General features: G+C 33.8%; 1 protein-coding gene, 1 long non-coding RNA gene and 1 pseudogene across 19 annotated transcripts; 1 reads left to right on the top strand and 2 right to left on the bottom strand.

Annotated features, from left to right (window-relative positions):
• Nucleotides 1–46319: 46319 nt before the first annotated feature.
• Nucleotides 46320–106716, bottom strand: LOC143256118 (uncharacterized). The gene is made up of 7 exons (XM_076512866.1): nucleotides 106603–106716; nucleotides 101809–101909; nucleotides 98865–98950; nucleotides 48616–48681; nucleotides 48371–48424; nucleotides 47183–47258; nucleotides 46320–46549 (listed from the first exon to the last, which is right to left on the bottom strand). Exons 1-7 carry the CDS (start codon nucleotides 106657–106659, stop codon nucleotides 46465–46467), a joined length of 525 nt encoding a protein of 174 aa, XP_076368981.1. The 5' UTR covers nucleotides 106660–106716; the 3' UTR covers nucleotides 46320–46464.
• LOC143256125 (uncharacterized) lies at nucleotides 51112–74031 on the top strand. Of its 18 annotated transcripts, none has more exons than XR_013031138.1 (6): nucleotides 51269–51613; nucleotides 55469–55542; nucleotides 60001–60066; nucleotides 61246–61302; nucleotides 64791–64865; nucleotides 65648–74031. It is a non-coding gene; the product is annotated as an uncharacterized LOC143256125 (long non-coding RNA). The 18 variants fall into 18 exon arrangements; XR_013031131.1 differs by having other exon boundaries at nucleotides 64707–64865; XR_013031142.1 differs by lacking the exon at nucleotides 64791–64865 and adding an exon at nucleotides 62622–62748.
• LOC143256117 (glyoxylate reductase/hydroxypyruvate reductase pseudogene) lies at nucleotides 89209–90449 on the bottom strand (annotated as a pseudogene).
• Nucleotides 106717–111133: the final 4417 nt, after the last annotated feature.

Genomic DNA, 111133 nt, shown 5'->3' with positions numbered 1-111133 from the left:
TTTAAAATTGTGCCTTTTACTTGTCATATAAGTATGCTACTGGTTGAATTGTAATTGACTAATTAGATAAAATAATTATTAGCTATGTTGTACTGTACATTTTAGGCTCATGATGAATGACACATCATCAGGTTATTATGGGGTTTAATTGTCAACAGTTTTTGTACTTTACATTAAATAAACCCCACTATCTGGTAGATGGTGTAGTTAAATACTTTTCCTTTGCAAAGAGGTTTTAGTGGAATAGTCCATTACAGTTAATAATAAGATAATATAATTGGAATAGTCCATTACAGTTAATAATAAGATAATATAATTTACTTTGTTTGTGTGAATAATACATACTTCATGAAAAATATGTTAAGATCCAATTTTTTTCATAATTACAGTCATTAAGTGTTGCTTTTTTTTATATATCATTCATGCTTTTTCATTTATAAATTTGACTGCTCATGGGAGAGATGTAATTAAACATTAAGGGGTTCTTTTTTTCTCTATCTAACACTATACTGTTTCTGCTTCTCTTTGTTTAATTTGTTTGTTACATGAAATACCAATTTTGAAGGTCCCAAACTTGTAGATGTTTACAGCACTAGAACTACTAGTAAACATTTGTTAATGAAGAAGAATTTTTGTAACATTATTCCTGTTACTGATTGTAAACAGAAGGCTACTCGTGATTTACATATTATTTTATGTCAGTGCAAATAAAGTACTACATCATGTTTTGTTTTTTAATTCTTGAATACCTATTGTGAATCATATTAGATACTCAAGATATTCAGACAAATGAAAAGGTACAGAGTGAATCATATTAAATACTCAAGAGATTCAGACAAATTAAAAGGTACAGAGCAATATAAAATTGTGAATCATATTAGATACTCAAGAGATTCAGACAAATTGAAAAGGTACAATATAAAATTCTAACAAAAGATAGCCATGTTTAGATAGTGAGTAAAAACATTCATGTTTTGTTTTTGTTGTGAAAAAAGTCAGAGTGGCCTTTTAACTAATATAAAACAATTTGTTAATGATAGTGCAAGTTCCCTTGCACAGGCCTTCAACAGTTACAAAGATTAGTGATAAGGGTTAACATTTTCTGTGACCATCAGTTGTCTTAAGGGTTCAAAATATTTGTAAGCTAATAACCATCATTAAGGGTGGAAACTTCTGTAAGGTTTCAGCCCCTGTGTTTCTTAAATGTTTTCACAAAAACTCGTAATTGTTTACAATCCATTTCGTCAGGTTGAACTTCAGTGGTCACATCATGATTCAAACTGCTTACTCTTGAATGTTCAACATTTAGTTGTTTCTTGTCCCAGCCTTTTGTATTACTTTGTTTTGACCATACACATTTTTTTTTTTCAGAATAATATGTTACTATGGACATGAATAATTAGTGTAAATATGTGTATATTGCTTTGACGTTTTGAACTATGAAGTGTTTCTTTATGTTTAGTTTTACATTTCTGGAAACAGCTAAAACCATTTAACTGAATTGGGATTTTAACACTCGTTAAAAGATTATAAAATTTGATAATATTGTCATGCTTTTGCTTTTGTGTAAATAATAAAAATTTATCTAGAAACTAACTTTAAAACATAATATTTACAAGTAGATTTCAAATAAAACAAGTCAGAACTGTTTTTTTGTGTTTGTTTGGAAAATATTTTATTTATCATTATAAACTTATAACTGCTGCAAAGAAACTGTATAACATACTTATTTTTCTGGTTGTGTTAGATGTTGATATTTTTCAGTTTGAAGAAATCAAGTATTGTGGAATGTTTTTTTGTTTAGTAACTAAGAAAGATATTTATCTGCATAGTACGTTGTACATTTTTTTTTGTTTGTGGGGTACATTTTCTTTTCCACAAAATAGTTTATTGTAACTATCTGTCCATACCTTTGTTGCTGAGTTTTTGGGAGATAGTTTTCAAGTGCCTTTTGTGTGCAAACCAAACAATTTCCATAAAATCAGTTTATAAATGTTTGCTAAATTGATCCAATTTAATAATACCATTTTTTTGCTTGAGTTGTATATAGAGCTATATTTATATGTTTATGTACACAGTATATTTATTATCTGTTTTGGTTTCTGAAAATATTGGATGGATGAATGGATAGAATACATTAAAAGTTAATTGTATACTTATAGTTGTTTTGTTAGCTGGTGTTTATTTTTAATGTTTTAAAGAGTAATTTGTATGTATTAACCAGTACTATATTATATGAAACTATATTGTTTTATCCAATAACAAACAAGCATACTTCAATGACATGTTGGTTGTTGTTTTTTTTAAGTTAAGAAATAAAAATACAGTTGTTAACAGAATGACTAGTACACAGTTTCCAAAAAATGTTTTTTGTAGATTGTTTTTATTATAGGCTGTGTTTGACTTACAGATATTGCTGTATAGTCACAGTTCTTTGTAGTAACATTTACTCTGCAACTGTAGATACGTACACTTCTCCCTCAAGTACTTTTATCAGACATCATTTCATTTGTAGGTCATAAAAATGTGATGAATATAATCTACAGCCTTTGTTACTGTTTGTTTTTAACAACTAAAATAAGAAGACAATTTTTATGACACACTATCAAGATGTTCCTCTCATTTAATACTTCTGCTTATAATGACGTAAAATTATTTTTTATGGAAGTAAACATTACAACTTTATTCAACATACATTATTATTGTGGCATTATATTTCTGATTTTATTTAATAACATTCAGTTTGAGATGTTTTAAGGATAGTTTGGTACAGCTATAGCAATGTATCCATGTCTGATAATTTTTTTGTGTTCGTCTTTCTTTTGTTCGTGAATTCATATGTCCTAATGTGTTATTAAATACAGTTATTGTGAAGGAAAAAGAAAATTTATTGAATTTTTAACATGATACAGGATATTTGAATATTTTGAGTTATTTGCTTGAATCATTTCATAATATTCATTATGAAGAATGAAGATTTAACAATCTGAATTAAACAGAAGTTTATTTATACATTGCTATTTATCTTTAGTTAAGAAATTTTTACATTTTTATGATAGAGATTCCATCTTTTGATTTCCCATCCTGTGTTATAATCCTTGTACAAATTTTACAATCCTAGTTATTCCCTTCCTTGGTGATCAAGTCTGTATGTATATCTTCCCCCTTAAATAGCTGATTGGCAAATAGCAGTATTTTACACCAGCTGTTATTATCTTTGAAGAAAGTTCACTGAATAAAGTAAATTAACATTTTTCCAGGGATATTTTTAGTATGATACAGTCATGTTCTCAAAGCTCTCTTTGCCTTCAATTGAAGGTTTACTGTTAGTAATAGGGATAGGATAACACAAGATGAGTCTGTAAAAATATTTTATATATCAATTTTTTTACTTCCAATAAAAAACTTGCTTACAAGAAAATGTGGACATTTCACACTATTAACTCATCACCTCTTTTGTATGTCTTTTTTTCAAGGAGCTACCACTAATAAAAATGGCCATTCTGAATATTTATAGTTTATTAACTAAATGTGTAATAATCACACAATCTCACATTTTCTTATTGTAGTAGCAGAACAAAAAGTGTATTATACATACAGCTGTGATTGTTTCACAGTTTTGGTTTGGAATGTTTGAAAACGAGTGGTGTTCAATTTGGAGGTTTTGCAAGTTAAACAAAGGAAATTTGACAATTTTTAGATTATAAAATGTATTTTTAACTTTAATACTTTGGTCTACTTTCATCATTTTTGGAGTAGTGATCAAGTTCACACAGTAGATCGTTCTTTTGTCAATTTTCAAAAAGTAATTTAGAGAACTATGCAAGAGTCTGTTGGCTGTGGTTTGTATATTTGTACATAAATTTTCACAATGTACTACGAGAGACTTTGTATGCTGCAGTAATTATTAAGTTTTGTATTGATTGTATTTTATTTATCTGTTTTAGTCCCGTGTTTAACCATACTGGAAATGCATATTCGATAGTAGGTCGTATATATGTTTTGTAGATTTTTATTATGTTGTCTGGTGAGGTTCCTTGGTTTTTGCCGGTTAGACTATTTGCATAATTTGTGCGTTTCCAATTTTTTTAAAATATATTATTTGCATGTTTCACCCACGTTAATTTCGTATTGACGGTTAAATCTAACAGGTTTGTTGTGGTCTGGAGAAGTGTTTCGCTCGTGTGTAATTTGGAAGGATCTCTTTTATGTTTTGTTTGTGAATGTTACTAATTGATTTTTGGTAAGTTTGGTTTAATACAATATTTCTCACAGTATTCTTCTATATTATCTAACAACAGTTGTAGATTTGTCGCTGTTACGGATGGGGTGGGAGCACTTTTCCAGACCACAACATCCTCCGCGAATTGTGATGCATACTCCAAGTTTGGGTGTTTTAAGGGCATATTGATGAACAGAATAGGGCTAATTACCCCTCTTTGGGGAACACCAACCTCTGGAATAAAGGCAAAGGTTTCCCTGATAAAATAATAATTAGTGATGTCGAGAAAACCCACTTGTAGAGAAATATATGTTAAAACGGCATCGTCAGGTTTACAAAGGATGACCGAAGAAGGTCGAAATGTTGTTCGCTCCTCAACGTAAAATATTTTCTCAACCCAAACGAGCCGTTTTACATGTATAAGGTTCCCTGAATTTATCATCCAACTTCTATCTTCCAGGAAGTTAGATAGCCAGGTGATCTGTGGTCTGTCTCTATATTTTCTAAATTCATTTTTAATTCTAGTGATTTTCAAGTTATTTCTAAACAATTTGAGAGCCTATTACTAATTATTCTTTCGAGAATTTTTTTACACAGCTGGCCAGGCTGATCGGGGAAATTGTTTGGTTTACTTGTTGGTTTTCCTTTTTTTATGGAACACAAAGACTATTGCTTGCTTCCAAAAAACCGGGATGTATCCAGAACTGAGTGATAAGTTTAAGATTGCTGTTATGTGTTCACACAGTTCCTGAACGCCTTTTCAAAAAGGAGAATGGCTTGTATGTCATCGTTTCCTGGTGTCTTGTCTTTTGTAGATTTTATTGTTAGTTTCACTTCCTTTCGTGTTATTTGTTTGATTGTTTTTGTAATTTCACGCAAAGCTTCACGAGGGCTATTTGCGCTAGCCGACCCTAATTCAGCAGTGTAAGACTAGAGGGAAAGCACTATTCATCACTACTCACCGCCAACTCTTGGACTACTCTTTTACCAAAGAATAGAGGGATTCATCGTACATTATAACGCCCCATGACTGAAAGGGTGAGCATGTTTGGTGTGACGAGAATTTGAACCCGCGACCCACAGATCACGAATCGAACGTCTGAACCCACCTGGGTAAATTGGTACATGCTCGCGCAAGTGTTGATTGTCATAGAAGCGCGCGAAGGTACTTTTATTACACATGAGCGCGCAGGGGCATAAATTGTTACATGCGCACACAAGTGCGAAAAATAGTACAAGGACGCACAAGTCCTTATTTTTGTAGATGCGCGAACAGGTGCGAAAATAGATATATGTTCGTGCAAGTGTTGATTTTCGTAGCAGCGTGCGCATGTGCGAAAATTGGTAGTTTCACTTACAATGTAGGTGTCTTATACAAGGGTTCTAATGCAATATCAAAAAGAAAGAACACGTGAATTTATGTTGTAACTAGGGTTAACATTTTCTTACTTTATATAAAAAAATTCGAAATAATAGTATGTAGAATGTGATTCATGTAGTGAAATTATCTTGTTGCTGTAATGTAAAAGCACTGAATTTTTCATATTATAATCTTACCCTTCCTCTGAAACCATTATCTGGTCTGTTGTTTTCTAATTATAAACAAACTAAAATTAATATTCCTTCATACTGCATGTGTATACAAATCTTCTGGCATACCAATTCTCAGGAAGTTACACGAAATACAACTTTTGTCAGAAATAAAGTTACAATAATATTGTTCTAAAAACCACTCGGACAGTTTAAATCAAGTTCGTAATGCCAATACATGCTTCAATATCTTTTCGTCAGATCAAGCCAAAAGCAAGCAATCCAAACACCCAAGGAAACATGTTGACCTAATCTGATTTATTGTTGATTTCCTTTCTTTTGAATAGTCTAACAAAACGATTCAAGAGTTGTTTGCTCTATAAATTCCTTAACTTTGAACGGAAATATTTTAATGACAGCAGTCAATCAACAGTATCCACTGCCAATTGTAGTTTACTATTGTTTGACTAAAGAATGGAATTTGACCTTACTCTTATAACACACCCATGATCCGAAAGTGTAGACCACATTTTTTTTTGTTTATTTACATAGGTAGAAGAAGACAGATTAACATAGATACACGAGAATAAATCGCCCCTCTTCTGTGTTCCAAATATTCAAGTCTATGGTGGTGGATTCAAGATTTGAGGCATATTTTCCTGACATACAATGAACTTTTCGTTCCTTTAGAATGAATATCTCAGTATGATTTGTGATTAACTGTATGCAGCTACTCGGAAGACGACAATACTTCCATACGTGATACCTAGGATTTGAAGAAACTTTTGGCATCTCCTTAACCACCAATTTCCATGATCTCAATCCTTTTTGATTCTGTTCATTGCAGACAAAATCCGTTGTTTGATTAACATCTTTGCTATCCTGTACATATTAAAAAATAATTAGAAGCTTATAATAATTTTAATGAAAGCCAAAATAATGAATCCGTATTATTTGCTGAAATATGTGAACACCATTGTACCAAGTCACGCACCTGCGAGCGCATCTACAATTTTACTAACTTCGCGCTCATGAAAAAAATAAGCACCAGCGTGCACATCTACCAAACAAGCGCCTGATCGCACATGTATGAAAATAAGCAAGTGCACGCGCATGAACCAAAATAAGCTCCTGAACACACATGTAGGAAGATAAACACTTGAGTGTGCATGTATTAAAATAAGCACATGAGTGTGCATGTACGAAAATGAGCACTTGTGGGCGCATGTTCCAAAATAAGCACATGCGTGCGCATCTTTTTAATTTATGCACATGTAGGAATATTAATTTGTACACATACAAGCACATGTACGAAAATAAGCTTTTGCGTGTCAATGTAAATGACACATTTACAAATTTATGCACAAAATCAGCACTTTCGCGCTCATGTAGGGAAATAAGCATGTGCGTGCGCATCTACCAAAGAACGGAAATGGACGCTTATCTATCAACTTACCTGCTGGCGCGCATGTAATAAAATAACCATTAGCTCGCGCATTTCCCAAAATTACAAACTGCGCGATCATGTACCAAAATCAGCACCCGTGCGCCCATCTACGAAAATAAATATCTGCGGGGTAATGTATAAATATACGCATCTGCGCGCACATATATATGAAAATAATCATTTGCAAGCACATGTATCAAAATTAGCATCGATTAATTTATGCGCATGCTCGCTCATGTACGAAAATAAGCACCTGCGTGCTCAGTTGTATTTTATTTTTGTATTCACTTGTGGATGAATTTTAGATTAATGTATTAAAACACAGATATTTGTTCCAGTTAAAAAACGCTATTGATTTCAGTTTTATCTGCAGAAGAGGTACAGATGTAAATTCATTGGGCTCTAGATTCACATGCACATCTAGTGATCGTTTTTATCTCCAACATGACACTTTGAAACAAAGGAACAATACAACCAGTGATAAATAAATTTGGACAGTTTTTCTGACATCTTCCACCAGTGTCATTTCATTCACTTTGGTGGAGAATTGTTCTTTCCCTCCTTTCTTCCTGTTAGTTCCAGTTCTTCCAGATTCTCAACATACACAGAGTTGATATATCGACAGTTAAGATGCTCTGCTTTTCGCTTTGTCCTTATTCAAACATGGGGAAATTATATATTTCCTGTCACCAGTGCTCATACTTTGGTAAGTTAGATATTTATGTCCTCTGTCATCTGAGTTACTTCAGATGAATTGAAAGTTAGTTACTGATTGCGACTTTGTTTTTTCTGGGTAAACTTAATTGTCTTGGATGTTCATTACTATTACTATTATAATCCTAATTTTTAGAAGTGCAGGACTTAATTATGTGTCCTTCATTGTCCTTGTTAATTTAGATATCTGTTAAGTTAGACATTAATTATTAATGTGTTTTTTTAAGGTAATTCTGGTCAATTTGCACATTCTTTATTATTCCATACTTTGTGGGCTAGATACAATTAGATGGTTTGCCCATAAGATATTTATCAGTATTTTGTTAACTGATTATGCTTTAATAGTTTCTACGTTACACAGCTTTACTACTTGTAATATTTCATTTATTCTGTCTGAATGTTTTTCATTATTGTTAACTGTATATCTTATTATCCTAATTTTCATCAGTGGGACTTAAAATCTTTTGACTTGTTATGTATTCATTTATTTCCCATCGCTAAACTTGATTTTGGCTACTTCAACGTGATAGAAACCGAATAGAAACCTGTGATACCAGAAACCTAATTTAATCCCAGTAATCTACACTTTATTGTTCTGCTCCGTGGTGTCCACTTTATTGATAGCTGTTTGCAACTTTAAGTCCAATTCTCAAATTCAAGACCCTACCAATATGATTAACCTTGGCTCTAAGTTGTGTGGAGGTACAAACTTTTTTTTTTGACTCTGAGTCTTTGCACACTTCATTCTGTGGATTATTGGCTCCTGCTTGCTTCCATCCATTTGAAGTCCAGAGACCACACTACTCTGCTCTAAGAAGATGCACTATTGAATAGGATTCCTAATGATGGAGAGAAGTCTCTTCTTACCCTTCTCAATACCTCATTCAGTGATTAGTTCTTCTTTTCCACCTCAGTAAAGTTTAGCTTCCTCCTTCATCTTCACGTTTGGAATGAATAATTCACACATCCAACACCTTCCAATTTCTGGTCTACCATGGAGTGTTCACTCCATACCACCTTTACTGAGGTTCTATAGCTTTGTCCCACTTCCCTCTACTTCTGCTGGGATGGTGGTTGTTATGGTGCATTACAACATCTTCAAAATAGTCACTTATATCATAGAGCCAGTCGTACCAATTCCAGGTCTCTGTGCTCATGGTCACCACATTATGATTGTAGCTTTCCATTTTCCTGGCTTCCTAAATTTGGTTTTAAATTGATTATATTCTCCCAAGTTTCTCCTCATGGAGTGGCCCCTCATTTTGTGGGTGTCAACACTTCCTACCTACATGTATGGCTTTAGTCAGTTCCATTGTCTCAGCCCAGTCTCTGGTTGAATGTGTTACATTTTTCCTTTCCTGATTCATCAAGCCTCTGTCCATGTCTATTACCACAGATAATCTTTTGAATTTTGTCTCTTTCTCATTGTTTCTGCACTTCTCATCTTTCCCTATTATTCACCCAGTTGTTAAATAAACACTTCTCCACTTCGATTGTGTCTGGCTATTGGGCGGCTTTACTGATTACCCAACATTTCATCTGGATTTATTTTTCTCTCCTTTTATACATCTTTGAATTGTTTATTGTGATATCAGATATGTGTTAGTAAATCCATCACAGTGGTCACATACTTAATAAGATAATTCAATATGAACGATCATATGGCGTCGCTACATGGGCGTCGCGTGGCTAAATGTAGGAGATACTACCATCTGTGATAGGTTTCTAAAAATACCGTATCGTAGGTGTGATTGGTTACGAGAATGTTAGTGTGGTCACTAGAGTTATCGTTCTTAGTAAAATAATTTTTTCTCTGTCAATCATGGGTTTCAGCAAGTGGAAGTATATAATGTCAGGCTGTCACTCGAACGCATGGACGGGATTACTGGTTTGTTTGTTTGGTTTGTCTTGAATTTCGCGCAAAGGTACTCGAGGGCTATCTGCGCTAGCCGTACCTAATTTAGCAGTGTAAGACTAGAGGAAAGACAGATTGTCATCACCATCCACCGCCAACTCTTGTCTTACACTGCTAAATTAGGAACGGCTAGCATAGATAGCCCTCGAGCAGCTTTGTGCGAAATTCCAAAAACCAAACCAACAACACTCCATTTTATCGCACTCTTAACAAATGTGTCTAACAAAAAAAAAAAAAAGTTTTCTTTCTACTTTTAGAATATTTAGAGGTCACTGTAGGTGGAATGAACCCACGCTATTCACCTTCATCCCCCACATACTGTGTGGGCTTACAATTGATCACCACATGCCAGGGTCATACAATTAATAGGGAGAACATTTACAGATCCTAAGCCATAAAGTAGAGTACGACGCATACCCATATAGTTGTTGGGTTTGACCTCATTGAAAACTTTAACCAACGGAACGTCTTAATATATGATTTGCTACTAAAGAACAGAGTGGTGTTAACTAAATTTATAGGCCAATTCCTGTTTCACAAACCTTTTTAATTGTCTATAGTTTCAGGTCATTTGATAAAAATCATTTTAGTTGTTTTATTATTTACTTCTTGTTATTAAAATCAAGTTGTACATAAATTATTTATCTATTGAAAACACTATATGGGTTATATCATACACCTAAACTGCCCTGGCATCCAGTGAAATGTGAATTACAGTCAGTAAATAAGATTAGTAATTATTAGAACATGAGCTGTCAAATTATTGTGTGCACATTTGTTATTTCTTTTATTTCTACAAATAACTTTAATAATATGATAAAAGTATAATGTTATTATATTTTAATTACAATTTAATGTTTATTTGTCTTTCTGAATTATATACTATAATATATGAAATATGCTATTAAGCGCAATCTACATTACATAAACTAATTATGTAAAATCGTACTGGTTGAAGTATAATATTTATAATTGGTTAAAGATGTAATACTGAAGACATTTTACAATGTTCTTCATTGTGACCAACACTTGTTTTAAAAAGTACAGTTTTCTTTCATTGTTTCATGTTTAACTATATGGTGTAAGGAAGCAACATTGACCACGATATAATATTTCACATTGTTTGTATGTCATTTGAATAAATGGGAAGAGAAACATAGTGTTCTAATTAGTAGTTTTAAAATATAAAACACCTTATTATACTTGTGTTGTGAATTGTTTGTATATTTCTTTCATCAGTCAGTAATTAAAATACCACTGGGCTTGTTATTTGAACAATAAACAGAGATGCGAGGAATGTGAGAAAAGTATCACCTCTTGTCTATTGTTGACTTTGTTCTTTCGAAGACTAGTCTGCAATGTGAGAAAGACACAGATGAACTGTGCAAAGAGATGGGTCGATATGCAAACAATTAAACGTATTAAAAGATAGAAATAAATACAGTTTCATAATATCTTATTATAAATGGAGCGGAAAGTTCATTCTCAATCTCATATCTAAAGGTTTTCTTGATAATTTGTATAGTAAAACTACTTACATTCATGAAATACTATTCAGTAGTGGTATAGATATGTCTCGTATATGATGATTTTTTAAAAATAAATTTTTGATATAATTAGATTATGAAACATTAAAGTTCTTAATATAATTGTAAAATAATAAAATGATATTGGATGAATAACGAAAATATTCATCCATGGATATTAATTACTAAAAGAGTGATTTGTTTTTGTTTTTAAATTTCGCGCAAAGCTACATGAGGATTATCTGTGCTAGCCGTCCCTAATTTAACAGTGTAAGGCTAGAGGGAAGGCAACTAGTCACCATCGCTGACCGCCAACTCTTGGGCTACTCTTTTACCAACGAATAGTGGGATTGACCTTCACATTATAACGCCCACATAGCTGAAAGGTCGAGCAAGTTTGGTGTGACGGGGATTCGACCTCGCCACTCTCGGGATTACGAGTGGATTGCCTTAACCACTTGGCCATACCAGGCCTAAGCGATTACTGTGTGCGTGTTTTTCTTATAGCAAAGCCACATCGGGCTATCTGCTGAGACCACCGAGGGGACTCGAACCCCTGAATTTAGCATTGTAAATCCGTAAACATACCGTTGTATTCGCGGGGGACAAAAGAGAAACAGATAAGATGAGTACTTTCTCCATCTTTTTACTGTGGGTTAAAGAATACCCACGACATTCACCAAAAATAAACCACTGTTGTCCTGTTTCTTCCCTCTCCCTCAACACCCGGAGATACATCAAGTCAGATTATCGCCCGGAATTGTTACCCGGTGGAACAATGGCAAATTTAAAGACTTACAATGCTATAATTACGGATTAGATTCCTGGTGTTAGGCACAGCATATCACTCACTGTGATTTTGCTCTGTAACAAAAAGCAGCAAGTACTTCTAAAGCGTATGTGTTATTTTTAAAACTCAGTAACAGGTATGAGCAAATCCTTCATTAAACCACGTGCAACAGAGGGCGGTGCATGCGTTTTCTGAAGAATTGAGATCTGAAATTAAAAATATGAACTTCATTACAATATTTAATTTTGTTTTCCCACGTATGATGAACAATGTCACCTGAGCCTACTGGATTTAGGTCTGAGCATTTAAGAATTTGTCTTCCTTGGCCTAAAATCCTAGTGACTATATCTCGTCTAAAAACTAAGTTTAATGTACCTACAACATTAACACCTCTCCAATATTTGTTATTTTTACTTCCAGAACAAACTAATTGATCACTCGTAGCGTTAAGAATAAGAAACACTTTGATCCTTTTTATGGATGTTTCTAATGCTCGCTTACAGTTTAAAGAGATATCTGATGTCTTGGATTTTACTTTAGGAGATGAAGAAAAATCGCAATCCTATTCTTAGAAATTTACAGTTGGTGTTGGATTAACTACAAAATCCACATTTTCAATGTCGGCTGGCGTTGCTTGTGGCTATGCTACCCAGGCGATTACACATTACTGTATGAGATTATATCGGGTTTCAATGTATTTATCTGTATCATATATGATATTATTATTATCTGATAACACACGTGTACACTATTTTTTTCTAATCCTATCAGCAACATAACGTGTAATTATTACAGAAAATAGAAAAGCATCAGGAGGGAAGAAAAAAACCAACTACGTTAAACTGAAGTCTAAAATTTTATTTCAGAAACACAGAGACAGAATAAAATGGCCATAAAAAAACATAGGAAAGGACAAAAAACACGTAAAATTTTAGAAAAAATGTTATTGTGAGAAAATAAGAATTGTATTATCCTAAATAATAACAATAAATATCTTACTTTAGGCGGATGGCGGGTTCTAAACCATTCACTATACTTACATGCCCTTTCATCTCTAACAGTGTAGTAATGTGGCGGACGATCCTAGTATTTGATTAGAGGACCTTTAAGAGTCGGCATTGGGTGTTATTGAATAGCGCCCTCTAATGTATTAATTGTAAACTAGGATAGAATTCGAGTAGCTGTCGACAAAATTCGGTAACAAATAATCGCACAAAAATAGACACAAGATGGCATCTAACTACAAAATCCAAACGTAATAACAATGGAGTTGAAAAAAATACTACATAGAATAATTTTGTTTTCTATATTTGCTATAATTTATTCTGTTTCATTCGGTTATACGTTAATACAACAGGCCTTGTTCTTTCATTAATTAACCAAGTATTAGCCGCAGTGTAAATTTTAGTAAAAAATATTTCTTAACAGTCGATATGGATAAACAGCTTAATTTATTTATTAACAACGAACAAGTAAAACAATTACTTAGAAAGAGGGACACAAGTAAACTATGATATTAATTATAAAAAAAAAAACAACTAAATCTGTAACGGACAAAAATTCTGTAGCAATCGCTACAACTTAAAGAAGAAATACTGGAACATTTTGAAACCCCTGTTTACGTGATCTCATCCTGATCAGGCTACTTTAGTAGAACGGAAGAGATGCTTGCAAAGGTAAATCAATATCCTTCGAAGCAATCTTTGACAACCGAATAACCACAACATGTTCCCATGTTTTCACATTGTTTTTTTTACTTAGTCTTGTTAGTAAATCAATGTCCACCGTGTTTATTAATAAATAAATGTTTACCATGTCCTGAAATCATGTTTGTCTGACGCTGTTTCCTATTTACTCGGGCTAAAACAGTGCTTAAGGCACTCCACTCATAATCTAAGGGACGCAGGTTTGAATCCCCGTAACACCAAACATGCTCGTCCTTTCAGTCGTGGAGGCGTTATAAGGTGACAGTCAATCCCACTATTCGTTGGTAAAAGACTAGCCCTAGAGTTGGCGGTTGGTGGGGATGACTAGCTGCATTCCCACTGCTAAATTAGGAACGGCTAGCGGAGATAGCCCTGAAGTAACTTTGCGCGAAATTCAAAATCAACCCAATTCTCAGGTTTATTTTCCTTTGAACTGTCGACACAGGCCTTTGTCGAAATGAAAGTCAACAACTAAAACGTGATGTTTAGGATATAAAATTCTGTAACGTTCTTTCGTACATAATCAATAAAACAAATCGACTGGTTTCAGGTATTTTATTAAGACAAGTGTATTTTGTTCGTTTATTATAAATAATATCATTAGTTTTATTACTCTATTCTTTTGCAATCATTCGAGTCTATCAAAATATTAGAAAATGATTTAGACTCACTAATTTCACATTACCATGAATTAGGTTAGGTTTGCTTGCCAGTAAATTAAACGCTTAATGGTGTTAACATGAAGGTAAAGACAATCAATTATTAAGGATTCTTGGCGTTCTCTTCTTTATTAATACAAAAAAAAAGTATTATAGTGTAATATAGCATCACTAGATGGTAGCAGCATCTACTTTTAAGCAGTCTTTGAGGTGGTTGTGTAATGATAAATATATATCACAGCCTGGAAATACCACTGTTTCATCCATACTGATATTTATCGGTACATCATAGCTTTTCGCTTTCTTGGCGTTCTGAGGAAATGTCACGATAGAGGGAAGGCACCATCCACCATCAACTCTTCGGCTACTCTTTTTACCAACGAATAGCGGGATTGATTGTACATTATAACGCCCGCACGGCTGTAAGGGTTAGTATATTTGGTGCGACGGGGATTCGAACCCGTGGTTTACGAGTCGAATGCCTTAACCCACCTGGCCATGACGGACCTTATAGAGATTTTCTTTTCAACTAAAGTAAGTTGATATAAGCCAGTAAGTTTCGTTTGAAAACATTTAGTTAAGTATAATGGTGAAAGTGGAAGAAAGTTTATTATTCCTGTCATGAACTTGTACTTTGTGTTTTATAATTAATTTATGACTCTACTGTTACCATGCAATACACTCCAGTACATGTAAAATGATTCTTTGACATCACATTTGTTTGGAACGAAAATTCACAAGAGTTTTAGTTGCTACTTGTGGCATAGTTTATCAGCTTAGGAAGATATTTCTTAGCGTAACAATGATTTTGAAGCAAAATGACCACTTACTAGACTTGTTCATTAAGGAAACCAGTCTTCCCAGTAGCACGGTGGTATGTCTGCGGACTTACAATGCTTGAAAACAAGTTTAGATACTAAATGTAGGCTAAACACAGATAGCTTCTCAGTCAATAAGAAAGAACAAATTGAACTGTTCCTCCTCTAGTGGCAGTTAACGAGAGTACTAAAATACCAATTTGAACAAGAATAAATTTTACCGTACTTTTAACAAATGAGTCTAATAAATAAAATACGCGTTTTCTTTCTATTTTTAGAATATTTGGAGGCCAGTGAAGGTGGAATGGTTCCTCCTGGACGGTATAAGTACCCCGGAGCGATGAACCGACGTTAAGAGGACATTTCGAAAACCCACGCTTTCCACCTTCACCCCAAACTCACTGTGTGTGTATACAATTGATGACCACATGGAAGAGTCATACAATTAATAGAAAAGACACTATACATATCCTAGGCTATGAAGTATAGTACCACGCATACCCACACAGCTGTTGCATTCGATCCCACTGAAAGTCTTAAATAAAAGAACATCTTAATATATGATTTGCTACTAAAGAACATAGTGGTGTTAACTAAATTTATAGGCCAATTCCTGTTTCACAAACCTTTTTAATTGTCTAAAGTTTCAGGTTATTTGATAAAAATCATTTGAGTTGTTTTATTATTTACTTCTTGTTATTAAAGTCAAGTTGTGCAAAAATTATTTATCTATTGAAAACAATATAAGGGTGACATCATTAACCTAAACTGCCCTGACATCTAGTGAAATGTGAATTACATTTAGTAAATAAGATTATTAATTATTAGAACATGAGCTGTCAAATTATTGTGTGCACATTTGTCATTTATTTTATTTCTACAAATAACTTTAATAATATGATAAAAGTATAATGTTATTATATTTTAATTACAATTTAATGTTTATTTGTCTTTCTGAATTATTTACTATAATATATGAAATATGCTATTAAGCGCAATCTACATTACATAAATTAATTATGTAAAATCTTACTGGTTGAAGTATAATATTTATAATTGGTTAAAGATGTAATACTGAAGACATTTTACAATATTCTTCATTGTGACCAACACTTGTTTTAAAAAGTACAGTTTTCTTTCATTGTTTCATGTTTAACTATATGGTGTAAGTAAGCAACATTGACCACGATATAATATTTCACATTGTTCGTATGTCATTTGAATAAATGGGAAGAGAAACATAGTGTTCTAATTAGTAGTTTTAAAATATAAAACACCTTATTATACTTGTGTTGTGAATTGTTTGTATATTTCTTTCATCAGTCAGTAATTAAAATACCACTGGGCTTGTTATTTGAACAATAAACAGAGATGCGAGGAATGTGAGAAAAGTATCACCTCTTGTCTATTGTTGACTTTGTTCTTTCGAAGACTAGTCTGCAATGTGAGAAAGACACAGATGAACTGTGCAAAGAGATGGGTCGATATGCAAACAATTAAACGTATTAAAAGATAGAAATAAATACAGTTTCATAATATCTTATTATAAATGGAGCTGAAAGTTCATTCTCAATCTCATATCTAAAGGTTTTCTTGATAATTTGTAGAGTAAAACTACTTACATTCATGAAATACTATTCAGTAGTGGTATAGATATGTCTCGTATATGATGATTTTTTAAAAATAAATTTTTGATATAATTAGATTATGAAACATTAAAGTTCTTAATATAATTGTAAAATAATAAAATGATATTGGATGAATAACGAAAATATTCATCCATGGATATTAATTACTAAAAGAGTGATTTGTTTTCTTGTTGTTTTTTTTAAACTTTGCGCAAAGCTACACGAGGGCTATCTGCTCTAGCCGTCCCTAATTTAGCAGTGTAAGACTAGAGGGAAGGCAGCTAGTCATCACTACCCACCGCCAACTCTTGAGCTACTCTTTTACCAATGAATAGTTGGATTGACCGTCACATTATAACGCCCCTACGGCTGAAAAAGCGAGCATGTATTGGTGCTACTGGGATTCGAACTCGCGACCCTCAAAACGCCTTAACCCACTTGGCCATGCGGGGCCCTTTTATTGATAAGCAGAAAACAACGTTTCTATCTTCTTCTATCCTAGGAAGGTCGAAACGTTGTTCTCTTCTTATCAATAAAAGTATTAATACCCATACCAGGCGTTCTGAGATACATTTTTATTTTAAGTGGGGTTTTCGTCATGAAGACTGTTTTTTCTGTTGCGAAAGAAAGAAATACATTTGTATAATTTGGTGTATGAAAACTATAAAAACAATAAATAAAATAATAAAGACATTTTTGTTTTTTCTTATTAATTTGTTTAACTGCAATTCAACAAACATAACATATTCTTCAAAATATTGGTCAATTTGTGCCGAATTATATATTGGTGAAGCAAATCGTTTAAAATTAAATATAAATTTATACAGACTCGTTATACGTAAGGTCCCGAAAACAAGGAGCATTTCATACCTACAAACATTTTAATAAAAGTATTTTGAGGAAATTTTAAATTTAGAAAGAATCCTATTTTCCACGTTTCCTCTCTTTGTGTCTCGGCATAGCCAGGTGGTTAAGACGTTTGACTCGTTGTCTGATGATCGCGGGTTCGAATCCCAGTCGCACCAAACATGCTCGCCCTTTCAGCTGTGGGAGCGTTGTAACGTGACGGCCAATCCCACTATTCGTTGGTAAAAGAGTAGCCCAAGAGTTGGCGGTGGGTAGTAACGACCTGCTGCCTTTCCTTCTGTCTTACGCTGCTAAATCAGGAACGGCAAGCGCACATAGCTTTCGCGAAGGTTTATCGCGAAATTTAAAAACAAACAATAAAAGTAATAACAGCCATGTCAGCTGCTCCCTATTGTGATTTTTTATGGGCTTATTTAATAATCTATTTATATTGTTGTGTTTGCTTCTTGATAAATAATTTTATTATCGTTGAATTCTTATTTACTGTGTGTTTGTATTACATGTGTTTTGGATATATACAGGGTGTCCCCAAAACATGTATACACAATTTAAATGATTATGACTCAAACTTCTTATTTTACAGATACAACTGATTTGAAGTAATGGAAGAAGTAAAACTAAGCTTTGATAAAAGGAAAGTTATCTTAAAGTGCTACTGAAAGTGTGAGAACGTAGCTGAAGTGTAAAGACGGTTTAAGAAAGGAGTTTCAAACATATCCACTCACCATTACTCGTATTAGAGATACGTTTCAAACAAATGGAACTGTTCAAGACGTCCATAAAGAGCGTTCTGGAAGCCTGCAGTCGTCCACCAGTTCCACACGAAAAGCAGAGCTTTTGGAAAGTCTCCACCGATCTCCAAGAAAATCTGTTCGGCAAACAGTCCGTGAGACAGGAATCCCAAAATCGAGCGTCCATCGCATGTTGAAGCACGCTCATTGGAAAAGTTTTATTCCAGCATTAGTCCACACCCTCAATGAAGATGATTCTGACTGGATTTTGTGAGTGGTACCTGGCAAAACCTGCAGAGGATGCACGGCTTCCAAACAAGATTGTCTGGAGCAATGAGGCCACATTTATTTTAAGTGGCTCAGTTAATCACCACAATTGCACCTAGTGGGCTCATCAGAACCCGCCTGTTACGGTTGAACACCACGTAAGCTTACCAGTGGTTAACAGTGTGGTGTGGATTACCAGCGTTAGGCGTAACTAGACCATGCTTTTTTCGAAAACACAGTCAATGGTCTCGTTTATTTGAACGTGTTGCAAGAATCTAGCGTGTCACGCATTCGAGAGCAATTTGGAGATGAGGAGTTTTATTTCCAGCAAGATGGAGCACCTCCCCACTACTATCGTAATGTGAGGACCTATCTTGACGAAAATATCCCTAACAGGTGGATTGGGTGAAGAGGTGGCACTACATCTCCCCTACGTTCACCAGACCTCTCACCTACACGAGGGCTATCTGCGTTAGCCGTCCCTAATGTAGCAGTGTAAGATTTAGAGGGAAAGAAGCTAGTTTCCACCACCCACCGCCAATTCTTGCGTTACTCTTTTATCCACAAATAGTCGAATTGACCGTAATATTATAACACCCCCACGACTGAAAGGGCGAGCATGTTCGGTGTGACGAGGATTCGAACTCGCTACCCTCAGATTACGAGTCGAGTGTCTTTACCACCTGGACATGCCGGGCCTGGTTTTCTCATCGAATGAGTGTATGCTGTTTAAATTAGATATAGTAATTTTATTCTCGAGATCTGATTTGTCTAGAACGACAACAGAAGAAAAATAACAAACATCTAAATCTATTTTTTTATCCCTATATTGATAGTGTTGTTCAACGTGTAACCTTATTAAACACAAAACACTATAACACAGACTACTAGTCAAAACGGGGAAGCAGTATAGATTTGTAAATAAAAATAATTTCCGATTTTGACTGATTTAACAAAATATACCCAGAGTTGTGATACTTTCGTATCGGCCTGGCATGGCCAGGTCGGTTAAAGCGTTCGACTCCTCATCTTAGGGTCGAGGGTTCGAATCCCCCCTCACACCGAACATGCTCGCCCTTTCAGTCGTGGGAGTGTTATAATATGACGGTTAATCCCACTATTTGTATTGGTAAAAGAGTAGCTCAAGAGTTGGCAATGGGTGATAATGATTAGTCGCTTTCTCTCTAGTCTTTCACTGCTAAATTAGGGACCAGTAACGCGTGAAGTTAAAACCAAACTTATATTCTAGAACTTAATGAGTCTCTATTAGGTTTGAAGGCTGTTAATGCTTGAAAACCGCATTTCCATACCTGTGATGGGCACGACCCAGATATCCCGTTATTTAGACTGCTTCCCCAGCGGCACAGCGGAATGTCTGCGTACTCCCACCGCTAAAAACTGGGTTTCAATACCCGTGGTGAATAAGCACAGATAGCTTATTGTGTAGCTTTGTGTTTAATCACTAACACGCAAAACACTTAGAATGAAATTGTTTACTTAGTTTGTAAATCACTGCAGCTAAGTTTCTTATTATTCAAAACTAGTAAAAGAAGCGAATTACTTTAAGATGAACCAAGAAAACAAAGCGTATAACATTTACCAATACAAATTCATACTACAGGGTGAATTTAAAGAAACCCATTATTGGAAATGATTATATCTTAAATAAGTAATAGTTGTTCTAGGGGAATTATGCTTCACCAGATAAGAATATTGATATTTATTTGTACAGGTACAAGATGACTCAAAAACTGTCTTAGAAAGTGTTTAATATACCTTCTGTTATTCTTTATGAGAAGATGAAACCTAACCCTAAATTAAGACACTGCAAGTATTATCTATCCTGGACAATTTTCATTGATACACTGAATAACGTAGATAGATCCTTAAAATCCCCTGGCCTGATCCTCACAATACCCCATAATAAAAATAATGCCAGTCTGTTAGAGAAGCTCCCTCCCCTCTCAGTGGCATAGCGGTATGTCTTCGGACTTACAAAGCGAGAATCCGTGTTTTGGTATCCTTGTTGGGCAGAGCACAGATAGTCCATTTGTTTAGCTGTGGACGTAATTACAAACTGTTGGAAAAGCGATATAAGTATACAATGTAATGTGGTTTTGAAGCACGCTAGGCTAGGTACGAGCCTTCGTGATATGCCCCGCATGGTCAGATGGTTAGGGCATTCGACTCGTAATCTGAGAGTCGCGAGTTCGAATCACCGTCACACCAACATACTTGCTCCTTCAGCAGCAGAGGCGTTATAATATGACGGTCAATCCCACTTTTCGTTGGTAAAAGAGTAGCCCAAGAGTCGACGGTGGGTGGTGATGGCTAACTGCTTTCCCTCTAGTTTTATACTGCTAAATTAGGGACGGATAATGCAGTTAGCACTCATGTAGCTTTGCGCGAAATTAAAAGAAACAAACAAACTTTTCATGACTAAAGCTTTTTTTTTTTTTTCAATATGCCTCTGGTAAAACTGAGTTGTTTTAGGGAAAAGTAACTTTTCAGAAACGAGCAGTGTACTCATTGTATTCACACTGTACGAAGAAAGTTTCCCGAAATTACATATTGGATCAACATTTAGCAATAACGTTTTAAAGAAGAGCTAACACTAACTTCGGTTCACTTACTGGCAAATCAAGTGGTTTCTGGGGCGTATATGTGCGCGAGATCATAACAAAAATAGTTTTAATTCGTTGATATACATTTAAGATATGCTACAGTTAGCTTAAGTTATTTCTGATGATCCTAGGCTTAGGAGAACATGGAATTTGTTAAGTGTAAGTGATAGAAGACCCTAGAGATAAAAGTCGACACTGAATCAACCGAGTCACTGATTGAACAGTGATCCGAGTATAGCAGAGAAGGGTAGAACTTATTTCTTTCCTAATTATATTTGAGATTCACAAACAGCGTTCGAAATGTACTAAAGCTTCAGTACACGTTTAAAGGAATACTGACTTATTTCATTAACATGGAGAGGGGACGAAATCAGTCATACATTTCACAACTTTAAGAAACATGGACCATTGATCGTGTTTTATTCAGGAACCAGAAAGAGTTCCAATAACTTTGGTGTTTCTATTCCAATAAAATCAAAGTTTGTACAGGTAGTAGGGACATAAACAGAGAGGAAAACATCCATGACTGTTAACCTCACATAATACCAGAGGTTGTCTCCTTTTAGTTCCTGATATATAGGATACAAATAACTTTTTATCTTCTTTATGAAGGCTACCTTCTGCTGAATGTCATCTGTTATGTTGTACATCTATGTAAGCTGAATACGTTCACCAACAGCCCAAAGAGCCATCTGTGGGACCACAAATGACCTATCCGGTTTCATTGAGTATTTCACTTGCATGGTTTCGAAACACAGTACTGATAAGACCCAGGAAATTGTCAACTAGAACAGTAAGACAAACAGTCAACCTTTTCTTATTGCTGTCTATGGAATTTTTTTATCGCTGATATCTATATATCTATGTGTGTGAGGCTTATTGTGTTACCAACAGTTACAGGCGATCCCATTTGATTATAGAAGTACATTATGCAAATATAATAATAAGTTGGAAAACAACGGTTTATGATCATAATGAAGCGGTTTATTTTTGGTGAATTATACGACACGTTTCGACAGAACACTGGTTTGTTTTCTTTAGGCAAGATCTGTAGGATTCTAGCGCATTATACAGTCTATACACAGTAGTCACTGTGCAGTTTTCTCTGTTAATAAATATATAAATGTACAGTGACTCTCCGAACACCCTGTAGTATAAAATATTAATATCAATAAGTTGCACGTGTTCTTAATATACTAACAACTTCAAGTTGAAAAATGTCACGGATCATATCCAAGAAGACAAACCAAAGTTGTGTAAAAACGTTTAGAATATTTTTTAAAATATGTATCACCTAAAGGTTCTTATAAATCGTTTTGCCAACTTATTACTAGGCCCGGCATGGCCAGGTGGTTAAAGCACTCGACTCGTAATCTGAAGATCGCGAGTTGGAATCCCCGTCACACTAAACATGTTCGTCCTTTCAGCCGCGGGGACGTGATAAAGTGCGGTCAATCCCACTTTTTAAATGCCCCCCGCTAGTACAGCAGTATTTTACGAATTTACAATGCTAAATTCAGGGGTTCGATTCCCATCGGTGGGCTCAGCAGATAGCCTGTTGTGGCTTTGCTATAAAAACACTCACGCTTATTGGGCGTAACTTTTCGGCGTATTTTATGTAAGTGGCTAAATTATTATTCGTAAACTAGAATAATTTACATAATTTTCGTCCAGGCGACATGTTTTCCACAAAGTTTTTAATATATTAATTTAGATTTTTGTTAGTCGTAGGCAGCGTATCATGAGGAGCCTGGCATGGCCAAGCGCGTAAGGCGTACGACTCGTAATCCGAGGGTCGCGGGTTCGCGCCCGCGTCGCGCTAAACATTCTCGCTCTCCCAGCCGTGGGGGCGTATAATGTGACGGTCAATCCCACTATTCGTCGGTAAAAGAGTAGCCCAAGAGTTGGTGGTGGGTGGTGATGACTAGCTGCCTTCCTTCTAGTCTTACACTACTAAATTAGGGACGGCTAGCATAGATAGCCCTCGAGTAGCTTTGTGCGAAATTCCAAAACAAACAAACACACACTTATTACTATAAGCTATCTTTTACTACCCAAATTAAAATCACTTGCTTGAAAATACATTAAAACTGAAATCGAAATGGAATTGTAGTGAAATTTTATTTAACATTAAGACCAAGTTCGCAGGCCCAAGTAAGGCCTTTGGAGAAAAAACAAGCCAGATCCACGACGACTGCAGTATGTTAGATACATGTACATGTAATTTTCTGTTTTTTTATTAACTGTAGCTCTAAAATTATCGTTTCATTATTGTACATAAATCTGAATTCCGAGATTGATTCTGACTTCTATTCTATTGTTTATATTATTATGCCTTAAAGAGTTAATTAGCATATTAATCATTTTGACATTATCTTTGTAATCCCTTGAATAATTAGATATCTTAATAGTTCCTATATTAAGCGTACATATCGGGTGCATAAAATATATTCAAATTAAACTCATAAGCTACGACTTCTAGATACACCAGAATCCCACTAACCTTATAAGTTATGGCTTCTAGATACACCAGAATCCCATTAACCCTATAAGTTATGGCTTCTAGATACACCAGAATCCCATTAACCCTATAAGTTATGGCTTCTAGATACACCAGAATCGCACAACTCAATACTATCAGTAACTTAAACCTCTCTAACCATTTTCTTAATCGTATGTGTTTTGTACGTCACACTTGACTTATTGGAGAGGATAAATTGTTGAGATAACAAGAGTCTATTAATTATGAAAATTTTAAGAAAATTAAAACAATCACTTATCAGAAATAGTAAAATTTAAACTATTTATAGATAGTATTGGTATGCTCATTGTTTAAGTTTATTTATATATATATTTACTTTGGAGAAGTAAACGTCTTGTCATCTCGCCACACAGAATTTTGAAAATCACCGAAAAAAACAAAAAAGAAAACGGGTTCACGTTTCATGTTTTTCATTAAACTGACGTTTCATGTTTTTCATTAAATTTGTGGCTAATTTTCTTTAAGAATAAAAAGAAGTGATTAACAAAATCAAATAAATTTATGGTATCTAAGAAACGTTCTAGAACATAAATAACACATATAGTTATTCTCAAGTAACGCCCCCTACAGGAGTATACGTAATGAACAAACTGTAGCACCTTAAATGTGTCACGTCTCACCCACCTATCAAAAAGCACGGAACTAACCAGGCCATCTGTCATGCCATAACTCTTCACTTAATGTGTACTTCCACAGTAGGTGGGGGGAGTTTTGAATATGTTTCTATTACATTTTTTTTTTTTTCATACAGGCAGAAAAGCTCAGCATCTAAGGTAAGAAGTTTTCAGACTTAAGAGGAGCACTTAATGAAGCACTTAATGACCGGAATACGAGTGTCATCCTGTATTCATGAAAAAACAACAGAGACGTATAGAAATATAAATTTATAATATGAACTGCTTACTTAGCGCTATTATATCCAACACCACTATTATACTAAACAGGAACCATAACGTCCTACTAGAACTGTTAGGTTTCAGTTTTGGTTTTGCTCGTTCATTTCTAAACTCATCTTCTACATATTCCAAGTTTTATTCACTTTAACTGTCAACATTACAAAGAGTCTTACAGAGAGATTCATAATAAACTATACGATGTTTCGTTGTTTATCGGTATCTTTAGACAAATGTTACAACAGTCAGACGTTGTTGTAGTTCAATGTTTATCTGTATCTTTAGAGAAGTGTTACAACATTCAGTCGTTGTTGTAGTTCAATGTTTATCTACATCTTTAGAGAAGTGTTACAACAGTCAGTCATTGTTGTAGTTCAATGTTTATCTATATCTTTAGACAAGTGTTACAACAGTCAGTCATTGTTGTAGTTCAATGTTTATCTACATCTTTAGACAAGTGTTACAACATTCAGTCGTTGTTGTAGTTCAATGTTTATCTACATCTTTAGAGAAGTGTTACAACAGTCAGTCATTGTTGTAGTTCAATGTTTATCTATATCTTTAGACAAGTGTTACAACAGTCAGTCATTGTTGTAGTTCAATGTTTATCTACATCTTTAGACAAGTGTTACAACAGTCAGTCATTGGTGTAGTTCAGTGTTTGTCTATATCTCTAGAGAAGTGTTACAACATTCAGTCGTTGTTGTAGTTCAATGTTTATCTACATCTTTAGAGAAGTGTTACAACATTCAGTCGTTGTTGCAGTTCAATGTTTATCTCTATATTTAGAGAAGTGTTGCAACAGTCAGTCATTGTCCGTAGTTCAATGTTTATCTATATATTTACAGAATTATTGGTACATTTAGTAAATATATAGAAAACACACACCATCAACGTAAAGATACGTAAAATTAAAATTATCCGAGTAAAACCACATTATGGTAACGCTTGTAATTTGTAAATATTAGTTAAACTAAATTATCAATTTTCAAACATTGTGTTATTATAATTATCAGTTCATGTTAGTGACTGTCTTGTCTTTTCCAAAGTTCAAGAGATTTTCTATATCCTGAACAATGAGTATTTTACGTTGTTCTTGTTGTTTCCAATTTAGCGGGCCCGGCGTGGCCCAGCGTGTTAAGTCGTGCAACTCGTAATCTGAGGGCGGCGGGTTCGCATCCCCGTAGCGCAAAATATGCTCCCTTTTTCAGCCGTGGGGGCGTTATAATGTGACGGTCAATCCCACTACTCGTTGGTAAAAGAGTTAGCAGTGGGTGGTTATGACTAGCTGCCTTCCCTCTGGTCTTACACTGCTAAATTATGGACGGCTAGCACAGATAACCTATGAGTTGCTTTGTGCGAAATTAAAAAAAACAAACAAACAAACCAATTTAGCACAAAGCTACACAATAGGCTATCTCTGCTCTGCCCACAACGGGTATCGAAACCCGGTTTGTAGCGTTGTAAGTCCGTACACATACCTCTGAGCCACTGGGAGGCAGTACTTTACGTCTTTACATCCACTGACCTTAATAATACTGTTAACACCTGCCCCACGAACCAGCACAGAATCTAATATGGAGTCTCTTCATAAACCGATCATGTCAGGTTATTTCGATAGATCTTAATGAATGAGGCTCGGAGAAACTTCTAAAACAACCAAAAGCAAAACATAAAAATATGAATTATGAAATGTATATGAATTATGCAATAGTGGTACCACGCTGTGTGTTATACTATAATTTGTATATTTATTCTTTATTGGTGAAAGAACATTTTTTAATTTGATAATCGCTAGGAAAATCATCGTATCTATTAACGCATTGTGCCACCTGCTGCTATTTCAAGACAACATTTTTGGGGCTTCACTGTGGTGTTAGTTTCACAAAGTATTAAAACTAGGGATTTCGTATATATGATTCCAATCCATCTTTTTACAGGTAACGATACTGGTGTGCCCACTTTTATGTATCGCTGTCAATGCAGCAATCAATAAATAAATCTTTGACTGGTCAGTTGTGTCGAATCGATTAGAATAGCTTTGAATAATTTCTCCATCTCATTTGGACCCACAATTTAGCTTAATGGGTAGGCTTAACCCATGAGATTCACAACACCATTTAGAACATTTCAACCATGTTTTGTTTTCCCCTTTCAAGTTAACATTTCCATGTAAACACTGATAGTCTCGAGTATAGGTCATGGGTTTGATGTAATAACTTCGACTTCGAAGGAAATACCAAATGTTTTCTCTTTTATGTCCAATCAGAACAACCCAAACCTTTTCTGAAATGACTGTTTTTTTATATCCACGTTAAGATTATGGATTGGATCATTGGCAGATATTAAAATACAGTTATGTCTTCTTTTTTATATCTAATCAGAACAATCCAAACCTTTCTGGAATGACTGTTTTTTATATCCACGTTATGATTTCAGGTTCGATCGTTATCAGATGTTACAATACAGTGATGTCTTCTCTTTTATATCTCATCAGAACAACCCAAACTAAACATGAGATGGCAATATTTGAGTGACTTTCACACTTTGGATCGAGAAATCCGCCTTCTACTAAGTCAAAGTCCCAGAATGGTTCAGGTACTCGACTCGTAATCTGAGGGTTGCGGGTTCGAATCCCCGTCATACCAAACATACTCATCCTTCAAACGTGGGGGCATTATAATGTGATGGTCAATACACTATTTGTTGTTAAAAGGTAGCTCGAGAGTTTGCTGTGGGTGGAGATAACTAACTGTTTTTCCTCTAGTCTTATACTGCTATATTAGGGACGGCTAGCGCAGATAGCCCTCGTGTTGCTTAGCGCGAAATTCAAAAACAAACAGACAAAGTAAATGAAGTATCAGTTTCATCTGATATTAGAAGTTTTTTTCATTTCTTCTCACATCAACATGAGAAAAAAATTCATCAGCTCAGCAACAATGGATATGTTTAATGTTGTTGTTTTTTCATATTAACGTCAGCGTAAGAAATAGGAGAAAGTAATATTTTGTGGGAAAATATAAGTACTTGTAATTTTTATTTGTTTATAATACTTTTTACCCTCCTTGCGCGGAACACACAAGAAAACTAATTGTTGTACCTAATAAAATCTTATCTGCGCTTCTACTGTACAGTTTCAGTTATAATCGTATTACGAATTTAATTTTTTTTTTTGGTGCTCTCCGTTTGTTCTACCTCACTAGATTAATTCGGATACGATTCAATTTCTTCTTGGGATGTACTTGTAGAGGGATGGGTGTGTGGGGGAACAGAGTGATCAGTTAGTGTCTTAGGCAACATAAGAAACAACACGAAATAGCTGAAGCTATAAGAGAAAGAACGACCCAAGATGGCTGCCACCTGTAAAGTATCCTCTGTCTGATCAGTACGACAACGTTACACTCAGATCAGTAGAATGTTCTTGAATGTTTCTACTCATAACAAGAGAAATCTAACATTTAAGTACCGTCATATGCTCTCACTCGACCCATATGAGGTTTATAAGGTTAAAATTTGTAGTTCTAGTCCCCTCGATGAACACAGAATAGATAGCCTATTGTATAGCTCTGCAATTACCAAGAAATAACTACAATAGTGACAATAATAATACCACTATAATATATTCACGTGTTAACATGAATTTCTGGGTTACAGATTTCTCGTTTTAGTTGGTGCGACCTCTACGCCAAAGTATTTTTTATTGTATTGTTGATATGCGTCTCAGAATAAAGGTCTTGGAGCCTAGTTGTAGTTAGGAGTGAATCATCACAATGGACAATATGCCAAGAGTTACTTTAGTGCCAGAAAAATATCCATAAACATCAGTATATATAAACTATTTTAAACAATCGTATTGTTGAGAACTCAGATTTGGAACGAATTCCCTCAGCTGGAAGTAGGTGGCGCCAATAAACACATCATGAAGCTTTTCTGTGGGGTAGGTGTATATATATCAGGCTTAGAAGGTGCGAGAGAGACTGTCGAATAGAGAATAACTTTGCACAAACGTCATCACAAGGGTAGGAAATCTGGTGTTCTGTGTCCACCACAACACGAGTGATACACGAGTGAGGTTCATTATATGGTTTATTAATCTCATGGCCTGGTATGGCATAAATTTTTAAAACAAATGATCTTCTTAAATGTTAAGTAACTCCCCTAGTGGCTGTAAGGGTTAGTATATTTGGTGCGACGGGGATTCGAACCCGTGGTTTACGAGTCGAACGCCTTAACCCACCTGACCATGCCGGACCTTATAGAGATTTTCTTTTCAACTAAAGTAAGTTGATATAAGCCAGTAAGTTTCGTTTGAAAACATTTAGTTAAGTATAATGGTGAAAGTGGAAGAAAGATTCTTATTCCTGTCATGAATTTGTACTTCGTGTTTTATAACTAATTTATGACTCTACTGTTATCATGCAATACACATTTTACAATGTTCTTCATTGTGACCAACACTTGTTTTAAAAAGTACAGTTTTCTTTCATTGTTTCATGTTTAACTACATGGTGTAAGGAAGCAACATTGACCAATATATAATATTTCACATTGTTCGTATGTTATTTGAATAAATGATTAGAGACACATATTATAAATGGAGCTGAAAGTACATTCTCAATCCCATATCTAAAGGTTTTCTTGATAATTTGTATAGTAAATCTACTTACACTCATGAAATATTATTTAGTAGATGTATAGATATGTTTCGTATATGATGATTTTTTAAAGATAAATTTAAGTATGGGATTTGATATAATTAGGTTATGAAACATTAAAGTTCTTAATATAATTGTAAAATAATAAAATGATACTGGATGCATAACGAAAATATTCATTTCTCGATATTAATTACTAAAAGAGTGATTTGTTTTCTTGTGTTTTTTTTTTAATTTTGCGCAAAGCTACATAATGATTATCTGCGCTTGCCGTAGATCAGCGATGTTATCTCTTATGTAACATTTAAGTTATGTCGTAGATAATTGATGCCATCTCTTGTGTAACATCCAAAGTTATGTCGTAGATAGGTGATGTCATCTCTTGTGTAACATTCAAAGCTACGTCGTAGATAAGTGATGTCATCTCTTGTTTAACATTTAAAGTTATGTCGTAGATAAGTAATGTTATCTTTTATGTAACATTTAAAGTTATATGTAATACTTCATATTGTGTAATAACCCTAATGCCTGCTGCTTACATAAGACATATATGGAAAAAAATTGTTCGAACATTTCCTATAGATAAGCAAGATATATATAAAAGTACAATGTGTAATGTCGTATTTGTGAAAATATAATATACAAGTTTGTTAAAAATATAATATATAATGTCGTTGAAACTTAAAACATGTAAAGTCATTGAAAACATAACGTATTTCTCAGTCTACGAAGTGTATAAACATAGTTTTATGCATATATATGCTTGCTGTCATAGGAGAATATATACCCATTGTTATAATATTTACAAAGTTAAAAATACAAGAGATTTAGACTGATAAAAAAGGTTAATAATTTTCTCGTATCTACCTTTGTTGTAGACACCATAATTTTCCTAATGTTGAATAAAACCTTTAAGGTTTTTCTCCATTGTATTTTTAAATTAAAAATAACTTACCTTATAAGGAAGGAAACGACAAACAACGTTACGAGACTCGTGACCGCGAGGAACTGCTCAGAAACTCAAATTCGATCTTATATTTCACCAAGAAGGAAGGTGGGAATACAGAAACCTCGTCCAATCGCAGCCCCTGTTGGCAGCTTTCTAGCATTACAGCAGTATTGCGGGTGATTGTGAGCATCTTGTGACTCTACACATCATGGTATCAAATTGTACTGAATCTGTCACTCGTGTGATCGAGTCTTCAGTAGAATGATGGTCATAATTATAATTGTATTCATAAACTCAAATAAATATAAAGAACATCTCATGAATCTATATAATTATTGTATATCATGGAATTATTTTATTGAATATTTTCGCAGATAGCCCTCTCATAGCTTTGCGTGAAATTCATAACAAACAAATCCTTTGAGATCGTATAGCAGGATCTGACTGTCACTCTTATAATACATCCAAAGTTCAAAAGTGTGGAGCGTGTTTTTTATTTTGATTTTGATAATAACTGAACGTGAGCCACGGAACCTCAGCAATCTAGCACATTAATCTCAGGTCCAAGCTTGACCCATGAACTTAAGTAAAACACGTGTATTGTAAAGCAGTAACTGCAGAAAGTGGGAACATGTGTCACAGAAGCAATTGTCTTTTTGTGTGAGTGTGTGTGAATTTAATGAACATTTAAGTGGAATATGGCGAGTTTTATTCACCAATAGAAGTTGTCAAGGATGATCTATATTTATTTCCTCCTGATAAAGAAACGTGAAATGAGTCATAGAAAGTTTCACAAGTAAATAACTGGTGAGAAAAATAATTTCGTGAGTTCACAAGAATCTTTGTTCATAATTACATAAAAATAACACATGGTGGATAAAATGTCGTTCACGGTTCGAATTTAGTTTGTTTTGAATTTCGCGCAAAGCTACACGAGGACTATCTACGCCAGCCTCCCTAATTTAGTAGTGTAAGACTAGAAGGAAGGCAGCTTGTTATCATTACCCGCCGCCAACTCTTTGGCTACTCTTTTCCCAACGAATATAGGGATTTAACGTCACATTATAACGCCTCAATGGCTAAACATGTTTGGTGTGACGGTGATTGGAACCCGCAACCCTCGGATTGCGAGTCGAATATCTTAACCACATAGTCATGCCGGGCCACGCGGTTCAAGTATCTTGATCGTATTAATTAATCCAATCTAATGCTGATGTCATTAATTTGTCTTTGTACTCAACCAATCATCAACATCTAAATAAATACGCGCGTGTCTAGAACTTGATACTTATGTTAAATAGCACTAAAACATAAATATATTAGTATCAATTATTTCAAATAATGGAGTCAGGCACAAGAATCAGAAGTTTATTTAAATTAGGTGTTTTGAAGTAACTCAAAATTAATTCCCTCATCGTGAACCTTCGAAAAAATATCCAGTTCCAAATGAGATGGAAGATTTACTATTCTTTGTAAGTTTGTAAAACTTTTCTATATAAGTCATCATTTGTAATAACCGTTATTGTAAATTGTATTATTGTCTGAATATTAAAATATATGTGTTTTGGGAAAGAAAATTGTGTGTATCAATCTTGTTAGCAAATACCAAAAATTGGATACGTATCGACATTTATTTAACGTCTAAATATAAATTATAAATTAATTCAGGTTTAGGACTATTTGAAATTGTAACACCACACATTTTCAATGATCATAACGAAACGTAAGCGAGGAAAGCAATTGATAAAAATGAAATGGGACACTGATGTTATAGACCCCAAGAAATGATTTGCCACATGTATAAACTGAAACCAACCCAAATTTCTTTGAGGTGTAATTTGATTGTTGTTAAGGTCAAAACTACACAATAGACTATCTGTATTATGCCAATCACAGGTATCGAAACAAAATGTTAACGTTATAAGCCTGCAAACTTACCGGTGGAAAACTGGCGTTATTTCTGAGATCAAAAGCCAACAAAATCTCATAACTTTAGAAATATACACAAATATGTTGTTTCTAAAGGAAAATTATAAACTTATGAGGTTAGTAACGTTGGTTATATCCACAGATAATATAACTATTATTGTTATTATTTGTTTGATTTTTTACATTTTGTTAGGTCCAGTATATTTCATAGAATAGAACTTATGAGCTCATTTATAGAGATTTCAAAGCATCAGAATTTTTGTTTTAGGTTCAGTATTTAGTTACCGAATATCATGTAGGTCAGGTTATAAAGCTAACCAAAATTTCAAGTTCATCATGTTGCTCCACTGATAACGTGAAGTTCGCCAAATGTGTTCGCTCTTTCTGCTATGGGGACGTTATAAACCTCAATCAATCCCACTATTTTCTGGTAAAAGAGTATCTCAAGAGTTGGTGGCGGGTGGTAATGATTAGCTACCTTTCTTCTAGTCTTACATTGCTAAATTAAAGAGGGCTAGCGCAGATAGCCCTCGTGTACCTTTGCGCACAAATTTAGACCTTGTACTCAGTAACTTTATTACATCATTGAACAGAATATATAAATATATATATGTTTTAAAAAATAACTTTAATGATAGTCCAGTGGCACAGCGATATGTCTGTAGACTTACAACGATAAAATCTATATTTCGATACCCGTAGTGATCAGATCATCTGTAGATTTGTGCTTAACTTCAAACATATAGCGTGTTTATGGAGCGCTAACATAGGCTGTTTTTCATACTATTTCACAATCATGCTAGAATGGCTTTCAATTTAATGATTCTGAAAACACATTCATTGTCAAGCTAGCGTTCACGTTTTTGTGAAATTGTAATCGTTAATTCATCAGAACGCACCCGTTCGTCGGGCTGCGACGATTACAGACTTTTGTAACCGGTTAATCGTACTATATTGCCCAGCTTTCAAAAGTTCGCTCCTGTCTTGGAAAAAGAACGATTTTTTTGACACCAACAGAAGAGGAGAGACCCAGATGATCACCCCACCGGAAGTTTGCTGTGTGTTATGCGAAATTGCGAACTGCAGATCCATGAACTTTTTTTGCTGGACTGTCCTCAGTGTCCTGACCAGGTGGCAGACTACCGGCAGGTGGTCATTGAAAGCTGTTATTCATGTTCGAAATGATAACACAAGAACTATTAAAAAAACACAACATATTTTATTAAAAAAACACGATATTCATTATTGCACAATTATATCAACCAAATGAACCAATATGAATTCTTTACAGAAAACTAATGTAGACCTTGTACGGAAGCAATTTTGCTTTTACTTGTTTGTTTTGTTTTTGAATTTCGCACAAAGCTACTCGGGGGCTATCTATGCTTGCCGTCCCTAATTTACCAGTGTAAGACTAGAGGGAAGGCAGCTAGTCATCACCACCCACCGCCAACTCTTGGGCTACTCTTTTGCCAACGAATAGTGGGATTGACGGTCACATTATAACGCCCCCACGGCTGAAAGGGCGAGCATGTTTGGCGCGACCGGGATGCGAACCCGCGACACTCAGATTACGAGTCGCACGCCTTAACACGCTTGGCCATGCCGGGCCTTTACTTTTACACCAGAAAATTCAATATTAATATTCTGAATTACCAATATGACTGGCTATTGCAAACCAAGCATACACAAACAAGTCCTATGAATATTAATTGAAAACGTTCCTGAAAAAAATAAAACAATAAAACAGCAACAGTCGTCTGGCATAAACTCATCAATTGCCATGAACATTTAGAACAAAAAAAAATAATTATGCTCATCACTGGAACTTAAATTATTGTCATGAGAGCTCCGGGTTGTTTTCAGATTGTCAGCTTCCACGGTAGCAGATCCACCAAGGGCGGCAGCCAGAGGCCGAGCTGGTCTTTCTGGAAAAGTGAAGTTCTTGTGCAGAAAAGTTATTTTATCCAGATTTTCTGGGTCCAGACTGCATCTGAGTTTTGACATTGTTAGTCCTGAAGCAGAGAATGTCCTCTCGGATGAAATTTCAGTCGCCGGGACACACAAAATCTTCTCAGCTAATGCAGCTAACCTCGGATATTTGTTCTCTTGAAACCACCGCCAGCCTAGTGGATCAGAGGTGGAGATCGGCTCAGATAGACATGCTTCCAATTCGAGCTCAATGGATGCATAGGGGCGATTGGATGGTGATTAGGCTATATCATTTTGAATACAGTCAAACAAGCTCTCTGTCGTGTGCGGCTCCACTGGTTCTTGTGTGAGCGAAATGTTTGGGCTTTCCTGTTCGTGGGTGGCGTCTTGCTCAGATATGCTGTCACGGAGTAGTTGTTCCTTCAGATAATCCTCTACCCTCTCTCTCAGGGCATAGGGAAGGAAACTCAGCCGTTTGTAGCGAGGGTCCAATATTGCAGCGAGGGACCACAATCCTGGTTCAGTGGTCGGAACCCCGGAGTTCTCTACCTGAAATCGAGTCATCATTCCCTGCACGATTCTTGCTTTCAGCGTTGTCAACACATCTACATTCCTGCCATCCATTTTTTGAAGTCCCTGAGAACCCTAACCTTCATGTAACCTGGTCAGTATATGCTTGAGTACAGTGAAAATGCTGCTCGATGTGGGAATTTTCTCCTTTGTCAGTAGCTCGGTCGCCGGCGCAAGAGGCTTGAGGACCTCTACTGCTCCTTCCATCACACTCCACATGGCATCGTCAAACACCAAGCTGGCACGTTCTTTCGCTTTTGTTATGCTTTCATCGTAGAGCACTGCCACGAGAGACACACGGAGGTGAAGAAGTCGCGTTAACATCTGATATGTGGAATTCCACCTTGTGGCAACTTCTTGTATGAGCATACGAGGTTCAACGCCGATTTTTTTTGTTTGGTGGTCATGCAAGGCTTGGGTAGCTACAGTGGACCGGTCGAAGTGGCTCACACAACGTCTGGCTGGAGCAAGAACTTTGGCGATGTTGGGTTCCTTAAGAGCATCAGTGATAGCCAGCTGTAAGCTATGTGAGAAACAAAACATATGTTCTAATTTGGACTCCTTCGCAGCGACTTTCATGTTGGACGCATTGTCCGTGACTAGGGCAGAGATAGCATCAAGCCCAAACTCCGCAGCAATATCTGTGACATGTTGTGCTATGTTCACCCCTGTATGGCGGTCATCTATTGCCCGAGTAGCAACAACTTTGGTCTTGAGTTCCCACTCCGCAGTCAAAAAATGGCAAGTAAGCGTAATGAACGGCTTCATCTTCAAGTTGGTCTACAGGTCAGTTGTTATAGCAACTGTTTTCCCTGACATTTCTTCCACAACTTCTGCTTTGCACTCTTGATATGCTGAGGCTAAGTAGCTATTTACTGTCGGCATACGGATGTATGCCAGCCTTTTAAAGACGTTTGTCGTTTTCCAGCCACAGGCCCATCTTTTTCACTCAAATCTAAATCTGTCAAGTCAAAATGATCCCAGATAATAGATCTCCGACCACTTTCTAAGCTAGATGACATCGTGCGTTCATTAGCCGTTCAAGTAATCAGATATCAAAAGAGGAATTTGCGCGTGACGGCCGCACCAAACGTTAACAAAAACTCTAAAGGTCAACAACAACAACAACGAAAATTCAACCAAACAAAAAGGCAAGCAGTTCGTAAAATCACGATAGGCAAACATACCGATGTCAAGGTCAAATAATGGAATATTTACATGTCGACAATCGTATTGTTTTCCCTCGTTTATTTTTCTCGGAAAAAAATCTTAGATTAATCGGTTAGGAAATCCGTAACCGGTTAAGAGCAGTAACCGAACCGTAACCGGTTAATCGTGTAATCGTCACAGCCCTACCTTTCAGCCGTGGAGGCGTTATAATGCGACGGTCAATTCCACTATTCGTTGGTAAAAAAGTAGCCCAAGAGTTGGCTGTGGGTGGTGATGACCAGCTGCCTTCCCTCTAGTCTTACACTGCTAAATCAGGGACGACTGGCGCAGATAGCCCTCGAGTAGCTTTGTGCGAAATTCAAAAACAAACAAACAAGCATGAGTATTTTTAGTTATTAATAAGTTCATTTAAACAACTTCGACCTACTTTTATGCGGATGAACACACTGTCACCTACAAATGATTGTTTAGTGTGTGCTTTTCTTATAGCAAAATTACATCAGGCTATTTGCTGAGCTCACCGAGGGGAAACAAACCGCTGATTTTAACCTTGTAAATGCACAGACTTACCGCTGTACTAGCGGTGGTGCTCCATTATAGTATGAAAATTGATAGTTACAGTAGATGGAAGCCCGGCATGGCAAGTGTGCTGAGGCGTTCGACTCGTAATCCGAGGATCGGGGGTTCGAATCCCGGTCGCACCAAACATGCTCGCCCTCCCAGCCGTGGGGCGTTATAATGTTACGGTCAATCCCATTATTCGTTGGTAAAAGAGTAGCCCAAGAGTTGGCAGTGGATGGTGATGACTAGCTATTTTCCCTCTAGTCTTACACTGCTAAATTACGGACGGCTAGCACAGATAGCCCTCGAGTAGATTTGTGCGAAATCCAAAACAAACAAACAATACAGTGGATGGTGGTTCAGAGTTATATTAGTTATTTTGAATAACTGGTTGGGTCCCTTCACTCTGGTATTACTTGTCTGCTAGGCTACAAATTAGTTCCTTACCTTCATATTTGGGGCTGGAATGCCAATTTCAGGAGGTAAGTTTATCCTACTTACCCAATATGGTGATATGTTATTATTTTGATTTCTTCTTCTTTACTTTGGAGAGCAGTGACTTTCCCACAATTGTTTGCTGGTAGTAAAGGGTGATATAGATGTGGGATACCCACATCTCGCTCTCCTAATTTCAACTGATTTTGATTATTTTATTGCTCTTGAATTTCTTCATGTGAGACTGGAGAGTGGAGGTTAAAACTGACGCTCAGTGTTTCCAACCACCATGTAGGTTCTACGTCATCAGTCACCTTCAAAATCTAGAGTACAGTTTATACAGTGGAGCCCCTCACTAACGACCCCTTACTAACGACTTCCCCTGTCATACGACCGGAAAATTTTTGACGGTACCCTGTTTGCATTAAATTGACCCCTCGTGGACGACTTCCCCTCAAACGCGACTAACGACCTACCAAATTGAACAATTTTGATTATTTTACCTCTCACTAACGACTAAGTGACATTATTATGTGGCATATTCTGTGAAGTTACATAGCGGTCTGCCTTCTCATTTATGGCATATTACAAAGGAGTTTAATTATTCCGTAGTTAAACAGTATTACGTAATCTACTTCAACAATAAATCTATTTCCAGTGCGTCGAATCGAAAAGAAGATTAATTTTCATTGGTAAATTAATCTTATTCTCAATGCGCTCAGTGCGCTTATTCTATAGTACATAATGAATTAGGAACACTAAATCGGATTATTTAACAGACAGGATTAGTGTGCATAATATGAAGATTCCTCATAACACAGACTCATGTTTCACCAGAATGTCGAAGAGAAAGTTGCTTAACCTAGAAGAGAGAGTTTCCGTCATTAAACGACACGACAAAGGGGAAACTGCAATAAAAATCGCCACGGATCTTGGAGTTGGTAAAACCCAAATTCAGACAATCATTAAAGAGAAAGAAACAATTTTGAAAAAGTGGGAAACAGGCGAAAATCCAGAAAAAAAGCAGAACAAGAGAAGATGCCTATACGACGAGTTGGATGAGAAGGTGTGGCAGTGGTTTGTGAATACAAGATCCAGGAATCTACCGGGAAACTAATTCAAGAAAAAGCATTAACATTGGCGTCTCAGCTTGGCAATGAAGGCTTCTCTGCTAGCAATGGATGGTTAGATAGATTCGTAAAAAGGCATAATATCAAAGCAGCTATTCACTGTGGTGAAAGTGCTGAAGTTTCTCAAGAAGCAGTTGAAGATTGGACTAATCGTCTCCCATCCATCTGTGAAGGCTATTCCCCTAATGACATATTTAACGCTGATGAGACTGGGATACAATACAGATCACTTCCAACGAAATCAATGGTCAAGAAGGGAGAAACGACATCCGGTGTAAAAGTTTCGAAAGAAAGAGTTACAGTAATGCTTTGCTGTAGCATGTCGGGAGAGAAAGTTCGGCCATTTGTTATTGGTCATAGTGCTAAGCCGCGTTGCTTTCGTAATTCTGATATGAATTCATTGGGTGTAGATTATTATCACAACCGAAAAGCCTGGATGACAATTCCCATATTTACCGAATGGGCAAAAAAATTTAACAACAAAATGAAACTTCAGAAACGCAATGTTCTGCTTTTTATCGACAACTGCACTGCTCATGTTGCAATCCCTCTATCTAATGTAAAAATCGTTTTACTTCCTCCTAATGCAACTTCTAAGCTACAGCCTTGTGACGCCGGAGTTATACAGACCGTCAAACTGCTGTATCGCAAAACATTCTTGAGACAACTTTTGTTTCACATGGATAACGACCAGACGGCTACAGGTCCCGAGTTGTGCAAAAATCACTCTTCTGAACGCAATTGTGTGGTTACGCGTCGCTTGGCTTCGAGCTAAGACTTCCACAATTCAAAAGTGTTTCTTGAAATGCGGCTTTAACTTCTGTTGAGGCGAAGTGTCAAACGAAAGTGAAGACAATGTTTCAGAAAACCAATCTGACCCCGACTTTAGGCCTGTCTTGAATGTTGTAACTCTTGGCGAATATGTCAACTTCGACAACGAACTCCAGTTTGTGATGATTCAGTTTCTGACAATATTATCGCGTGTCCTGAAGAAATCGAGAGTGATGATGGTGAAGAATGTGACGACACAACTGTAGAGTCTTTCGAGCCAATTGACTGTGCCACTGCAATGTCATATGCAGAAAAACTTCTTACAGTTTGGTCTCAAACACGGCAAAATGGACATTGTAGATTGCATGGTAGCAGTGAGCAAAGACATTGAAACTGTACAATTTTCGAAGAAAAAACAAACAAAAATTAGTGATTTCTTTAAGAAAATGTAGTTTCTTATCGTATTTTAAGTCTGTATTTGATCATTTTTGTGCGTGTGTAGCATTTCTTCTACAGTGATTTCTTTATAAAAATGTATTTTATCATCGCATTTTAAGTCTGCATAAGCATTAGTGATTTAAGAAAATGTCTTTTATGATCGTATTTTAAGTCTGCATGAACATTAGTGATTTCTTTAGTTTACAAACGTATATACAGTCAGTATTTGAACACTTTGCCTATTATAAAAACGTACATAATTTAAATCTCGGTAACGAATTGGGTATCCACCCCTCACTAACGACTCCCCCTCATTAACGACCTTTTTGTCGAGGTATTTTTGAAGTCGTTAGTGAGGGGCTCCACTGTATATCACATTATAGCCTGTATCCTGGGGATCCTTTTAATTGGTGCAGCGTCTTTGATTTTTGTTCGGATTTATTTTTGTGTTTATTACAAATATATGTTATACAATATATTAATTACAGAAATGTAAACTAATTTGTTATCGATAAGTGCTATACCTATGAAACGTTATAAATGCAAAACTATGCCATGCAAATTAAATGTAGAACTGTTTGTTTATTTTTGTTTAAAGTTAGCTACACAAATACACAATGGGCTATCTGTGGCTGCCCATCACGCTTACCTAAACTTATTTTCTGGCATTATAAGTCCACAGAAATATAGAAGTGAAAGCCATTGAGTCATTGTTTAAGTAACACATATTAACACATACCTGCATAAAATATAGTGGAGTTTTCATAAGTAAAAAAAAATAACGTATCTAAAAATGTAAAATATGCCATATATCTGAAGTCTTATTTTACAATGGAGTAAAACTACATTTACTAAAATCATAGTGTGTTGTTGTTTTCAATCATAAGATACTTTTAAAGTGACTCTAAAAGCGAAAACTATAAATCTAGTGTTATAATATGAAAAGATCAATGTTGACACTTCGTCTTGTGGTGATGGCATCACTTCTAGCAGCTCGCCCTCTGACATTAGTGACATGATCATATTATGCTGCCTGATAACATCTTCGTTTTTGGAAAAACATGGGTTTTCATATTAAGTATTTGAAAAAAAAATTGATATTAAATTTGGTTATTACTCCAAGTTGTATATTAATTAATTTAATTTTGCATATCACATGCATATCCATCACCTAATTAATTTATTAATATTTAATTAAATAAAGTATTACTCAGATATTAATTGAGAATTTGCACTTCACCATATATTAATCACATTATTAATTAATCTTTAATCAATAAATCTCCCCCAGTAACACCTCAACCACCCTCCCTCCTGGTATTGTCCTTTGGCAGATTGTACATGGCCGGCAAGATCTGCTCACATGATTCCTGAGCAATGGACATAACTAGTGGATCTATCTGCTATCTTCTTTGCTCTTAGGTGTCCTTGCACAGTCAACTCGTAAATTTGTTCCATCAGTTGAGTCCTGTATTCTGTTGTTATGATTTTCTACACTTTCCCAGTATAATTTCTCTGATTGATTTGGTACAGCAATTCCTTCTAATACTCTGCTCTATAAGTGCTTTACCCCTTTGTCTTCTGCTCGATTTTTCCCCATATATTGTCACAAAGATGGTGCAGTGAAAAGTGTTTCTTTTACGCTTCCTTCAATTCCTGCAAACCTACATTCGTGATATCATCTTTTGACCTTAGTAAGATCTTCGTGTTTTTTTTAGCTCTTATTTTCTTGAGTTCTGTTTGTGACTTGCCTATACTTCTTCGTTTATATATTTATATGTTTTTCATACATATAGTCTTTGGTAGGTCTGATATAGCACTCCCTTTTGTTTCTCTATTCTGTTGGTACCATCTCGTTTGTCTTCTGTTAAATTTTCTCCCAGGTATTGTCCCAACGTTTCTGCAATGGAGGAACTTTCTTTTATGAATTCTTTCAGTTCCTACAAACCTACATTCGGGATGTCATTTTTTTCACACTTGTAAGGTTTTGATGTCTTGCTTGCTCTTCTTTACTTGACCACTAGTGGTGACCACCAATGGTTCATCAATCTTCTTTCGGTCTGGTATCTGAGTTTCTACTAGCTAGTATGTTTTAAACAATTTGGTCAAATATGGATGTTTTATACTGTTGTCTCCAGGTCTCCCACATAATATAATGCATTTATCTTTATTTTCTTATGGGACACTTTCTCATTGTCCCATCAATAAGTACACACACACACTCACATGTGCAGTTTGCCTCTCATTTGGTCATAATATAGCAGACTGGTTCTCACTACTGCAAACAATTTCTTGTAGGCAATTCACTCTTTTGTCCCCAACATATTCTTCACTCGCTGGCATGTTGTGATTTGCTGGTACTTCTGAATATCTGTAACACGCTCCAATCACTATTGGCACTGTTGATCCATTTGTTAACTTTAGTTGATTGTTAGTCGTGTACTGATTAACCATGGAAATGGAACTTCCTTCTCATAATAAATCTGGCACCTTTTATTGATTCTCTTTTTTTTTGGCAGCAGCTTCTATGCTGACAGTCAAACTTTCTAGTTTGTTAACAACACCATCTATAGAAGTTGCTATAGCAAGTTTATACTGAGATTTCTGCTGTTGCTTGTTAGTAATGGACTTCCATTCCTTCGCAACGTTACATATTTTATAAATAATATTTCTTTACCCATTTGTCTGTTAACCCCATGTAACCTTTGGTGGACTCCTGTTTCTAGTCAACTACCAGTTTTTGTTTTAAATAATAATATCTTCAAAATAAGACAAACGTATGTACAAAAATTATTTACACCATGAAATATCACAGTTGTATCCAAAACTCTAAATAATTAATCTTTATTTTCAAATATCCACTTGGGCTGATTCAATTACTTAAGACTATAATTGACAATATAAACTATTTTTCACACAGTACTTACTTTTACTCACAGTACTATTAGTAAATTATTTACTCAGTAAGTACCCCATGGGTTACAAGAGTTGTATCATAACTTTAAAAATTGTCTACTTCTCATCAAAATCCACAGAGAATGGTTCAATTAATATAGATCCCCCTTTTACAATACAAATTATTATATTTATTAAACTTTGAAACTAACTTTATCATATCGCCAGATATGGTTAATTATTCTCACACCAGCTAACTTCACGTTTTTTCTCATTGACTAATTTTCTGAGAAAATTCGTAATCCGAGGGTCGCGGGTTCGCATCCCCGTCGCGCCAAATATTCTCGCCCTTTCAGCCGTGGGGGCGATATAATATGACGATCAATCCCACTATTCATTGGTAAAAGAGTAGCCCAAGAGTTGGCGGTGGTTGGTGATGACTAGCTGCCTTCCCTCTCGTCTTACACTACTAAATTAGGGACGGCTAGCACAAAGCTACTCGAGGGCTATCAACGTGGTAAGTTTGTTTGTATAACGTGGTAAGTTTGTTTGTTTGCCACGTCATACAACTGAACTTAATTAATCACTATTATTTTTTTAAATCATTAAATATTAACTCACCAAATAAATTGAATAATAACTCTTAAACTAAACAGTTTTGTATATCCAAAAAATATTAATTACTAATTTGAAATCATTCTTTCCCCAACTTGTGTGTCTACAGTGAAGTTATAATTTATAAAGCTTCTGTAATAAATAATCATTTTCTTTGAAACAAACATGGATTTTTAAAGCGATAAAACAGGCAATTTTTAAATACTCTATAACTTTTTATTTTCTATTTACATACATTTTATTTTAATTTTTTTATCGATGTGAAGTTTGTGAAAGTCCGGGACAAGAAAACATAAATCGAGAGTCATTGTCTCTTATTAGTGAAGAAAATCGTCCGATCATAGAAGTTATTCTGTTGTTGTCTTGCATCTGGCTTTCTAATTCGGTTAAACACTAGTCAAAAAATTCTTGTGGATCTAACAATGTTTCAGGAGCTTACGTTTCTCAATTTGTCTGTCGACTCTAGTCCTCAGAACCCTCTGACTCTGATGATTTCCTTTCGTTAAACAAATCTCGCAGTTCTTTGAAGTAAAGAGGTCTCATTGATTTGTATTTCGTAAATTTGTTGTGACGTCTACAAGGTGAAGGTACCTTCTTCCTTTCAGTTAACGGAGTTTCTGATATATATGAGATAATTGGTTTATATTTATGAGGCTGTGTTGTTATAAAATATTTGGCATGTGATCCTTCAAGACTTGTGATAATGTTTGTTATTTCACTTGAGGCATTGCTATTTTGGATGTCCTTCCTAGTGGTGAAAACATTCGCCTTTGTTTCTTTCTAAAATTAACAAGAATCAGGATAGGTTGATGTTAGTTATCATTATATAGAAATTACCTCTTGAAAATTAATACAATGAAACTACCGATAACTTGGCTATATAAATTTAGTGGACATCAATTCAAATACGTTTTCGAACAACACTTTTATTGAAATATCCAAATTCTGAGCAAACTAATTGACTCTATAAATTGATTTCTAATAAGTAAAAAGGGAAGGGAATGTTTATCTTGTGCATGTCGAAATATTTACAACTTTACTTCTGGGAAAAACTCTGTAGGAAGTACGATATGTCTCCAGTACTAAACAGAACAAACTGTAAACAATTACTAACAAGCGTTATTAGAAATTTGAGAATTTCAAAAATAATCAAACTAAAAAAGAAATTGAAATAAAAAAACGTTGGTACCAACAACTATACTTTTAAGAATGATAAATTGCGTGATGTATATTTTAATTTAGTTGCTGCAATTATCGAGAATTTTACTCTACGTTGTTTTTGTTGTTGTTTTTTATCAGAAAACTTCAAAACGGACAATCTGTGTCTGCTCACCAAGAGCATTAATACCAGACTTTTAGAGATATTAGTGTTCGGTCCTATTACTGGGCTCCACCAGATGTCCTTAATCTATGGATGCCTTTGTATTTAAAATTCGAATATTTTAATATTTGTTTGGAAACAGTTTAACATCGAGATGGCGCTGCGAAATTCATCAATATCGATATGAACTAAAGCGCAAAAAGAATACAAACACGACAATAATAATGCTTCATAAAAAGTAAAATAAAATACATTTTTAACTCTATGTGGTGCGTAAATGAGTCTAGTGTTTTTAATTAGAAAGTTTCTAGCTAGCATAAATGTAAACTTGTTAGAGAATTTCTATTGTTTAAAATTTTGGCATGACGAAAGGGGTGTTTGAACATCAGATAAGATACATCAAAGTTCTACAGTTATCCAAGCAAAGAAAATTTGGCTAATGCCGGTTTGTTAAACAGCAAAAGAAAATAAGCAAATATAAATGTCCCGGCATGGCCAGGTGGTTAAGGCGCTCGGCTCGTAATTCGAAGGTCGTGGGTTCGAATCCTCGTCACACCGAACATGCTCGCCCTTTCAGCCGTGGGAGCATTATAATGTGACGGTCAATCCCACTATTCGTTGGCAAAAGAATAGCTCAAGAGTTGGCGGTGGGTGGTGATGACTAGCAGCTGCCTTCCCTCTAGTCTTACACAACTAAATTAGCAGTTGTAGTATATGAAGGATGGAAGTCCTCACATTATACATCATACGTATATATGTCTCTCTACTACTAAATGGAATGAGTACAACCCAACTTTACGAGGTAATGACTCATAAACAGAGTCATGCAGTACAAATCTATAGAATAAACATTTATTAAAGGTTTGGAGACGGCTTGAATGGTAATGAAGAATATAATGGTATTATATATAATGAATATAATAGTATATAATGGTATTATATACTAGCGCAAGTGCTAGTCCCTTGGACGGAATTTACGTAACTTCATAATTAATGAAAAGTTATCTAACGACATGAATAATTGTCTCCCTTATATGTGACCAGATCAATGAAAACCATGAGATAAAATACTGATAAAACGCCTTCCTTTCCCCGTAGCGGGCTTAGAACCATAATTTGAAACAGCTTCTATCCAAGTGGAACCGTTTTAAAATGGTCATATTAGAAGCATCTTTCATATATCTTCCCAAATGTTAATACAGTAGAAAATATGTAATTTTACAGTTTTGTTGTTCATACATTTCACTTTATACTTTGAGTACACAGATTAACAAGAATATCAGGTTATACTTTTGTTGCTAAGCGACATGGCATAAAGTTGTTGTTGTATACCTATACCAAGTTAAGATTCATCCGTAACTGTGTCAATAACTGTGAAAACACATGACTCATAAACAGAGTCAATAGAGTACAACAATTTCCAAAATGTTTTGAGATGGCTGCAATGATAAAGAAGAAACCTGTATTATATGTATATATCTACACACAACGTCTCTAGAAGCTGTTATCAAGTATCCATTTAAACCGACTGCAATTTCCTTCTAAAAATCGATACCATTAAATTTAAACGTTTCTTATAAGGTGGAAGATTGGAGTGTAAAGTTTATAGCCTTAATACATTATATTTATAACGGTGTCTAAACTTCACGCAGAACACCAGCATAAAATGTATAGAAAGTAAGTAAATATATGTGACTGAAGGTATATTACATTCTTGTTATGTTCGTCTATTTGTGCTCTACCCACCACGACTATCGATAGCCGGTTTCTAGCGTTGTAAGTCCCAGACACTCGGTATGAAATAGTGAAATGTGATGACATTTCCCGTTATCACAATACTTACTTCAGGAAGATGAAAATTCTGAACGTTTTTGGCCCTCTTCTCTTTTACACTTTTACATTTTCTCTTCTCGTTTGTATTAACAGACTGATCTTCATCTTTTTGTGGTACAAGTGAATATTTAATTTTTTTTCTATCATCTTTATTTGTATGGTCTTCTGTGTTAGCTGATTTTACTCTTTTACATCTACAACAATTGCACTTCCAAATAATGACACTACAAAAGAAAAGCGCTAATAAATAACATGGATGATTTAATTTGACTCTTATTTGTACATCAGTGTTATGTCAATTAAAAATGGAATATAATTATAATCTAGAAATAATAATATTTAACAACGACAGCCACAGGGACGTTCTCTCCCAGTGGAACGTTAGTAAGTATATGAACATATAACACTAAAATAGGCGGGTTCAGTTCCCCACGGTGGACATGGCAAGTTGACCCCTGCTGCATCTCTTTAAAATAAAGATAACAAATGTAAACAGGAATAAAATGTTATAGCTCAAGAGGGATAATTGAATAATTATTATACTCGCTGATAAATTTCAATTTTAAGACCATATTGAAATAAACTGAAAATCATTAATTAGTTAAAGAACTTTTTTGAATGAAAATGCCTTTTATATTTATCTCAAGTACTCGAATTGTAATAATTTAGGTTACCCATATTTTACACGTTTCAATTTCAAGTATTTCTACTGACACGCACAGTACCTTATTGTATTTACATATAAAAAACAGGTTGAACAATAACATACTTACAAGGAATGTTTTTCATCAGAAGAACTTGTAATATTGTAAAAAGTGATCCACAATTTAAGCTTTAAGTGAATCTCCACACTTAAAATACACTTTATTGTAAACTAATGATGCTAATTTCCCCTTATATATTTCTTATTAATGCAAGCGTTTGTAACCTTTTGAATATTTATCATTCTAATTAAAATAAAGTAACTAATATATTTTTTATTTCTCAGCCCCTTTAAATTCATTATTAAGTATATACACACATGGTTCAACTATTAATAACTTAGAAATTATATTAAGATCTATTCAACAAAACATAAAAAATACTGTTTTGTTCTTACCTTAGAAAAATTAACAAAAGTGGTATTCCTACTGCAGCAGTTACCAATGGAATCGTATGTTCTGACATGGATGGTGCTGAAATGGAAAAATACAAGTTAAAAGAAAGTTAGTTAGTCAAGTGCAATTTGTTTTTGTTATATGATAGTATTGGAGAAGGCTACGTTTCATTTGGTATACTTACAGTGAAAATAACAAGATAACCACAGCGTTCTGAGTTATTTATTTATTCTATTTTATTCTATTTATTTATTGAAACACGTATAAGTTTAATGCACATGGATAAAACAGTACAGGTAAAGAAGTGTAAAGTATCACTTTAGATTTACTTTTTTCCTTGATAATCCAAGTAAAGATATTTACTTATCATATCTTATGACAATCAAATACACTGACTGTGTTTTTATATCAAATCAGGATGATCATTTGATGCGTCACGTGACTGACCACCATTACAGCAGTTATATATATTTGTAACAAGACAAAAGGCAAAAGTAACAAGTTCTCAGACTTCCAAGGATGTATGATTGTCGACACTGACTTACTAGCAATTTGTAAACTGAATACTGTTTATATGTTTCACTATTCAAAGAAATCTGTAATTAGTGTCTAAATGAACTACAAACGAAAGAGAATATATTGGAAAACTATTGGTAACAATTCAAAGGGAAAGTACATGGACGGTCTTTTTTATTGTAAACTAATGTAAAACTCTGTTCGAGTCAACCAGTTTTTATAAAATAGTCAAGGTTTAAATAATACAACAATACTAGGAGGAGGAAAATACTTATGGCATACAATTACTGGTCCAAAACTTACTTCAGACAACAGAAAAGCTCAAACTGTGAACAGTGAATTAGTGGGAATGATAGACGTGGTTTGGTGAATCGTGTTTTACCTGAGTTGCTATGAGTGGTGAAATGGTAAGATATTTATTATTTAGAATAGAAAATAATGTCCACAATGTACTGGAATATTATAAGAGATCGGGTCTTCACACATTACTACATTTTTTACCTTCATGAATAAGGGATTGAAGAAATTTAATGGGAAGAAAGAACAACACTCGTCAACACAAACATCGTCACAGTAATATTTTTCCATCACGACATTTTGTCAACAACCTTTCCACACATATTATTTCACGTTAAAGGTACGTTTTACGTAATCTTATATGTAGCATAACTTACTTTTCCTTGGAGAAGGAACGTATGTTTCTTCCTCCGTTCCTGGTTGACTTGGATCTAAGAAAAAAGCTTGAAATGTTTACAATGTTAACTTTGACAATTAAAAATAAAATAATAGATGAAGTATATAATAACTAATTTATTGCTTAGTTTGTTCGAAACAGTTTTTCCTTTTTCGATTTATTTAAAATTAGAATTCACAAATACTGATCACACATATAAACGCTTTGAAGGAAAGCACAACTTACAACACAGGTTATGTCTCAGTGTGAGTCCTTCAGGACATTGGTAGTTTTCATTAGGTTGTACGCATGCTAAAATAAGGTATAAGATGGTTTGTAGTTCAAGTATTGTTGACATAAGAAATAATATTTTGCACTATTTATTTGTAATTTAGCACAACACTACATCATGGGCTATCTATGCTCTGCCCATCACGAATATCGAAACCCGGTTTCTAGCATTGGAAGCACGCAGACAGTTTGCTGGGCCACTAGAGTAATTTTTTGACCTGATATGACACTTTAGGCTCATAACAAATTATTAACTACTTTTCTTCGTGAAAGCTCATACATTGGAAATCCTGTAAGGTATAAACAAAATCTAACAAATATAGCTTATCTTGTTCTTTATCTATTGTATCGTAGGTCACAGGAGGTTTCAACTCAATGTATTTTCATAATTAATAATAAATAAGGATTTACAATGGTAAAGTTAAGGGTTCGATTTCCCCTCGGTTGGTACATTGGATATCCCGTTGTAGCTTTGCTATATGAAAAACGCAAATTTTGGTAATTAAAGGCCCGGAATGGCCAGATGTGTTGAGGCATTCGACGTGTAATCTGAGGGTCGCAGGTTCGAATCCCCATCACACCAAACATGTTCGCCCTTTCAGCCGTGGGGGGCATTATAACGTGACGGTCAATCCCACTATTCGTTGGTAAAAGAGTAGCCCAAAGTTGGCGGTGGGTGGTGATGACTAGCTGCCTTCCCTCTAGTCTTACACCCAGATCAGAATTAAAGATATGCTCAGTAACAGATACAGTTAATCAAATAAGCTCTTCAAACTTTCTTATTTCAAATGATAAGAATGTATCGTTTCATCGCTTGGATGTGAAAAGTGGCTAAACAATGTCTCTGAATACCAGAACTTACTGTGTGTTTGTAACAAAAGAAACATTTTTCTGCTATAACACTGTAGCATTTTGTAATTTCAATATTTTCACAGACGATTAAAGAAATCATTCAACACTTTTGATTTTTTAAAATTATTTGTTCTATGACTTGTAAAGAAAACAACAAAACCTTTCTAATTTCTGACATAAGGTTATCTCGTTTTCTGACTTCACGGAATGTCTAATTTCATTAATTGTGTAACGCTATTAATTAAATTTATTCATATCTATGTATGTATTTAGTTATTGTATATAATAATAATAAATCAAAAATTATTTCGTAATGATAAATTTATATCTGCAGACAAGTTCGATTTTCAACATTTTAACACTGCAGGCTTAACGCGGAAACAATGGCGGTGAGCTGTATGTTGGTAGTTGGAAAGGTGATTTCATGAATTTTGGAAAATTAATGTACAATCATTAAATATATATCGAACTTATAACACTTTACATAAATTGTAGTAAAAATGGATGGAATCCGATCCATAATTTAAAGTTTTTTTTTACTTCTAAACACTACCAAAATCGATTCTTATAAGCATTTACCTTCCAAGAAATGAGTGATGAAAATTGGTTTTTGTGCTTTTATCTCCCAGTTTCTTGTGTATTCAATAACGCACTTATACACACCGGTATCAGAAAAATCAAATTTATAAATCATCAAATCTCCCGTGGCTTTGTTTACCCGAATTTTATTATCGTCTGTTGCTATTCCACCGTAGGGGCCAAACCAATAATACTGGAAAACCTCAAAGGTATATCTATTGATTCCAATGCTATCAGGCACACACGGAATCACCTGTGGGGCGCCAAGTACAATATTTTCATGTTTAAGTTTGATGTGTGCAGGCATTGCTATTATAACAGCATAGAATGCCATAAAAATCAATGTTTTGAAAAAGAACTTCACCATCTCTATATCTTAAAATCTGCTTGCAGTAGTAGCTTTAACTTTTTACAAAATGTCTCCTAATTATCTGTGTTGCTAAGATACTGTTTCATTGTTAATATTATAAATATTGTAAGCACGTAAGAACAAACAATATGATATAAAAGTTACGGAGTTCCGTATTAAACACTAAAAGCTGATAAAAGTTACGGAGTTACGGATTAAACCCTAAAAGCTGACAAATTACAGAAACTAAAAGGTGTGAAATTTATGATGAGGCAACAGAAACCACAGTTCCATTTTTAAAGAGCTTTGATTTGAATTTAAAATATACAAATTGATATATGTGAGAAAAAACATCTAATGTTTACGTTATTTTATTACAAAATAAGACATTGTTGTTTCACAATAATACTTGCTAAATAATCACAATTATTGTTGTGAAAATAGTTCAAACAACTCGCCTGGCAGGTAAATTACATATACGGAATTTAAAATTTTTTTATTCTTCCCTTAAGTTTTCCCAATTTGAGTTAAAATATTAAAAAATAAAAGCATCATAAACAAACTGTTTACATTCTGGTTGGAACAGAATTACAAGAAAAAGAAATTTATTTATTTTCTCCCATGAAGATACCTAGGGGGCTGAATATAAAAATCGTATAGTTAATAACATCATCGGCCTAATATCGATGTCTTCTCTCAAGTACAATGGATTGTGATTACACTCTATCAGTTTAGAAAACGTCTTCACCGTAAGATTCGTTGCTGTGACAAGCTGCTTATATAAATATTGTTCTTATTGTGTTTGATCGTCGGCAATGGATAGGACAAAGTATAGTTGATATAATATTGTACATGTTTGTTTTTGAAAAATTCGTGAGTGCTTACGAAGCACATGAGGTAGATATAGCCCAGAGTGCCGGTTTTGTAACTATGGCTGGAGGTGCAAGCAACCCTGTTAATGGAATTATCTGCAATTATTCAGTGAGAGACTGGTCAATCTGTGAGTCAGCCACTTTCTCTTGAAGTTATTCATCTCATGAACAATCTGAACCTGTTCATTCCGTGAAAGATTTTTATAGCCTTTTTCCACCACAGGATTTTCTCATGTTTCCCTGTACACCTCCTGCAGAGTCAGCTTGGTCTAATATTGCGCATTTAGGAATGATTTCTCAGGTATGTGATGTTTTATCCCTTTTCATGAATTCCTACAATCCTCATCCTTTTTTGTTGTATGATAGTTCTTAGTTCTTCTTTACCATATTTAGTTTTCCCACTTTCTTTGGATATTAGGGTTCATACAAAGCAATTTACTTCATAATTGGTTGAGAGTTCCAGCATGTCTTGCTTCCTATGTGCTGTGGATAGTTTGTTTGACGAACCATCAAGTAGCCTATCTGTTTTAAGACTCACAGGTGTTGGAATCTATTTTGCCAATATGGGAGTACCCCCTGACTTCCAGTGCTTTTAACCCATGCCTCTGTCTTATCCTTACTTTTGTGGTATTTATCTACCATACATTTACTTTCAGATACTCTGTACAAAAGTCCTGAGGTTTATGAGGAACAGCCTCTCCTTTGTTACTTCTAAGATGACTCATTTTTCATTCTCTACTCTCACCTTGCATACATAATTTTTCTGTTGTTGAAACATACTGGGTCAAAATGCAGCCTTCTGTCAGATTTATTTGCTGCCCACTTAGGAAATCATGTGTAGCTCTGTTTCTTAGTATATTTTCAAACGTATTCCAGACCCTTTGGAATTGCATGCTAGGAACACTCTATCCTTTCGTTTTTGGTAGCTCATTTGCCACAGTTGGAATCAAGACAAGCCCCTATTCCTGTTTCCCATCCTGGTGCTTCCCAGCTTTTACCTGTTCCTCTTTCCAGGTGTTTTTTTCAGTTTAGATCATCATAATATCAACAGTACCAGTTGATAACTGGATGGGAGCTCAGTTGTGTGACTTTCTTCCCCTTTGGCAATGTTTCACCACAGATTGGTGGATTATTTGGACATGTCCTATGCTTCCTTTACCTTCCTCTTTTTATCACAGATATCCATTTCTTTCCTTCTTCAGAATCCCATTAACAGCCAGCTTCTGTTGGAGGTAGTTCAGGACCTTCTGTCCAACAGAACATTGAATCTGGAAATCATCTCTTTCACAGTTTCGATTCCAGCTGTTTGTTGTCATTAAAACTGAAGACTGGCTATCTGTCATAGTCTTTCAATCAATTTCTCAGTCTCCTTTTTTTGTTTTATAATATAGAGTAAAAGCAAAAAACACAAGTTTTTGCACATTGTAGTTAATATGTTTGACTTCCTCCTTCAATTATACTTTATCTGTATTGTGGAGGCAGGGCTGAATTATTTATTAGGCACAGTGCCTAGGGCCTATGAAAACTATAGGTCCATGAAAAGTTTCCTTAAAAGTTAATTTTTGGTTTAACTTATATGGCTGGTAGGGCCAACAAACAATAGGTGCCTACGTCCTACAATCGCCTTGATACAGCATGGTGGAGGAACTTGGGATTGTTCTGGTTCTTTCCCTTCAACTGTCTTTTGTGTAGCTTATTCTGAAGATGTTATTTGTCTTAGGTTGGTTCTGGTCAATTTCTCTCTCATACACGTTTTTTCAATCCAGGTCATCAGGTTTTCTAAGTTGATATACCATTTTCTATTCTTAACATACTCTCTCTTCAGGAGTCAGGGGTTTGATATCCCTTCTGGTCTCATTAATTTCAGGTGAAGATGGTATGATCCTCATTCTACACCCACCCTCTCTATCTGTGTCAGTTTCCAGCAGCACAGATTTTGGATGTAGTTGTCAAGTACAGTCCATCATGCCCTAGCCACTTTGTGTCTGGGGACACTTCCATTTTTCCCCAATACTAATTGGATTTACTTCTCAGTTTTTGTCTACCAGAATATACAACACATTTCCCAGATTGGTGAAGAGTATGGCTGGTTTAGAAGTAGTGTAGTCTCCCACATCATATCTACATATCTAATTCTTTAGACATAAGGTGTGTCCTTTGTACTCTTTCAAAGGGTGCTTCTTTTCTTCCCTTGCACCAATTCAGTGTGTGATTCTATCTGATTATATAAGTACAGCTAATGTACCATATCAGAAGTTAGTTTTTCTATACATAAAATGTACTTCCTCTCCACTGAAAATGAGTGATTCAATTCTCCACTAAAACTCAAAACAGTAATTTGATAGAACTGAATAGAGGAAGTTGCACGTATAATGAGTGTATAGCACTTTCCTTTGTGGAGGATTATCCACGATAATTTGCATGAGGGACATTAAAATGAGTCATTTCCAAAGGAAGGGAGGAAAAGGCTTGTGGCATGTTTTTCTTTCTTTTTTTTTTTCACATAGAGGGCAGCACTAAATGAGACTAGTTATATGAAATACATTTTCTGTATAGGAATCATAACTTTCACTGTTGCCCTGCTTAATATCTTATTTTGTTGAAAATCACCTATATTTTCATGAAAATTGGGATCATCTAGAAATTTTTCCTTCTCTCTAGTATGTTTACTTGGCCTCCAAATTAACAAGGTGCCTTATATCCAATTTTATATTGTAAGCCTTGATATGGATATATCATCCAGTTGTAAAAAGAGACCCAAGGCATCTCTCAGTCCTAACTTGTCAATTTAGAGGCCAAAAAAACATCCTGGATGGAGGGAAAAATTTCTAGAAGATCCCAAAAGATTAAAGTCAGTGAGTTTAGTACAAAGGTAGATAAAAAAAAGATTTAAGTAGGTGATGCAACTTTGAACATTTTACAGTTTTAAGTCAGCATTATCACACTAATAAGATATAGTGCATAATGTAAGCCAGTAGTGAAAAGGAAAGGATGGTTTTCTGTGGACAAATATTTAGTCCCATCTCTTTAAGTAAGGTGTACTTTCTCTGAATTCAGCTTGACAGTGAGGATGAATCACATATATTAACCTGGTTTTGCTTGTGTTATTCAGTTGTTATAGTAGTGAGGTACAATGTATGTATAATGTAAATACTGTGGTTCCTGGGACACAAACAGCACAATATAAAGATAGACGTTAATAGAATAACAGTTTCATTACTTGACTATTTTCCATATATTGCAACAAAGGTATTTCTGTTGAATTAGACAATGACTGAAGGTGGAAATTTTGCATTTAGCAAACACATTATGCTATGATCTTTTTTATGGATGATTTATGGACAAAATTGAAAGTGCTTTTGTTGTTATTTTTTAAAGCTTTTAACATCTGGGGAAATAAGGTTAACATAGTATATGCAAATCAAGAAATTTTAAGAGTTTGGAAAATTTGTACCTTATGGACCATCACACTTTAATGTTATTACCTTAAAATTGAAACTGTTTATTTAAACCACATCTGAAACATAAAACCATTTTTATCAAAATCTAATTTCAAAGATACCCAAGAATAATTAACTTCTTAAAGTTTTAGGTCAATTAGGAATTGTATTTTTTTTAATGAGATTTAGTTCTCTGTGAAGAGATTTATTTTTGTTGTTGATTAATTAATGAAATTCTTATTGTAGTTTTGTTCTTATTTATTTTTCAGTTGTGTAAATAATCAGAATACTTAATAGTCTTACACAGTATTATTTGTTTAAGGGTTCATTTATCTTTTAAGAACAACTTTCAGGTTTCCTGCTGCCCTTGGAACTATTTCATTGTAAATCATGTTCAGTTTTGATGGCCATAATAATGCATTATTATGAAAATACTTCTTTCATTGTAGTAAGTTTCTACAAACGTTGATGAGGTCAATCTTATTCCACACATTTTGATACACTTTTCACACAATCTCCACTGCATTTGGATGTTGGCTTTCTAGACTATGTTTAAGCAGATCAAAGACAAAAACGAAACAGCATTTTATGCTTCAATAAAACTGAATTCTGTTGGCAATCCAAATATTTTATGTTAAGGCCTTTAAAACAAATACAGATAATAATTATTCACTAATGGATATAAACTAAACTGAGTTCTTTTTTGTCTTCAATAGTGTTTGCTAATTCAGAACCTGTTAGAGGGTTTGAAGAAGGTGCACTCCAGATGTGCTTTGCTGATCTTAGGCAGGTTAGTAAACCTTTACAAAACTCTACTATTTAAGTTCATATTAAAAGATATTACAAGTAATGTAAACATTGCTTTTGGACTAAATACATTTTATGTGGTTGCTGTAGAATAGTCATTAATATTGTATATGTATGTAACATAGACATATATTATGTATATAGATATGTAATTAACAGTTACATTATGGAAGACATTAAACCTTGAAGAATGATATATGCTCATAGGAAGAAAAGTATGCAACTCTCATGAAATGCCTTTCAAAAGTGAAACTAGTTAATGAAATTATTTCCTTAAAACTTGATAACAAACTTTCATTAAAGTAAGTAGTTTCAGCAAAAGTTTTATTTTGTAAATATTTTTGGATTTTTCTGATAAAAATTCATTATTTAATGTAGTTATTTACACTTGGACTCTGAGTAGTTCACATGCAAAGTAATTTTTACATAAAGTATAAAAATAATACGTTTTACCTTACTGTTTCTACATTTCATTTGCATAACCTCTAGAACCTCATAAATGAACATCAATTGTTGTTTTTTAAGGTAAATGTTTGTACTTTTTTTTCTCTTTTATGCACCGTATTACTAACTCTATTTGTCATCATCAACAGAGAGTGCAGGGAAATGTTTTTAAAATTAACAAAAATGTGTACATACCTTTAAATCTTTATAGAAATTTATTAGTATAGTCATCTTTTTCACATATTCATAATTTAATGTCTTTATCTTTTCATTTATAGTTTATTTTTAACTCTCCTTTAAAATTCTTTGTCACTATTTATTCTGATATGTTAACTGATACCAATAGGCCTTTTATGAAGAAGTTATTTTGAGAAATTCCCACATAGGTGTGTTGCCAAAACAGGATGGCTGTTATAGATACCATCTTGTTTATAAAGCTTTCACAATCTGTGTAACAAGTTAAGCTTATAAAACAATTAAATCACTCAAATAGGATTTTTAAAACATAAATTATACATAGTCAACTAAAATATAAAAATTAGATTTAAGTACAATTCAACTGTCTCTAACTATAGCATTTTGAGGTAACAAACCACTGTAAGTGCTGTAGACAATAGTACTGCAGGCTGTTACTTTGACTTCAGTACAAAAACTGTACACCAATTTCATATTAACTGTTGGTGGAGTGGAGTGTACACTGAGCTCTTTATAACATCTTTGCACACTTGTATTAACTAATTACTTGTACATCATAAATTTGTTTCCAAAGTATAGAAGATTGGCATAGCACCCATAAAAGGCTGTAAAATCTATTTCTCTTTTGCAGTGGATTCAGTTCTAAGACTGCATATATCGTATGTCTCAAAAGGACATGTGAAAATACATTGGCATCTAGACAGTTGTATGCATTGTGAGCTTATGTGTTTACAGTCAGTTTCTGTTAAATTGGAGATTTTTTTTATATAACTTGGATCATGTGACAAGCAAACTATGTGAGCAAAATATTTATTTTAAATGTTTCTGTTGTAACAAAGAATTAAAACTTGGATAACATAAACATTAAATTATATACTATAATGTTAATTTCATTCACATGCATGGATTGTAAAGATGTTTAGTTAAATTTTGCACATAATTCAGTAATTTGCATATAAATTAATTTTAAAATGCTGCTGTTCTGATCAGATAAACAGATATGACTTTCAGTGTTATTTTGTTTATCAACACTACTCATCATTGAGTTTCTGATGTGAGTACTTAAGACTATGTCATTTAAATGCTTCTGTGTGCATTTTAATCTGGAATTTTTTGCCCGTTGGCTTCAGTCAAGAACACTTTTTATATATCTGGGAACCAAATATATACACGAGATTTACATTCATTGTCAGTGACATCCGTCAATGTATTTATGGCATTTGTACTCGTGATTATAAATGTCACATATATGTTTGTAATTGATACATTTTTTGTTGACTTCGCTCTCTTGAACTTGAGTAATCCAGTTACATGTCTTATCACAGCTGTATGTGAGAGTGACTTATTTTGTCATGTAATTCTTGGAATTGTGATTTCTTCATGAAGTTATTTGCTTTTATTCTCTTTTTTTTATTATTTTTCTGTTGACTAAATCACTGGACCTTTCTACAGGCTTTAAAAGAAGTTCAAAGTAATTGTTAATCAGATTGTTTACTTCTGCTATAATTATTTTGGTGAACTTTGTATTTGGTCATTCTAATTTGCTTGAGAAACATCTCTAGAATACTTTAGAATCCTCTTTTCTTAGTCTTGCCTGAAACATCAGTCTAGTCTAGTTATCTGAATGGTAAATGGTGAACAAGTTTTTGTATTTGTCTTGTCCATCCCATAGTTCTGATGCTCATGAACTGTCATGGTTAGTAACCTGTATGGTCACTTCAGCCTGATTGTTAATTGAGAACTTTTTATTAACGACTAGATACCAGTTATTCATTACTTTTTATCCTGTGTTTTGACAAATAATCTGCTTCCATATTCTTGGAAATCTCAAAGAACTATTTATTTTGTAGTCGTGGCTGAAAATCAATCATTAGTCTTCTTGATACAGAGACTGGTTGATATATATATATATATATATATATATACAGTAGTTTAAATATTCAGTGACCATCATGGAGGTCTGTTTTCTCTTTTTTTAACTCAAGGGAGTTTCACGTTTGTATCATGTGAATTTTGTTGCATATTGCTTTTTCTTTGTATTAGAGGATGTGTGTCTCAGGTTAATAGGCTGGCTTTTATTGGTCACTAGCCATTGTTAGGGAAGGTTGTATAAAGTTTTACTTGTACAGGTCTCATGCTTTTCTAGGTACAAGGAAGCACTGTGCTGGTCTACAGTACATGGAATCCTCTCTTACTTCACAAAAGAAATATTGTTTTTATAAACACCTAAAGTTAAAAAAGGACAATAACAGTTACATTATTTAACTAGTGTTTCAAGCAACTGCCCTTCATTAGGTTTGATATTGTTTAAGGTTATTTAATTTTCTCAAGTTTCAACACAACTGTTCATTGTTATTTGTGAATCTTTTCCACTTTTAGAAAGAAATTAAGGATGTTTATTGGATAGCATTGTTAAATTCTATAAGAGTATGACATCATTCTTAGTCCTAGAATTAATGACCTTTGTGCATCTGTTAAAAAAATTTCAAAACAACTTTGTATTTTTTTTTTTTTTTTATCAATATCACCTATATTTTAATTCATTTTTCTATTTCCCATATATTAGTATTGTTTCCTACATATTAATATCACCTATATTTTATTCATTTTTCTATTTCCCATATATTAGTATTGTTTCCTACATATTAATATCACCTATATTTTTTCCTATATTCATTCATTTTTTAGTATTGTTTCCTATTTCCGTATATTTCAGTATTGTTTCCTACATATTAATATCACCTATATTTTTGTATTTTTTCACCTATATTTTATTCATATTTCCTATTTCACCTATATTTTTATTCATTTTTCTATTTCCCATATATTAGTATTGTTTCCTATATATTAATATCACCTGTATTTTTATTCATTTTTCTATTTCCCATATATTAGTATTGTTTCCTATATATTAATATCACCTGTATTTTTATTCATTTTTCTATTTCCCGTATATTAGTATTGTTTCCTATATATTAATATCACCTGTATTTTTATTCATTTTTCTATTTCCCATATATTAGTATTGTTTCCTGTATATTTTTTTACATTATCATTTTCTGTAATTCCCGTTCCTTTTTATTTTTTATTTTTCTATTATGTGAAAACTGTTTTAACATCTTTTTAACTGTTGTCACTGCCATCTTTCATGTGATGCACACATTTTTTTATGTACATCTAAACATGACAGGAATGTCTTCTGTTATTATTGACAAAATGACATCAACATCTGTACTTGTAATGTGCCCTACTAATCATTGCTCTTTATTATCCTAAAAAAGGAATAGTCAATCTAGTTAAAATATTTTATGTCACCTTTACTGGGTTATATGTAGTACTGATAAAGATTTAAACACTCATTCAGTTTCACATGTACATAAACAGTCAAAGGATTGTTAGGCTAGTTTGGCGTGCTTGAAATGAATAGTGTATTTTGTTCAGTTTAAAGTCTTGCTCAGTATGTTAGTTATTGCTAATTCTTTTCCAAAAGTTTAGTAATGCATTTGAAAGCCACGCTGTGTAACATTGAATAGATTCAAAATAGTTATTGGTATCTGAATAGACCTATTTGCTTAAAAGTTCCACCAGTCTATAGAAATACAGAGATAAAAGTTATAGTTTTGTAAATCACCTTTTGAGTATATGCATAAAGATTGGCTCTGCTTACTGTTACTGGGAAGATTTTAAATTTTTCATGAAACATTAAGAACAAGTTATGAAGTACTTTATAAAATGATAAAAGTAGCATGAGATAGACTCAAAAATTCAAATAACTTAACTTTATTTTAACTAAACATTTTAGTAAACTGAAAACATTGAAGATCTACATGTTGCATTCTTTGGAAATAAGAAGCTTTATGGCTGTCAGGTATTTACAGTGTTAAAGAGTATAATGTGTGTGGTAGAAGGAACACTCTAAATGTCCCTCTGGTGTTAATATATATAATAAACAGTTTGTGTCATGCTTCTTTTTTTAATAGTAATGGTATACAATTTATATCATTGTTTTGTAACAAAACTCCCAATTGATATTGTTAGGTCAACTATGGTATTTATGTTGTGAATGTTTAATATACATATTGGTTTGTTTTTTATTCTTGTTAACTTTGGTGATAGAACAAAACAATTTAATTCAGAAATTATTTAGATTTAGAATTGATATTTTGTCTTTATTGAGCTTAGAGTAAGTTATCGCACAGTACATTTTTAAGCTTAATTATAAAACAAATAATACCCTAGGCTCACTTATTGCACCACCATAAGTTAAATAGCATTTTATTTATATTTTTTTAAGTTGTTAATTAACATTGAGGTATAGACAAAAGTAAGATAAAAGTTACCAAGGGTTTCAATGGAGTAGTGTTTCAACTAAGCCTTTGTTATAATAATGTTTTACACCCAATGCTTATATTTAGGCCATTAAATACACCTTCTGTTACTAATGTTAAGATCAGATGATAGCTAGTTGTGTCTTAGTGTGAATGTGTAGTATTTAAAGTGCGTAATTCCCTCCAGTTTTACACTGTTAAATTAGGGATAGCTAGCTGACTTCCCTCTAGTCTTACACTGTTAAATTAGGGATAGCTAGCTGACTTCCCTCTAGTCTTACACTGTTAAATTAGGGATAGCTAGCTGACTTTCCTCTAGTCTTTCACTGTTAAATTAGGGATAGCTAGCTGACTTCCATCTAGTTTTACACTTCTAAATTAGGGATGGCTAGTGCAGATAGCCCTCGTGTAGCATTGCATGAAATTGAAAAACAAACAAACATAATTAAAGATGTATTAACTGTGGAAACTCTACCAAGTAAAATAGTTCCATATATTTTTTGATATCACATCTTCCAATTATTTTAGTTTAGTCACAGAGTCCATCAGTCTCCTTTCACTAAAACTGATTTCTTATTATTACTTTCTGACTTATAGTGTACAATTCCTTCTTCTTGTAATTTTTGTTAGTTAATTTATGTATAGCAGTTTACTTTATTTTGGTGCACTGGAATTTATCTTGCAGAATTTTTGTAGTTATATTTTCTTATAACTTCTAGATCTTTTCATGACATGGGACTGGGCAACCTACTTTCATGACTATGGACAAGAAAATAGTAAGTATTGAAGGGTAAACCCACAAGTTGCTGTAGTTCTGCTTGAAAAGTAAGTGGAACATAAAAGTGATCAAAGTTAATTTTAAATGTCACTATAACTTGCTTTATTATAAATTGTTAAAGTCTTTCCAATAATTATTATGCATGTTTTGATTTTTAAAAAAGGAAAAAGGAAACGTATAGCCACCTAAAAAGTTGTATGTTTAGTTACCTAGTTATATGTTGCCCTTAAGAAACCTGATACTATTGATGTCTTACTCCAAGACATGTCCTGCAAGATGTCAAGTTTCATTTTTTAAATTAAAAGTTAAGTCTTATTTAGTTTCTCAACTAGCCTTTGACAGATGTAAATACAAATTTAGAAAGAATGAAGGTAAGATGATAAATAGTTGTAGACTGTGATTAAAGTAATGTTTTATTTTTTCTTTCCTTAATGTTAGTTTATTTTTAGTATTGGTTAAATTGTTTGATATATATATTTGTTTATGAGGATTATTTTGCATTGTTATCTTAAGATAAGTGTTTAGAACAAAACTAAACCTCCTAAGCTAGCTGAATTTTGTGTTTGGGATTATAGCAAAAAATTTGCTTGCATTTAGGGTACCATGACAGATGAATCAATACCTTCTAATCATCATAAGTATGGTGATATGTTAGACGTATATAATATTCATTACTCGTTTAATTTTTATTTGAACTATATAGGTATTTTGTTTTGATCAGAAGTTGGAAACAGTTGTAGATTTTATTACCAAAATGTTTCTCTCTGTAGATGTTTTTTATCATAGTTATATATTAAACATAACTTGAGAATTCTCTGTATTAATACCATAATTATTAATGAATCAGTTTTAACTGTCGAGAGTTTAATAATAGTTGAATGTCTGTTGTGTAGTCAGTTAATCATACATGCATACAATTTGCACATATTCACAAGATGATAGGTTCCAATGCTTCACATTAAATAAACATTCTTAGATTTTCATCTCCACGTTTAATGTGAGAGTAATAAAACATTGAATACAAAGTAGATAAATATTATCAATATATTATTTTTCTAAGGTAGATAGAAATAAAATCTTAAATTTATGGTATAATGTTTATAACTAAAATTATATTTTACATTTTGAAGTTAATAATCATGAATGTGTTAGTTAATTTAGCCATAATTAGTTTTATTTAGTAGAAAACCACTTAAATTCAGAATGTTTGTTTATTCATATATTTAACAGTGCTTACCACAAATTTGCACAATTAATTGATACTTTCTTGCATATAAATACGATAGTTTTCCTTAACCTTTTTTTTATGATAACTAGGTGCCTGGGATTTTTATAATGAAAGAACACCTCATATCTGTTAAAGCATGTCTTGTTAGTTGGCATAACTAAGAATATAGGTACTTGTAGGAATATCATGAAGTATATAGTTTGTACAGGTTGATCTGTAAGTAATTTTGAAAATTTTATATTTAAGGTTGTTCTGTGTGTAAGCTTCTTTATAATATAAGTTATATATGGTTTTAACTATCAGCTTTGAGTTGTACTTATGAGATAAAATTCATGTTTTTTGTTTATGTGTTGAAATATCCTTAAGTCATTCAATCAAAGTAATTTTTTAGAAATATGTAAAGCATATAAGTGTTTGAGTAATTTTGCACAGTAATTATATGTTTAGAAGTTACACTGTGCACAAAAGCTTCTCTACCACAATAAAAATACAACTGTTCATGAGTAGTTTGTTGATCCTGATTCTAAAATTGTTGAATATTACTGATCACCTCTAGTTTTTGAGTTATCTTATGTTTATTCTAAATATTCTTATATATTGTGAAAATAACTCTCTCTGATAACTTTATTTATTTATTGAAAATTGCATTTAAGAATGTTAAAAAACGTGTAATTATATACTGAAAATACACTTAAGCTATGTTTAAAACTTTCATCATGGTATTATTATTTATTTCTTTTTACAAAATACCTGACTGACTTATTGCATCTTTTATGTATGTTGTTAGTTTCATGCTATAAGAATCAACAGTAATCTTCTGTCATCACATGATTCCACTGTCTTTCTTTATGTTACTGTTCTATTATAGACATAACTTAAGGGAAGTGCTCACCAAGATTATTGCTCACTGCACCTAGATCATTTGATAAGAAGCTTAATTAAAAGTGTGAGAAGTGTAACTGTAGTGACATCTTGGACCCAGTTTTCATCTCTGTAAATTCCTAAGAAAATTTTAACAACCAGTTTGAGTGATTTCCTTGCAGGAAGTTCTTTCTGACTGAGTAATGTTTCAAAATCACCATTCATCAGCACTTCCCAAATCTGTGACCCAACAAAGATACCACCTTTTAGATTTTACTTCACTAACTTTTTGAAACTTATAAGACAGATGGAGTGAGGGAAGAAACATATCTTGATGATTCAGTGAAAGTTGGAACTCAACTTTCTGTTTTCCTGGAACATAATTCTCTCACTGGCCATTCCTTTTTTTTTTAAATGAATTTTATGATATTGGCTATCCCAGACAGACTACAGTGTTTAGTATACTCACTTTATAGACTTAGCAGTAGTGGATATTTGATTGCTTCAGGTATAAGCTGCATGTTCTACAATGTTTACATCATTAATAACAGGAACCAATGGCTTAGTGTTCTCATTATGTAAAAGCACAGTTTTCACACTAACTTTAGATGTATTGGTAAAATGTTTTCTTTCTTGAGAGTATATTCAGTACTTGATTCTTCAATTAGTGCATCAACATTTGTACAGAAACACAAAGTATCTTGCATGCTGTAGTGAGAAGCAAGACTTTTATGATAAATTCCATTGCCGTAAATGAAAATTCCCATGCTGTTTCAGTATAAAACAAGTCACAGATCTGATCATTTAGCTCATCTTGTGTGATCAAATGAGGCAGTTTATGCTGAGATGCCACAGGGGTAAAATTACTAAATGAAGGAAGTAAAGATGATTCATTGTCTTTTTTGCAGTATAACTTCTATTTCCCACTTTGCTGCTGGATGTGACACAAGAAAATCATCCCCATGAGATACTGGTTTCATCACAGATGCAATCTCTGGATATTTAGTGTATTGTTTAGTTTTGTCTGAATATCCAGAAATATTAATGCAACAATAACAGTTAAGTGATCTTTGGGCTCACATTGTATCATTGATGACACAATTGCTCTTCTTTTATTTAGCCACTGTGTGAAGCCAGATTTGGAAACAGTACAACACAAATGTAGCATAAACTGTTTAGGTGGTTTTTTGGACTTGAAGTGAAAGCAGTCAGTACATGAAATAATTTTCTGAAAAGTATAAAAGAATTATGTTTAGAGAACTAGTTTAAAATATTTTAAAACAAAATTTTGATTTTATTTGATTATATCACAGGTATGATGTGAGGAAGATGGACTTTGTTTTGAGTGTGCACAGAGCCAGACAAAGTAATCAACTGAGTGAGTGAGTGAAAAGCAGTTGAGAGAGAGGTGTATCACTCTGCCCATTTTAAGCTCAGTTGAAGGACTCCTCAAATATTCCTGGGCAGAAAAGGTGAACATGGAATGAAGCAAAATTGGTGCAAGTCATTATAATTTTATCAAGAACAAGTAGCACATATAAACAATATATATGGAGTTTTACACCAATACAATACAGTTACTGTTTGAAGTTATCAAAATTTATTCCTTTTGTTCATTAAACTTTCTATGTAAACTTAATTTCACAGTATAAACCTATTGAACTGAGCTGATTGTATGGTATTACACATATTGTTGATAAAGTAGTGAGATACTACAGTATCTTAAAATCTGGAGGTGATGGACAAGTTCTGATTACATATCTGAAACCAAAACTATTTAATTACCCAGAATAACTTGAGTTTTTTCTAGTAGCAAATGATTTGTAATGCAGTGTTACCTAAAACATTGTTTAGGGCAAATTTGTGTGTGCAGACTTATAAAAGAATTGATTGATTGATGAATTTGTGTTATAAAGATAAAAAGTTTTTTTTTTTTTTTACTTTACAATGGTGTGTTTACACTTTATATTTTATAATGCATGCTTTTGAACCAATTGCAATGTTTATTTATTTATGAAAAGTGTATAACTTCCTTTCGAGTTGTTTTAGAAATAAAATTATTGCTAAAAATACAAGTTTCAAATAATGCAACATTTTTTAAAGGGTCTTATTTTTTTTAGGTAGGTCTTGTTCAGGCTTGTGAATGAAAAAGATTTGTACAATGTTAATAATATAATTTACTAATTTTTTAAAATATTATTAATTTGACCTGTCCATACTTTTAGTGTGAATTAATGTTCTTTACTCCCTTAAGGGTGAGAGAAGCAGAAAAGAAGAAAAATATATTTTCACCATTAAAAAAGAATCAACGAGACAAGAAGAAGTTGGTAGAAACCGTCCTGAAACAGCTCAGACAGTTAACATCAAACAGTGATTAGTATAATTGTACTTTATTCTTCCCTTTGTTACATATTTTGGTTTCCTATAATTACTGGCTTGATGGAAAGTATCCATTCAGGTTTTTGTGTGTTTAATGAATTAGTAAAATGTGACTGTTCAATGTCAAGAACATTGATATCAATTATTCTGAGAAGTGAGTGAACCAGGCTTTCAGTTAACATTAATAAAATATAAAGATTCTTATTATTCTTTACTGTAGTTTTGTTAAAAATGGACAGTTCTAGAGCAGAGCTTACCATATTCATGTCTGCCATAAAGGGAAATTAGGCCAAGAAGTGCACTTTCTACTTATTTCTCACAAAACATATTGACCAGTTTTTGATTGTTTGGCTATATAGTTTTAAAATTTTGTGAGAGACAAAAACGTTTATGACACTAAATTATTAAAATTATTTGACCCATGTGTTGCTTTATTTCTCAGTTTTAAATCACTTTTTGTTTAGCCCATTTATTGTGTTATAGAATAGGGAAAGAGTGTGATTCTAAGGGAAGTTTGATATTATAATTAAATTGTGATATTAGCACAAATAATAAAAAAACGACATTCAACTAGGGTCAGTGTTATAGTTCTCTTCTAATTTTCCATTTGATTTAATAGCCAGCTCATAACTGTTTGGTCTTAAGGTAATACATAGATATTAGAAAATGAACTTGAATCATCTAATAAACTGTTGTTGTGACACAACTGAATTCCTTGTGTTTTTCTGAATATAACTTAACAACTAATTGTAAAGTTACATACAGATATTAGAATATAAACAAACCTTGTGGTCTAATAAATAGCAGCTATGATAGATCTAAACTGTCTTCTTTATGATTCAACACACTGATATAGTTGTGTTGAGAGAGTCATCTGTATAAACAATATCTGTAAAGATGTGTTTTCAAAACAAACACCAAGGGCCTTTATGAGATTTTTAGAATGGTACTTAATACAGTTATTCAAGTGTGGTCCCAGTGATTACTAGAAGAAACATTTTCATGTGGATACAAAGTAAAATTGCCAACCTGGTATGTGGTGAAGTAAAATGGTGAGCAGACAATACAGGAGAGAACAGTTAGTATTATGTACAATAATTTAGGTATAGTTGACTGGTATGCTGTAACATAATAATACATTGTGTTATAATAATTCAAAAATGGCTTAATGATTGTTGCTTTACACAACTGCTGCAACCTAATGGCAGACACTAGAAAAACACAGTACTCTGACAAGGAAAAACAATGGTAATGTGATTGTTACCCTGCTAATATGGTATACTCTAATATAGTGGGAGATGCTAAAAACAAACAAACAGTACTACAACCATGAAAAAGTGGCTAAATTATTGTCACTGTGCTGTACCTTGATGTTGCTATAAGGTGACTTTTTTGTGGTGCTAAATAATTTGACAAAGTTGTTTACCAAACTAATGGAGAAGAGCATATGATGTTACTATTATAGAATAATTCAGTTTGTTTGTAACATATACAAAACAAATATGTCTGTAGTAATATTACAAGGTAGTTTAATTTGTATAAACAGACTTTTCATCCTCTACTTACATCAGACACTTAGAGCTGGTTTTTACTTAATATTAAACATATTTACGTGCTGCGTATCTGAAAGCCAGTGTTCAGTTTATTTTGAAATAAATCTCACACATCTCATGCTTGTAAGAAATGTTTGGTAGGATAGTCTACAAATGGTAAAAGTACTTTTAAAGAATCTTAAAAATGGGAATAATGTTTGACATGTTTCTCTAATAATTGGACACTGAAAGAAGTTAGTTGTGCTTAACTTTTATGAAACATTTAAAGTTGTGCCTTTTACTTGTCATATAAGTATGCTACTGGTTGAATTGTAATTGACTAATTAGATAAAATAATTATTAGTTATGTTGTACTGTACATTTTAGGCTCATAATGAATGACACATCATCAGGTTATTATGGGGTATAATTGTCAACAGTTTTTGTACTTTACATTAAATAAACCCCACTATCTGGTAGATGGTGTAGTTAAATACTTTTCCTTTGCAAAGAGGTTTTAGTGGAATAGTCCAGTGCAGTTAATAATAAGATAATATAATTTACTTTGTTTGTGTGAATAATACATACTTCATGAAAAATATGTTAAGATCCAATTTTTTTCATAATTACAGTCATTAAGTGTTGCTTTTTTTTATATATCATTCATGCTTTTCATTTATAAATTTGACTGCTCATGGGAGAGATGTAATTAAACATTAAGGGGTTCTTTTTTTTTCTCTCTAACACTATACTGTTTCTGCTTCTGTTTGTTACATGAAATACCAATTTTGTGGTCCCAAACTTGTAGATGTTTACAGCACTAGAACTACTAGTAAACATTTGTTAATGAAGAAGAATTTTTGTAACATTACTCCTGTTACTGATTGTAAACAGAAGGCTTGGTACTCGTGATTTACATATCATTTTATGTTAGTACAAGTATAGTACTATATATTGTTTTTGTTTTTTTAATTCTTGGAATACCTATTGTGAATCATATTAGATACTCAAGAGATTCAGACAAATGAAAAGGTACAGAGCAATATAAAATTGTGAATCATATTAGATACTCAAGAGATTCAGACAAATGAAAAAGGTACAATATAAAATTCTAACAAAAGATAGCCATGTTTAGATAGTGAGTAAAATACTTTCTTGTTTTGTTTTTGTTGTGAAAAAAAGTCAGAGTGGCCTTTTAACTAATATAAAACAATTTGTTAATGATAGTGCAAGTTCCCTTGCACAGGCCTTCAACAGCTACAAAGATTAGTGATAAGGGTTAAAATTTTCTGTGACCATCAGTTGTCTTAAGGGTTCAAAATATTTGTAAGCTAATAACCATCATGAAGGGTGGAAAGTTCTGTGAGGTATCACCCTGTGTTTCTTAAATGTTTTCACAAAACTCGTAGTTGTTTACAATCCATTTTGTCAGGTTGAACTTCAGTGGTCACATCATGATTCAAACTGCTTACTCTTGAATGTTCAACATTTAGTTGTTTCTTGTCCCAGCCTTTTGTATTACTTTGTTTTGACCATACACATTTTTTTTTTTTCAGAATAGTATGTTACTGTGGACATGAATAATTAGTGTAAATATGTGTATATTGCTTTGATGTTTTGAACTATGAAGTGCTTCTTTATGTTTAGTTTTACACTTCTGGAAACAGCTAAAACCATTTAACTGAATTGGGAGTTTAACACTCGTTAAAAGGTTATAAAATTTGATAATATTGTCATGCTTTTGTTTTGTGTAAATAATAAAAATTTATCTAGAAACTAACTTTAAAACATAATATTTACAAGTAGATTTCAAATAAAACAAGTCAGAACTGTTTGTTTTTTTGTGTGTGTTTGGAAAATATTTTATTAATCATTATAAACTTATAACTGCTGCAAAGAAACTGTATAACATACTTATTTTTCTGGTTGTGTTAGATGTTGATATTTTTCAGTTTGAAGAAATCAAGTATTGTGGAATGTTTTTTTGTTTAGTAACTAAGAAAGATATTTATCTGCATAGTACGTTGTACATTTTTTTTTGTTTGTGGGGTACTTTTTTTTTTCCAAAAATAGTGTATTGTAACTATCTGTCCATACCTTTGTTGCTGAGTTTTTGGGAGATAGTTTTCAAGTGCCTTTTGTGTGCAAACCAAACAATTTCCATAAAATCAGTTTATAAATGTTTGGTAAATTGATCCAATTTAATAATACCATTTTTTTGCTTGAGTTGTATATAGAGCTATATTTATATGTTTATGTACACAGTATATTTATTATCTGTTTTGGTTTCTGAAAATATTGGATGGATGAATGGATAGAATACATTAAAAGTTAATTGTATACTTATTGTTGTTTTGTTAGCTGATGTTTATTTTTAATGTTTTAAAGAGTAATTTGTATGTATTAACCAGTACTATATTATATGAAACTATATTGTTTTATCCAATAACAAACAAGCATACTTCAATGACATGTTGGTTGTTGTTTTTTTAAGTTAAGAAATAATAATACAGTTGTTTACAGAATGACTAGTACACAGTTTCCAAAAAATGTTTTGTAGATTGTTTTTATTATAGGCTGTGTTTGACTTACAGATATTGCTGTATAGTCACAGTTCTTTGTAGTAACATTTACTATGCAACTCTAGATACATATACTTCTCCCTCAAGTACTTTTGTCAGACATCATTTCATTTGTAGGTCATAAAACGTGATGAATATAATCTACAGCCTTTGTTACTGTTTGTTTTTAACAACTAAAATAAGAAGACAATTTTTATGACACACTATCAAGATGTTCCTCTCATTTAATACTTCTGCTTATAATGACGTAAAATTATTTTTATGGAAGTAAACATTACAACTTTATTCAACATACATTATTATTGTGGCATTATATTTCTGATTTTATTTCATAACATTCAGTTTGAGATGTTTTAAGGATAGTTTGGTACAGCTGTAGCAATGTATCCATGTCTGATAAATTTTTTAGTGTTCGTCTTTCTTTTGTTCATGAATTCATATGTCCTAATGTGTTATTAAATACAGTTATTGTGAAGGAAAAAGAAAATTTATTGAATTTTTAACATGATACAGGATATTTGAATATTTTGAGTTATTTGCTTGAATCATTTCATAATATTCATTATGAAGAATGAAGATTTAACAATCTGCATTAAACAGAAGTTTGTTTATACATTGCTATTTATCTTTAGTTAAGAAATTTTTACATTTTTATGTTAGAGATTCCATCTTTTGATTTCCCATCCTGTGTTATAATCCTTGTACAAATTTTACAATCCTAGTCATTCCCTTGGTGATCAAGTCTGTATGTATATCTTCCCCCTTAAATAGCTGATTGGCAAATAGCAGTATTTTACACCAGCTGTTATTATCTTTGAAGAAAGTTCACTGAATAAAGTAAATTAACATTTTTCCAGGGATATTTTTATGATACAGCCATGTTCTCAAAGCTCTCTTTGCCTTCAATTGAAGGTTTACTGTTAGTAATAGGGATAACACAAGATGAGTGTGTAAAAATATTTTATATATCAATTTTTTTACTTCCAATAAAAAACTTGCTTACAAGAAAACGTGGACAGTTTCACACTATTAACTCATCACCTCTTTTGTATGCCTTTTTTCAAGGAGCTACCACTAATAAAAATGGCCATTCTGAATTTTTATAGTTTATTAACTAAATGTGTAATAATCTCACATTTTCTTATTGTAGTAGCAGAACAAACAGTGTATTATACATACAGCTGTGATTGTTTCACAGTTTTGGTTTGGAATGTTTAAAAACAAGTGTTCAATTAGGAGATTTTGCGAGTTAAACAAAGGAAATTTGACAATTTTTAGATTATAAAATGTATTTTTAACTTTAATACTTTGGTCTACTTTCATCATTTTTGGAGTAGTGATCAAGTTCACACAGTAGATCGTTCTTTTGTCAATTTTCAAAAAGTAATTTAGAGAACTATGCAAGAGTCTGTTGGCTGTGGTTTGTATATTTGTACATAAATTTTCACAATGTACTACGAGAGACTTTGTATGCTGCAGTAATTATTAAGTTTTGTATTGATTATAATTTATTTATGTTTCAGTCCTATGTTTAACCATACTGGAAATGCATATTCGATAGTAGGTCGTATATATGTTTTGTAGATTTTTTATTATGTTGTCTGGTGAGGTTCCTTGGTTTTTGCCGGTTAGACTATTTGCATAATTTGTGCGTTTCCAATTTTTTTTAAATATATTATTTGCATGTTTCATCCACGTTAGTTTCGTATTGACGGTTAAATCTAACAGGTTTGTTGTGGTCTGGAGAAGTGTTTCGCTCGTGTGTAATTTGGAAGGATCTCTTTTATGTTTTGTTTGTGAATGTAACTAATTGATTTTTGGTAAGTTTGGTTTAATACAATATTTCTCACAGTATTCTTCTATATTATCTAACAACAGTTGTAGATTTGTCGCTGTTACAGATGGGGTGGGACTACTTTTCCAGACCACAACATCGTCTGCGAATTGTGATGCATACTCCAAGTTTGGGTGTTTTAAGGGCATATTGATGAACAGAATAGGGCTACTTACCCCTTTTTGGGGGACACCAACCTCTGGAATAAAGGCGAAGGTTCCCTTGATGAAATAATAATTAGTGATGTCGAGAAAACCCACTTGTAGAGAAAATATATGTTAAAACGGCATCGTCAGGTTTACAAAGGATGACCGAAGAAGGTCGAAATGTTGTTCGCTCCTCAACGTAAAATATTTTCTCAACCCAAACGAGCCGTTTTACATGTATAAGGTTCCCTGAATTTATTTTCCAACTTCTATCTTCCAGAAAGTTAGATAGCCAGGTGATCTGTGGTCTGTCTCTATATTTTCTAAATTCATTTTTAATTCTAGTGATTTTCAAGTTATTTCTAAACAATTTGAGAGTCTATTACTAATTATTCTTTCGAGAATTTTTCCTACACAGCTGGCCAGGCTGATCGGGGGGTAATTGTTTGGTTTACTTGTTGGTTTTCCTTTTTTTTTATAGAACACAAAGACTATTGCTTGCTTCCAAGAAACCGGGATGTATCCAGAACTGAGTGATAAGTTAAAGATTGTTGTTATGTGTACACACAGTCCCTGAACGCCATTTCAAAAAGGAGAATGGCTTGTATGTCATCGTTTCCTGGTGTCTTGTCTTTTGTAGATTTTATTGTTAGTTTCACTTCCTTTCCTGTTATTTGTTTGATTGTTTTTGTAATTTCACGCAAAGCTTCACGAGGGCTATTTGCGCTAGCCGTCCCTAATTCAGCAGTGTAAGATTAGAGGGAAAGCTTTGTTTGTTTGGGAATTTCGCACAAAGCTACTCGAGGGCTATCTGTGCTAGCCGTCCCTAATTTAGCAGTGTAAGACTAGAGGGAAGGCAGCTAGTCATCACCAACCACCGCCAACTCTTGGGCTTCTCTTTACCAACGAATAGTGGGATTGACCGTCACATTATACACCCCACGGCTGGGAGGGCGAGCATGTTTAGCGCGACGCGGGCGCGAACCCGCGACCCTCGGATTACGAGTCACACGCCTTACGCGCTAGGCCATGCCGGGCCAGAGGGAAAGCACTAGTCATCACTACTCACCGCCAACTCTTGGACTACTCCTTTTACCAAAGAATAGAGGGATTGATCGTACATTATAACGCCCCATGACTGAAAGGGTGAGCACGTTTGGTGTGACGAGAATTCGAACCCGCGACACATAGATCACGAGTCGAACGTCTGAACCCACCTGGGTAAATTGGTACATGCTCGCGCAAGTGTTCATTGTCATAGAAGCGCGCGAAGGTACTTTTATTACACATGAGCGCGCAGGTGCTGATTTTCGTACATGTGCGCGCAGGGGCATAAATTGTTACATGCGCACACAAGTGCGAAAAATAGTACAAGCACGCACAAGTCCTTATTTTTGTAGATGCGCGAACAGGTGCGAAAATAGGTATATGCTCGCGCAAGTGTTGATTTTCGTTGCAGCGTGCGCATGTGCGAAAATTGGTACATGCTCTCGCAAGTGTTGATTTTGGTACATGTGCGCGCATGTGTGTTTCAGATTTTGTTTTCTTTACTATTTTCACGTGTGGATGATTGGAGTAGAGACAGTGATTTCTTCTTTCATTCAACAGATATAGATATACAAGGATTAATTTGCTACATGGTTTAGTAACTGCTGATTTTGCAACAAGATATTCTGATTCTTCGATTGTTTGTGAATGGAGTTTTTCTCCTGCTACGTAACATAGATGAGAGTGTATTTGATTTTAAGAAAACAAATAATAATTTATTGTCTGCAGTATATTAATAAGCAATGTGAAATAGTTTTATACATATGATTCTGTACGCTTTTTTATACAACAAAGTAACAGGTTAATATGAATTTTATAAATCAAACGTTTTTCAATCCGCTTTTGACGGTAAGGTATGTAATTCTCTTCAGCGTCGAATAATTCCTGTAACCCATTTAAGTTTCACTTACAATGTAGGTGTCTTATACAAGGGTTCTAATGCAATATCAAAATGAAAGAACACGTGAATTTATGTTGTAACTAGGGTTAACATTTTCTTACTTTATATAAAAAAAATCGAAATAATAGTATGTAGAATGTGATTCATGTAGTGAAATTATCTTGTTGCTGTAATGTAAAAGCACTGAATTTTTCATATTATAATCTTACCCTTCCTCTGAAACCATTATCTGGTCTGTTGTTTTCTAATTATAAACAAACTAAAATTAATATTCCTTCATACTGCATGTGTATACAAATCTTCTGGCATACCAATTCTCAGGAAGTTACACGAAATACAACTTTTGTCAGAAATAAAGTTACAATAATATTGTTCTATAAACCACTCGGACAGTTTAAATCAAGTTCGTAATGCCAATACATGCTTCAATATCTTTTCGTCAGATCAAGCCAAAAGCAAGCAATCCAAACACCCAAGGAAACATGTTGACCTAATTGATTTATTGTTGATTTCCTTTCTTTTGAATAGTCTAACAAAACGATTCAAGAGTTGTTTGCTCTATAAATTCCTTAACTTTGAACGGAAATACTATAATGACAGCAGTCAATCAACAGTATCCACTGCCAATTGTAGTTTACTATTGTTTGACTAAAGAATGGAATTTGACCTTACTCTTATAACACACCCATGATCCAAAAGTGTAGACCACATTTTTTTTTGTTTATTTACGTAGGTAGAAGAAGACAGATTAACAAAAATACACGAGAATAAATCGCCCCTGTTATGTGTTCCAAATATTCAAGTCTATGGTGGTGGATTCAAGATTTGAGGCATATTTTCCTGACATACAATGAACTTTTCGTTCCTTTAGAATGAATATCTCAGTATGATTTGTGATATACAGGTACTCCAAAGACGACAATACTTCCATACGTCATACCTAAGATTTGAAGAAACTTTTGACATCTCCTTAACCACCAATATCCATGATCTCAATCCTTTTTGATTCTGTTCATTGCAGACAAAATCCGTTGTTTGATTAACATCTTTGCTAGCCTGTACATATTAAAAAATAATTAGAAGCTTATAATAATTTTAATGAAAGCCAAAATAATGAATCCGTATTATTTGCCGAAATATATGAACACCATTGTACCAAGTCACACACCTGCGAGCGCATCTACAATTGTACTTACTTCGCGCTCATGAAAAAAATAAGCACCAGCGTGCGCATCTACCAAACAAGCGCCTGATCGCACATGTATGAAAATAAGCAAGTGCACGCGCATCTTACAATTTACGTACTAGCACGCGCATGAACCAAAATAAGCTCATGAACACACATGTATTAAAATAAGCACATGCGTGCGCATCTTTAATTTATGCACATGTAGGAATATTAATTTGTACACATACAAGCACATGTACGAAAATAACCTTTTGCGTGTCAATGTACAAATTTCTTCACAAAATCAGCACCTTCGCGCTCATGTAGGGAAATAAGCATGTGCGTGCGCATCTACCAATGAACGGAAACTTAGTCAGTTCCATTGTCTCAGCCCAGTCTCTGGTTGAATGTGTTACATTTTTCCTTTCCTGATTCATCAAGCCTCTGTCCATGTCTATTACCACAGATAATCTTTTGAATTTTGTCTCTTTCTCATTGTTTCTGCACTTCTCATCTTTCCCTATTATTCACCCAGTTGTTAAATAAAGACTTCTCCACTTCGATTGTGTCTGGCTATTGGGCGGCTTTACTGATTACCCAACATTTCATCTGGATTTATTTTTCTTTCTTTTCCCTCCTTTTATACATCTTTGAATTGTTTATTGTGATATCAGATATGTGTTAGTAAATCCATCACAGTGGTCACATACTTAATAAGATAATTCAATATGAACGATCATATGGCGTCGCTACATGGGCGTCGCGTGGCTAAATGTAGGAGATACTATCATCTGTGATAGGTTTCTAAAAATACCGTATCGTAGGTGTGATTGGTTACGAGAATGTTAGTGTGGTCACTAGAGTTATCGTTCTTAGTAAAATAATTTTTTCTCTGTCAATCATGGGTTTCAGCAAGTGGAAGTATATAATGTCAGGCTGTCACTCGAACGCATGGACGGGATTACTGGTTTGTTTGTTTGGTTTGTCTTGAATTTCGCGCAAAGGTATTCGAGGGCAATCTGCGCTAGCCGTCCCTAATTTAGCAGTGTAAGACTAGAGGAAAGACAGATTGGGTCTTTCCCAATCATTTGTTCATCATACGTGGGAAAACAAAATTAAATGTTGTAATGAAGTTCATATTTTTAATTTCAGATCTCAATTCTTCAGAAAACGCATGCACCGCCCTCTGTTGCACGTGGTTTAATGAAGGATTTGCTCATACCTGTTACTGGGTTTTAAAAATAACACATACGCTTTAGAAGTACTTGCTGCTTTTTGTTACAGAGCAAAATCACAGTGAGTGATATGCTGTGCCTAACACCAGGAATCTAATCCGTAATTATAGCATTGTAAGTCTTTAAATTTACCATTGTTCCACTGGTAACAATTCCGGGCGATAATCTGACTTGATGTATCTCCGGGTGTTGGGGGAGAGGGAAGAAACAGGACAAACAGTGGTATATTTTTAGTGAATGTCATGGGTATACTTTAACCCACAGTACAAAGATGAAGAAAGTACTCACCTTATCTGTTTCTCTTTTGTCCCCCGCTAATACAGCGGTATCTTTACGGATTTACAATGCTAAAATCAGGGGTTCGATTTCCCTTGGTGGGCTCAGCAGATAGCCCGATGTGGCTTTGCTATAAGAAAAAACACACACAGTAATCGCTTAGGCCCGGTATGGCCAAGTGGTTAAGGCAATCCACTCGTAATCCCGAGAGTGGCGGGGTCGAATCCCCGTCACACCAAACATGCTCGACCTTTCAGCTATGTGGGCGTTATAATGTGAAGGTCAATCCCACTATTCGTTGGTAAAAGAGTAGCCCAAGAGTTGGCGGTCAGCGATGGTGACTAGTTGCCTTCCCTCTAGCCTTACACTGTTAAATTAGGGACGGCTAGCGCAGATAATCCTCATGTAGCTTTGCGCGAAATTTAAAACAAAACAAATCACTGTTTTAGTAATTAATATCCAGGGGGGAATATTTTTGTTATGCATCCATGATCATTTTATCATTTTACAATTATATTAAAAACTTTAATGTTTCATAATCTAATTATATCAAAAATTTATTTTTAAAAAATTATTGTATACGAGACATATCTATACCACTACTGAATAGTATTTCATAAGTGTAAGTAGATTTACTATACAAATTATCAAGAAAACCTTTAGATATGGGATTTAGAATGAACTTTCAGCTCCATTTATAATAAGATATTATGAAAATGTATTTATTTCTATCTTTTAATACGTTTAATTATTTGCATATTGACCCATCTCTTTGTACAGTTCATCTTTGTCTTTCTCACATTGCAGGCTAGTCCTCGAAAGAACAAAGTCGACAATAGACAAGAGGTGATACTTTTCTCACATTCCTCGCATATCTGTTTATTGTTCAAATAACAAGCCCAGTGGTATTTTAATTACTGGCTGATAAAAGAAATATACAAACAATTCACAACACAAGTATAATAATGTGTTTTATATTTTAAAACTACTAATTAGAACACTATGTTTATCTTCCCATTTATTCAAATGACATACGAACAATGTGAAATATTATATCGTGGTCAATGTTGCTTACTTACACCATACAGTTAAACATGAAACAATGAAAGAAATGTGTACTTTTTAAAACAAGTGTTGGTCACAATGAAGAACATTGTAAGATGTCTTCAGTATTACATCTTTAACCAATTTTAAATATTATACTTCAACCAATAAAATTTTACATAATTAGTTTATATAATGTAGATTGCGCTTAATAGCATTTTTTCATATATTATAGTGAATAATTCAGAAACACAAATAAACATAAAATTGTATTTAAAATATAATAACATTATACTTTTATCATATTATTAAAGTTATTTGTAGAAATAAAATAAATAACAAATATCCACACAATAATTTGACAGCTGATGTTCTAATAATTAATAATCTTATTTACTGACTGCAATTCACATTTCACTGGATGTCAGGGCAGTTTAGGTGTATGATGTAACCCATACAGTGTTTTCAATAGATAAATAATTTATGTACAACTTGACTTTAATAACAAGAAGTAAATAATAAAACAACTAAAATGATTTTTATCAAATAACCTGAAACTTTAGACAATTAAAAAGGTTTGTGAAACAGGAATTGGCCTATAAATTTAGTTAACACAACTGTGTTCTTTAGTAGCAAATCATATATTAAGAAGTTCTTTTAATTAACGTTTTAGTGGGGTCGAACCCAACAGCTGTGTGGGTATGCGTCGTACTATACTTTATGGCCTAGGAAATTGTTGTACTCTATTTACTCTGTTTGTTTCGTAGTAGAGAGACATATATACGTATGAGGTATAATGTGAGGACTTCCATCCTTCATATACTACAACTGCTTTTTAAGTGAGTCGGTTGTTAGCCCACTGCACCTAGCCGTCCCTAATTTAGTAGTGTAAGACTAGAGGGAAGGCAGCTTGTCATCACCACCCACCGCCAACTCTTGTGCTATTCTTTCTGCCAACGAATAGTGGTATTGACCGTCACATTATAATGCTCCCACGGCTGAAAGGGCGAGCATGTTCGAAGTGACGGTGATTCGAACCCACGACCTTCGGATTACGAGCCGAGCACCTTAACCACCTGGCCATGCCGGGACATTTATATTTGCTTATTTTCTTTAGCTGTTTAACAAACCGGCATTAGCCAAATTTTCTTTGCTTGGATAACTGTAGAACTTTGATGTATCTTATCTGATGATCAAACACCCCTTTCGTCATGCCAAAATTTTAAACAGTAGAAATTCTCTAACAAGTTTACATTTATGCTAGCTAGAAACTTTCTAATTAAAAACATTGGACTCATTTACGCACCACATAAAGTTAAAATGTGTTTTATTTTACTTTTTATGAAGCATCAATACTGTCAGGTTTGTATTCTTTTTGCGCTTTAGTTCAAATCGATAATGATGAATTTCGCAGCGCCATCTCGATGTTAAACTGCTTGCAAACAAATATTAAAATATTCGAATTTTAAATACAAAGGCACCCGTAGATTAAGGACATCTGGTGGAGCCCAGTAATACGAACGAAGACTTATAACTCTAAAAGTCTGGTATTAAAGTGTATAAAGGTGTTTGGTTTGAGTTTTAACTGTAAAAAGGTGTTTGGTTTTTCTTTAAAGTGTAAAAAGATGTTTTGTTATACCTTTAAGTGTAAAGAGGTGTTTGATTTTAGTTTTAAATGTAAAACATTGTTTGGTTTTAGTTTTATGTGTAAAAGATGTTTTGTTATAGTTTTAAGTGTAAAAAGGTTTTTGGTTTTAGTTTTAAGTGTAAAAAGGTTTTTGGTTTTAGTTTTAAGTGTAAAACATTGTTTGTTTTTAGGTTTTAGTTTTAAGTGTAAAACATTGTGTTTGATTTTAGTTTTAAATGTAAAACATTGTTTGGTTTTAGTTTTATGTGTAAAAGATGTTTTGTTATAGTTTTAAGTGTAAAAAAAACATGATTGGTTATAGTTTTAAATGTAAAAAGGTGTTTGGTTTTAGTTTTAAGTGTAAAACATTGTTAAGTTTTAGTTTTAAGTGTAAAACATTGTTTTGTTGTAGTTTTAAGTGTAAAAAGGTGTTTGGTTTTAGTTTTACATGTAAAAAGATGTTTTGTTGTAGTTTTACGTGTAAAAAGGTGTTTGGTTTTAGTTTTTTAAGTGTAAAAAAAGGTTTTTTTGGTTTAGTTTTAAGTGTAAAAAGGTTTTTTGGTTTTAGTTTTAAGTGTAAAAAATTTTTGGTTTAGTTTAAGTAGTTTTTAAGTGTAAAACATTGTTTAGTTTTAGTTTTAAGTGTAAAATTGTTTAGTTTTAAATGTTTTAGTTTTAAGTGTAAAACATTGTTTTTTTAGTTTTTGTAAAACGTAGTTTTAAGTGTAAAAAAGTTTTTGTTGTAGTTTAGTTTTAGTTTTAAGTGTAAAAGGTTTTTTGTTTTTTATTTTAGTTTTAAGTTTTGTAAAACATTGTTTGGTTTTAGTTTTAAGTGTAAAACATTGTTTGATTTTAGTTTTAAATGTAAAACATTGTTTTAGTTTTAGTTTTATGTGTAAAAGATGTTTTGTTATAGTTTTAAGTGTAAAAAAGGTGATTGGTTATAGTTTTAAATGTAAAAAAAGGTTTGGTTTTAGTTTTAAATGTAAAACATTGTTTAGTTTTAGTTTTAAGTGTAAAACGTTAAGTTTTAGTTTTAAGTGTAAAACATTGTTTTGTTGTAGTTTTAAGTGTAAAAAAAAAGTTGTTTGGTTTTAGTTTTAAGTGTAAAAAATTGTTTTAGTTTTAGTTTTAGTTTTAAGTGTAAAAGGTGTTTGATTTTAGTTTTAAATGTAAAAAAGTGTTTTTTGTTTTAGTTTTAAGTGTAAAAGAATTGTTTGATTTTAGTTTTAAGTGTAAAAGATGTTTGGTTTTAGTTTTAAGTGTAAAAGGTTTTTGGTTTTAGTTTTAAGTGTAAAAGATGTTTTCTTATAGTTTTAACTGTAAATATGTGTTTGGTTTAAGTTTTAAGTGTAAAACTTTGTTTGCAAACGTTGTTCGCACTTCTATGTAAAATATTTTCTCAACCCAAACGAGCCGTTTTTGCATATAAACTAAATAATATTTTCTAATTATATTTACTGATTATCATATTGCACAACATATATTTTATTTTGGTCATTATGCCATAATTAATGCACACAATGAAAATTTTAATTTAGATTTAAAAAAATGCAGCACTGACTGCACAATTTTATAAACTATCATTAGCTCAGAAAAGAAAAAAAAGCAACATACATGCTTAATAACTTTATACTAGATTCTTTAGTCAAGAACTGTAACTGAGCCACAAGTAAACTAAAAACAAATATCCAGCAACTGCTAATATCAGAGCTTCACCGAGTTAAAATAATTCATGTCACTTAGTGGTTAAGAGAGTATTCATTGCTTAATTAACTATTTATATAATTTTTACGTCATCATTTTACATGAATACTGACCTTTGGACACAGAAAGCTACATCATAGAAATATTCTCAACTTATCATATTCCTTTCTTGGACTTAGTCTTGTTCTATTTGGTCCTTTAACAAGGTATTTTATTTATCATAAAAATATGATCTCCTTCACTTTAATAAAGGTTTCATTTATTTATCACACTGACCTACTATGATACAAAATAATACTTTTTGCATGATTTAGACAGAGAAAATGTGAAGAGTGAATTTAAAAAAAAAATTAAACCAGGGATTTGGTTCCCAACTTATAGCCCACGCGAGTAATCAGATCATTTTACTGATGTAATCATGTTAGGTTCAGGAAAGTTCTTGTAATATAAAGATATGTTTCTGTTTTACTGTGTTCAGTTTTGCGACTTGAAAACTGCCACTTAAAAAGCATGTTAGTGAAGCATGGTGGGTAATGTTTTAGTTATTTGACTTTTTGGCCTCAATATTTGAAACGTATTTAAGTGCTGATTTTAAGTAAAAGTTATGCACTACGTCTTTAATTTCAAATTCATTGGCGCGGCATGGCCAAGCGCGTTAAGGCGTGCGACTCGTAATCCGAAGGTCGCGGGTTCGCATCCCCGTCGCGCAAAACAAACAAACCAAATTCATTTTGTGCATTAACGAAACTTTTGTGCTCATTCGTAGTTCTAACGGTAATTTAGAAAAATGAGAGTTAGTTCCAATGACAATAAAAAAAACATGTAATTCACCACTTAATGTCAATAATAATAACTTAGAGAATGTGATGAAATGTGGTATTTACAAGTTTTCTATTGAGTAACTGGCAGAATAAAAGGAGGTTCACCAGGAAATGTACTATGGTACAGAGTCGAAAAAAACAACAACAACATGGAAGCATATATGAAAAATATTGCCATTCTTTTTAGGATTAACACTACTGTATAAAAGAACAACATGAATACCAATACAAAGGAATACCTTTATACATAAACTATATTAATAAATATAATCAAACATCAAGCACACCCTATACATTCGTACACTCAATTACACAACCCCTTCAAACATGTGGTCAGCTATCGGTCAGTTATCTCTTTCTTTCTTTGTGAACCTGACAGAGACAGAAGAAGGTCAAAACGTTGTTTGCCCCTCTACATAAAAATCTTCTCAACCCATTCCAGCCGTTTTTAAATATATAAAAATACATCATGTTTTACTTTGAAGGAATTTTTTCCAAAAACAACCAAGCTGATTGTTGTCTTAAATTAAAGCTACACAAATAACATATTGAAAAAAGTTTTAAAATGTATATTAAACAAAGCTGAAGGAAATGTAGTATGCTTCAACACCCAGACAAACAGTAAGTTTTAGCATTATTAACTGAAGACAGGGCCCAACATAGCCAGGTGGGTTAAGGCGATCGACTTGTAACCTGATGGTCACGGGTTTGAATCCCAGTTGCACAAATATGCTCATCTTTTCAGCTGTGGGGGCATTATAAAGTGATGGTCAATTCCACTATTCTTTGGTAAAAGAGTAGCCCAAGAGTTGGCGGTGGGTGGTGATGACTAGTTGTCTTCCCTCTAGTCTTACACTGCTAAATTAGGGACGGCTAGCACAGATAGCCCTCGAGTAGCTTTGTGCGAAATTCCAAAACAAACAAACATTCGTAGTTCTAACGGTAATTTAGAAAAATGAGAGTTAGTTCCAATAACCATAATTTTTCATATTTAAAACTGCTAACTCTACAATTTTGTTATCTGTAAAACTTCAGTATTTTTAGAGAGTTGCAAATTATTCATTATATTAGGGACTGTAAAGTTTCATACATTGTCAAGACAAAACACCACTTAAAAAACTAGTTTGTGAGGAGTATTGTAATGAAATGGCCGTCCACTATTTAACCCAGACACCCACCTATTTGTTCATATGTCGAAACCTTGGGTCACGCAATTTCTTTATCAATATCACGGAATCTTCAGACCTTGAACTTCGTATTAAAGAAAGTTTACTCGTAACAAAAGAGTGCTCTGCTCTTAACGCCGTATACAGCTTCTTAGACTTAAAACTATTTAATAAAGTCTGAAATATTTCACGTCTTTTAATTTCCCACTTTAGCACCGTATGTGTGTATATCACGGAGCCAAAATGCAGCTAGTGGATTATGATATTCAAAAAGGACTTAAAAAAAAGGCCCCAATTTTGCTATACTTGATTTAAAAGTTAATTGACACTTTTCGAGAACTCGCCGAAAGTTTAATTGCCCTCCTGAAGTTAAACTTGAATCATGATCTAATCTTTCTTAAGTTACATCACAACGTGTATTGGTTGATTGGGTTTACTGTAACTTTACTTTCAGGAATGCTAAATTATTATAAATTAAACATTTATTAAGGTATTTTAATTCATATTGCTGGAGTGTATTTGCAAAAACAAGTTCTTTAGTCTTTTAACCCCCTAACTTCTGGTGAGAAACGTACGGTTTTATTAATAGAATATCATATTAGCATAATCTATTTTCTTTCTGTCTACCATGTCAGTAAATTAGTGTTTGACAATACTGTATCATTAGTCAACATATATTATTTTTCCAATTTTCTTCCAGATGATGGAGTAAGTATGTTCCAAAATTCTTAAAACTAAATAAAAATATTTTATGTTTTGTTAATGGTCATCTTTATTATTAAACTTTGTTTTCCCCACCACGAGTCCATTGGCCAACTTAAGTAAGAGACTGTATGTACTTGAGAAATGTGTTGGAGATTCTCTGAAAGACAAAAAATATGAAATCCATTATGTTCGCACACATTATAAATGATCCCAACTTTGGTTATCATTACTTAGAACACCTGTGTATCTACACTTTTTTTTCTTAAGTATGCATGCTATCAATGACGTATTTAGGTTGGGGCTAGAGGGACTTAGTCCCAGGGCCCATGGTTTTAATGGGGGCTCATTGATAAATTTATTATATGTAAAATTACATGGGATGTAAGGCCCACAAAAATTATCATTTTCTGGGCCAACAAACCTTAAATCCGCTACCCTATGGTATCAGTGTCTTCAGATTCTCCCGTAGTCTGACTGTTGTTTCAAATAAAGGAACATCTTTTCTGTTGTATTTTTATCTATAACACACAAATAGTATTTCTTATTCCAACATTCCAAAACATTGTGGTTTCAACGTTGTCTTTATGGCATAAACCTACAACTAACCAATCCCTTGAGACGACGAAGCGTATAACTTCATAAACAGTGTCAAATTTACTCTTAGGAGGGGTGAGTGATTTGTTACCGAGCATAGCAATATAATCAATATATAGATCAGTTTCAATTTGTTTCATAAAACGAATATAGCATCAATGTCTCCAGCGATATCCTTTGGCACATTCATGTATTTACTTTTTTTGTGTAATCAATTAATATATAGTTGTATTCTTAATGGTTGTGAGCAGTTAGACCATTTCCAATGTTTGCTGACGTGTGTTTCATACCTCATGTAAATACTTCATGACATGTTTATAAATGTCAGAAAAACACGTGTTCAAAAAGTCCTGTAACCTGAGTGCTTTCGAAAGGTGGATCCTGAAAAAACGAGTCCATCTTTTGAAAGTGCTCAGATTTTTATCACTTTTAACCCCATATTCAGAAATTTCTGTTCCTGATGTGATCCTTTTATAAAGTTTGCTTCATTCCATGCATTAATTATTGGGTGTTTCCACTGATGATAGAGCCTGCGTACGTCTGTTAGCTATTCATTCTTCTCAACTTTACCCAACGGCAAAAAGATATCTGTTCAATCATCACAACTTGGATTTTTTTATTTTATATATTTTTATTGTTTCTTTGATACATCCTCTGGATATTACTAGTGAATAGCCCCCCTAGTTCTGCGGTACGTCTACGGATTTACAACGATAAAATCAGAGGTTCGATTCTCTACGGTGGGCTCAGCAGCTAGCCCGATGTAGCTTTGCTATAAGAACACACACATACTAATGAATATTTATGAAGAATGTCATAAGAGTTTTCAATTTAAGTGCAGTCTTATAAGCTTCATTCCCAAATAATCTTACCAAGTACCAAAATAATTTTACGTTTCACACAAATGTTTTGATGTGTGTTTCATTGAAAATATTTTGTAAAACTTATTTGGGAAAAGAAGGCCAAGTAAAGTTCATTTAATGATAACAAAATAGTTTATTTTTTTTCCTTATTCATTGCTGTTTACCATTCATTCTACAAAGTTGTAAACCTGGGTCACAAATATTGTTTTGAATTTCAACATAAATCTACTTCCTAATGGTAGTACAAATAAATAAAGAACATAGTTAAAAAAACAGGCCTGATGCAACAGTGATTAATTATAAGTGTGAGTACGTATGTAACCATGTCAAGGAAAGCACATAAAAAAAAAACAACATAAGTGTTAAGTTTAAACGAGCTAAGGGAAAACAAACTGAGGTGCCCAGAGATTTCTTTTCCTTGCTGTATGCAGTATTGTGACATTCACATTAAAGTAGGTAAATAAATATGACTGATTAGTACTTTTATAAAGTATGTTTTTTGTTGTGAAATAACTTTCTAGTTTTTGAGGTAACGTAGCACGTACTTTTATATCACGTGAGATTTAATATGAAACTTGATGAAAAGTAGTGAACCGTGTGTGTCGACTTTTCAAATATTTCCTTGACATTAACTGAACTCTTTCTCAAGGTTTTGATTAAGTCTGATATAACGGTTATTATTATTGAAGGACTGTAGAATGAGAATTGTTCTGGGATATCGTTTCAAGACTTGAGCTATTAGCCTAAAGATAATTTTTGTAACCTCGTAACCAAGGGCGTAGATTTTTTACACCCAATGGGGGAGGGGGGAAGATTTTTGCAACCACTTATGTGGACTGTGCAATTTCCAAATTGGTAATCTCTGATTACGTGAACCTGAAAGCTGTAAACATGCAAACACAGACTAATCTTGTTGCCACGATACTTGCATGTATAGTTAAATCTACTAACTGATACAAACTATCGCTTAGATCGAAAAGCTTAGAAGCACGCCTATATTAATGATGTACATTTCGGATTTGTTACATGGCTCTAAAACAGCGCTACCTCGCACCCTTGGATTTATATTCAGTTTATGTTGGTTTGTTCTGAATTTCGCGCCAAGCTACACAAGAGCTATTTGGATTAACCGATCTTAATTTAGCAATGATGAACTAGGGAGAAAGCAGCTAGTCAACACCTCCCGCCTCTAACTCTTGGACTACTCTTTACCAACGAATAGCGGGGTTAACCATTATATTATAACACTCCCACGGCTGAAAGAGTGAGCGAGTTCAGTAAGAAAGATTCGGACCCACGACCCGCACATTGCGAAATGGGTTTTGTAACAACCACAAGATTCATATTCGTCCATGTTATTACAATGAAAGACATTTTTTCGGTAGTTTTTTATGTCTGTTTTAGCTAATTAAACTGGCAAAAATAAATCAAATTGATAACTTTTCGGCGTATTTTATGTAAGTTGCTAAATTATTATTCGCATTGGCATGGCCAAGCGCGTAAGGCGTGCGACTCGTAATGCGAGGGTCGCCGGTTCGCGCCCGCGTCGCGCTAAATATGCTCGCTCTCCCAGCCGTGGGAGCGCATAATGTGACGGTCAATCCCACTATTCGTTGGTAAAAGAGTAGCCCAAGAGTTGGCGGTGGGTGGTGATGACTAGCTGCCTTCCCTCTAGTCTTACACTGCTAAATTAGGGACGGCTAGCACAGATAGCCCTCGAGTAGCTTTGTGCGAAATTCCAAAACAAACTTATCACGATGAAACAAAAAAGAAAATTTAATGAAAGGTAAAATCTGGGTGCTTCCTATAGTATATAGAAATTTCTTTGCTTGTATATAAACATAAAGCTGCACAATGGGCCATCTGTGGTCAGCCCACCACAGGTATCGAAAGTCTATTTCTAGTGTTCTTAGTCTGTAGACACCTCTCCCTCGAGATGGGGCGTGTGTAGAACTAAACACACAATACAACTTCCGGAATCAGTGAATTATTGAGTTAATAAATGTTTTAGTACAATGCAAGTCAATGAGAATTACTGCGTTTGTTCGTTAGAAAGGTTAATTAGCCAAAGTATTTGTTATCGATGAATTAGCAATGAATTTCTGCAAATAAGCATAGATTACTTTCACCCAAATATTAAAACGTAAGAATAAATTCATTATTGTAACTTCGCATTATCTTTATCAAATCCTGATTGAAAGTAGTTTGGTTTCTCTTCTGAGACACCATTAGATAACTGTTATTAAAACAACAAAAAAAAAGTCTTACATTATACACAATGCCAAGTAGGATACATGTGAGCTGATCACCTCCAGTGTCAATATCAATTCGCTACGAAAAACAAGATTTTCATGTGCCACTAAGTGTATGTATATATATGTGTGTGTGTGTGTGTGTGTGTGTGTGATTACATCCTATATGTTATTTGGCTAGAGACAGACAAAACAGTTTGACTTTAACTAACCATCTGAAAGCAAAAAAAGCCTGGTTTATATACAACATACATCAACAAATTCAGGACTGAACTACAAGCAAAGATTAATAACCAAAGGAGAATTTATAAATAATTGAGTTTCAGTTATATATCAGTGCCTTTTGACGAAATCCCATAATCTATATTTTATAGATAATATTCCAAGATATTATTAACACATTGACTCTCACTCGACCCACCGGTGAGTCGTTCTCTGTTTTCTTTTAGAAGACCACTTATTGGCTTGGACACAACGGCTACACATACACTCTTTCTAAAAAAGGAATTGTAAAATGACTAATGGGACCCTAAAGAGTGTCGGTAAAATAAGCTTGGAAGCCAACGTGTTAACATGCAGAAAGTGAAGTTCGATATATTCTTCTGTTATTAACACGTCTCCCAGGAGCCAAGGGGTGTCTTTATAATTTGTTGAATCGCAAAAGTCACTTCAATCCAGTAACTCCTACAGAGGGTGGTTTTGGACGTATCTTTTTGATAGAATTTCGAAACAAGTTTTCACTTGCTAATTGATAAAATTCGAAGTGAAATATAACGTTCTCAAGTTTCCATACTAGTTAGTACTAAGATCAAACCGTTCAGAGTAAATTCAGTACATATCGATAAAGCCACATTCTCAGAATCATTAATTAAACAACTGACAACTTTTTATTTTTCCGCTATCACCTTTTTAATGCTTATCTTTCAGTTTAGGTAGAACGATTTCACTTGTGATTCGGCAGAGAAGGTCGAAGCATGAAGATATCCAAGAAAAGTGTGAGTAGACAGGAACAATTTGAAAGTAGCTACAGACATAATTTTGTGCTCGACCTGTTGCACAGTGTCTATCAAGTTGGGCCTAAACCGTTCCTGTGATTTGGAGACTTCCACGCTTATTGTGCTTGGTCATTAAGTCCATGATGCTTAAATGTTTTTGGAATTTCGCGTGAAGCTACTCGAGGGCTATTTACATTGGACGTCCCTAATTTAGCAGTGTAAGAGTAGAGGAAAGGGAGCTAGTTACTTAACAACACCCACCGCCAACTCTTGGGCTGCTCTTTACCAACGAATAGAGGGATTCATCATCACATTATAACGCCCCCACGGCTGAAAGGGCATGTTTGGTGTAACGGATATTGAACCCACCATCCTCAGATTATGAGTCGAGCACCCTAAAAATCTGGCCATGCCGGGCTGCTATTGATGCACCTACAGATTTCAATCAACTTATGAAATCACTTTTCGCACCCCCAACATTAAAAGAGTGCGGGAAATGCCTTATTTTAAGCCAATAAAAATTTCAGTTAAAATTAAGAAAAGTCGGATTGGATAATTTTTTCAACACAAATGTTCCCCATTGGTTCATGAGGAGCCTGTTAAAATATTTGACTGTATTTCGCTAAATTACTCTCCGCTTTATTAATAAAAGAAGTTGATAGTTACAAGCGAAAATGTCAAAAGTAGCATTACGCCCAACTATTTCATTAAATGTAATGTACAAAGTTATTTATACCAAACTAGTAACGCCTGGCAATGTTTTTTTGTAATATACCTATAACATATGTCAGCTCATTGTTTTTATTTGTAACATGAAATTTCTTGTACAGTGAAATTAACCGTCACTCCTAATAGTATTTGTGATAATTTATTATTTTCCCCGTAAAACAAATTAAATTACGCTACCGAGATTAAAATTATAGTATGATTTTATTTAGTTCTGGGCGTAAAAGACACACAATCTTCATATAGCGAAGTACTTATAAGTAAAAAACATAATTACATTCAACTCTTATTCAGAGAGGCAGTATTTTTGTTATTAAAATAACAATACAGAAACCGTCTTACATTCTTATACAAACTTGACGTAACTATTTGGAGTGAGTCTAGTTTTTTTTTATCCACCTTGTGTTGAACATCTTTTAACTCTGGGATCGGTGTTATCAAACCTTTCCCATCGCAATACGACAAGACGTTTCTTGCCGCGAGTTTAGCCATATTTTGTCTAACTGTTACTTCTGCAGTTCCTATGTGGGGTAGAAGGACCAAGTTTGGTAGAGTGGTGAGTCTGTGATCTTTTGGTATCGGTTCAGGAACCATGACATCCAAACCAGCAGCACGGATCTTTCCATGTTTTAAGGCATCGTATAAATCATCATGTTGGACGACTTTTCCTCTGCTCGTGTTGATAAATATAGCAGTAGATTTCATCAGGTTAAACTGCTTAGCAGTAAACAGTTCTGTTGTTTTGTCTGTCAGATTGCACGTACAAAGAACGAAGTCCGACTCCCTCAGAAGATCTTCAAATTCTACATAGCGGGCTCCCATACTTTCTACAGCATCAACAGGTTTGTGTATATCATAGTACACAACTTCATTGACCTTAAATGATAAAATTCTTTCGGCAACAGCCTGACCGATTTTTCCCATGCCCACGATGCCCACAGTGGCATTTTTAAGTCCTACACCACACATCCAATAAGGCTCCTACTTATGTACCCACTCTCCATTTTTTATAGCGTTTGAAGCTTCAAACAGTCGTCTCCCAGTTATCAGCATAAGAGCAACTGTTAATTCGGCAACGCTATCAGTTGGTATCCCTGGTGTATTACTTACTAGGATGTCGCGTTTCCTGCATTCATTAATATCAATATGGTCGTACCCGACAGAATTGGTCGCGATTACTTTAAGTTGTTGTCCAGCTGCATCAAGTACTTCACTGTCGATTATATCTGTTGTTGAACAGTAAATAATATCCTTTCCTGAATACCCTTAATAAGCGCCTCACGTGGTATTGTTTTGTGTTCTTTATAAAATTCAACATCACATACCTTCCTCAACATGTCGTTCACTTCCTGCGATATGTCAGGCCTAGTAACAAAAACTTTGTATTTTGTCATGGTGACTACGTTTTATCGTTAGCAGTGCTACACTGTCCGTGTAATGCTCAGTGAAACTCAGTCACTCGCATAGCTCAAGATTCATTATATAACCTATGTTGTCGGTAAGCATCATCTCTGGATAAACACGTGCAAAAGGTTTGTTTGTGATTATTTGAGTTAACCCAAGAGTGTTGAATTAATAGAGCCATAATTTTCCTTTTGTTGATAATAGTAACATAAAACTTAAGAATATGTTATTTAGCCAATAGGTCGCTGCATTTTTAATTTTTTTCATATAAGTGTTTCACATTCTAATGGTAACTGTTGAAGAATTGAAATATATATTTTCTCATTGAAAACGTACTTTAATATCAAGCCATACCTCAAGTTATGTCCGATTTTAGGTTCAGAAAAAGAGAAAGGATTTCAAACACTTTTAATGTCACTTAATCAATGATGTATGTTCCTTTATTATTAATTACTTCCTGCCAACGATTCACAAACTTCTGAATGCCACTTCTATAAAATTATTAGGGTTAGGAGGAAAAGAATGTAGAGAAGGTAGTTTTGACAATTTCATATGTTCCAAGCTCTTTTCCATCAAGATAGTTCTGCAAACTTCGGAATAGATGATAATCAGATGGGAAAAGGTCTGGAGAATAAGGAAGTTGTGGAAGTTTTTCCAGTCTAGCTCTTTAATCTTTGCAGATGTGGGGTATAGGGCAGTGCATTATCCTGGTGTTACACAACATCTTTACAACTGATCAAAGCAGGCCTCTTTTCTTTCAGTGCAAACTTTGAGCGCTCTAACTGTTGACAATAGAAGTCTGATGTAATCGTTACATTAGTCGCAGCAATTAAAGTGGATAACACCAACAATATCCAACCGAAAGATTAACAAGACTTTCCTAGGGTGGTGGTCCATTTTGGGCTGAGGTTTAGCCAGTTCACCTGCACGTAGCCATATTCTGCGGCACTTAACATTTTTATAAAATATCAATTTTTCATCTCCAGTCACTGACCTGTCCAAAAAGGTGAGTTACATTTACGAGAGTGCAGAGAAGTGCAAATGTCCACTCTTGTTCTAAGGTTGGCTTGTGTCAAATCATGGGTGACCCATTTGCCAAGTTTTGAAACGTTTTCTAGCTGCTGTAGATGACGGTGAACTGTTGAATGGTTTGAAATTAGCTTCTGTGCCAGTTCTTTAACAGTTACAGCACAGTCTCCATCAAGTGCAGCCAGCAGCAAGTCATCGTTAAACTATATAGGATGACCTGATCGTGGCGCATCACATAAATTGCAGTCACCTGATCTGAACTTCTGAAAACACCTTCGACATTTTCTTTCATTGAGAGACTTCGCATCATAAACAACTTGAATATTTCGTGTAGTTTCGTCTGCACGGTTGTCTTTTATAATTTCATAAAGCATTATATGCCTAATGTGCTCCTCAGACACATCCATCTTCATAAGGGTTTATTTGATAAATGATCTAAAAGTGGAGTTGGGTTAGTTTCTTTAATTTGTGTGAACATTTTTATACACGTCTTACTACATATTTCAGTCATTAAAGCCTTTTGCAAAGACAAAAATGATAATACAATTTCTGTATTACATTTTTGAAAATTACTTATGGGATGACCTGATAGTTTTTCCTTCTTTTTTGTTTAATTTCGCGCAAAGCTACACGAGGGCTATCTGCGCTAGCCGTCCCTAATTTAGCAGTGCAAGACTAAAGGGAAGGCAGCTAGTCATCACCACCCACCGCCAACTCTTGAGCTACTCTTTTACCAACGAATAGTGAGATTGACCGTCACATTATTTCGCCCCCGATGCTGAAAGGGCGAGCATATTTGGTGTGACGGAGATTCGAACCCACGATCCTCAGATTATGGGTCGAGCGCCTTAACCACCGAGCCAGGCCAGGACCTTTAATTGTTCAACAATACGTCTGTGAACTAAAAAACCGAATTTTGTTAACCGTTGTGCGTACAGCACAAATAGTCTATTGCAAAGCTTTCTACTTACCTACAAACAAACGCATCAAAAACATATAAATTATGATGAATTTTATATGTCAGAAATATCGCTTTATTAGAACAAAGCGTACGGTGAAATTTTCTCTTCTCCAAAATGTGTAAATTGTATTAGGGTTTACATATAAAATATCTGTTTATCTACATTTTGTACTGATAAAGACCAAGATAAAATTTATTTTTATGTTTCTTTTTTAAGCACAAAGCTACAGAATGGGCTGTCTGTGCCGTGCCCACCATCGGTTTTTAGCGGTGTGAGCTGTAAGACTTACCGCTGGTCACAAGAAAGCCTGTGCTCTTTCTAACAAAAGTAAACAGAAAATGGTGCTTCTAAATAGTTTCTTTTATTCGATATTAGAACGGTAAAAATGTTTGATCAAGGTTTATATTTCAAAGAATACAATAAGTATGAGTGATATTTTAGTTACACAGTCCACCTTGAGGAATCGAATTCCGGATTTTACTTTTAAAGGTCCGTATGCTTACTGCTGTGACTTACGACTTACTTTTATAAAGTTAATTACACTTCATACATCTGAGTTTACGATAGTGAAATACCATTAGGATTAATTTGTTGCAAAATGTTTTTAGATTTCCTTTATACATGACTCGTAATCTGAGGGTCGCGGATTCGAATCACCGTTGCACCAAACATGCTCGCCCTTTCAGCCTTGGGGTCATTATAAAATGTCACGGTCAATTCCATATTCGTTGGTAAAAGAGTAGTCCAAGAGTTGGCGGTGGGTTAGATTAGTGACGGCTAGCACAGATAGCCTCGTGTAGCTTTGCGCGATATTCAAAAGAAAACTTTTACACATACTCTTCGGATAATTAAACTAACGCTCAGTCTCTTTTGCCATCTATTGAGATTCCAAAACAATAATATTTTTGCCAAATTAATGTTGTTTGTAAGAGAAAAGTAAATTATTGTGTTATTTACGTTCATTCAAAAATAAAAGTTTATTTAGTAATTCCTTATAAAGAAGAGTGTGAAATAACTTAATGTCTAGGTCCATACACTTATTTATGTAAACTTTTAATATTACTAGATTTTATTTTTTCTGTAATTGGTGTTCATTGGTAAGTCTTCATACCAGTTTCATAGGAATAACTCTCCAAGAATATAAGAACTGTATAATTTGTTACAGTCTCTAAAGAGGTTGTATGTAAGACCCTGAGCTTGGAACCTTGTTGTTTAACTCTTTTGCTGTCAACTTATTATTATTATCTCATGTTGGTTGTCACATTATTTTTGCGTGTTAGTACTGTAAATAGGAGTGCATTACATAAAATTATATTTTCATTACAAATGAGCATATAAACATCACATTTTCCTTGTTTGTTTGGAACATACATAGTTGGGTAACCAATCGTGTTCAAACTTTTACATTTCTTCCGGTGTTTCCCACCGAGATCCTGTTCTGAAATGGTCGATGGTTTGGGTTCAGGCAGAGATTGGGACTGTACTTGGGGTGGAATTCCTGAACTGTTTCCTCGGGCCCTTCCCGTGATTTCACCGACCTTCCCTTGTAGTGGAACAACGCCCCTCGTGGTTTTAACTGTCTCTACTATCTTGGTTACTTTCAATTTTCTTTGTGTGCTTAATTTACTTTCTTCACCATTGTTTTCCGAGTCTTCTTCTGAGCTTTCATACTCAAAGCAGTCACTGCTTGAGTCTGAATCTTGCTGAGTTATTTACAAAACTTGTAAATGTGAATGATGAATACCTACACGAAGCCGTCTTGAAAAGTTTGTTGACAACATTCTTCCCTTTTTCTGCATCCCGGAAACAATACTAATCACGTGATCAGATTCCAAGATAAACATCTAAGGCTTATTAAGTGGAAGCTATGCATTTGCCCTAAAGTGATGCTACCTAATGAATAAAAAAGACAATATAAAAATTTGACGATAGTCGCAAATGTCACAAAGTCGTAGGATCGACTGCAGTCGGACATTGCAGTGAAAGAGTTAATGACTGAAGTTGGTTTTTCTGATTTTCTATTGTTATATGTTTGAATAAACATAATACATGACAGTCTCTCAAACATATACATTAATCGATAATCCACAGGTAACACACCGTTTAACAAACAGAAATTTACATAAACCGCCAACCAACATAATACGGTAGCCACTGTTAATCTGACAAATACCTTGCTGAAATCAAAGTTGTTAACTGTTAATGTAGTGGCTTCATATCAAATACCCTAATGAAATCAAAGTTGTTAACTTCATTTAGCGGTGTCATAACAAATACCCTAAAGAAGCCATAGTTACAACGGTAACACGTACAATGATGAAGAAAGATACTTAAGTTATGCAAGAATAACAAATATTGTATGAAAGCAGAATACTTCAGTTATACTATGCAAGATAATCAATTATGCAACTTAAACAAATACTAAAGCATTTTACGCTGAACAGTGTTTCAAAATTTCAGTTAGCATTGGACTTTTGATACTTGTTAGCACAATGTTATTAGCAATCCCATTATATCTTACAGATACAATTTTCTTGGCTGTGGAAATTCATTACAATTACACCTCCATGTCAAACCTGTGTTATAGTTATTAGTAACAAGTATTCAGGTTCATTCATGAAGTAAGCAACAATTAAGTATAACATTAAACCAATCTTTAAGTACAGTTTTACCAAAACATTCTCTAATTGAAATTGATACTCAAGACTCTACAATTTGATCTTTAGCTATATTTAACTGTTGTGAAATGTATCTATTGTGTGATTGGAAAAAAAACTGAGTCAGGCTAGTACAGATACTTATGTACATTTCTGTATTTTGAACTTTACACCATCACTGACATCATTGTTAGATATGACTGGACATGCACTGGACATCAGCAGCTGAACTTATCAGAAGAAAACAAATACGACTACACATTGTAGAAAATGTAGGTGAGGAAGTGGTAATTGTTACTTCTGTTGTGGTACTTCTCCCACCACCTGTGCTAAGGGATTGACTGCTTCTTTTGTAACACACCCACAGCTTAAAGAACAGGAGATACCTTGTGGTATTGTAATGGATTTGATTTGATTGAAACACAGGAAGAACGATTACTAGTAACTTGTAGTATAAGTTATTACATACTCATGGAGAAAGTAAACTAAATATACATCCTTATGCATACATGAAGTCAGACAGATGCTTCAGATATTTTGTCACTTCTGGATTATGGTAACTAATTAAACACCCTTGAAACTGGTACAGATAGTCCTGAAGTACATTCCTATCTTGGTATCTTCTTGTGTCTGTTAACCAGTTTGAAAGATTATTAACAGATTCACTTTATTTATTTTCACCATGAAACTTCAGTTCTCTTCTTTAACTCTGTCAGAATTCGAAATATGTTCCAAAGTGATGCACTTGTTTCAAAGTTCCTGTAAAAATTAAATAAATTGAAAGACAAAGTAACTGAATAATTCTATATCCAGAGTCTAGCACATTACCCTAAAACAAAACAATCCCATCAAAGATAGGAATAATGAAATTACTGAGACTTTAAATAAAAAAAACATAAACCATGAAGCTACGAAGCTGAACAGATAAAATGGTCCCAGAAATATCAGTTTTTGTTACAAGTTACTTTTTATTATGCTGAAAATATGTTCTGAAGCAATATGTTACTTGTAACCAGAAATTATGTTATGTAGCTACCAAATAATGCTTAATAACTAAACAACTACATATTATTTGAAATTTCATTCTTAATTAAGACTATAACTGACTTTATTAAAACCAGTATTTGAAAAACAGTCTTGTATTTGGGTATCACTTACTGCTAAGTTTAGTGCTGCTGTTATTTGTTGCCATGAGATTTTAGTCTTCTTTGACCAAAAATGCATCTACGAGATTATTTGTTTTGTACTTACAAAGAGTGTTAAACTTTAACTGTATCTTATGAGGGCTTATTACACTTGTATAATTTAAATGATCAAATAAAGGACTTAAAATGTTTTCCTTAACTTATGTAAGCAGGTACTAGTGTTACTATCAGAAAAGTTAACTGTGGCTAGTGTAAAAGAAATTGGAGTTGTGATGGGAAAGTAACATAATTTTCCTTTCCAGGATAAATTTATAAAGGCCACAAAAAAAAAGTGGAACAAGTGTGCATGAATGTGTAGACAATTCTTATACACTACTTTCAAGAAGGTTCACAAAAAAGGTGGAACAAGTGCAAACAATTTTACAATAAAACACTGTTTCATACAAGGAAATGAAATGTGTACCTATGTTTAACCAGTTCAAACATTTTTTGAAAGGAAGAAAATACTGATGAGTGAATTATTAAGTCAGTTATGTGGATGAACCATGTATTTTGAAAATGGAAAAACCAGGATTAAACAGCACATTCTCTTTAAACAAAAAGCAACTGGAAACAGAGTTTATTAAATGTTTTGATTTTTTAAAATATTCAAGAGAATAGTGTACAAGGGAAAAAATTCAAAGAATTCAAGTCTACCGATATATTACGATAACCTCCCAACTACTCCTGAAGAGAATGATGCATCTAGAAAATTTTGTTTTCTTCATAACAAGAGTAACTTCAACAAGAAAATGAAGACAAAGAACCTGCCCCCACTAGTACAGAGGTAAGTCTACAGATTTACAATGCTAAATTAAGGATTCGATTCGTCTTGTTTGGCTCAGCAGATAGCTCAATGTGGCTTTGCTAAAAGAAAACACACATACACAAAGAACCTTCCAATAGTAAGTTGAATGAAATCTGTGTCAAGAATTTTACAGGAGGAAGAATGTAAAGCTGTACACAAAGTAATTCTATTTTATTATTGGTAAGTCATCTAATTATTAGATTCAAAGAGGTCTGGGAACTAGAAGGTTACAGAATAAGGATGTAAAGTTGTTTTTTACCAAAACACAGTTTTACTTATCCATAGAAAACAAAACAAAAACAACAACAGTAAAAAAAACATGTAATTCACCACCTAATGTCAATAATAATAAACTTAGAGAATGTGATGAAATGTGGTATTTTACCAGTTTTCTATTGAGTAACTGGCAGAATAACAGGAGGTTCACCAGGAAATGTACTGTAGAGCAAAATTCTAAATTCTCTGACCTTGACTGAAGTTGAAGCAAAGAGAGATTGGTTTCAAGTAAAATCTTTATCTCAAACATTCATTAAACAGTCAAAGACAATAACAATTGTATCACTTAGGTGCCATTACTGGAAAGCTTAAATATCAATTATATTTGTAGCAAAATATAATCATATCTGTGATCATTACTGATGGTACAGACTAAAAAAAAACAACAACATGGAAGCATATATGAAAAATATTGCCTTTCTTTTTAGGGTTAACATTACTGTATAAAAGTACAACATGAATACCAATACAAAGGAACACCTTTATACATAAACTATATTAATAAATATAATCAAACATCAAGCACACCCTCTACATTCCTACACTCAATTACACAACCCCCTTCAAACATGTGGTCATCTGTCGGTCAGTTACCTCTTTCTTTCTTTGTGAACCGGACAATGACCGAAGAATGTCAAAACGTTGTTTGCCCCTCTACATAAAAATTTTCTCAACTCATACCAGCCGTTTTTAAATATATAAAAATACATCATGTTTTACTTGAAAGAAATTTTTTCCTAAAAACAACCAAGCTGATTGTTGTCTTAAATTAAAACTACACAAATAACATATTGAAAAAGTTTTAAAAATGTATATTAAACAAGGATGTAGGAAATGTTTCAACACCCTGACAAACAGTAAGTTTTAGCGTTATTAACTGAAGACAGGGCCCAACATGGCCAGGTGGGTTAAGGCGTTCGACTTGTAACCTGAGGGTCGCAGGTTTGAATCCCAGTTGCACCAAATATGCTCACCCTTTCAGCTATGGGAGCAGTATAAAGTGATGGTCAATCCCACTATTCTTCGGTAAAAGAGTAGCCCAATAGTTTGCAGTGGGTGGTGATGACTAGCTGCCTTCCCTCTAGTCTTATACTGCTAAATTAGGGACGGCTAGCACAGGTAGTCCTTGAGTAGCTTTGTGCGAAATTCAAAACAGACAAATTGAAGACAGAACAGAATGACAGAAAGTTGCAGGCCTGTTACCTTAAGTATAAATATGTAAGTTTCAATACTTCATAAAAAAAAAGACAAAAATGATCTTGAATGTCATTTTCATTATCTTAATGATTTTCACGAGTTCAGTATTTATTAACAAAAGAAGTTGCATTGTTTTATCTTAAGAATATGACACTTAGAAAATCTACAGAAATATACTGTTACTTCATGCACTTGACTACTGTTAATGTAAATTATTAAAGCTTATTTACTTTCAGTGAAGTTTCCTTGCTGTTATGTTTTTAGATCTGTAGAAAACAAATGTGGTATGTATAAGTTAACAACAGTAAAGAGGACAACACAAGGAGTACCAAATAACAACAAATGATGACTTACAATATCTGCTAGAGAGGTCATCTCTTACTATGTACTGATTTATGAGACTGGAACTTCTTTCTAACATCTGTAGCTTTGTCAATATTCTGTAAACAGATCAAAATCTTATGTTATCTAGATTCTAATCTCTTAATGCAAAGGACCTGTCATTAAACGTAACAATACAGAAATACCTAAATTATAAAAACAATAAACAAAGTCCCTTCCTTGTGGACATGACATGGAGAAAAAGCTACACAAGAGAAATAAAGTAATTTATTTGACAAAAATTTGATTATAAATCCACTAACTTCTTTATAAAGTACTTGTGTTGATAGAAACTTGATTATAAATCCATTAACTTCTTTATAAAGTACTTGTGTTGATATAAATTTGATTATAAATCCATTAACTTCTTTATAAAGTACTTGTGTTGATAGAAACTTGATTATAAATCCACTAACTTCTTTATAAAGTACTTGTGTTGATAGAAACTTGATTATAAATCCACTAACTTCTTTATAAAGTACTTGTGTTGATATAAATTTGATTATAAATCCATTAACTTCTTTATAGAGTACTTATGTTGATAGAAACTTGATTATAAATCCACTAACTTCTTTATAAAGTACTTATGTTGATAGAAACTTAATTATAAATCCACTAACTTCTTTATAAAGTACTTGTGTTGATATAAACTTGATTACAAATCCATTAACTTCTTTATAAAGTACTTGTGTTGATATAAACTTGATTACAAATCCATTAACTTCTTTATAAAGTACTTGTGTTGATATAAACTTGATGATAAGTCCACTGACTTCTTTATAAAGTACCTGTGTTGGTAAATTCTTGATAAATCCATTAACTTCTTTATAAAGTATCTGTATTGATATAAACTTGATGATAAATCCATTAACTTCTTTATAAAGTATCTGTATTGATATGAACTTGATTATAAATCCATTAACTTCTTTATAAAGTACCTGTGTTGGTAAATTCTTGATAAATCCATTAACTTCTTTATAAAGTACTTGTGTTGGTAAAATCTTGATAAATCTCTTAACTTTATCTACTATCCTGAAGTCTACAGGTAAAATGTCCATCTGAGCAGTCACTAGAAGAAGCTGATGGGTATGGTTAGCAAACTTAAGTTTGGAAGGAGCTAAAAGAAGCCAATAATCCATATAATGGCTCAATCACAACTCCAAAGCATGAAGATAGTGAATAAAAGTTCTGACCTCCTGACAAAAAACATAAGGGGCAGAAGCAAGCTTGAAGAGAAGGGAACAAAACACCATGTGATGGACGAACTGAAGATACTGATAAGACCATGGGGATATAGGGATGTGGAGATAAACACTAGTGACATCAATACCTGTCATTCATAAGCCCAGAGAAAATGCCCACTGTCAGGTAAGAAACAGTAAAATTGGACAGTTGAACAAAGTAATTGAGGAAAGACAAATTGATGATAGGCTTCCAGTCCTGGTTTTCTTAAGAACAACAAAGAGTCTTGAATAAAACTAGGTGAAAGATATATAACAGATTCAATGTCCTGCTGAGATAATAGTTTCTGAACCACCTCCAACAGACACTGGCTGGTCATGAGATTCCAATATGGAGGAAAGAAAATGGGTATAGGAGACACTGGAGGAAGGAAAAAAATGGGATTATGAATCCTTCCAATAAAACTTGAAGACCTTAATGTTCCATGTTGAAAGGATGCCAGTAATGAAGAAAATTGGTAAGCCAAGCTCTCACCAGATTAGAATCCGCCAGGTGATGTGATGTGCATTGTCAATGAATACGATGAGATGAGGACCTCAAGGAGAAGGAACAAGTAAGAGCTGGGAATAAAGTGGGAGGAGAAATGGTAATAGGTGCTGTACTTGGCTCTGACTGAGACATAAGAGACTGTTGTTGTACTGCTGAAGTTCATGATTCAAAAAGACTCAGAGATTGTGTCCAGTATGTATTACCACAGAAGTGGGCCATATGTAAACACCTAAGATAAGATGATGGTTGTATGAGTTAAGGTTGCATCACAGTCTAGACGGTCCCAACAACAGAGAAAAATACGTATGCAGAGATAGAGCCAAAGACGACAAATAAGCCAACATAGAATAAAGAAGGGACAGGATATCCCCCAAAATCCCTCAGGGTTTTGATGAAAAGCTTAAGAGAGGATATGGGTGGTTGAGAGATAATGTAAAAAAGTTGTGAAGGTAGAACAAAGGCAGGAAAGTTGGGCATGTGTAAATTAATAAAACAATCTGTACTGAATTGTGAAACATACTGAAACAAATGTTCTTTGTAAAGAACAAATTTTATTTCATACAAAGTACAAACAATTAACAAATATATCAGAATATACACTATAAATTAGGTGTATATCATCTCTGTAATTCATTAACTAAATAATATTACAAATGGAAGCATGATTAAAACTGGCTGATAGCATAGTAAGCAATACTGTTAAGATTAAAAAGAATCAAATTTTGATGTACTGTACCACTTGAAAAAGCAGTAAGAAAACTAGGTTTAAAACAAGTTGTTCCTATGCCAACACAGTTGAATAAGAATATGGACATCTAATTTATAAAAAAAAATATGGCATTAATGCAACATGTTTTCCTGTGTGTTGTGTATGTTTTTTAAGTATAACAAGATCATATGGGCTTTTTATAGAAATATTTCTTTGCACAATATTTTAACATTATATCTCTGTCTGCTTAATACATGCATACTTTACATAATAATTTCTGTTGTTTAAATGGGTTTATGCTGTATTTATGTGTGTGTGTATATGTTTATATTCTCTCTGAATTCTACACGCTATATGTTACTGTAGTCACTATATGCTACTGTCTTATTAGTAAAGAAAACAAACATTAATGGACTAAAAAGTCTACAATAACAAACAGATATTCTGATACATGAACATAGCAATAAGGGTGTTTACCTCTTCTGGTTTAAACCACTGAGATAACAAAAAACAATAAATGTTCCGCTACAAGAAGTAGAGCAAAAAAAAGTCCTCCAACTGCACCAATTTGTCGATACCTGTGGAAGAGGGAAGAAATAATAGTTTTTATACCAATGTAAACTTAACGTCATATAACAATAAAATAGAATCACTTTTTTTCTATGATATAAAACCTTATAGGCTAATACTAGTAAAAATTGGTCCTTAACTTGTGTAAATATACATTACTTGGTGTGTTTTGATACAAAATAGTTGAAATCAACTTAATTATAAAAACAACAACATTTAACCTACATAGTAAACTAATAAATACATTTCATACCATTATAACCAACAATATCTTTTTCAGTATCATGATAATTTTGGAAACTATCCAAATAACAAGACATGGGATTCTTATTCCCCTTTATTATTATACTGGAACATGAGTTGCTTCTAACTGTTTACTATCCAACTGGTACATGAGTTACTTGTAACTGTTTACTCTCCAACTGGTACATGACTTGCTTGTAACTGTTTACTATCCAACTGGTACATGAGTTGCTTTTAACTGTTTACTATTCAACTGGAACATGAACTGTTTGTGTAACTGTTTACTATTCAATTGGAACACGAGCTGTTTGGGTAACTGTTAACTATTCAACTGGAACACGAGATGTTTCTGTAACTGTTTACTATTCAACTGGAACATGAGCTGTTTGGGTAACTGTTAACTATTCAACTGGAACACGAGATGTTTCTGTAACTGTTTACTATTCAACTGGTACGTGACCTGGTTGTCATTACTTACTATTCAACTGGTACATGAGATGCTTGTCATTACTTACTATTCAACTGGTACATGAGATGCTTGTCATTACTTACTATTCAACTGGTACGTGAGCTGCTTGTCATTACTTACTATTCAACTGGTACATGAGATGCTTGTCATTACTTACTATTCAACTGGTACATGAGCTGCTCGTTATTATTAGTATTCAACTGGTGCATGAACTGCTCGTTATTATTTACTATTCAACTGGTACATGAACTGTTTGTAACTCTCTATTTATTTAATCATAAGATGAGAAAATATGAATAGAATGTGCTCTGATGAATCACTTATTTCACACCTCTTCAACAATAATGACTGACTAGTGACAAAACAGAAGGTGTTAGGACTTTACTTTTAAAGGAACCAATACCTAAAATTGTGCACAGTCGAATACAGTATGAAACTTACAATTTATTTACTTGGTAGTTTTCCAATAGCCATAACCAGTACTGTAGTAATGTTCAGTATGATAAATATGGGAAGGTATTTTTATTCAAATAGTATCACATTGCTTTGTAAAATAACAATAGTGTAAGCACAGAGGAAGGTGATTGCATGATGCTAAAGGTACTGAAAAATGTTCAGTATAATTCATAAAAAAGTATTTGACATGTTTATTTATTATATTTTCAAGCTGGATAAGTCTTAGCTGCAATCTCTAGAAATATGAAGAACAGTTTCTATAAGAAGGAGCATGTACCAGCTAAGTTTAGTACCAAGACTGTGCACAGGGTATTGTATGATTTTGTTGTACACTACTTCAGTACGATGCAATATCCTTCCACTGGTATGCTTCTTTACTTTTCTGATGAGCGACCCATGGATGTACAACTTTTCCAACTTTTCGATCATGTATAGCTTGGTTAAGACCTGCCACGTTACCTAATTTACAGAAAACAAATTTTAAAGTTAAGATACTCAACTAGGCTACAACAATCTCTAGTTCAGATGTAACTTTAGGCTTAGTTGTACAAAACAACACTGATGTGAAATATACAATGTTTCATTTTAATAATATAAAACTGATTTCTTTTTACAGCTTGCTCTATCCTCTCATACTTTATTTGGAGTATTATGTTACAGTGCGAAAGGGTGAAAAGTTTTTGTTGAAAAAAATGAATTTTTGTATTGCTGTTAGGCCTTCGTATTAAGCCTTGTTTCCACTAGTTCATATTAGCTTAAGTGACTGCTTCAATTGGGAAAGAAAATTGCTAAAAAAATATTTAAAAAACAGTGAATATAAACAGGATTTAAAATTATTACATGTATCAAATGAAACTTTTAGGTTTAAAATCTTCAAAAAATTGGTTTGTTTAAAACTTGAGTTATTTTTATTGTATTCCAGTGATAGAAAACTGTGAAGCTGTGTATATTAATTTTGAAATTAAGGACAACAATATAGTTTTGTAAAATAGTATAGGAAAATTTTAAGACAGTGTAAGAGGACAAAAAACAGAAAATAAAATGTATCACAACAAATATTTTCCATATTTCAAAGCTATAAGTTCATATAAATATCACATACACAAAACATTTTCTTCGCAGATGCTACCTGTGGAAAGAAATTCTGCAGTTTCAAACCACTTTATCCAATGGCTTTCTTTTTTAAACAATTCAATGTAACAAACCACACAATGGTTGCACAGGTTTGATGTACCTGGGTATTACATAGTTAAATATAACTTTGAGGTAATCTAGCAATCTGTATTTCAGTTTGGCCTAATAAGATGTGCAGAACCAAATGTTTTTACAATGTAAGTTCACTAATGTTGGTCACTCTCATTTTTGATTTTCAAAAAATATGAAAAGATACAGATGTACTAGTCAAGTATTTTCTAATATGTATAGATACAGATGTACGAGTAAAGTATTTTCCAAACTTTTGTCATCACTCTTTATGCACGAAACATGATTTCACGTGCCACCATTTTTTTTAGATAAGGGAAAGTTATGTGATTAGATATAATTCGCAGATACATATTAAAACATTATATGTATTGTAGTAATTAATTATTATTTTCATTAATAAAAAAAATATCTAAACACTTAACTATGCATTATTGTGCCCCATCACAGTTAATTTATGCCTCCCTGAGATGAGGGTGGAGTGCCCACGCTACGGGAAATATTGTACTAGCTGATATGGATGCTATGAAAATGAAACAGACAGTATAGTTTGTTCACCACATGTTTAGTTTTTATGACTCTTTAGTGCTGCAGGGCAAAATAAGTAATGGATTTCATGGAAAGTTAGTTTATCTTGCATCCTTTATTTACAGAAATGTTAAGGTGTTTTTGGGCACCTATTCTAAACCACCAAACACAAATGTTAACCTTTCATACTTACTCAGTTTTCTAGAGGTTTACGATCATTTTGTATTATCTGATTTACTTCCGAATACAAATGCTAATTAGGAGTGAGAAAAAACAATTACTTACTAGCTACACTAGGTTCTGTCAACCACACCAGGTCTGGTGGTAAAACCTCAGGTTCTCCCCCACTTTAGTACTTGCAACCTGCAAACTAGATAATAATCAGTGATGTCGAGAAACCCACTTGTTGAGAAATTTATATGCAAAAACGGCTCGTTTGGATTGAGAAAATATTTTACATAGAAGAGCGAACAACGTTCGCATATATCGTTTCTTTTGCATATAAAAAACTTTGTTTGGTTTCAGTTTTAAGTGTAAAAAGTTTTTTTGTTATAGTTTTAAGTGTAAAATGTGTTTGGATTTTGTATTAAGGGTAAAACGTTGTTTGGTTTTAGTTTCTGGTGTAAAACGTTGGTTTGTTATAGTTTTTAGGGTAAAAAGTTGTTTGGTTGTAGTTTTACGTGTAAAAAGGTGTTTAGTTTTAGTTTTTAGTGTAAAACGTTGTTTGGTTTTAGTTTTAAGTGTATAAAGGTGTTTGGTTTTAGTTTTATGGGTAAAAAAGTTTGGTGAGCAGATACAGATAGTCCGTTTTGAAGTTACACAACCCCTTCCAGACATGTGGTCAGCTTCCGGTCAGTTATCTCTTTCTTTGTGAACCTGACGATGACCAAAGAAGGTCGAAATGTTGTTCGCTCTTCTATATAAAATATTTTCTCAACCAGGCTATTAGCCCACATATAGAATCTAAACTTGTTTTCAAGCATTGTAAGTCCGCAGACATACCACCGTGCTACTGGGAAGACTGGTTTCCTCAATGAACAAGTCTAGTATGATAAACTATGCCACAAGAAGCAACCAAAACGCTTGTGAATTTTTGTTCCAAACAAATTGATGTCAAAGAATCATTTTACATGTACTGGAGTGTATTGCATGATAACAGTGGAGTCATAAATTAATTATAAAACACAAAGTACAAGTTCATGACAGGAATAAGAAACTTCTTCCACTTTCACCATTATACTTAACTAAATGTTTGCAAACGAAACTTACTGGCTCATATCAACTTACTTTAGTTGAAAAGAAAATCTCTATAAGGTCCGGCATGGCCAGGTGGGTTAAGGCGTTCGACTCGTAAACCACGGGGTCGAATCCCCGTCGCACCAAATATACTAACCCTTACAGCCGTGTGGGCGTTATAAAGTAACAGTCAATCCCGCTATTCGTTGGTAAAAGAGTAACCCAAGAGTTGGTGGTGGATGGTGATGGCTAGCTGCCTTCCCTCTACTCTTACACTGCAGAATTACGGACGGCTAGCGCAGGTAGCCCTCGAATAGCTTTGCGCAAAATTTATAAACAAACAAAACTTCTACGTCCTTCAATTCACGTTTTGTTGAAACAAATAAGTAGAAGAAAATGAGAAAAAAAATAAAAATACAAAATCCCATGTATGGTATTATACCCAGACGTATTATATGACACTAGGGGAGTTACTTAACATTAAGAAAATCATTTGTTTTAAACATTTATGCCAGGCCAGACCATGAGATTAATAAACCTGATAACAAACCTCACTCGTGTATCACCTGTTGTGGTGGACACAGAAGACCAGATTTCCTACCCTTGTGATAACGTTTGTCCATAGTTCTTGTCTATTCGACAGTCTCTCTCGCACCTTCTAAGCCTGATATATATACACCTACCCCACAGAAGAGCTTCGTGATGTGTTTACTGGCGCCGCCTACCTGCAGCTGAGGGAATTCGTTCCAAATCTGTATTCTCAACAACACGATTGTTTAAAATAGTTTCTATATAATGGTGCTTATGGACATTTTTGCTTGTATATTGTTGCTGTATTTTTGAAAATATGAGAGTCAAAATTCTTATTTAAAAACATGAAAAGCTACTCAGAACTAAATGTTATTCGCTCCATGGGGAATCGAATTTTGGAACGTAGTGTTGTAAGTCCGGACACTTACTGCCAATTCACCGCAGTGATCATAGAAAGAACATCTATGGTACTTAAATAAGGTACCTGTGCAGTTATGATTCTGACCATAAAGATGGTTTAAGGTTTCTAATATCAAACAGTTTCCCTTTCTGACGGAACAATTTTAAACCGATTCCTCTGACATTTCAACTGCTTTTAATCGTTGTTCGATATTTAAAGACACGTATGAACAAACCTACAGAGGGTCAAACACATTATACTAAAACGAGTTTCACACCTCAGAGTTAAACTTTAGAAATTATATCACAAACAATTCTAGTTCAGTCCCTAAAGGGGCACTTGGCATATTGTCCATTGTGATGATTCACTCCTAACTACAACTAGGCTCCAAGACCTTTATTGTGAGGTGCATATCAACAATACAATAAAAAATACTTTGGCGTAGAGGTCGCACCAACTAAAACGAGAAATCTATAACCCAGAAATTCATGTTAACACGATAATATATTATAGTGGTATTATTATTGTTACTATTGTAGGACTTTCTTTGATCTACGTGTTTTTAGAACATCAGGAATATATATGTATATTTGTGTTTACAATTAATGTTATACATAGTCTATTTTAAATCACTTTGCACGAAATTTCGTTTTGGATGAAATACTGTCTGCTGTGTCTACTGTGGGGATTAGGATTCCGGATTTTAGCGTTGTAGTACAAAATCTTACCGCTATTCTACCAGCACAAATAGTGTGCTGCATGTTGTGCTTGTTAACAAAATACTCGAAGAAACATTTGTATAATTTATATTATTAAGAATTTTCCTTGTTCTCTTTACTTAAATTTAACGTTTAGGTTTTAAGAATGATTTTATAGTGAAGTTAGTTCATAGCGTTGACACTAGCGCATGTCTTTTATATATTACCCCAAATACAAAAGTTCCAATCTAGTCAAACTGTGCGCAGCCTGGTGGTTAGCGTGCTAGACTAAGAATTGAATAGGATAATATCGTAGATATGATTTCCATAAACACGCTCTACACTTTCGGCTGCTTTATAAAAGCAACAATCTATTACACCATTGGATTTAAAACCTGCTCTTCCCAGTTGCTTCACGCACGCGCGAATAAAGTGTCATCCGGGTCGAAAATTCGATTTCAGTTTGCAACCATTGAATTTTTTCTTTACATTACCACTTGACTGAACTAAACGATTTTTTTTAAAGGAATGATATTCCAAATGCTCTTTTAATGTTACTCAAAGAAACACCAAACCTTCAATCAGTGAAAAAATTTAGAAATATACCGCGTGGTGCGTGGACTTAGAATCCAAGCAGAGGTATAATTTTGGTGGCTATGAAATATTAAATACAAAATAACCAAAGAACTGTGTTAAATTCACAAGTGTAAAATCAAAATCATGCACTAAAATTTTTTTTGCTACATAGTTATCAGTAGATAACACATAATTTATCTGCTTTTTTATTTATTGAAAATGTTTGTGCAACACTACATAAGGGTTCATATAGTCGTTCTCTATATTGGACTGAGAGACTAAAGGGAAATTAGCTAACCAACAGCACCCACTGCTAACTCCTGGGCCACTCTTGTCTGTCCGATAATCGAGATTTGACCGTCACTGTCTTTGAAATGTATCCTTACGCTATAGAAGTACTATTTTCTATACTCCACCTGGAAAGCATTGTTCACGTTCGTTTTTTTGTTCGTTTTGAATTTCGCGCAAAGCTACTCGGGGGCTATCTGCGCTCGCCGTCCCTAATTTTGCAGTGCAATACTAGAGGAAAGGCAGCTAGTCATCACCACCCACCGCCAACTCTTGGGCTAGTCTTTTACCAACGAATAGTGGATTGACCGTTACATTATAACGCCCCACGGCTGAAAGGGCGAGCATGTTTGGTGCGACTGGGATTCAAATCCGCGACCCTCGGATTACGGGTCGAACGCCTTAACACACTTGGCCATGCCGGGCTAACATTGCTTACTCTGTTTAAATGTTTTAGAAAAAAAATCCTTTCTTTGTCTGGAGAGAAATGGAAACGATATTATAATCACATAACCTCGGAAGGTTTTTTCGTAATGCATATGAATATTTGTGAAAAATTAAAATAACTTGAACATATTTATTTGTTTAATTACCTGAATCTGACTGATACTTATTGATTTGAGTGTTTGTTGTTAAGCGAAAAGTTACACAATGGGATCTCTGTACGATGCCCATCACGTGTATCGAAAGTTGATTTTGAGCGTTATTAATACACATTTAGCACAAAATGTTTTTTTATTCCGTATGTTAATTATCAATAACTTCCGATCAGAAGTTTGCGTCCTCTGGTGGGACAGAAGTAAGTCTGCGGAATTAAAAGGGAAGTTCGATCGCCCAATGTGGCTTTGATGGGAGAAACACACCTACAGACGTTTGTGTGGCGCCATCTGTTTTAATTTCTTTGTACTCTTTCGATAGAATATGCATAATATACTGATGCATGCACTGATTTATGGAGTATGCTAAACTTGGATAAGATTTTTAAAGTGACGCATTAGGATGAAATATAGGGAAATGCTTTAGAAAGTTCAGTTTAGTTGTTGCTTTACTGATCTAAAAACTTTACTTCACTCTGTGAGTGCTTTTGTTGAAATAAGAAACGAAAGACGAAAACGAACCATTTGAAACAGAAAAATCTAACTTTCATTCAGATGAGAGATAATAAAATGCTAACGTTTGCTCTTGGAATGGGTGAGGAAGTCGTGTTCTTTCCTTATGTTTACCCTGCCGAGACGGTCGGTACTCGATCAACAAACGAAACAGTGAGAAATGGAACTCGTCAAAGATAAAGAAACCAACTGTAAATGTTTCCTGACATTTATCTACTGCTTCCATACAAAAAAACACACCAAAACGCAGCATCCAGTTTCCTTGCTTTTAATAAAGCTCCTTCATGGATTGCATTCAGAAATGCTAACACATTTCACGTCTCTTATACATCTAATTAACTGCACGAGAAAAACCAGTTACTTTGTCCATGGTATATATATTATTAGACTGAAAGCACGGTGTGGCTGAATAGGTTTTGGTTTCTATTTTTGGTCTGTTTTTCAAGAAAAACGATCACCGAACTTTCACTTCCAGTGAGAGGCCTCGTTTTCAAATTATTCCGTTTGGTGTGTCCTCAGCTAGAAATGGGTGATAGAAACTGTGTCAACAGCAACACAGAGAATAGGTTAAAGACTCAGTGTCTACCTTGAGTCTTAAAGTTAACGGTGTAAGTCAGTGTTCTACGTAGAATAAACAATACAAATCTGTTTTAATTATTTACACCACTGTTAATTACTTACTATCCATACAGTTTATTTATATATTTAAAATCCTTGATACATCTGCAGCTTTCTTACACGATAAATTAAGCCTGTGTTTTTGGTCGTACAAACGAATAATGTCCCACGTTAGTACAGCGGTAAGTCTAAAGATTTACAACGCTAAAAATCAGGGGTTCGATTCACCTTGGTGGACTCAGCAGATGTCGAAGAAAGAAAATTGAAAAAATAAACACCACTTGGTGTTGGTCAATCTATTTGGAGCAGAATAAACACTTTATAAAGAACAAGCACTGAGCACCATTCCTTAGCCACTATTATTTCATAGAAAGCTTGTACGCCTAAAAAACACGATATATTTTAGTTATATTTCATGTTTATATATCTATGTTGTAGTAAACAGTAACATTATCAGTGAAATGAAAGACATTATTTAAACTTAATTTGCTTTCTCGAAAGTTTTGACTGCCAAGGTCGGATCCTCGACGTGGTGCTACTTTTGACAGCGCTAATAGAAGAAACGAAACAATTCCACGCATGAAGCTTGGAATGAAAGATAAATATATATAAGGATTAATACAGCTGTTACCGGCTGAGATGATGCCACTGTTTTCTTGTCGAAGACTTTTGGATTTCCAAAGGCCATCACCATCTCTTGGATGGTGCACGGCAAATTGGTAATCATAATGGCAACAAATGTGGCCGTAGCCATCATAAGTGTCTTCACCTTTGCACGAGGAAGGGTCGACGCTGTATGTTGGCAATTTCTCATTACTGATGGTTGTCGCCTTATGTCTAGTAAAATTCGTGAGTACAAGACCACCAAAAGACTACA

The sequence above is a fragment of the Tachypleus tridentatus genome, chromosome 7 (assembly GCF_004210375.1).
Source record: "Tachypleus tridentatus isolate NWPU-2018 chromosome 7, ASM421037v1, whole genome shotgun sequence".
NCBI lineage: Eukaryota > Metazoa > Arthropoda > Merostomata > Xiphosura > Limulidae > Tachypleus > Tachypleus tridentatus.
The sequence above is the reverse complement of the archived record's forward strand: the minus strand, read 5'-3'. Positions and strand labels throughout refer to the sequence as shown.

Bases quoted from the DNA above. Each gene is read 5' to 3' on its own strand.
- LOC143256118 (XM_076512866.1), bottom strand. From the start codon at position 106,659: ATGGACAAACGTTATCACAAGGGTAGGAAATCTGGTCTTCTGTGTCCA. The intron at 101,910-106,602 runs GTGATACACGAG...CCTCTTCCACAG, and splicing joins TTCTGTGTCCACCACAACAG to GTATCGACAAATTGGTGCAG. The intron at 98,951-101,808 runs GTAAACACCCTT...ATCTGTTTACAG, and splicing joins AGTGGTTTAAACCAGAAGAG to AATATTGACAAAGCTACAGA.